Source organism: Talpa occidentalis, unplaced genomic scaffold (assembly GCF_014898055.3).
Source record: "Talpa occidentalis isolate TD23 unplaced genomic scaffold, MPIMG_talOcc4v2.1 talOcc4.4, whole genome shotgun sequence".
Lineage (NCBI taxonomy): Eukaryota > Metazoa > Chordata > Mammalia > Eulipotyphla > Talpidae > Talpa > Talpa occidentalis.
Genome location: NW_023604295.1, coordinates 86,780,371 through 86,924,549, shown reverse-complemented (window position 1 = coordinate 86,924,549; position 144,179 = coordinate 86,780,371). Strand labels below are relative to the sequence as shown.

General features: G+C 37.0%; 1 long non-coding RNA gene and 1 pseudogene across 1 annotated transcript; one reads left to right on the top strand and one right to left on the bottom strand.

Moving 5' to 3' along the window:
* Positions 1-7,358: 7,358 nt before the first annotated feature.
* LOC119258187 (PRELI domain containing protein 3B-like) lies at positions 7,359-7,975 on the bottom strand (annotated as a pseudogene).
* Positions 7,976-35,364: 27,389 nt separating this feature from the next.
* LOC129146758 (uncharacterized) lies at positions 35,365-109,563 on the top strand. Its single transcript, XR_008553931.1, has 4 exons — positions 35,365-35,602; positions 78,368-78,447; positions 84,179-84,267; positions 109,532-109,563. It is a non-coding gene; the product is annotated as an uncharacterized LOC129146758 (long non-coding RNA).
* Positions 109,564-144,179: the final 34,616 nt, after the last annotated feature.

Genomic DNA, 144,179 nt, shown 5'->3' with positions numbered 1-144,179 from the left:
AATTTCCAACGTGGGGAGTGTTGTCAGCAGAGGTTGTTGTTTTAGAAGCCATCCTACATACCTTAGACTTTGGAAGGAGAAAAAAGTTTAGTTAGAGCAATTACCGAGGAAAGCTCCTGTCCTTCGTCATCATCTCAAGGTGTCCATTGTTCACCAGGAAGCTAATACTGGGGTATCCTACAACAGAAGTTGGAAGAAAAAAAAAATTGTCCTAAACAAATATCTCAGTTTTTCAATAAGTCACAAGACCAAATGGTTTTGATCTCAGAGTCATCATCTTCCAGGGCTTTCTTCACTTTGGAGTGATGGGCCCAGGGTTTCGCCTGGGCAAAAATTTTAATGAAGTATGAGTTGTTGCCAAAACATCTTAAGCACCAGACCATCTCTCTGACAATTGGGATTGGGCATCTGTCACTATGACCGGTTTTGGTTAAGACCCAATCACCAGATCTGAGAATATATGTTTAGTGGCATGGAGATCCTAGAAAATATAATGTTATGAGTTCCATCTAAATTTTCCTGGATATGTTCTATGTGCTGTTTGATCCTACACTCTTGTTCTCTGTCAGGTGCAGTGTTCAAAACTTCAGCTTGGAACTAGTGACTTGCAAATGCATATTAGGGTTGTCTAATAATGCTGCTTGATATTTCCCCATGTGCTCAGTAGTCAACCAAAGTCCACCCTTCTCTTCTAGCAATGTTAAAAACTGGTGTGTCACATACAGAATGATGGAGCTGACCTAAGATAATTTCTCTGATTCTTGCAGAACAGCCCACAAATACAGGGGTCATCCCTTGATGGTATGGTCCAGATATTTTGACAGGCATATGATTGGGTTGCATTTCTGATCCTTAATAATTGAATTAACATTCATAGGCCAGCTTCCTGTATCTCATGCACTTGGAATCAGAAAATCTTCCTGAGATCTGGCAGCCCTAAGGCTGATGCTGAGATCAGCCTTCTCTATACATTTTCAAAGGTTTGTTGTTACTCAGGAGTCCAAAGTAAAGGTCTGGAGTTCAGGCCTTTGAGGACTTCATATAGGGGTTTTGTTATTAGCTGAAAGTTGTGCATCCAAATTTTGCAAAACTCAACCATTCCCAAAAATCCATGTAATTAACTTCCATTGCTAGAGAATTTAAGAACTGAAATAACATTTCTCTGTGTTACGAGATTTCATTTGACTTTTAGCTCAAATCCCAATATGCCAACTTTTATTTACCTATCCAAGATTTCTGAGATGACACCTTGTGGTCACATTCTGCCAAGTGGTTAAAATTAATATGATATTATCTAGGCAGATTCATAGTGAAGGCTGGCAATCAGTAAATTATTCATACATGGTAGGATGATGCCGTTTTAATTTGATCTTTCTGAGACACCTAGCCATTATTTCCCTGAAAATAGAGTTGGGGAATTCTCAAACCCTTGTGGAAGTACAGTCCAGAAAAATTGCAAAGTGATCTTTGACTCAGGGTCCTGTCATTTAAAAGCAAAATGTATCTGATCCCAGGTATCTACTGGGATGCATATAAAAGCATACTCAAGTTCAGAGCTAAGAACCACTCACAGTCCCTAAGTATGGTAGTTACCAGGGCATAAGTAGCTGTATAGTTGGGCCTCTCAGTATATGCTCTTAACTCCTGAGCAAAATGGTACTCATCTATGTGGTGTTTCTTCAGCAGTAAAATAGGAATATTGTAGGGAGAGCTTCAGGGCCAAATGAGACCTGTCAATACAGGCTAATCTCATCACAAGGCCCCCTCTTTTAAAAAATATTGCTTTCTCCTAGAGCTCTCATCCGTTCCACTATTTCTATTCTTACAGGCTCTGCATTTTTGACATGTCCTGAAGTTTCATCAGTAAAAACTGCTTTATTTTTCCTTTTGTATATTTCTATGAGAACACATTTTGCTGGAGCGTCTTGAGTGAGTACCACCTAGAATCACAAAGCATGATCTTGGGGTACTCGTCAGTGCCGTCTCTGATATTGGGGTGAGAAAATAATCTGTGCAGGAAATTTCTTTAAGAGGTCATGACCAAGAAGGGCAATTGGACAATCTTCTGCATATAGAAATCTATATTGGAGGTTTATATCACCAAAATTCCAAAGGTTGTATGAAGTATTTCTTATGTGGTTAGCTCATATTCTTGATGACTGATACACTCCTCTTGCTGGTTTGAGCTAATTTAGATATCAAACTTGAATAAGTTGCTCCAGTGTATCCAAAAAAATCAACTAAATAGCCCCCAAAAGGCATCACATGCCCTGATTTCAAACTATACTACAAATCCATAATAATCAAACCTGCATGGTATTGGAACAAGAACAGATACACGGACCAATGGAACTGAATAGAAAATCCAGAAATAAACCCGCAGATTTATGGTCAACTAATCTTTGACAAAGGAGCAAAGAATATGAAATGGAGAAAAAAAAGTATGCTAAATAAATGGTACTGGGAAAACAGGGTTGCTACATTCAAAAGAATGAAGCTTGACTACTACCTCACACCGTGCACAAAAACCAACTCAAAATGGATTAAAGAACTAGACATAAGACCCAAAACCATAAATACATATAGAAGGAAATAGATGTGAAACATTCAATGACATGCACCTCAAAGACATCTTTACAGACACATCACCCAAAGCAGTGATAGTGAAGGCAAAGATGAACAGCTGGAATTACATCAAATTAAAGAGGTTTTGTACAGCAAAAGAAACAATAACCAAATCAAAGAGAAACCCCACCAACTGGGAGAAAATTTTTGCGCACAACGCTAATGATAAAGGACTGGTCACAAAAATCTACAAAGAGCTGATGAGACTCAACAAAAACAAAGTAAATAATCCAGTCAAAAGATGGGCAGAAGAGCTAAAAAGAAACTTCTCCAAAGAGGAAATGCAAATGGCCAACAGGCATATGAAAAAAATGTTCAACATCTCTTGTAATCAGGGAACTGCAAATCAAAACTACAATGAGATACCATCCTGCACCAGTGAGAATGGCACATATTTAAAAAACTAGCAACAACAAATGTTGGCAAGGACGTAGAGAAAAAGGAACTCTCCTGCACTGCTGGTGGGAGTGCAAAATGGTCCAACCACGATGGAAAGCTGTGTAGAGATTCCTCAATCTACTGAAGATAGAGATTCCATATGATCCAGCAATTCCACTCCTAGGTATTTACCCAAAAGACACAGAATCATTAATTCAAAAGGACACCTGCACCCCTATGTTTATAGCAGCACTATTTACAATAGCTAAGCTGTAGAAACAACCCAAATGCCCAAAAATAGATGACTGGATCAAGAAGATGTGGTATATATACACAATGGAATATTACTCAGCAATCAAAAAAGATAAACTCATGCAATTTGCAGCAACATGGATGGAGCTGGAAGGGATCATGTTCAGTGAAATAAGCCAGAAAGAAAAAGAAAAATACCAGATGGTCTCTCTCATAGCAGGAATCTAGAAAACCTAAATAAGAGACAAGGAAAAAGACTAATTATAATAAAGAAAAAATCAAAATCAACAAGTAACTACAAACTGGAGATGCACTATGGGGGGAGAGGAGGGATTGGGGCCTAGATGGAGGGGTGGGAGTTGTATTGGGAATATAACCAAGATGATAATGCATATAATGTGCAAAAATGAAATATGATGTAATAATTATATAAAATATAATTTAAAAGGGATTATGAATATTTTTATTCATATTATAAATAAAAATTTTATTCATATTTAAAAAAAAATAAATGGCCCCCAATAATGAGAGTTACCCAGAGCTCCAAGGGGGTTATTTTAATAGGCATTTTCATATTGAATGGTGTGCATGGACCTCCCTCTTCTTAACCTGAGTGTCCATCATCAACTACCAAGTTTCTCCTCTCCCCTCTCTTTGCATCTTGATTCCTTTTACTTTGCCTGTATTCTGTTCTGTGACAAATGCCTGAATCCTCACTCTGTGCAGCCATCCGATTCCTTTCTTTTCTTCTCACTTTCTCATTTCTTCTCCCCTTTCTTGCACCCAGTGTGGCACACATGTCCTTCCAATGCCCCTCTTCCTTGCAAAAATTATAGTGATTCTTAAAAGTTCACTTTCCCCACTCAATGTAATTTCATTCTTTCTTTTAAATCCTGTACTTTCTTCTCTCTCTGTGAATGTAGTTGCAGATCTCTGTTTCCTTTCCTCTCTGTCATTACAAAGTCTAAAGGCTATATCCACCAATTGGGAAGGACTCATCTCTACCGTACCTCCTACCTTGGTTCCTCCTTATATCCAGAGTACAATTCCCAATAAATGTCATATTAGTCATCTGAGCATTTTCTGAAATATCTGGATTCACATCTGTATAATTACTCTGGGTATTCCTTTCAAGAAACTCAGATAGCTCCTCCCTGGCCTTTTGCAGTAGCTCTAGTATCTCACCAAAACTCTTTTACTTATGTATTCCCTGCCCCAGACCTAGTAATAAACATCTCTTATAGTGTACTGGCCTTTCTATTCCTTCTTATTTGTGATTCCAGTTAGGGTCTACTATTAAGATTGCTTCATCTTGGGCCTCCCCTGGTGGCACAGGCGATTAAGCTCCGTGCTTTGAAGCTGTCCGCAGACTCTGCAGCATGAGTTCGATTCTGGCCAGCCGGCGAGGGTCCCACATGGCGCAGCAGACCTCTCCTGTCTTGCCCACTGCTCCCCTCAGCAGTGTATTTCATCTGTCTGCCTGTTCTATTCCCCGCTCTATCTCTGGTGAATCCTCTCACCGTCCCGTGCATCTGGCCTGTACCCTGGTTCTTGTGCAAATGAATAAATAGATCTTAAAAAAAAAAAAAGATTGCTTCATTTGGTTCTGAGGTTTCTAGATCCTGCTGGTGGAGATAATGGGTCTCTTCACTGTTCTATTTCTCCTCTCAGCCATCATTAGGAGCTTATGTAACATGCATACTCACGTAAGTCAATGAAAGACAAAAATGAGGCAAACAAACTAGCCATCCTTTTAGGGTTAGGGTCGTGGAGGAAGACTTTCTCCAACTTAGGAAGCCCCTGGTAAAAAACATTATGTGTGATCAGTAGTATTCAGCAGATTACCTCTGTTTTGTTCAAGCTACCCACAGTGAATTGGCAGAAGGAAGTGTTCTCCCCAAGGCAACTCCTTTGGTAAAATTGTGCCCCATCTGGTATGAGAAGAAGAGGCCACTACAATCTGTTCCCAGTGGAGATAACATTAAATCGCACAGGTAAAGGGCCCAGTCTCACAAGACTGCCATTCCCCCACCTCACACAAACTTCAGATGCCAATTGAAAGCCCCAGTTTGTCACCAGGACTTCTGACAGACCACCTATAGAGTGGGGTCACCACAGTCTACTCCTTGGTTCAATGAGTTAATATAACGACTCACAGAAACCAGAAAAACACTTAATGCTTGTTGTCTTATTATAAGAGAATGTGATAATGGACACAGATAAGTATGTAGACAGAAAAGAGGACAAAGGACATAGGACAAAGTATGGGGAAGGATCCCAAGCATAGGAACTTCTGTTCCCATGGAAATGGGGTACAGTACTCTCCAGCACATGGATGTGTTCACCAACCCAGAAACTCTCCTAACCCCATATTTTTGAGAACTTTTAATATATCTTTCAGTATCTAGGTATAATTGATTATTAATTCAGTCTCTAGGCCCTTTACTCCCACTAAAGGATGGGGGTGGGGCTTGAAGTTCCAAGTTTCTTATCTGGGTTGGTCTTTCTAGTGACCAGTTCTCATTCTGAAGCTATCCAGGAGTCTCCAAGAGTTGCCTCACTGGAGCAAAAGACACTCCTAAAGCCAGGAATTTATGAGCTCAATGCCATAAATTGTTTTTCAGAAGTGTAATTATGGAAATTATACAAGGCAGCATTTTATCAAATATCAGTATTTAGCAATGTTTTGTTTTCCTGAAACACTATTTCAATTTTAAAAGCCAGATATCTCCGTTTCAAAAATTAATCATATTTTTTTATTTAATTTTCTTTTACAAATGTCCAAAATTAAAGAAATTTTAAGTAGAAAAACACTAATTTTTAGTTTGATATATTATTTCTGTGCTTTATGTACATATACTATGCAGTTTCTTTTATAGGAAGCCTACCTAGACGTTTATGACATTAAGCACTATGAAATGAAGGCAAGAGCTAATTACATTTTATCAAAATACTCTGAATGCAACAATTGCAAGAATCAAATCTATTATTACTTAGTGGCTTGTAATTGCCTGATATAAAATACAAGACAAAATACATTTACTGGATTGTTTTTCAGAATATAGTTGCACTCTGGCATCCAAAATAAAAATTTCCCATGAGTAAATCTGTAGAGAATTCATTTAGTGGCTAGGCTAGGTCAATTCTTTTTTTCTCTTTTTTAATTCTCCCCCCACTGCTCCCAACCCCTGCAATGGCAACACATTATTAAAAACATTAAGTACCTGGGATGAGTCATTTCAAGTGATGTACAATTATTCATGTAAAAATGATGTTTTGTGGTCACAATTACTTCAAAAAGTAATTATATCCAAATAACCTGACATATCATGCTTTAGCAATTACAGAACCATGATTCTGACACATGGCAATTTATATGTTAGGCAAATGTGGAATGCTAAAGATGTGAACAGCTGTTCCTCTGTTTAAGTTAAGAGTGCTGCAAAACTGGGTTATGACTTTATTTTTTCAGTTAACATAACCAGTCCACAGTACAGCACACTAACTCATAAATTATAAATCCAAGGAAGGTAATGCCTTAACTAACTTTCAAAACTTTGTCAAATCAATACTACTCTTTAATAAAATAAAATAATATTTTTGTTGGAGTCATGTGTAACTTTATTGATATTTTTCACCCCCAAAATGTTATTTCAGTACCAAATTAAAACAATGTGGTTTTAATAATGGGGGTTTGTAAGAGAGCAAGTTATTTCATACAATTTAATGTATTAAAACTGTACTTTCTAAAGTGAATTCTCTCATGCAAGCTTTCCACATCCCACAGCAGGGCAATGCTGTATAATTAAGAAAAGGTTCTGCTTTGTTCGGGGGTTTGCCAAAGCCAGGCAGATTTCCAATATGTGAAAAGTTTTAAAATTCTACCTATCGGGGATTTAATATACCAATGCAAATTTCTAAGAACTTCTCAAAAATTATGAAATTTTCACATAAACACTATTATCCTCAAAATTAGATGGTTATTTCAATTTGGGATAATCCCTTTTAATTAAAAGCCTAGCACCATATTTTGTTTTGATCAAAAGTCACACAGCTTTTCTTCAGCTTATTAAAAAAATTCTATGTGAAGTATAGTTGTTATTTCAAATAAATAAATATACTGCCAGCGTGGAGAGACCTGGGGAACAGGTGCTGTATACCAACATTTTCTTCTCTATAAATGTTGCCAATGCCATCAGAATCTTGATGCTTCCTCTTGCCAACACTGTTGATTCTTTAATCTCAACATTCAGATTATATATTCCATTAATTCTAGGTCTTCATTAGCAGTTGAAGATATTGTATTTGCCATCAGATCTTCTAGGTAGCTGCCAAGACCAGTGCACTTCAGAGTGATGATGGTTTCCTGTGTCAGAACAGATTTTTCTGAGTCCCGAGTATGTGGTTTATAGGTATCTCATCTACCAAAACCATATTTGTAAATGACATATTAGTATATTTAAATTCCTTTTTTTTCTTCTCTATAGGATCAACTACAGAATGTTCTTGCATATATGTTTTGGTTCTTTCTGCACCAGCAAGAGATTTCACAATGGGAGGCAGTCCCCATTCTGTGCTGTATATGACTATGCAATTTTCCCAGGAATCTATATGTCTGTCCAGTACCTTAACTTGAATTCATTGGGTTTGGGTATTTTTGGATTGCAGCTTTTGTAACAGTTTTCCAATAAAAGAAATGCTTTAAAGTCCAGATCTTCATAGCGTTGGTGGCCTGAATGGTATCAGGGTAATATTAGGAGACAGGGAAGCAAAGGAGTCACAGTTGTTGGTGCCATGCCCCTCAGTTTCCTACTGGCCACCAACATGAAGACAACACCCAAAGCATCATTTATAGAAGAAAAAAATTGATATATTGGATTACATTAAAAGTAAAATTTCTGTGAAATAGACAATTGAGAGAATGAAAAGATAAGCCACAAGGCCTCCCTGGTGGCACAAGGGGTTAAGCACCACTATGAAGCAATCTGCAGCCTCTGCAGCATGAGCTCAATCCCTGGCCAGCCAGAGAGCTACCCACATGGCACAGCAGACCTCTCCTGTCTCATCCACTGCTCCCCTCAACAGTGTATTTCAGTCAATTTGCCTGTTCAGTTCTCCGCTGTCTCTAGTGAATCCTCTCACCCCTCCAACCCTGTACCTCTGGCCTGCACCCCAGCTCTTGTATGCATAAATAAATAAATCTTTAAAAAAAAAAAGATAAGCCACAGATGGAAGAAGATATTTGCAAAACACATATCTGACAAAAGAATTTGTATCTAAAATATACAAGGAACTCTTAAAACACAGCAATAAGAAAACAGCCTGATTAAAAAGCAGACAAAATATATGGATGTTCTCATCAACAAAGAAGACATGCATATGACCAAAAAAGCATATGAAGAGATACTCAGCATCACATGCCATTAGGGAACTGCAAATTTAAACAAGAACATACTATTGCACACCTACTGGATGACTGAAGTCTAAAGCACAATGAGCATCACGTACTGGCAGGAATGTGGATTGTTCATTGTTGATGAAAATGAAAAAGGGTTCAGTCATTTTTGAAGATAGTTTGATGGTTTCTTACCAAGCTAAACATAGTTTTACCATGTAATCCAGCAGTTGCAGTCCTGGTTTATATCCAAATGAACTGTTGCCTATGTCAAAAAGACTATACAAGAATATTTATAGCAACTTCATTCATAATTACCAAAAGTTGGAAATAACCAAGATGCCCTTCAATAGGTGAATGTATAAATAGATTGGTGAATCCAGAAAATGGAATATTATTCAGCTATAAAAATGAACTATTAAATCACAAACAAAACATTATGGAGGAGAAATCTTACATGTTTATTGCTAAGTAAATTAAGGAGACTTGAAAAAACTACATTCTATATGATTTCAACTACATGATATTCTGCAAAAGATAAAACTATAGAGACAAAAAAATACAAGGGTTTGAGGGGCAACAGTGAAACTATTCTGTATTATTTTGTAATGGTGAATATATACTATGCATCTGTCAAAACCTGTGGAATTGTAAAATTCTAAGAATGAGTACCAATATAAATTACAGAGTTAATAATTATTTATCACTATTGGTTTAACAATTGTAACAAATGAACCACACTAATACAGAATGCTTATGAAAGAGGAATCTGGGTGGGAGGAGGTATATTAAGGGAACTTTATACTTTCTACTTTATTTTTCTGCAAACCTAAAACTTTTCTTAAAAATAAAAACCACAACATTGTGACAAGTTTAGAGAAAAGGCATGGAAGGAATGTAAAAGCTTCAGATTTTCAAAATTTAGTACTGTTTTCCCCCTGCATTTGAACAAAGACCCCTGCATTTTCACTTTGCTGTGGGACCTGAAAAATTCTGTGACTAGCCCTGTGTATTACTTTATATGAAAACAATAATTTATGTTTATTGAATGTATACTTTGCACCAGGTGCTATGCTAAGTACTTTGTATATATTATTTTATTTATTTTTCACAGCCTTATGAGATAGGAAATATTTTCATGCTCATTTTCAAATATGATCAAAGCTTAAGGAAGTTGAGTGTCTTGCTCAAACACATATCTGGAGGAGAAGTTGAATTTGCACTATGTCAGTTTCCCAGTTTTTCATCACCACTTATAACCATTGCTGCTTTAGTGGTTATATCAAGTTTTCTGAGCTATTTCTTTAAGTATGTTACTGACTGCCAAATATAAACCTCACTGATTGCAATGCTCAGACATCTGCCAAAAGGATAGTCTTGTAATATTAATCCTCTAGGGTGTAATGTGCAATGAATTCCTAACCAACAGATATCTTTAACAAAACTCCTCAGATTTGTTGAATGATGCAAGCCACATAAATACACAAGAGTCTTGTGGACATTATGGACAGTACGTCTTAAGAGACCAATAAATCATGAAAGAACTAATGTTCTCAAATAAAACAGACAAGATATGTATGTATGTTTCTACAAAGCATACCTGGACAATCTTGATTTTGAATTGAGAGGACATAAGCTAGATTTAAACATCAAATTCAAAACCAGTGTTCTCCACTTCTGTGGGTTGGTTCTTTCCCATTCTTTGAGTACAGCAAGAGGGATCTTTTTATCTGTTCAGTTTTCTGTACAGAGTTCAGGGATCACTTCCAATCCAAAGGTCTCAGTTCTGCAGTACAGATGAGTGCCTCAACTTACTAAAAAAACTCAGCTCTGGAGAAAACAATCTTTCTCATAGTACCCACAATTCTTAAATGGAATCTGATGTGAAGGCACCAATAAAAATGAACACTGTTCTTGTAGAAAACCACATCTAGCAGGGTAATTGAGTCAATAATGAGAGAAGCAAGACCCTGGAGTTTTGAAGTGATATTTTTAATGCTATTGTGATAGAGGGTGCAGGTCAATATATCTCTCTTTCTTTGCTGCAAGATGGAAGCATGGGGAATATGTTATGATAAAAATGCGAATTATGCCTTCCACCAGCTGTTAATAACATGTGTTTATGGATATGTTGCCAGGAAATACAGAGAACAAAAGAATGAGAGGTTCTCATTCCAGAGAAATGGATCTCAGCTCTCACTGTGGCTCACTGGTTTGATTACAGATGTGTCATGTCCTCAGTGGTCTGCCCACAAAGCACAGGAAGCCATTGTCTCAGGGAAACTAATCTTGGTATGTTTGGAAGATGGACTCAGTGGAATTCAACATTGATGTTTTCCTTATAATGTCTCAAAAATACACTTAAAATGCATCAAGACATTATTAATAATCACCCTAAACATCAATGAATTGAATTCACTAATCAAAAGACTCAGTGTGAATATCTGCATCAGAAATTGAAATCCAACAATCTGCTACCTTCAGGAAAGTCATTTGGGCTACAAAGATAAACCTAGTTTCAAAGCAAGTGGTAGAAAAACAATCCTAAAACTAAATAAAATCCAAAAAAAAGGGCAGGCACAGTTATCCTTATATCAGATAAAATATATTTCTAGCTAAAATGGATAACAAGAGATAGGGATGAACAATATATCATGATTAAGGGACCAATGCATCAGGAAGACATAGTATTCATCAGTCTAACAGGCACCAATCAACAAAGGATCAAAACCATAAGGCAACAATTATTAATTGGAAAACAGATTTTGACGGCAACACAATAGTGTAAGGAATTCAGCACCCACTTTCACAAAAGGGCAGACCAAACACACAAAGAACCAGTAGTCTTAAATGAGAAATTAGACCATGTGAGTTTAATAGACATTTATAGAGCACTGTACACCTCCCCCCAAAAACTGTATACACATTCTCCATGAGACATTACCCAAGATAGACCACATAGTGAGTCACAAAACATGTCAATGAATTCATGAAGATTGAAATAAAATCAACTATCTTCTCTGACCATTATGGTATCAAACTAAAATCAACCACAAAAGAAAGTATGAAAAGCCTTTTAATATGTGGCAATTGAACAGTATACTACTGAATGACCATTAAGATAATGAATAAATCAAAGAACTTAAAAATACTTCAAAACAAAATGAGGCCATAACCTACCAGAACTTCTGGGATACAATAAAAGCGGTATTAAGGAAAGTACATTAGCAATACAACCAGCATCAAAAAATAAAATCAAGAAATAACTCAAATGATCTTATTTCTCATCTTAAAGAACTAGAAGACAAATAAACTAACAAAAACAAAAGTCTTTGGAAAGGGAAGAAACAATAAAAATTAATAGAAATTAGAAATCAAAATCAATTCAGGGCCTCCCTGGTGGCACAAGGTTTGAGTCTCAGCAATAAGAGGATATCTGCAGCCATTGCAGCATGAGTTCGATGCCAGGCCAGGGAGCTGACCCACATGGCACAGCAGATCTCTCCTGTCTTGCCTGCTGCTCCCCTCAGCAATGTATTTCAGTAGATCCACCTGTTCTATTCCCACTCTGTCTCTGGTGAATCCTCTCACCCCCCATCTCTCACCTACACCTCAGTTCTTTTTTTTTAAGTTCAATACATATTTATAATATTAAACTGAAACACAATTTGCTTTATACAATTCCCTGATTCAGCCCTACAATATTCAAACTGAGTCCATAATAATAATATCTTCCCATAATACCATATAGGAATTATTTGCTCTACTATACCCATTCCATTTATTTATTTTTAATTAATATTTTATTTTATATAATTCTACATCATTTTTCATTTTTACACAATGTATGCATTATACACCCCAGTTCTTGTATGCATGAATAAATAATTTTTTAAAAAATATCAACTCAAAAGATCAATGAAATAAAAAGTGGTTTTTCAAGCTATACTACAAAACTGTAGTAATCAATGGGGCCTCCCCTGGTGGCCCATGGGGTTGAGCGCTGAGCTGTGAAGCTGTCCGCAGCCTCAGCAGCGCTGGTTAGATCCTGGCCAGCCAGTGAGGGTCCCACATGGCACAGCAGACCTCTCCTGTCTCACCCGCTGCTCCCCTCAGCAGTGTATTTCGTCAGTCTGCCTGTTGTGTTCCCCACTCTGTCTCTGGTGAAGCCTCTCACCTTCCCACACATCTGGCCTGTACCCCGGTTCTTGTATAAATGAATAAAAAATATTTTTTAAAAAAGTGTAGTAATCAAGATTACAGTTCTAGAACAAAAACAGACACACACACCAAAGAAACAGAATTGTAAGTCCCGAAAAAAGCCAGCACTTATATGGACAGTAAATGCACAATAAAGCAGCCAAGAGTGTACAATGAAGAGAGAAAAGTCTCTTCCACAAGGCACATTGGGAAAATTGGACAACACCGCCTATAAAAAATAAAGTTAAACCATTGTCTCACTCCATAAAACAAAATTAATTCAAAATGGATTAAAAACTTGATGTGGACCTCTTGGTGGTGCAGGGGTTAAAGACAGTGCTGTGAAGCTCTCACCAGCCACTGCAGAATGAGTTCCATCCCCAGCCAGGGAGCAACCCACATGTCTCGCCCACTGCTCCCATCAGCAGTGTATTTCAGTAGATCTGTCTGTTCTGCTCCCCACTCTGTCTCTGGTGAACGCTCTCAAACCACTCCAACACACCTCTGGCCTGTACCCCAGTTCTTGTATGCACAAATAAATAAATCTTTTTTAAAAAAAAACTTGGATGTTTTGAATGATAAAATTGGATCATAAAATACATAGAAGAAAATAGTGTCGAAACTCCCCATAACATTGGCTTCAGTGATAACTTTGTTCATCCTTCTCCAACAGCAAGAGAAACAGAAAATAATATAAACAAATGGGACTATATCACATTAAAAATATGTTGCACAGTAAAAGAAACAATCCCTAAAACAAACAAAAAAAATCCTAATGAATGAAAGAAAATATTTGTACCCAGTACATCTGGCAAGAGCCTGGTTTCCAAAATCTACAAAGAACACATACAATGCAACAAAAAGAAAACAAAGAGCCCAATTAAAAATTGGGCACAACAGCTAAATAAACACTTTCCACAGAAGACACAGAATGCCAAAAAGCACATGAAAAAAAAAATATTCATCACTTATCATCAGGGAAATGCAAATCAAAACCATATGAGATATCACCTCACACCTATGAGAATGACGCATATCAAAAACAACAGAAACAAGTGTTGGTGAGGGTGTGGAGAAAAATGAACTCTAGTACACTGTAGGTAGGATAGTAGATTGGTACAGTCCTTAAGGAAAATTGTGGGTAGATTTCTTAAAATATCTAAAAACCTACATTATGATGCAGCAATTCCGTTCTTAGGTTTCTAGCCAAAGAAAGCAAAAACTGTAATTCAAGGGGATATATGCACTCCTTGTTCACTGCAGCCTTATATTAAATAACCAAGTTATGGAAACAACCTAAGTGTCTAAGATTAGATGAATGCGGTGTATATATACAAAATGAAATATTACACAGCTATGAAAAAGATGAAGTCTTGCCATTTTTGATAACAAATGGAATGGAGGGGTTAATGAATGCCAAACAAAATAAATCAGAAGAAAAACAAATGCCTGCTGGTTTCCACTTTATAAATGTGTGTGAAACTTGCTCACTAATAAAGTTATAAAAATGGTATAGCATCCCTTAATGAAAAGGCATTATTTACAATAGTCAAGCTATGAGAACAATCTAATTTCCAAAAGCCATGAGTGGATCAAGAAGATGTGGTTAAATATACACAATGGAATATTACTCTGTGATCAAAAAAGATAAATACTGGATGGTGTCACTTCTATGTGGAATATAGAAAAACCTAATAAGGGGTCAGAGAGCTTAAAAATTAGCCCTTAAAAGCTGACTATAGAACTGAAGCATACAGAGGGGGTGGGGTAGAGAAGGGATAAGAACAAAGGGGGAAAAAGGGGTTGGAGCACAATGACTTGTAGTGGTGGACTATGTGCGGGTGATTTAGTGGTAGGTACACTATGGTGACTATACCTGAAGAGAGATCCTATATTTCCAAAACACCAGTGATCATGTAAGCTAAATTTGACTACACCTGGGAGGAGAGAGCATGTATTGCACAAAAGGAAGAACAATGTAAAATATATTTAATATTAAAAAAATCTAAAATATCATACCAGAATTGAAGATCAAACCATGAATATATTAGATGGATGTCCCTGGGCAAATTATTGAACTTCTGTCAGCTTCAGTTTCCTCATCTACAAAATGAAAACCACTCCATGCAATAATTCATGGACTTATTAGGAAGTTTTTTTGTGGTTCTCATTAAAATCTTCCAGCTTCAATGTTTCAGTGCATTTTGATGGAATAAACATCATTTAAGAATTGTAAAAAAAAAAAAAAAAGAAAAAAGAAACAAAAGACATTCTCAAGGCATACCTTCAAGTTTTATAAAAATATTAAAAACTTGCCATTTTAAATATGTAACCTAGAACAATCATACTTCATCACATTGGAAAATTTTTCACCCAAATGATTGAGGGTAACTGTAATAAATATAAAACAATGTCAAAATAAGCAACAGCTTTGTATAGTTACAACCCACATATAAAGCAATACATGGAATTATGTAATGAAACCAGTATCAGAGTTAACAACTAGTAAAGATACTATTATGACGTTTCTTGAGATTTGTCTATTTTATAGTGTGATATAAGAAAAGATTTGGGCCTTTAAGAGATGTGTCTAACGTACTTCAAGACAGAAACTGAGTTTCAGAAAAACAATAGGTTTTATTGGATGGTCCCTGATTTTCTCATTATAACATATAATCAGAGATTTGTCATGCAGACCAGATGCAGAAATGCTTGTAGAAGTTAGAAATGTATCTGGGAAAGTAAAGAAATCTTCATCTATGTATAAAACTGGAATCTTATGTTTATACCCAGATAGCCCTTTGACAACAACTTTGAGTTTTTAATTAAAACATGGTGCTTCCAGTAACACCACCAAAGGACTCTTCCCTTCACCCATATTGCCAAATTCACTTCTTTTCCTGCCAGCAAACTGTCCTATTCTGGAATCTATTGACATGAGCTTTCCTTTTTCAGGTGTGCTGTATGCTACCTCCCACATGCACCTTCAAAGCTGACTTCCCTCAAGAGAAACATCACACAAAAATGAAATTTGTACATGTTTTCTGGCACAACCTATTACTTTACAGATGGAATGTTTATCACATGCCTTTTTAATGTAGCTGCTAGGAATAGAACTTTTGATTCTCATTCTAGTATCTTTCTACTGCATTTGTGGCTTTTCTGGGTTCATTTCTCTTTCCACCTCTCTCCCCACTCACTTCCCCACTCCTAAATGGGCACCCAGACCCCAAATTACCATGGTTACTCATCTGTTCCTTTCTCACAGAACTGAATGAGGAAGAAGGAAAAGCTCTCCCCAGTCCCTCATCCTACCTATTACCCTTTCCTCAGTCCCCTCTGCATGCAAAACAAAAAAAGAGTAAATATCTAGATGTATCATTTTTAATGGAGTTTAAAAGTGAGAAATGAATACCTACTTCTGGTAGAATATTTGATTATAATGAATAAAACAACAATCACCTACATATCCACAATCCAAAAATTACAACTATGAAATCATTAATGTGGTTTCTTTAATATCTTTTCAATAACTAGCTATATGTTTTAATTTTCTTGGGACTATACTAGAGATAATGTTTTGGTGCCAGTTTGTTTTTTCTCTCACATCACTAAAAATTGTTTAAGCACAATTTTAACAATTGTCTTGTATTATATTATGCTGTCCATATTGAAAGTTCTGCTGACTGCTGGTTAATCATTTTAATTAACACTGTCTTAGTGACATTCAGGTGAACTGGCTTTCAGGGAAAAAAATAGTTCTAGTTTGTAGCATTTGCCATTTCCATAGTATAAATGTCCCCTTTATGAATGGTTTTCAAATTACCAAAATTTAATAAGTAACTCACAAAAATTCTGGAATATTTAACAATCGTTCTTGTAAGCTGGTATGAGCCAGTTCCAACATACCAAGTGTCATATTTCTGCCCTCAGGAGGCCAGCTCTTATGTAGAGTGACAAAGAGGCCCTTGATGAGCAGGGCAATGGCCTTTCAACTTAAAGCTGTATTCATGTATTTCATCTAGCTGTGTGCTATATGCTATATTCACTTCACTGAGTGACCAGTCTCTACTAGTGACTTCAGAGAAAAACTTGCAAATAAGTTGGAATATCCTTCAAATAACTTTCTTCACATTCCTTACCCTGGTCCCTCAAAAGTACTTTCCTAGACTTCTGCTTCTGCTTCATTGCTTTTCAAGCCTAATGGTTTCCAGCTGTTTAACATATTTAGGTGCGGTTACATATGTTTAGAGCATGGAAGAAGACATTTAATCTGAAATTCCAAAAACCTAACATGCAACTAACTTTGGAGGTAGTCGGGATGAACTTTTTTTTTAAAGATTTATTTATTTATTTATACAAGCACTGGATACAGTCAGAAGTGTGGGAGGGTGAGAGAATTCACCAGAGCCAGAGTGGGGAACAGAACAGGCAGACTGACGAAGTTCACTGCTGAGGGGAGCAGTGGGCGCAGCAGGAGAGGTCTGTGTGCTATGTGGGACTCTCTGCAGCGGCCGCGAATCGAACCGGCACTGCAGAGGCTGCGGGCAGCCTCTTAACCCAGAGCCCAACCGCTGCACCACCAGGGAGGCCCCGGAATGAACTTTTAAATCTATTCACTGAACCAACTCATTCCTTTAAAAAAAAAAGTCTGAAAATGATGTATATCAGATCAAAGGAAAATCTTTTCTAAGAGTGTGGAATATTATTAACTATGAGCTGCAGAACAAATGTGCAAAATTTGAAATTGAAATGTTTCATATATCACCATGTTATTATTTAAGAAAAAAATTAAAATTCTTTCTGAAACTATCTCTTTTCCCCAAAAGACCAAGTGTGGTGACATTTCTCAATAAATATTTGTTGAATGTATGAAGTCTAACAACAGCATAAACTATGTAGCAGTGAAGAAAATGTTGAATATTATGAGTTAATTGTGTCATAAAGTTTAAGAAGTCAAAGGATGAAAGTGTTGAAAACCCAGTTCAGTATTCCTCAACTATAGATCTTTGAATGAGTTCTTTGATCTTTCTGAACCTGTTTTCTCATCCAGATATTTGGATAACACCTATTTTTGTAGGGTAATACTGTGAGGTATTTTAGTAACCAATTGCTATGTATCAAACTATCCAAGACTTAGTGCCTTAAAAATGTCATTTATTTTGCTTTCATTATTTTATGTAAGGAAATAGGGAAGGGTTTAACCAGGCAATTTGTCATTTTCCCATGTGACAGCAGGATTGTTGGTGAGGATTGAGGTCTGGGCTGCATGGCAGAGATGTACACATTCAGACATATTAGTGCTGTGGTGCTATTGACTCCATCTCATACTCTAGGATGTGATGACAAGCTTTTCCTTAAAAAGAACATTTTAGGATTTAAGAGCCATGTGTTCTCTGTCACAGCTATTAAATACTTCCATTGTAGAGTGAAAACAGCCATAGACAATGATACCAGCAAATGAGTGTAGCTGTATTTTGACAAAACTTTATTAATGATAATCCAAACTTCATATACTGTTCACATAACACAAAATATCATTCTTCTTTTGATTTTCCCCCCAACCATTAAAAAATGTAATGACCATTTTAGCTTGAAAGCCATATGCATATATGGTATGCCATATTTAGCCATACACATACATATATGTGGTGTGCCAGTTGACTATAGTTTGCAGACTCCTGCCCTAGGCCCTTTCCATATTACTTGGTGTTCCCAACATGGTGTACCCATGGTGGTCATCACTTAACATAGTGACTAACTTCCACAATGAGTGCTCTGAGAGACAAAACACGAAAGCAGCTGGGCTCTTAAGACCTGGGAACTCAAAAAGGTACAATGTGACCTCAGTCATATTCTCTTTGTTAAAGCAGCCACCAAGAATGAAGGAGGTAGAGAAATAGACTTCTCTTGATGGGGGATGACAAGGTAACTATGTGGAAGAGCTTGTGGAAGGGAGATGTTATTGTGGCTACAAATACAATCTACAAAATTAAGATCAGGAATAATGATTATAAAATACCTTTATGACCCACGCCATTAATAGTGTCATTGTTAACTTCCTAAGGGGAGAAATTAGCACAGATTCATACTCAGTTTCTTAGTGGAAACAGGTAGTAAAAATAATCAAAAAGTGGACTTTTAATAAATTCTCATTTACATTCCCCTAATATGCAACAATGGAGCTTAGTAGTACCTATATTTCAGAGTGGTCTTGAGAAGTTAATGAAATAAAATACAAAAAGTACTTTGGTAGAACAAGCTAGATATGAATGTGGTGACTATTGGTGTTGTCAATATTATTGTTTTATGATATGTTTTAGAAATAATTTATTTTTTCAGATATCTAGACTTTTCTATGACTTCTAAAATCTAAGCCCTAACATGGAGCAAGGTGCCAGATAACCTTGTTAATAACTTCAGAAATTATTAACTGACACACTTGAGAGAAAATATTTTAAAATTTGGGTTTGCATTATTAAAAATTATATATATTCTAAAGTGATAGAGAAAAATATATGCACCTATTCATTTATACATCTGAGTCAGATTTTGAGATAGATGTCCTTTTGTCTTACTATTTTTTAGCAACTAATTAATAGGTTGTAGATGCATATTTCAAGAATACAGTACTAGGCAATTGTAAATATTTACATTGACCAGTATAATAGCAATGGCATGAGAAGAGAAACAATAAAAAAGAAAAGAAACTGAAATAAAATTATAAATAAGGCACACATTTTGGATTGTTGCTATTTATTGCCATTGTTTTCAACTGGTAAGTTTTTAAAATAAGGGAGCAACTGGATAAAGGATCAGGACACAAATGAAAATTCTAAACAACTGCAAATAAACTAGATTCCTAAGTAATAAATCTTGAATCCTGCTGTTTGAGCACTCTAATCAGTCAGAAGCCTGAGAAAATAGAAGAGCTCTCCATCCTGCCCAGAAGGTCAAGGACACACTTTGCATCATCAGCACCACATTCCTGTGGGGAGGACCCTCTACTGAGAATGTTAACAATGTCTTGTCCTGGATAAAACTCTGACTAGAGGGGATGAATTTCCACTGGATCATAGCAAGATGCATGTACCAATTTAAAACAACTGATTAAACAGAAACTGTTGACATCAGAAAATGATCCCAATAAATTGATAAATGAAAAAAACAAATGCAAAAATTCACAAAAAAAATTGTATATACAATTTTTGTCATGCAATATACTATGAATCTACATGAAAACAAAATCTTTTTTTAATACCTTTAAAATAAGGATAAAACAGTTTATGTTCTTCTCATTCCATTTATTTTTTTAAATAATAAATTTTATTTTTATATTCTCCATACAATTGCAACCCCCCCATTCTGATTCCAATACCTCCCCTCCCGCACCCCACCCCCCCAAAAGTGTCTCTGTTTCATAGTTTTTTGTTGATTCTGATTTTCACTATCTTATAGTTATTGATATTCCTGGTCCCTTATTTAAGTTTTCTAGATTCCTGCTATGAGTGAGACCATCCGGTATTTTTCTTTTTCTTTTTGGCTTATTTCGCTGAGCATGATCCCTTCCAGCACCATCCATGTTGCTGCAAATTGCATGTGTTTATCTTTTTTGAATGCTGAGTAATATTCCATGGTGTATATGTACCACATCTTCTTGATCCAATCATCTATTTTTGGGCATTTGGGTTGTTTCCAAAGCTTAGCTATTGTTAACAGTGCTGCTATAAACATAGGGGTGCAGGTGTTCTTTGGAATTGATGTTTCTGTGTCCTTTGGGTAAATACCTAGGAGTGGAATTGCTGCATCATATGGAAGCTCTATGTTTAGTAGGTCCAGACATCTCCACACAGCTCTCCATAGTGGTTGGACCAGTTTGCACTCCCACCAACAGTGCAGAAGAGTTCCTTTTTCTCCACACCCTCGCCAACATTTGTTGTTGCTAGTTTTTTAATATGTGCCATTCTCACTGGTGTAAGATGGTATCTCATGGTAGTTTTGATTTGCATTTCCCTGATTAGAAGTGATGTTGAACATTTTTTCATATGCCTGTTGGCCATTTGCATTTCCTCTTCAGAGAAGTTTCTTTTTAGCTCTTCTGCCCATTTTTTCACTGGATTTTTTCCTTTGTTGTTGTTGAGTCTCATCAGCTCTGCGCAGATTTTCGTGATCAGTCCTTTATCATTAGTGTTGGGTGCAAAAATTTTCTCCCAGTTGGTGGGGTTTCTCTTTGTTTTGGTTATTGTCTCTTTTGCTGTGCAGAAGCTCTTTAATTTGATGTAGTCCCAGCTGTTTATCTTTGCCTTCACTATCACTGCTTTGGGTGATGTGTCTGTAAAGATGTCTTTGATGTGCAAATCACGTAGTGTTTCGCCTATATTTCCTTCTATATATTTTATGGTTTCAGGTCTTATGGTAGTTCCTTAATCCATTTTGAGTTGATTTTTGCATATGGTGTGAGGTAGTGGTCAAGCTTCATTCTTTTGCATGTAGCGACCCAGTTTTCCCAGCACCATTTATTGAACAAACTTTCTTTGCTCCAATGCATAGTCTTTGCTCCTTTGTCAAAGATTAGTTGACCATAAATCTGTGGGTTTATTTCTGGATTTTCTATTCGATTCCATTGGTCTGGACATCTGTTCTTGTTCCAATACCATGCAGTTTTGATGATTATGGCTTTGTAGTAGAGTTTGAAGTCTGGGAGTGTGATGCCTCCATTCCCTTCTTTTTTTTTCAGGAGAGCTTTGGCTATTCGGGGTTTTTTTGTGATTCCATATGAATTTCATCAATAATTGTTCTATTTCTTTGAAGAATGACATTGAAATTTTGATTGGAATAGCATTGAATCTGTAGATGGCTTTTGTTAGGATGGCCATTTTAATAATGTTTATTCTTCCAATCCATGAGCAGGGGATGTCTTTCCATTTCTTTGTGTCTTCTCTATTTCTTTTAACAGTGTTTTATAGTTTTCTTTATATAGGTCCTTTACCTCTTTTGTTAGATTTATTCCCAAGTAGTTGATTTTTTTTGTTTCAATAATAAAAGGGATGTTTTTTTTGATTTCTTCTTCTTCAGATTTATTGTTTGTGTATAGGAAGGCTACTGACTTTTGCGTGTTGATTTTGTATCCTGCCACTTTACTGAACTGATTGATAAGTTGAATTAGTTTTTCTGTGGAGTTTTTGGGGTTCTCTACGTATATTATCATATCATCTGCAAATAGTGATAGTTTGACTTCTTCTTTTCCTATATGGATTACATGGATGTCTTTCTCTTGTCTTATTGCTCTGGCTAAGACTTCCAATATTATATTGAAAAGCAGTGGTGAGAGTGGACATCCTTGTCTTGTTCCAGATCGTAATGGAATTGCTTTCAGCTTTTCACCATTGAGAATGATACTGGCTGTTGGCTTGTCATAGATGGCCTTTATGATGTTGCGGTATGTTCCTTGTATCCCAAGAATTTCAAGGGCTTTTATCATGAATGGGTGTTGCACTTTGTCGAAAGCTTTCTCAGTATCTATTGATATTATCATACGGTTTTTATATTTCTTTTTGTTGATGTGTTGGATAACGTTGATTGATTTTCGGATGTTAAACCCCTCCTTGTGTCCCTGGAAGAAATCCTACTTGGTTGTGGGAATTATCCTTATGGATACATTGTTGGATTCTGATAGCTAAAATTTTATTGAGGATTTTTGCTTCAGTGTTCATTAGGGAGATTGGCCTGTAGTTTTCCTTTTTTGTGATGTCCTTGTTCAATTTTGGTATTAGTGTAATGTTGGCTTCATAGAACGTGTTTGGTATTGTCCCTTCCTTCTCAATTTTTTGGGAGAGTTTGTGAAAGATAGGCACTAATTCGTCTCTGAATATTTGGTAGAATTCATTTGTAAATCCATCAGGTCCTGGGCTTTTGTTTTTGGGGAGGTTTTTGATTACCATTTCAATTTCGCTGCTTGTAATTGGTCTGTTTAGGTGTTCTATTTCTTCTTTATCTAGCTTTGGGTGATTGTAGAGTTGTAGGAATTTGTCCATCTCCTCTAGATTGTTGAACTTGTTTCCATATAACTCTTCATAGTAGTTACTGATTATTCTTTGATTTCTGTTGTGTCCGTTGTGATTTCTCCTCTTTCATTTGTGATCCTGTTTATTTGTCCTTTCTCCCTTTTTTCCTTTGTGAGCCTGGCTAGGGGTTTGTCTATTTTATTTATTTTTTCAAAGAACCAGCTCTTGGTTTCATTGATCTTTTGGTTTGTTTTTAGTTTCAGTTTCAATTTCATTTTTCCGCTTTGGTTTTTTATTATTTCTTTTCTTCTACTGGTTTTGGGGTTTTTTTGTTGTTCTTTTTCTAGATTTTGAGCTTCGAGATTAGGTTGTTTCTTTGAGTTCTTTCTTGTTTCTTGATTTGAGCTTCTGTTGCTATATATTTTCCTCTTATTACTGCTTTTGTTGCATCCCATACATTTAGGATATTGGTGTCCTCCTTGTCGTTCAATTCAAAGAATTTTTAATTTCTTCTTTGATCTCCTCATTAGTCCAGTGGTCTTCCAGTAGTGTTGTTTTTAATCTCCATGAGGTAGGAAAGTTCCTTGCCTTCTTTTTATGGTTTATTTCTAGTTTGATGCCTTCATGGTCAGAAAAGATGTTGGGGTATGAATTCAATCTTGGTGTATCTGTTGATGTTTGTCTTGTGCCCCAGTATGTGATCGATCCTGGAGAATGTTCCATGTGTGCTTGAGAAAAATATATACTCTGTTTTTTGGGGGTTTACTGTTCAATAGATGTCTGTTAAGCCCAAATGCACTAGGTCCTTATTTAGAGCTTTAGTTTCTTTACTTATTTTTTGTCTTGTTGATCTATCCATTGTTGACAGTGGTGTGTTGAATTCTCCCACTACGTATGTGTTTTCTCTGATGTCTGTTTTCAGAGAGGACAACAGTTGTCTGATATATTTTGGTGCTCCTTCGTTTGGTGAGTATATGTTAATGAGTGTTATTTCTTCTTGAAGTATTGTCCCCTTGATCATAATGTAGTGAACATTGGGGTCTCTTTTTATCTTTTTGAGTTTGAAGTCTGTTTTATCTGATATAAGTATAGCTGTTCCTGCTTTCTTTTTTGGTCCATTCGCTTGTAGGATTGTTTTCCATCCTTTAACTTTGAGCCTATTTTTATCTTTTGTAGATAAATGTGTTTCCTGGAGACAGCAAAAGGTTGGGTTTTGTTTCTTAATCCAGGCTGCAACTCTGTGTCTTTTTATTGAAGAGTTTAGTCCATTTACATTTAGAGTTAATATTGATATGTTAGCATCTGTATTTGCCATTGTGTTTGTCTTTCCTTTGATTTTATTTATTTATTCTTTTAATAACTTTTTTTTTTTGGTCTTTTTTCGTTGTTATTCATCCCTCTGAGGTTCTGGCTTTAGGATTCCTTGTAGTATTTTTTGGAGTGGGGGTTTAGTTGTAATGAAATTCCAGAGTTTCTGTTTGTCTGGGAAGGTCCTTATTCTTTCTTCATAGAGGAAGGAGAGCTTTGCAGGATAGAGTATTCTTGGTTGGCATCTGTTTTCTTGGAGTCTGTTGACTATGTCCCTCCACTCTCTCCTTGCCCGTAGTGTTTCTTCAGAGAAGTCTGATGTCAGCCTGATTGGCTTTCCTTTGAATGTTATCTGTTTCTTCCCTCTTGCCAGCTTCATTATTTTTTCCTTGTCCTGGATTCTTGGGAGCTTTACTAATATGTGTCTTGCTGTGTTTTTCCTTTCGTCGTGGAAGTTTGGTGTTCTTCTTGCTTCTTATATATCAATTTTCAGCTCCTTCTTCGCATTTGCGAAGTTCTCTTCAATTATCTCCTGGAATATTTTCTCTGGTCCTACATCTCTCTCCTCTCCTTCTGGAATTCCTATAACTCTTATATTTCCTTTCCTCATGGAGTCAGATAGTTCCCGAAGTCTTTCTTCGTTCTTTTTCCTTCATACTTCTCTTTCCTTTTCTGTTTTGGTTCTTTTTATTTCTGTGTCTTCAAGAGTACTTACTCTTTCTTCCATTTCATCTATTCTGCTTTCATTGCTTTTCCCAGAGTTCTTTAGTTCCTCCATTAATTCTTTGATCTCCTGCGTTTCTTTTGCTTCCCTCTTTACGGACTCAATTTCATTCTTCTGATCGTTGATTATTTTTCTCATTTCATTGTTTTCCTTTATGACTTCTGTCAGTTTTTAATCACAGCAATTTTAAATTCTCTTTCTGGAAGTCTCAGAAGTTCTTCCACGTTACTGTCGTTGTAATCTGAAGGGTGGTTTTCTTTTTGTGGTGTGCTTTTTTCCTGAGGAGTTTAGGTTGCGTGTGGTTCTTCTACTCCCTACTGTCTGTTTTCTAATTTGTCTTATGCATTTGGACACTGTGTTGCTCGGAATGGCCGGCATCTTGGGTGAACTTCTCCACTCCCCTCTGGCTCCTCCAGGACCCATCTCTGGCTTCTGAGGGAGCTTTCTGCTGGTTTCAGGCAGTCTTTACTGAAGAAATGTCCCTGTTCTAAAATGGCGATGAGGACTCAGTCCCTGCGCATCCCGTCTCAGGCACACTCTTCTGCGCGCCCGGTCTGCCCCGGCCGTGGTTGCCTGTTCCCTCTGTGGGCTCAGACTGCTGGTCGGAAGGGGCCTGGCGTGGGCTAACTCCCCAGCTGACCACTGTCTCCTCTGGGAGCCTTCTGCCCTTTTCAAGCAGTCTTAAGAAATTTCCCTGTTCTATGGGGTGTTAGTGACTTTTTTTTCCTGGTCGCAAGGTGGCGCCAGAGATCTCTCCTATTGTCCTTGGGGGGGCTGTTTTTCACCCCTCCCCCACCCCGTGGGACAGGGAACAGAGCGGGAATGGTAGGGTAAACCTCAACGGCTTTGGGGTGCTGTGTCTGCCTTGTGCCCCACCGTTGTGGAGAACCCACGCCCCGAATTTTGTGCCCCGGGTCTCAGTTCCAAAGCCCTCAGGTCCAGGACACGGGCTATAGCCCAGTTCAGTGGCGCGGGAATGGCGCCTTTTGCACCCCGCTCCCGTGCCTGGGCGCCTGGTTCCTGCTTACTCAGTGAGGGACTTTCACCCCAGTGAGGGCCTCCGCGCGTCTCCCTGCAAGCCTAGGTCGCAGGCGCGGGGACCTGGGCAGCTGCGATCCCGATCCGCATTTGCTTTTCAAGTGCGCCAAGCGCGCTGCTTTTCCACACAAGTTTACCGCCGGCCCGGGGCTGTGTGCGAGTCTCCAGAGTCTTTGTTATTCTCTAATGGCGCCCCGAGCCGTTCGCTCACCACTGTGGCGAATCCTGCAGGGTTCTCCACAGCTCCCGTTCACGGGGTGTGGTGGCTGAAATAGTTCCTTTCCACTCACAGTCCCGCTTGCTGCGTAGTTTGTTCTTGTTGGTCGTTTTAGTTTGTTGTTTTCCTCCTCTCTGCTGGTCGGAGAGTGCCGACTCTGTGGGTGGGGGAGGGGAGCAGGGTTCTGAGCTTCCCTCCCTTCTAGTCCTCTTTTATGGCAACTTTCTTCTTCGGGCAGTTTGCTGGAGTCACCCGTTTATCTTCCGTGTCCCAGTTCTCACTGGGACATGCAGCTTTTCCTCCCTATTAACTTTTTTTAATGGTAGATCTTACTCGCAGCGTCTCCTTGCTGCCATGTTGCTCCGCCCTGAAATCAAAATCTTTTTAAGGTTTTACCAAAGGAACAAAGGCTGTCTCTGTGTGACAGTATTTAAGGTGACTTCCATACCTGCTTCCTTTGATTTTTTTTTTCAAGTTTGCTGTTGTTTATTTTACTTCTAAGATATGAAACTATTTTAAGACATAACTAGAATATAATCAATTTTAAAATAATATTTAGAATAAATAAGACATAGTCTCCTTGACAATGCTTGCTAAATAAATCAGTACTTGGTACAAAATAACGTAGCAGTCACAGCATGCTATGTTAGATATTTGATTTAAACTTTTATCTGAAGCTCAATCAGGAGATATTATAAATATTGTATAGCGAATAGTGTTATAGTTAATTAAATAATCAAAATTATCAAAATTGTAAAATTGCAATTCCCAGCAAATATCAACAGATTTTAACAAACTTGAGTGTTATGGCTTACATCATTTAAGGATTTATTTTGAAATATATTTTTGTAAGCCACATATTGTGGAAACCATGATATCAGCATGCCTGAATCAGAGACCTACTCAAAGAGGTAGAATGAAATTGGAGTGAAGGCAAGAAATAAATTAGACCAACCAACATATGTGTTGTCCTGTAAGGAAAAATTTAAAACTTACTGCAGAATTGATTTTTTTCAGCTTTTTTTAGGTTGTATTGGCATCATTAAATCCTCCTTTGACAAGGCATTGATTTATCCTTAATTTCTTTAACCCCAGCACTTAGTGCATGGTGCACAGTATTGCTCAGTAAATATTTTTGTGATAAAGAGGGTCAAAGTCTTATTTACAGGTAATGAATGTGCTAGAAGCAATCACAAGCTCCATATAGCAGGAACACTACTTTCATTTAAAGTTCTGCCAACAAAGACACACTTAATCACCACTACATAGATATGATAATCATCACTTCCATACGTTTGTTCTGTTCTCGCTTAGTCACTAACCAGTCATAGATTACAAGCTTACTGGTTAGAAGAAAAAAATTAACTGCTGGTTTACACTGTAAATTTTCTGATCATACTTGTGTGTTGTGGATATTATGATTTTGTCCCCTTTAACTTTCAGAAACTCCTATTTTGTCCAACCATTAGAATGAGAAAGTCTTTGGGTTTAGCTTTTTACTCACTAAGTTTATTGGAAAAGGAATGGGTTTGTGTAATCAGATTTGTATGTCAATTTGGGAATATAAATTCTCAGAAAGCATGAACTTAACTTCTTTATATTTGATTTTGTTTGAATCTCCTATGCTCTCTCATCTCTTACTTAACAAGAGCTGCTCTGAATGCCCAGTTTGATTTCAGAAGGCCCTTAATAAGCAATACACTTTTATAGTTTGTCTATGTCAAACTCTTTTGAGTACTCTATAAATTGGGAGCTTAGCTTGTGAATGTTTATTACTCATGGATCTTTAAATAAGAGGCACAGACTCTACTGACCCTATATTAAAAGCAAGTCCAAGCAGAATCCATTTACCTCATTCTAGAAAGGGAAGCACACTAATCACTCAAAGTTCTTCCAACATTATTGATATTTGATATATATTCCTTTGTGCATTGATTTAATATATATTGGTTAGGGGTAAACAATGGAGAAAGCTCTGTGCTATTTTCTGTGGGAATATTAAGTTGTAAAAGATATACCTCTAGCCCAAGACAAAAACTATATGACATTGTCAAAAGACACAAAAGATGAAGAAATGGAAAGATATTCTTTACTCAAAGATTGAAAGAATTTACATTCGTAAAAATGGCCATCTTACCCAAAGTAACATAAAATACATTGAAATACCTGTCAGTGTTTTGATGGCATTCTTGGAAAAAAAGAAAAAAAATAGTGAAATTTATAGAGAACCACAAAATACCACAATAGATAAAGCAATCCTGACAAAAAAGAATAACGGAGGTCTCACAGACTTCAAATTACACTATCAAAGAAGTATGATATACACAGACAATAGAAAAGAATTTATCTTTTTAAATAAACACTGTACGGACAGTTACTGCACAACAAAGGATCCAAGAGTATACAAAGGAGAGAGGAAAATCTTCTTGACAGTGTGAGAAAACTGGGTAGCCATATGCAAAAGAGTAAATGAGATCTTCTCTCACATCATGCAGAAAAACTAACTCAAAATTAAAGACTTGGATCTAAGACCTGAAACCATAAAACACATTAAAGAAAATATGGGCGAAATACTGCATGATATCAATTTCAATGATATGTTTGGGGCCTTAACACAAATGGCAAGGGAAACAAAAGCAAAAATTAACTTATGGAACATAACAAACTAAAAAGCTTCCACACAGCAAAAGCAACTATCATTAAAAGAAAAAGACACACTACTGAATTGGGAAAAAGTATTTCCACATCCTACATTCCATAAAGGGCTAATATTCAAGATCTATAAACAACAAGAAAACAAATAACCCAATCCAAAAGAAGATTTATCATTAGGGAAATGCAAATCAAAACAATAATAAGATACCACTACAAATACGAGAATGGCCCATATTATCAATAAAAAGATGAGAAACAGCAAATTTTGGAGAGGATATGGAGAAAAAAAGAACACTTGTACACTGTTAGTAGGAATGGAGGTTAAAAAAACAGTATGGGGGTTATAAAAAACAATATGGAGGTTTCTCAGAATGTTAAAAAATAGATTTACCCTGTCATCCAGCAATCCCAAACCTTGGTATCTACATGAAGAATGTAAAAAACACTAATTTGTAGGGATATATACACTCAATCTTAGGTGTCTAGTGACAAAGAAGAAGAGTGGATATGAAAATAAAGATGAATTCTTGCTTTTTGCTTTGACATGGGTAGAATTTGAGGGATTATGTTAAGCAAATTTTCAGAAGTAGGACAAATACCAATTATTTCACTCCTATGTAGACTAGAAAAAGACCAGGGACAGACAAAACTAAACCAAAACAAACCATAGAAATCTGACTATAGGATTGACGCTACCAGAGGTGAATGGTGGTAGTGGGGAACAAAGGTATGAAAAACCTCAATTGACTATGTTGGAGGACTATGGGTACCTTGGTGTTAGGTGTAATGTGGGAACACATATCTGAAGAAATGTGAACCTGTATCCCAGAATGATATTCAGCCTTGTCTCCAATGTTACCTAAAAAAAAAAAAAAAAAAAAAGAAAAGGAAAGGAAAGAAAACCTGAATACGTATCTGTATATATGTATGGAAGAGAGAAAGTCTAAAAAGATGAGAGGATAACTTAAAGAGAGTTTAACCAGTATAGAGAAGATGATTTAATGGTGTCTACAACCATTCTTAATCCTACCTATCCCCAAATCAAAAATTAAAAAAAATTCATATAAAATAATTGCATAGATTATTATTTACATAAGTATAAAAGAGTTACAACTCCTCAATGTATAAATACTCAGAAATGTCTTTCCTTAATTTAAATACCACAGAACAGTTGTTTCAATCTTTGAGATGAGATTATAGTAATGACTGCAGTTTACATTAGGAACAGTATGCTACTTTGTGAAAAATCAAGGATTCTCTGCTTTGGCGAGTGGAATGGGGAAAGAATTCATCACAGATGCCTAGAATGAGACAAATATAAACTGCTTTCTCCAAAACTCAGCTCAGGTAAATCCCACCATCAATTTATTTATTTTCTTCTTATGGGAGGTATCTGCATGGAGACTTGGTGTCATTAGTATAACTAGGTTGGCATACCTGGTATTACGTAGATACCCTTGTGTTTTTCTGAGGTCTGTGGCCATGGAACAGAACAAACTCTGGACACAAACTTAGAATATTTGTAATTTAGGTTGGGAAATAAGAAGAGCACAGAAGTGAAAAATTGACATGACATACACCAAGGGAAATGTTTACTAGGCAAATGTTCTTCTTCTCTCCCACTTATTTCAAGGTCTACGATATATGGAACTCTGACTTGACCTATTCTATACACACTCAGAAACTCAAAGCACCACTGCAATTTTGAATTTACCCACAAGACTAGAGTTTATAATCATAGAATAAAACCAATCATGTCACATACGAGGAAGCTATAGCCTGAGTCCCAGATACATACTCAAAGTTGAATGATGCTGGCATAGATCTAGAGACAACTTACTGAGTGATGGGTTTGGTGGCAGGAAAATGGTCAGAACACGGACTTCAATGACTGGGCTCTAGTCTGTTCTTCACTCTATGCACCTGTGTATGGAAGGCCAAGAGTAAATGTCCAGCGCTTTTACCATCAGCAGGAGCTTAATAAAATTCACATGAATGAATGACTTTTGTAACATATCTCAAAGTATCATGGAATTCCAGTCACCTCCTTATCTCATGACCACCTCCTAGTTCTAAATAAAAGCTGGTAATATTTTGACTTCGGCACATTCTTCATCTGCCACTTTCTCTCATCATCCAATAGAATCATTCTATATACAAAGTACAAGGGACTTAAATATTTCCCTTCATGTACTTTTTATAGGTTTCATTTTTTAGACGAGCAATATTAAGTAGAAGGTACACCTAATTCCTTCCCTCATGTACACACAGCCTACGCCACTATCAATATTCCCACTTAAGTGGCACATTTGTTACAACTGATGAACACACATTGATATATCATGGTCACCTAAAGTCTATAGTTTACATTAGGGTTTCACTCTTGCATCCTACAAGATTTAGCAAATGTATAATGACATATATCTCCATCTACCAGTGTAATCTCCTCCAAAATAATTTGACTGCCCTAAAGATCCTCTGTGTTTAACTCTCCCACATCCCTAATCCCGTCCTTGCACTATCCTTTTACTGTCTCCAGAAGTTTGCCTTTTTGCCAACTACCAGAATGTCAGGTAGTTGGAATCATATAATATGTAGCCCTTTTACGTTGACTTCTGTATATTGCTAGAATGAGACAAATATAAATTGCTTTCTCCAAAACTCAGGTCATGTAAATTCCACCATCAATTTATTAATTTTCTTCTTCTAACCTTCCTTTTTAGTACTGAGTAGTATCCTATTGTGTGCATGTACCAGAACTTATTTATCCATTCATCCACTAAAAGATATCTTGATTGTTTCTAAGTCTTAACAATTATGAATAAATCTTCTATAAACATTTATTTGCAATTTTTTGTATGGACATAACCTTTTAATTCACTTGGATAAATATCAAGAAGCATGATGGCTAGAACATGATACCCCGATCATGGATGTTTAATATTTTAAGAAACTACAAACTGTGTTCCAAAATGGCTATACCATTTTGCAATTCCCACCAGCAATGATGATAGCTCCTATTGCTTCACATTCTTACCAGTATTTGGTGATGTCAGTGCTTCACATTTTCACAATTCTATTGATATAGATAGGTGGTGGTGGTGGTGGTGTTTTAATTTGCATTTCTCTAATGACATATGATTCTTGGCATCTTCTCACTCGTACATTGGTTTTGTTGTTGTAGCCATCTGTGTATCTTCTTTGGTGGAGACCAGGTCTTCCAATTTTTAAATCAAGTTTTGTTGCTTTCTTTGTGTTGTTTTAAGAATTTTAAAAATATTTTGGATAACAGCCCTTCCTCAGATACACATTTTGTAACTATTTTCTCTTGGTCTGTGATGTGTCTTCTTATTCTCTTGACAGTCATGTTTCTTCAAATAGGAACCAGCAGACATAGTCTTAATCCAAAGCAGTGTTTCTCAGTTTTGATACTATTGACATTTGGGGCTAGATAATTCTTTGTTGTGGGAACCTATTCTTTGGATTATAGTTTGGCATCAACCTGACCTCTACTAATGCTAGTAGCAGTATCCCTCCCAGGTGTGATAATGGAAAATAAAGTGTGAGATTAGATGGATTATACCTGATTTAGTCCAAAGGAATGAATCAGTATTGGTGAAATGTAAGTCATCAATGAGGTAAGAAAGATGCAGGAATATTTTGACTCAAAGTCCTTCCCAGTGCCTCATGAGCCATTACTAGTAGCTTCTCACTGATCTGACCCTGTTAGTTATGGTGATCTTGATTTGTCTAGCATATATTTACACCTGTTGTCCCCATAAAACTGTACCTGTGTCCCCAGTCATATGAAGAAATTCAAGTTAGGATGATAAATAATAAGCCCACCTAGAATCTCTACAAACTATAATCCCAATTTGGGCCCTCCTTAACTGCCCTCTGGCTTGGGGAATCTGGGTTATAACCAGGGATTCTGGCCATTCATCAGCTCATGCATTCAAAAGCCTGTTCATGAGCATATGGAGAATCAGAAACTTTTGCAGAAAGCCTTGACATATAAATTATACAGCATTGAAGTATAGGCAAAAATGGAAGGGTCAATGAGAGTATTTACTCAGTATATATCAGTGCATTAATATTGATTTTCTTCCTTGTGTGCTAGCAGCAAATTCTTAACAGTGTAACTCTACACAGTGTAAATGGACAAACTGTGTAATTTTAACAGCTGTTGAAATCTGTAACATTAGACTGTACTTTCATTCAGTTAACATCAGGAGGATATAACTAAGGTCAGAGTCAGGGTAGTGGTAAAGCAAAAAAAGCCCATTAATTTCAGGCACATTTATTAACAAAAATACCCCTCCTTCACTTTTCATTTGGGGATCTAGTGTAAAAATTAGACAATAACACTCAAAATGCTCTTAAAAATGAATGTTAAAAATAGGTTATCAGTTAGCTCTTATTTTTAAACTCAGGATTATTTCTGCAACTGAAAAAAAAAAAAGCCTGACTTCCTGACAGAGCAAAAATTAAGATAAGTATTAAAAGCCAGTCATTCTTCTGCATTTATCTCTTTAAAGGAAAACTGTCAAACAGAAAAGATACATTTCTTTTTGTTTTTCTAGTTTGAATGATCTAGCATGAATTTAATAAAAGGGTATTTTCTATAAGGAACACCAAAAGCAGCTTTACGATAATTGCAAGAGAAGTCGTCCTGGGATAAGGTAATTTCTGATATTGTTCCCAGTAAGTGCTGAAAGCAATTTGTAAAAGCCTAGAATCACACCTAATGTGGACTCAGTAGTAACAGATAAGCACTGCAACAAAAGTCTAACCTGTTTAGCTCATTTAATAGTTACAACTAATTTAAGAGGAAAAGGTAGGACTCAAATGCAGGGAGCTGTCCCAGAATCCATATGTTCATCAAGGTGTTCAAGTAATGTTACTTGCTACAGAGTCAGATTTTATTGATGATAGAAAAATTGTTAACATATACCATAGTCCATACTCTAAAATTTCAAAGCTCTCGACTACTTACTTGCATGAGAGTAGACAACTGAAAAGTCAGGATTGAATTTTCTTGCATTTACCTTAACTGCAAGGGGTGTGTGTACATGTGGGTGTGTGTGTGCATGTGTATGTGTGTGTGAGAGAGAGAGAGACAGAGAGAGACAGAGAGAGAGGCAGAGAGACAGAGAGACAGAGACAGAGAGACAGAGAAACACAGACAGACTTCAAGGGTTCATGAGGTGATATATCTTCTAGAAAAAGATTTCGAGACTCAAGAAGGCTATTTTGGACATTGGCTCACATGGGTCTTATAAAATGAGGGCTTTCTTAAATCAAGTTTAAATGAGGTAGAAACGGAAGGATTACATTTTCTTGATAAATGGATTTAAAAATCAGTAGAATCTTTATGCAATTGGCAGTATCATAGCCAATGAGGTTTAGCTGAAGTGCCATTATTGCTAATTAAATCAGTAGAACAGTTAGTGCAGGACAGAACTGATATTACTCCAGATGACTGGGTCCTGTCCACTCCTGAGGGAAAGTGGTTTTTAGTTCTCTTTTAGCTATGCAGAGGGAGGGCATGCCAGGTAATGTGAAATTTCAGCATACAAAGCTGATAAAAGGGAGTCATGAGCAATCAAAATGAATCTTTATTTCCCTGATTACAAGTGATGTTGAACATTTTTTCATATGCTTGTTGGCCATTTGCATTTCCTCTTCAGAGAAGTTTCTTTTTAGCTCTTCTTGTAATCAGGAAAATGCAAATCAAAACTACCATGAGATACCATCTTACACCAGTGAGAATGGCACATATTAAAAAAACTAGCAACAACAAATGTTGGCGAGGGTGTGGAGAAAAAGGAACTCTCCTGCACTGTTGGTGGGAGTGCAAACTGGTTCAACCACTATGGAGAGCTGTGTGGAGATTTCTTGACCTACTAAACATAGAGCTTCCATATGATCCAGCAATTCCACTCCTAGGTATTTACCCAAAGGACACAGAAACATCAATTCCAAAGAACACCTGCACCCCTATGTTTATAGCAGCACTGTTTCCAATAGCTAAGCTTTGGAAACAGCCCAAATGCCCAAAAATAGATGACTGGATTAAGAAGATGTGGCACATATACACCATGGAATATTACTCAGCATTCAAAAAAGATAAACACATGCAATTTGCAGCAACATGGATGGCGCTGGAAGGGATCATGCTCAGCGAAATAAGCCAGAAAGAAAAGGAAAAATACCAGATGGTCTCACTCATAGCAGGAATCTAGAAAACTTAAATAAGGGACCAGGAAAATGAATAACTATAAGAAAGTGAAAATCAAAATCAACAAACAACTATGAACCAGAGACACTTTTTGGGGGTTGGGGGCCGGAGGGGAGGGATTGGGGTCAGAATGGGGGGGACGTTGCAATTGTATGGGGAATATAAAAATAAAATTTATTATTTAAAAAAAAATGAATCTATAAAAATTGACAGGAAGCCCTGGCATTGCTGGAAAGCTGGTATGAATGGTATGTCAAGGCTGAGCCGAGGGTAGCCCTCTTCTTCGGGAATGTTTTACTCATTATTGAATGTGAAGTCTGGAAGAGGAACCAAGGTGGAAAGGGCAATTCCCTCTTTAAATGTTCCCAATTCCTTTTCTCTGCTGCGGTGCTTGGAGAAATGTGTCCACATTTTGCGGAACTATTTTTCTGTTTATCCCCAAATCAGCTGTGAATTTTTTTTCCTGCCAACTTTAATTCTTTCTAGGCTTCTCGGTTCCGCTTGTCTTCTTGGATTAGAGTCTCTTCAAGGCCAGCACCCCTGGAATCTCAGCTCCATTTGCAAGGTAATTTCTGCTGGAAGGCAAGTTTGGCATGTCAGTCTTTCATATGTGCTGTGGCGGGTAGAGGGAGTGAAGAGATGGAGGGAGAGAGAGGGGGTGGGAGAGGGAGCTCGGAGGGAGGGAAGGAAAGAAAGAACACTTTTATTCTTGAAAATGCAACTAAACTGTTGTTAGTTACATTTTTTAAACTTATTATCCAGACACATGACTAATGAAGCACTAATACTTCATGCAATTATCTTTGGAAGACTATACACAGCTCCTGAGCAGCCAGGACTCCACACTATTTCCTGGGACTCTCATGACTTTCGGTACGTTGGTAATTTAAGAAGTAGGAGGCAAAGTATGGGAATGAGCACCAAGGTTCTCTCACTTCCCTAATGCCTCAAAATGAAAGCTTCAGTGCACAGCAAGCAGTGGACAGTGGCAGAGAGAGCCTGGATTGGCATGGGGCAAAGACTCTCAAGGAGACCTTTAATTCTTGAACAGGGAATGGTAGCAGGGTTACAGATAGGCTTTACATGAGAAAGAAAGGGGCTAAATCTGGCTTGTGCCAGGTGAGCCTAGCCCAGGGGCAGTACCCAAGTTGAGTCTCACCTGTCAACAACAGGTAGGGACTGATCAATGGGGCAAGGTCAGGGAGGATTTGGCAAGGAAGTCCCAGAAAGTTCCATGGACTCTGCATTCAGGCCAGCACACTCACCAAGACAGATGACGCACAGAAGGTCTTGGTGACATTTGCTCAGGTGAAAAGTGCAGGGTGTGGTATTATCAACGACTTGTTTAGCCGGGAAGTCATAAACTTCCGAGGTCACAGGCCTTAAGTGTCAGAACGCTTGGTTGGAAAAAGCAAGGGGATACAGCTGCCTTATGTTGAGGAATGTCCTTAAGGGTCACCTTAACTGCTATGTAAATATAGTATCAGAGAAATGTATATTGTGGTCATTGTGCTCTTAATTAAATATCAAAGGCTGGATTATTTTAGTAAAAAATTAAGCTTCATAAGTAACCTAGCTTGGATCTTCAATGACTTAATTTTTTTCACCTTAAAAAAAAGCAAAGCTTTATCCCCCTACATAAATAATCACCTCTTTTTTGGTGTACAATTCCGTAAATTTTAACAAATGCCTCAAGTTATATAACTCATCACAATCAAGATACAGAAAAACCCTCTCACCCTAAAAATGAAAAATGTTCCAACGCTTCCCCTTTAGATTCAATCCCCATCCCTCCCAGTCTCTAGCAACTTTGTGTTATAATTTTGATTTTTCCAGAATGTTATCTATTGTTCTGCAACCATCCCAGGCTAGTTAGGTTCACCATTGGCTCAGGCAGATCAAAAGAGAAAATTGGAGCCCTTGGCATCACCCCACAGGCTTTCTAATAGTACTCAAGGAAAGCAAGCCAGCAGGGAGACAGCAATTTGGGCCCCCTTGTGAATCTCTGTACACTGTTTCCTCTGGTAGCTGCTCTCTGCAACTTTCCACACCTCTCCACTGCACTGTCTTCTGCCGCACACCATCCTCTGTAATGCTGCCCTTATAGCTTCAGAATCTTGGCTCAGGTGTGCCCACTTACGCATGCCCACACCATACTCAAGGTGTCCACAATCAGGCATGCGCACCCCGCACCCAAGCACCTCCTGCATTAACACAATCAAGGCCGAAGGTGATAGCCACACAGGTCAATAGCTCAAAAGCCTGACCATCATTTACCCTACACATATTATGGGGCCTTTTGAGTCTGGCTTCTCTCACTTAGCAGAATGACATTGTTATGAGTATCATTAGTCCTTCCTTGTTATTGTTGAATAGTATTCCACTGCATGAGTAGTATTCCATTGTATGGATGAACCATGGTTTATTTCTCCACCTACCCATTGAAAACATGTTGGTAGTTTCCAGCAGTTGGTGACTATAAATAATGTTGCTATAAACATGTAAGTTTTAGACATAGGTTTTTGGGTGAATTTGAGTTTTCATTTCTCTAAGAGTGGAATACTGAGTCATATGGTTCGTATAAGTTTGTTTCATAAGAAATTGCCAAATTTTCAGAGTAGCTCCACCATTTCACATTCCTACCAGCCATGTATGCAAGTTCTCATTGGTCCATATCCTTGCTAGTTCTTAGAAATGTCAGTAATAGATTATTGCGGTTTTAATTTACATTTTCATAGTGACTAACATACTTAGACATTTTTTCATATACTTGTTATCTATATATCTTTTTTGGTGAAGTATCTGTTCATATCCTTTCCCTAGTCTTATTGGATTGCTTATTTTCTTATTGCTAAATTTTAGTTCTTTGTGTAGTCTAGCTACAAATTCTTTAATGAATATGTGATTTCTGAAAACTTTGTCCCAGTCTGTAACTTGTGTTTTCATTTCTTTATCATGTCTTTTATTGAGCAATTTAACTTTTTAAAAAAAAAAGATTTTTATTTTATTTATACAAGAGCTGGGGTACAGGCCAGAGGCATGGAAGGGTGAGAGGATTCACCAGAGACAGAGCGGGAAGCAGGAACAGGCAGATGGATCAAAAGCACTGCTGAGGGGAGCAGCAGGTGAGACAGGAGAGGTCTGTCTCACCATGTGGAATTCTCCCTGGCCGTCCAGGAATCGAACCCATGCTGCAGAGGCTGCGTACAGCTTCACAGCACTGCACGCAACCCACTACAGCACCGGGGAGACCCAGTTTAACTTTTCTTGAACATTTTCTTGAACATTATTTTTGTCTGTGTCTCAAGCTTTTGGTATTTTTCCTAGGAACTCCTTGTCTAGTCCAAAGTCACAAATATTTTCACTTATGTTTTCTTTTAAAATTTATGTAGGTGGCGTGCAGACCTCTCCTGCCACGCCCACTGCTCCCCTTAGCAGTGTGCTTTGGTCCTTCTGCCTGTTCTGCTCCCCTCTCTGGCTCTGGTGAATTCTCTCACCCTCCCGCACATCTGTACCCAGTGCTTGTATAAATAAATAAATAAAATCTTAAAAAAAAAAAGGTTATGTAGAGCCTCCCCTGTGGCGCAGTGGTTGAGCCCTGGGCTGCGAAGCTGCCCGCAGGCTCTGCAGCGCCAGTTAGATCCCCTGCCACTGGCGAGGGTCCCACATGGCGCGCAGACCTCTCCTGCTGCACCCCCTGTTCCCCTCAGCAGTGTATTTCATCAATCTGCCTGTTCTGCTCCCTGTTCTGGCTCTTGTGAACTCTCTCACCCTCCTGCGCTTCTGACTGTACCCAGTGCTTGTATAAATAAATAAATAAATATTAAAAAAAAAAGTTATGTAGTTTACTTTTTTACATTTCTATGATCATTTTTGAGTTAAAATATTAATTTAGAACTTTTAGGAAAGGGTGGGTTATTTGTTCATTGAATCTAGCATGCCTCTTTACATTTGTTTCCTGGTATATAAGCTTAGATCTACTCTTACACTATTATCAGACATATGCCCAGTATTCATGTTCTTTAATCAATCAACAAATATTTATTAACCATGACATTTCACTTTCATCAATGCCTTCTAAGCAATTTAGAACAATCCTGGTTGGACATCCTGTATGCATAGTTCACCTCCCTGGATTTCATTGTCCTCTCAGTAATTCCCATGAACCTGAAGCTATTTTCATAAGTAACCCAATGACAGATATATTGTCAAGAAATTTGGAGGGAAGTAACTATCTTAGATATCTCCCCAGTAAAATTCCATTTATTTTTTTTTTCCTCTTGACAAAAGACGACTTCACCTACACAAGCAAAGTGAGGCACAAAAAGGAAATAATTGTTTGGATAATTTAGAATTCCTGTGTTCTGCCAATCCTCTCATCTTGACTATTTGGATATAAGAGTTTTAAATGTAGCTGAAAGGAAGTTGGAGATGGTCTCATCTTAGTCCTTCATTTGATGACTTAATCAAGTAGTGAGCCTCCTAAGGGCCAGAGGCTCAGAACCTGCCAAGTGAGGGGAGCTAACCACAGCCTGGTATTTGTTCACAATTCCAATATATGTGCCTGAAATAACCTCCTTACGTTTCCCCACCTGTTCTCACACCCTGGCACTTCTCTCTTGGAATCAAAATCAGCTACACTGGTGAAAGACAAGACAAGTGAGTCTTTTGGCTTCAGGAAGTGGTCTATAGCTCAGGGATGTGGATTTGGGAAGCCACTACATTTGGAAAATTAAAGATAAATTTTGAAAAGGAGAGCTGTGGTATGGAAAATCAAGTAACCAAAGAAAAGGCCAAGGTTTATGGTTTGAGAAGAGTTTTAAGAAGGGAGACTATGATTTAGGGACATTTTAAAAGGAAGAATGTGTAGTTTGTTTTCTTTGTTTTATTTATTTATTTATTTATTTTTTAATAATAAATTTTATTTTTATATTCCCCATACAATTGCAGCCCCCCATTCTGACCCAATCCCTCCCCTCCCACCCCCCGCCCCCCAAAAAGTGTCTCTGGTTCATAGTTTTTTGTTGATTTTGATTTTCACTTCTTATAGTTATTCATTTTCCTGGTCCTTATTTAAGTTTTCTAGATTCCTGCTATGAGTGAGACCATCTGGTATTTTGCTTTTTCTTTTTGGCTTATTTCGCTGAGCATGATCCCTTCCAGCACCATCCATGTTGCTGCAAATTGCATGTGTTTATCTTTTTTGAATGCTGAGTAATATTCCATGGTATATATGTACCACATCTTCTTGATCCAGTCATCTATTTTTGGGCATTTGGGTTGTTTCCAAAGCTTAGCTATTGTTAACAGTGCTGCTATAAACATAGGGGTGCAGGTGTTCTTTGGAATTGATGTTTCTGTGTCCTTTGGGTAAATACCTAGGAGTGGAATTGCTGCATCATATGGAAGCTCTATGTTTAGTAGGTCCAGACATCTCCACACAGCTCTCCATAATGGTTGGACCAGTTTGCACTCCCTCCAACAGTGCAGAAGAGTTCCTTTTTCTCCACACCCTCGCCAACATTTGTTGTTGCTAGTTTTTTTAATATGTGCCATTCTCACTGGTGTAAGATGGTATCTCATGGAAGTTTTGATTTGCATTTCCCTGATTAGAAGTGATGTTGAACATTTTTTCATATGCCTGTTGGCCATTTGCATTTCCTCTTTGGAGAAGTTTCTTTTTAGCTCTTCTGCCCATTTTTTCACTGGATTTTTTTCTTTGTTGTTGTTGAGTCTCATCAGCTCTGCGCAGATTTTCGTGATCAGTCCTTTATCATTAGTGTTGGGTGCAAAAATTTTCTCCCAGTTGGTGGGGTTTCTCTTTGTTTTGGTTATTGTCTCTTTTGCTGTGCAGAAGCTCTTTAATTTGATGTAGTCCCAGCTGTTTATCTTTGCCTTCACTATCACTGCTTTGGGTGATGTGTCTGTAAAGATGTCTTTGATGTGCAAATCACGTAGTGTTTCGCCTATATTTCCTTCTATATATTTTATGGTTTCAGGTCTTATGGTAGTTCCTTAATCCATTTTGAGTTGATTTTTGCATATGGTATGAGGTAGTGGTCAAGCTTCATTCTTTTGCATGTAGCGACCCAGTTTTCCCAGCACCATTTATTGAACAAACTTTCTTTGCTCCAATGCATAGTCTTTGCTCCTTTGTCAAAGATTAGTTGACCGTAAATCTGTGGGTTTATTTCTGGATTTTCTATTCGATTCCATTGGTCTGGAGGTCTGTTCTTGTTCCAATACCATGCAGTTTTGATGATTATGGCTTTGTAGTATAGTTTGAAGTCTGGGAGTGTGATGCCTCCATTCCCTTCTTTTTTTTTCAGGAGAGCTTTGGCTATTCGGGGTTTTTTGTGATTCCATATGAATTTCATCAATAATTGTTCTATTTCTTTGAAGAATACCATTGAAATTTTGATTGTAATAGCATTGAATCTATATATTGCTTTTGGTAAGATGGCCATTTTAATAATGCTTATTCTTCCAATCCATGAGCAGGGGATGTCTTTCCAATTCCTTGTGTCTTCTTCTATTTCTTTTAACAGTGTTTTATAGTTTTCTTTGTATAGGTCCTTTACCTCTTTTGTTAGATTTATTCCCAAATATTTGATTTTTTTGTTTCAATAATAAAACGGATGGTTTTTTTGATTTCTTCTTCTTCAGATTTATTGTTTGTGTATAGGAAGGCCACTGACTTTTGCGTGTTGATTTTGTATCCTGCCACTTTACTGAACTGATTGATTAGTTGAATTAGTTTTTCTGTGGAGTTTTTGGGGTTCTCTATGTATATTATCATATCATCTGCAAATAGTGATAGTTTGACTTCTTCTTTTCTATTTGGATTCCTTTGATGTCTTTCTCTTGTCTTATTGCTCTGGCTAGGACTTCCAGTATTATATTGAAGAGCAGTGGTGAGAGTGGACATCATTGTCTTGTTCCAGATCTTAATGGAATTGCTTTCAGCTTTTCACTACTGAGAATGATACTGGCTGTTGGCTTGTCATAGATGACCTTTATGATGTTGAGGTATGTTCCTTGTATCCCAAGAATTTCAAGGGCTTTTATCATGAATGGGTGTTGCACTTTGTCAAAAGCTTTCTCAGCATCTATTGATATTATCATATGGTTTTTATGTTTCTTTTTGTTGATGTTTTGGATAACGTTGATTGATTTTCGGATGTTAAACCATCCTTGTGTCCCTGGAAGAAATCCTACTTGGTTGTGGTGAATTATCTTATGGATACATTGTTGGATTCTGATAGCTAAAATTTTATTGAGGATTTTTGCATCAGTGTTCATTAGGGAGATTGGCCTGTAGTTTTCCTTTTTTGTGTTGTCCTTGTTCGGTTTTGGTATTAGTGTAATGTTGGCTTCATAGAATGTGTTTGGTATTGTCCCTTCCTTCTCAATTTTTTGGAAGAGTTTGTGAAGGATAGGCACTAATTCGTCTCTGAATGTTTGGTAGAATTCATTTGTAAATCCATCAGGTCCTGGGCTTTTGTTTTTGGGGAGGTTTTTGATTACCATTTCAATTTCGCTGCTTGTAATTGGTCTGTTTAGGTGTTCTATTTCTTCTTTATCTAGCTTTGGGTGATTGTAGAGTTGTAGGAATTTGTCCATCTCCTCTAGATTGTTAAGCTTGTTTCCATATAACTCTTCATAGTAGTTACTGATTATTCTTTTGATTTCTGCTGTGTCCGTTGTGATTTCTCCTCTTTCATTGATGATCCTGTTTATTTGTGCTTTCTCCCTTTTTTCCTTTGTGAGCCTGGCTAGGGGTTTGTCTATTTTATAGATTTTTTTAAAGAACCAGCTTTTGGTTTCATTGATCTTGGATTGTTTTTTTTAGTTTCAATTTCATTTATTTCTGCTTTGGTTTTTATTATTTCTTTTCTTCTACTGGTTTTGGGGTTTTTTTGTTGTTCTTTTTCTAGATCTTTGAGCTTCGAGATTAGGTAGTTTCTTTGAGTTCTTTATGTTTCTTGATGTGAGCTTCTATTGCTATATATTTTCCTCTTATTACTGCTTTTGCTGCATCCCATACATTTAGGATATTGGTGTCCTCCTTGTCGTTCAATTCAAAGAATTTTTTAATTTCTTCTTTGATCTCCTTATTAGTCCAGTGGTCTTCCAGTAGTGTAGTTTTTAATCTCCATGAGGTAGGAAAGTTCCTTGCCTTCTTTTTATGGTTTATTTCTAGTTTGATGCCTTCATGGTCAGAAAAGATGGTTGATATGATTTCAATCTTGGTGTATCTGTTGATGTTTGTCTTGTGCCCCAGTATGTGATCGATCCTGGAGAATGATCCGTGTGCGCTTGAGAAAAATGTGTACTCCGTTTTTGGGGGGTTTAGTGTTCTATAGATGTCTGTTAAGCCCAAATGCTCTAGGTCCTTATTTAGAGCTTTGGTTTCTTTACTTATTTTTTGTCTTGTTGATCTATCCATTGTTGATAGTGGTGTGTTGAAGTCTCCCACTACGTATGTGTTTTCTCTGATGTCTGTTTTCAGAGAGGACAACAGTTGTCTGATATATTTTGGTGCTCCTTCGTTTGGTGAGTATATATTAATGAGTGTTATTTCTTCTTGAAGTATTGTCCCCTTGATCATAATGTAGTGACCATTGGGGTCTCTTTTTATCTTTTTGAGTTTGAAATCTGTTTTATCTGATATAAGTATAGCTGTTCCTGCTTTCATTTTTGGTCTATTCGCTTGTAGGATTGTTTTCCATCCTTTAACTTTGAGCCTATTTTTATCTTTTGTAGCTAAATGTGTTTCCTGGAGACAGCAAAAGGTTGGGTTTTGTTTCTTAATCCAGGCTGCAACTCTGTGTCTTTTTATTGAAGAGTTTAGTCCATTTACATTTAGAGTTAATATTGATATGTTAGCATCTGTATTTGCCATTGTGTTTGTCTTTCCTTTGTTTTTATTTATTTATTCTTTTAATAACTTTTTTTTGGGGGGGGCCTTCTTTCATTGTTATTCGTCCCTCTGAGGTTCTGGCTTTAGGGCTCCTTGTAGTATTTTTTGGGGTGGGGGTTTAGTTGTAATGAAATTCCGGAGTTTCTGTTTGTCTGGGAAGGTCCTTATTCTTTCTTCATAGAGGAAGGTGAGCTTTGCGGGATAGAGTATTCTTGGTTGGCATTTGTATTCTTGGAGTCTGTTGACTATGTCCCTCCACTCTCTCCTTGCCCGTAGTGTTTCTTCAGAGAAGTCTGATGTCAGCCTGATTGGCTTTCCTTTGAATGTTATCTGTTTCTTCCCTCTTGCCAGCTTCATTATTTTTTCCTTGTCCTGGATTCTTGGGAGCTTTTCTATTATGTCTCTTGCTGTATTTTTCCTTTCGTCGTGGAAGATTGGTGTTCTTCTTGCTTCTTGTATATCAATTTTCAGCTCCTTCTTCGCATTTGGGAAGTTCTCTTCAATTATCTCTTTGAATATTTTCTCTGTTCCTACATCTCTCTCCTCTCCTTCTGGTATTCCTATAACTCTTATATTTCCTTTCCTCATGGTGTCAGATAGTTCCCGAAGTCTTTCTTCGTTCTTTTTCCTTCGTACTTCTCTTTCCTTTTCTGTTTTGGTTCTTTTTATTTCTGTGTCTTCAAGATTACTTATTCGTTCTTCCATTTCATCTATTCTGCTTTCATTGCTTTTCCCAGAATTCTTCAGTTCTTCCATTAATTCTTTGATCTCCTGCATTTCTTTTACTTCCCTCTTTAGGGACTCAATTTCATTCTTCTGATTGTTGATTATTTTTCCTTATTATTGTTTTCCTTTATGACTTCTGTCAGTTTTTTAATCACGGCAATTTTAAATTCTCTTTCTGGAAGGCTCAGAAGTTATTCCAAGTTACTGTCGTTGCAATCTGGGGGCTGGTTTTCTTTTTGTGGTGTGCTTTTTCCCTGGGGAGTTGCTAGGTTGTGTGTGGTTCTTCTACTCCCTACTGTCTGTTTTCTAATTTGCCATATGCGTTGGGAAACTGTGTTGCTGGGACTGGCCGGCATCTTGGGTGAGCTTCTCCGCTCCCCTCTGGTTCCTCCAGGAGCCATCTGTCAGTTTGAAGCAGTCTTTACTGGAGTAAGGTCCCTGTTCTAAAATGCCGATGTGGGGACACACTCCCCTGTGCACCTGGTCTGCCCCGGCGGTGGGTTCCCGCTCACCCTCTGGGCTTGGACTGCAGGCCAGAGGGGGTCTGGCATCGGCAAACTTCCCCCGCTCACCTCTGGCTCCTGAGGAAGTCTTCTGCAGTTAGTCTTTACTGAAGAAATGTCCCTGTTCTAAAATGGTGATGTGGGACACACTCCCTGCGTGTCAGCTCTCAGGCACACTCTTCTGCGCGCCTGGTCTGCCCCGGCTGTGGGTGCTCGCTCCCGCTGTGGGCTCAGACTACTGGTCGGAAGGGGCCCGGCGTGAGCTAACTCCCCAGCTGGCCACTGGCTCCTCCAGAAGCCTCTGCTGGTTTCAAGTTGCTAGGTGGCGCCAGAGATCTCTCCTAGAGCCCTTGGGGAGCTGATTTTTCCACCCCGTGGGACAGGGAACAGAGCGGGAATGGTAGGGTAAACCTCAACGGCTTTGGGATGCTGTGTCTGCCTTGTGCCCCACCATCGTGGAGAACCCACGCCCCGAATTTTGTGCCCCGGTCTCAGTTCCAAAGCCCTCAGCTCCAGGACGTGGGCTATAGCCCAGTTCAGTGTCCACAGAATGGAGTCTTTTGCACCCCGCTCCCGTGCCTGGGTGCCTGGTTCCTGTTTACTCAGTGAGGGACTTTCACCTCAGTGAGGGTCTTCGCGCGCATCTCCCTGCACGCCTAGGTCGCAGGCGCAGGGACCTGGGCAGCCGCGATCCCGATCCGCGTTTGCTTTTCAACCGCACTGCTTTTCCGTGCGATCGCGATCCTGATCCCGATCCGCCTTTGCTTTTCCAGCGCGCCGCTTTTCCACGCAATCCCGATCCCGATCCGTGTTTGCTTTTCCAGTGCACCGCTTTTCCGCGCAAGCTTACCGGGCGGCCCAGGCCTGTGTGCTGGTGCTGGTCTCCTCCTGGGGGGCGGGGTCTCTTTAATGGCGCCCGGAGCGAACCTCCGCAGCGAATCCTGCAGGGTTCTCCACAGCTCCCGTTCACGGGGTGTGGTGGCTGAAATAGTTCCTTTCCACTCACAGTCCCGCTTGCTGCGTAGTTTGTTCTTCTTTGGTCGTTTGTTCTTCTTGTTGGTCATTTTAGTTTGTTTTTTTTCCTCCTCTCTGCTGGTCGGAGAGTGCCGACTCTGTGGGTGGGGGAGGGGAGCAGGGTTCTGAGCTTTCCTCCCTTCTAGTCCTCTTTTATGGCCACTTTCTTCTTCGGGTAGTTTGCTGGAGTCGTCCGTTTATCTTCCGTGTCCCAGTTTTCACTGGGACCTGCCGTTTTTCCTCCCTATTAACTTTTTTTAATGGGAGATCTTACTCGCAGCATCTCCTCGCCGCCATGTTGCTCCGCCCCTAGGATCTGTAGTTTGAATGTGGAAGTTGAAAGAAGAGGTCTGTGACTTGGGACAAGGGGATACAAGAAAAATTAGGAAATAAAATAGTTTTAAGAAGTGAGTCAGGTCAAGGTGTACTTATCTTAGACTCCAGTTTGTATATTAGATGCATTTCAAAACTTTACCTGAAAAAAAACAAAAATACAGTTGTGATTATGCAGCAAAGTTTATTTTTAAAGTTTAAATTTGAAAGATTCCTTCTTTAAAATCAGTGTTTAGGTAACCTGTTCTTTCATTAATGGTGGCTTAAGAATACAAGGGTTTGGGCTGCCCTGGTGGCACAGCGGGTTGAGCACAGCACCGTGAAGCTGTCCACAGCCTCTGCAGCATGGGTTCAATTCCCAGTCAGCCAGGGAGAAACCCACATGGCGTGGCAGACCTCTCCTGCATTGCCCGCTGCTCCCCTCAGCAGTGTCTTTGGTCTGTCTGCCTGTTCTTCTCCCTACTCTGTCTCTGGTGAATTCTCTCACCCTCCCGTGCCTCTGACCTATATCCCAGTTCTTGTATACCAGGATTTGGGGGTTTTCTCTTCCAGTTGTGGTGGGTGGAAATTCTGTTTCTATAAAGACAACCATGAAGGGTAGAGCCAAGAGCAAGCTATTAGAACTGGGATCCCACCTGTATGGTAACTACCCAGTTTGGCACAGACATGTAACAGCCTGAGACTTGTCTATACATGGAATGAAAAGGAGGAAATGCCTGATCTTAAGAAACAACCAGGAAAGAACTCAAATATAGATTGACTCCAAAGCCTGCCAAAAGAACAAGCCAGCCAAGTTGGTCCTCAAAAGTTTAGGTAAGTTGGGCCTCCCCTGGTGGCACAGGTGGTTGAGTGCCACGCTATTAAGCTGTCAACAGCCTCTGCAGTGCCGGTTCGATCCCGGCCAGCCGGCGAGTGTCCCACATGGTGCGCAGTCCTCTCCTGTCTCGCCCGCTGCTCCCTTCAACAGTGTATTTCGTTAGTCTGCCTGTTCTGTTCCCTGCTCTGTCTCTGGTGAATCCTCTCACCCTCCCGTGAGTCTGGCCTGTACCCCAGTTCTTTTATAAAATAAATAAATAAATAAATCTTTAAAAAAAAAAAAGTTTAGGTAAGTCCTTACAGGCTGAGTCGGATAGAAGACATCCAAACTGGCAGAGATGAAATATTTGAAACTTCAGTCACTCAAGTGGATGCACCCATGTATTTACTTAAGATGCTTTTGTGGACTATATTTCATGTAGGTTGAAATCCTAACCACCAATATGATGGTTTTAGGAAGTGAAAAATTTGGAGGTAATTTAGTTTGTGAAAGTAGAACTCTCATGAATGGGATTAATAATGGCTTTATAAAAGAGACCCCAAGGAGTTCTCTAGTTCTGGAGCCTCCATGGCCCCAAACTTAACTCCTTAACTCCACAGGGGTTAAGTCTCAGTGCTATCACTGCTACGGCCCGGCCTGAGTCCGACTTCAGGCCAGGCAGCAGACCTCTTCTGTCTCACCTGTTGCTCCCCTTAGCAGTGTATTTCAGTAGATCAGCCTGTTCTGCTCCCTACTCTGCTTCTGATGAATCCTCTCAATCCTTGCACCTGTGGCATATGCCTCAGTTCTTCTATGCAACAAATAAATCTTCCATGACAAAAAAAATGAGTTCTCTAGTTCTTTTTCTGCCACCCACACAGCAAGAAGACAGCAGTCTACAACCCAAAGGAGGAGCCTCACCAGAACCCAGTCTGCTGCTCTCTGATCTAGGAACTCCAGTCTGTAGAACCATGACAAATAAATGTCTGTCATTTAAAAACTACCCAGTCTTTAGGGTTTTTTAGTATCCATGGGTTAACAAATATTCTAAGCACCACTATTATAAATGATGAATATGAATGAGTATGAATAACCACAATGCAGAGGCAATCCAAATGCCCATCAGCTTATGAACAAATCAACAAAATGGGGTATAAACATGCAAGGGAATATTATTTGACCATAGAAAAGATTGAAATTGTGGTGTATGCCACAAAACTACAAGAACAAAATTATTAAACTAATGAAAGAAGCCAGACATAAAAGGTCTCATATTGTATGATTCTGTTCATATAAAATGTATAGAATAGTCAATGCCATTGAGACAGAGAGCAGATCAGTAATTGTAAACAGTTGCGGAGAAAGGAGAGACTGCTTGTAAGTATAGTTTTTTAGGGGTGATGAGAATGTCCTAGAATTACATGGTGGTGATGGATGCACAACTTAGTAAATGTACTAAGCACCTCAGAGTTGTACATCTTGAGAAATAAGCTGGAAAATAAAACCTTGTTAATTCTCCAGCTGGCATGTCCTTTGCATGAGCACAGATGGTGTCTCCATTGTCTCTGGCCCCAGTCTCAACCCTACACTCCAATCCAAGAGGAGTATATAACATTCCCCAGTTTCATGCCCTTTCTCAGGCTGGAATGTTCACTGATATGCTGATACCCTGCACCCTTCCCTGCCTGTCAGAACCCTTCACCCTTCTGAAGCCCACCCACACCAGGAAAAATTTTTCTCCTATAAGAAAGCTCCTCTGGAGATCAAAAAGAAATTTAAAAATACTTTGAGTTCAATGATAAGGAGGACTCCACTTTCTAGAATGCATAGGATGCAGCAAAAGCAGTAATAAGAAGAAAATATATAGCAATACAGGCTCTCATCAAGAAACAAGAAAGAACTCAAAGAAACAACCTACTCTCTCACCTTAAAGAACTGGAAAAAGAATAACAAAAATACTCAAAAGCCAGTAGGAGAAAGGAAACAATAAAAATAAAAACAGAAATAAATGAAATAGAAGTTAAAAAAAAAAATCCTAAAGATCAATGAAACCTAAAGTTGGTTCTTTGAAAAATAAACAAACTAGACAAACCTCTAGCCAGTTTCACAAAGAAAAAACGGGAGAAAACACATAAATAGGATTATAAATGACAGAGGAGAAACCACAGCAGACTCAGTAGAAATTAAAAGATTAATCAGAGATTACTATGAATACCTATATGCAAACAAATTCAACAACCTAGAAGAGATGAACAAATTCCTAGAATGATACAATCATCCAAAGCTGGACAAAGAAGAATTAGAAGCACCTAAACAGACAAATTACAAGCAGCGAAATTGAGGGAGTAATCAAAGCACTCCCCAAAAGCAAAAGCCCAGGCCTAGATGGCTTCACAAATGAATACTACCAAATATTCAGCAGTGAATTAATGCCTATCCTACACAAACTCTTTCAAAAAAATTGAAAAAGAATTCCTTCTTTTTTAAATATACCAAATACGTTCTATGAAGCCAACATTACACTAATACCAAAACCAAACAAAGACAGCACAAAAAAAGAAAATTGCAGGCCAATCTCCCTAATGAACACTGATGCAAAAATCCTAAATAAAATCCTTGACAACAGAATCCAACAATGCATTAAAGGGATAATCTATCACGATCAACTGGGATTCATCCCAGGGGCACAAGGATGGTTCAACATGCGAAATTCCATTAGTGTAATCCAACACATCAGCAAAAAGAAAAATAAAAACCATATGATCATATCAATAGATGCTGAGAAAGTATTTGACACAGTCCAACATCCATTTATGATGAAGGGCCTTGAAATTCTCGGGATAGAAGGCATATACCTTAACATGATAAAAGTCATATACAACAAACCCACTGCCAATATTATTTTCAATGAAGAAAAGCTGAAGGCCTTTCCTTTAAGATCAGGAACAAGACAAGGCTGTCCTCTCTCACCACTGCTCCTCAATATAATAATGGAGGTCCTAGCCAAGGCAATAAGACAAGAGAAAGATGTACAAGGAATCCAAATAGGGAAAGAAGAAGTAAAACTATCACTATTTGCAGGCGATATGATAATATACATAGAGAACCCTAAAAACTCCACAGAAAAACTACTCAAAATAATCAACCAGTTTAGTAAAGTAGCAGGACACAAAATCAACACGTAAAAATCAGTAGCCTTCCTATACATATGCAATCAATCTGAAGAAGAAGAAATCAAGAAAATAATCCTTTTTATAATGGAAACCAAAAAAATCAAATACTTGGGAATAAACCTAACAAAAGAGGTGAAAGACCTATACAAAGAAAATTGTAAAACACTGTTAAAAGAAATTGAAGAAGACAAAGAAATGGAAAGACATGCACATAGATTGGAAGAATTAATATTATTAAAATGGCCATCCTCCCAAAAGCAATATACAGATTCAACACTATTCCAATAAAAATCTCAATGACATTCTTCTAAGAAATAGAACAAATACTGATGAAATTCATATGGAACCACAAAAAAACACACAAATAGCCAAAGCCTTACTGATGAAAACAAAGGAGAAAGGAGGTATCACACTCCCAGACTTCAAGCTATACTACAAAGCCATAATAATTAAAACAGTTTGGTATTGGAAAAAAACAGACACACAGACCAATGGAACCAAATAGAGAGCCCAGACATAAAACCACACTTATATGGACAACTGATCTTTCATAGAGGAGCAAAGAACATGCAATGGAATATGGACAGTTTGTTCAATAAATGGTGCTGGGAAAACAGGACCACCACATAAATAAAATGACACTAGACCACTACCTCCCACCATGCACAAAAACCAACTTAATATGGATAAGAGAACATAAGACCTGGACATAAGACCTGAAACCATAAAATATATAGAAGAAATATAGGTAAAGCACTAACATCGTTAAAGACTCATCACCCAAAGCAAAGATAGTCAAGGAAAAGATAAACACCTCATATTGCATCAAACTGAAAATCTTCTGTACACAAAAGAAACATTAACCAAAACAGAAAGACACCCCACTGATTGGGAAAAAAATCTTTGCACTCCATTCAACTGATAAGGGACTGATCACAAAGATATACAAGGAACTCACACGACTCAACAAAGTAAACAATCCAGTCAAGAAATAGGCAGAACTTAAAAGACACTTCTCCAAAGAGGAAATGCAAATGGCCAACAGACATATGAAAAAATATTCAACATCCCTTACAATCAGGAAAATGCAAATCAAAACCACATTGAGATACCACCTTACATCAGTGAGAATGGCACATATTAAAAATACAAGCAGCAACAAATGTTGGGGAGGATGTGGTGAAAAAGGAACTCTCCTGCATTGCTGGTGGGAGTGCAAACTGGTCCAACCATTATGGAAAGCTGTCTGGAGGTTCCTCAGTCTACTAAAAATGGAGCTACCATATGACCCAGCAATTCCACTACTAGGGATCTACCCAAACTACACAAAAACGTTGATACAAAAGACCACATGTACCCCCATTTCTATTTACAATAGGTAAAACCTGGAAACAACCCAAATGCCCAAAAATAGATGACTGGATCAGGAAGATGTGGTATATATACTCAATGGAATATTTTTTTTAATTTTTTTTAATTAATAAATTTTATTTTTATATTCCCCATACAATTGCAATCCCCCCATTCTAACCCCAATCCCTCCCCTCCCGCCCCCCACCCCCCAAAAAGTGTCTCTGGTTCATAGTTTTTGTTGATTTTGATTTTCACTTTCTTATAGTTATTCATTTTCCTGGTCCCTTATTTAAGTTTTCTAGATCCCTGCTATGAGTGAGACCATCCGGTATTTTTCTTTTTCTTTTTGGCTTATTTCACTGAGCATGATCCCTTCCAGCGTCATCCATGTTGCTGCAAATTGCATGTGTTTATCTTTTTTGAATGCTGAGTAATGTTCCATGGTACATATGTACTACATCTTCTTGATCCAGTCATCTATTTTTGGGCATTTGTGCTGTTTCCAAAGCTTAGCTATTGTAAACAGTGCTGCTATAAACATAGGGGTGCAGGTGTTCTTTGGAATTGATGGAATATTATTCAGCAATCAAAAAAGATAAACTCATGCCATTTGCAGCAACATGGATGGAGCTGGAAAGAATTCTGCTCAGTGAAATGAGCCAGAAAGAAAAAGAAAAACATTGGATGGTTTCACTTATAGCAGAAATATAGGGGAACCAAATAAGATATCAGCGTATAAAAATAATAATACAAAACACAACAAAGCAAAAACAGACAATTATAAATCAGAGACATATTGCAAGGTAGGAGGTGGGAGAGGGATCAGTGGGAGGGAGGGAGGGACGGAGGGAGGGGGGAGCACAGGTGACCGAGGTGATGGTGCACAGATGCATTGGTGAAGGAAACTCTGTGGGGACTACACCTGAGGGTGTTGGGGGAAGCAAATATTGTTTAAAAATGAACAGTGGTGTAAAAAAATTAAAAAAAAATAATTATTAAAAGAAAATAAAAAAAACAAAAAATAATTAAAAGAAGGAAGCTCCTCTGGATGTTCAAACTTTGTTGACATTTATCTCTCTCGGGCCTCAGTTATTCCTTCCAATATTATGGGTTTCCTGCTTTTACATCAGATTTACCTTGCTTCGTGCAGTATACCACTTGAGAAGCACAACGCTTGTGTCTCCCACACTAACACCACGACTGCTACACAAGAACTGAATAGAAATGGACTCAAATGGGCTACACTTCTGGGAACTAATCCAGGTCTAACATAATTTCTACTGCCTTTGGTTACACAGAGATCCTTGTTTCTCTTCCTCAGTCCCTTACTGTTTCTGTACTCACAGGAGGAGAGTCAGGGTCTCAGCACCCAGCACACCCTCACTTCACCCAAGGCCACTTTCAGCCGCTTGGACTATGTAAAAAACTTCCTCTGATAGATGCTGAAGTCGTACGGCTAAATCTGAAAATAGTGAGGCCAGTTTTATTATTTTCATTGAGCTCTAACATCAGGCCACAACACCACGCTCCATAGCATCACATTGTTCTTTCTTTAAACACCTCATAGCCCACTGGCCTTGACTATAGTCAGCGCACCAAGACCTGTACATTTGGGTGAAGGGGTGGGATTAGGGGTAGGAGAGTGGAGTTCCTGCAGCTAGTGCAGCCTGCCCAGCCTGTCCCAGGTGTCAGCAGACAGGAGGCACCTTTGCTCCAAGCACAGAATCTGTGTGTCTGTATTCAATGAGCAAGAATATTTCATCAGCATAACTTACTTTGCTCATTTACTGTTCCAACTTGGATTATAAAACTAAATTAAAATGTGTATAAATAATTGCATCCCAATTCACTTTCCAGTCATTATCAAGGCAAATTGCTACAAAGTGAATCAGAGAGGACGCTCTCAAAAAGAAACATGGTGAATCTAGTAATAAAATGAATAGTCATTACCTAGTTTATTTGTGTGGAAGGCTGGAAATTTTGTACATTGGATTTTCTTCCAAGGATGTAAAAACTTTCTTAACAGGTATAAGGTAGTCTTTGAAAAATAACTTATTACTTATAACAAAAGAAAGAGTTCTTCACATGCAGGTAGAGGTAACCACTGTTAACTTTGTGGTATCTATCCTTCTAGTCTTTTTCTGTGCATATTTTGAGTGCACTGCTTTTTTATAAGCTGCTGTTTTTACTTAACAAGGTGTTCTGGATATTTTCCAGATCACCAGCCAGTTGCAAGGTATTCCCTTACTCATTTAGGTCAAGTCTAATGTATCTCAAAGGCTAACTCACTGACCTCCTAGTCTAAAGGAAGTGAGAGTCATCTGAACGAAGCCCCTCTCTATGGAGCTGGCATTATACCACATCTCCACTTTTCTGCTCCATCCACAAATACCAAGCCAAGAGACAAAAATATACAACCACAACAGCAGGGACTGCAGAGCCAGGCTATGGCCCAGGACCTGGCAGCTGGGTACTGTAGCCTGTCACCAGCCATACTCCATTTGCTGGGTAAGAGCATTTTTTTTTTTTCCCAGTCCCAGAAGTTCCTTTAAGCCTTTGGTCATAGAAGGAGCTGATAGCAGCCTGATTGAGTTTCTGCCAAGTGTGAGGAAAGAATAAAACCCACTCATACTGCTTCTTATCGCTGGGCCTGAGCCTCACAGATAAGGCATTTCCTCCCTCACTATGTGTCATGGATTATAGGCTCAGTGTTTCTACTGAACTTTGATTGAGGAAGGAGAGTCTTTTTTAGGATCATTAAAGCTGCTTTGGGTGTCCTAGAAGGAGACTCAGCAGTCTGCTAAGCAGGCTCCTGAATTCAGTCTTTCATATTATTGTCATTAGGCACATGGTTTAGTGTGTACTCCATTTGCGTGGAAGGGGTACAACTCAAAGAAGATATTGGAAAATAGCTTACAGTTATGTATAAAGATACCAAAGGCAAGCTACAATAGGTAAATGGATCTGACCTACTCCTTAAGTTTATGAAGGGTTTGGATTTTCTTACCTCTGGGAATGCAATATAATTCTTGGTTACTGCTATTTACTGCTATTTACTAGCTAGCTGACTATGGACAATTTCCTTAATTTCTCCATTATTCAGATTCCTCAACTGTATAATAAGAATAATAAATTCAAGTCTATATCTACTTCAAATTGAATTCTGCAATGTGTACCAGCACTTATCACAGTGCCCAGCTTACCAGAATCACTTGCTGAGTGTTGTTATATTTGTCATTTCAACTGAGTTCATTGTTTTATATAGTGGCAAGTGCTACAGTTCTTAGCAGGATATAATATTTCACTTCAGAGTCTATATCTTCTAGATAAAACATGTAGACTACTGTCAGTTAACCAGAGAACCATCTCAAATCTCATAGATGTTTTGTTCATACTGTACTACCACTTTTAGAAAATAAAGGAGAGGGAAAGACTAGTTTCTATAACAGCAAGTACTCTTGCTAAAAGAGAAAAGGGAAAAAATTGATGAGGTAATTGAAAGAAACTTATTGTTTGTAAACGGTCCCAGTTTAGTGGTTTGACATGAAAGATGTTAGGTTCTGAGCCTTAAACCAATTTAAGAATGATCATGGCTATTGGTAGCTTTGATTTGCCAGACTTATCCCTTGTTACCCCAATAATTCAGAATGGCTTTACCAGGAAGTTGCTGCCATCATCAGCGAATCTGGCAAGTAGGTGCAGCTGGCATGTCCCTCCTCCCCCGTGCATTTTCTAGCACATGTGTCTACTGTTGCCTATATACCTGATGTTCTGTTCCTACCAGTCCTACAGGTTTCATTTTGCCTGAGACCTTCAGAGACTCCACAGCTGGGCCAAAGCTGAACACTGTTATTGCAACTCGCCACTCCCCATTTGTAGATCCAAACTTTCCAGACAGGGTGCCTCTCAAATGCTGAGATTTTGGAATTAGCAGATGGAGCCTAAGGACTATGATCCATTATACATTCAGTCCTTACTTTCCCTCTTAGTGGGCCCATTCACCAAAAGCAAAGTAGGATTATTCACCTCGTTCAATATCGATCAGTACCTCTACCGTAGTTCATCAAGAATATGCCTGCCATCTGTCAGAATCAGGAATTATTTTGTGAAATTTTAGAATTTCTGAACAAGAGCTAGTCTCTTTCATTCTCTTTCAAAACTTCCTTTCCCGTCATCTCCAAAAACAAAAAATGAAAACAAAAAACTTATTTCATAAACTCATGAATATTGCTCATCTAGATAACCCAAAAAGATGATGTGATCATCCTATAAACTGCAAGTAACCACACCTTTTCTCAGTAAGTCTGCTCTTACTTTTCTTTCTTTTATTCTCCCCTCCTTACCTTCTCCTCTTCCCTCCCTCCATTCCTCACTCTCTCCCTCCTCCTCCTTCCTTTTATCCCTCTCTCCCTCCCTCCCTTCCTTCCTTCTTTCACATTTAACCTAACTTTTCTTGACATCATTTGGTCCTGGAACCAATCCCCACTGAGTGTTTTGTGAGAGCCTTGTCCAATCTATCTGTATCAGTTCCTCATCTCTGTGCTCGGTATTTTCTTTTAGCGGTTCACTGTTGATTGCTTTTACAGACACACAGATATATGTTCCTGTTGAAACAACATGAAGTGTAGAGTAGATGTCTTCCTAAATCAGAAGACAGTCCACAAATTATCAGAGCATTAAATATTGAAATCATCATTCTTTGTGCTTAAGTACTGTCGACCTCAAATAAAAACAATCTGTTATTTCAACAATAAAGTGTCTTTATTTGGAAACAACAGAAAAGAGGGCAGACTGGAAAGTACATTCACATACAATTTTAAAAATCCAAGACCAACAAACCCCCTATATAACCTCTGGAGGACCTCTCCATCAGTTCTGCCAGAGGGGGAAATAGCATCACCTCCCGTGGGAGATGCAAGGCATGTTGAGTCCTGTAGTTTGCTAATTTACCCATGCACAGACACTCTCTAGCCTCCAAGCCTCATTTAAATAGAGTTTCTATATATTACCATTAATGTTACAGATCAGGAGAAATATGTTGCCTAACATCCTTTGTATGGCAATAATTATGTCTGCTTAAAATATCTCTATTAGGATTTGAGAAAAAAATAACAAGGGAATCATATACAACAGATATAGCAATAATACTTTAGATGGATCCTAACTCTATTTTGCTTCATTGTTTGGAAGTATATACATCAGAGTTAATTTTTTTTAATTTTCCAAAACCTAACAATAACATAGAAATTATGACTATCTGTGTTTTCAATTATAATTCTTTATTTAATTGCTTATATTTTCATTGGATTCCTTTTTCTTATTGTCAAATGCTCAACTATGCTCAAACTACTTACATTTTGAATCCTTAGGCTCATTAAATAAAAATTGTTAAAAGATTATTCATCATCTTTTTAATATGATAAGCTCTTTCAACAGAATCAGTTAAATAATGGGTGGGGGAAAAAGTCAGTTAAATAAGGAATATTTTTTTTTTAGTTTTAATTATGGGGCAGCTGAAGCCCCATAAGGCATTTTTATATGAACTTTAAAAGGAATTATTTCTTCTTGGAAAAGTCTGCCCTCCCTGACTTCACCCAGAACACAGTTTCTTTGGTAATAGGAACACAAACTAGATGTCAGTAGCCACTTGCCCAGGCAACTTAAAACCATGCCCAGGAATAGGGTGCAAAAATTAATTTAGAAAGTTATTCACCCTTAGGTGCTCTAGTCAGTTCATACATATTTCTAGGACCAAGCCCATAAGTGAGCACTTTGACCACATGATAATCAACAAGTATTCTCAAGAGATAGTGAAGAATCACTTATTAGCCAAATACATAAGATCACCTGAAATATTAAAACCAAAGCTAATGACCTACCTCTGCTGTGAAAATCAATTAGGCACAGGCACATTTGATCATGTCTTATGTTAATTTCACCAGACTTCTGTTTTTATTACTTTAGTTAAAAGAATTTCCATGAAGATATAAATTGATAAAACCTTCTCACAATATGGTTTGGAAGTCACTATCAGAAATTTGAATGTGCAAATATTTGATTCAGCAATTTCTTTCTAGGAATCTATCCCAAGGAAATATACATACCCATAAAGAGTACAAAGACTGAAGCAGTGCATCAAATAGCAAAAAATTAGAAGCTACACAAAAATTCATCAGTAGTAAGTAAACAAATGGTAGTATGCAGATTATGAAAACAACATAGCAATATAGCCATTCATTAAAGATAGTGAGATGATTCTATTTGAAATGACAAGGAATTTTATATATATATATTATTTGTTATACATATTATACCTATAGTTTAGATGATGCCAATAGATTAAAGAGAGGGGTGGGGAGGCAGATCAAGAGAAAAGAAAAAAAGCAAGCTGCAGAAAAATAAGAATCTCATCAACAAGAAAAAAACGTGTGTGGTGCATGTGCAGATGAGCATGTGAGTGTAAATGCTTACAGAAGTTTCTGGGAGGGCAATTCTTAATTGACCATCTCTGAGTAGAGGAATGAGATTTGAAGGAAGGGAGTAGAGATGGGAGGGGAAGAGATTGGGGGAGGGATTTACTAAAGAACGTTCACTTTCTGCTCTATATACTTCTATAATGCCTATCTTTTCCCAACAAAAGCATGCATTACTTTGTAATTTAAGTCATTTTAAAGAATTAGAAAAGAAGGAAGGAGGGAAGGTAAGGAGGGAGGGTGGAGGGAGGAAGGAAGGAGGGAAGGAAGAAAGGAAGGATCATGCATAATTGAATCACCCAAACACAACTACTTTTATTTTTATGTGTTGCTTTCCAGATTTTTAATATAGAAAAATAACAGGTGAACCAAAATAACACTGAAGGTTGGCAGCTGGTGCTTCCTGCTTTTCTGGTTTTGACTTGTACCCAGGGACTTGAAGGAGACATGTATCTGTCCTTGGCAGAGACAATAGCAGCTTTGGGGCCTCAGCAGCTCTGCTTCTGGCTGACCCTGCTTGGCTGGGCATTTGCCCATGAGGGTATGGGTAATTGTGGGATTTTTTTTAAATCTATTTATTTATTTATACAAGCACTGGGTACAGTCAGAAGCATGGGAGGGTGAGAGAATCCACCAGAGCCAGAACAGGGAGAAGAACAGGCAGACGGAAGAAGTACACTGCTGAGGGGAGCAGTGGGACCCTCATCAGTGGCCGGGGATCGAACCAGTGCTGCAGAGGTTGAGGGCAGCTTCACAACCCAGTGCTCAACTGCTGCGCCACCGGGGAGGCCCTAATTGTGGGATTTTACTATGAAACTATTACTAAGAATATCCTTTTATTCTCTTCCCTTTCTATGCACACTAATTCTATTAAAAACTTTTACACAAGAAATATCTATAGAAAAACATTCTTATATTCAAACAAATGTAGGGAAAACCTAAAAAAAATTGAAAAGAATGCCAAAGCATGATCATCATAATTTTGAATTTAATATTTTTAACATAAACTATATAACCATAATATATGAATAGTCATTTGATTGTAAATAGCTATATGATTGATGTGTTTACATTCAGTCATTATACCAGAAAAAAATTAAATTTTTTATAGATGCACACATTTGCTGCTTTGGACTTCATACAGTTTTCATTAAAATGCAGAAAAAATAATTTTATAACATGTTATCTCTTTGGATTATGTCTTTAAGGAAAATTCTAAATAGCAAAATTATCAGATTAAATAAGAATTTAAACATCTTATAATTCTTAATGTAAATTGTCAATTTTCTAGTTAAAAGACATGGTTCCAGTATTATAGCTACCAAAAGTGTATGGGGGGCCTCCCCCGTGGCGCAGCGCTTGAGTGCTGGGTTGCGAAGCTGCCCGCAGCCTCTGCAACGCCGGTTCGATCCCTGGCTGCTCCCCGGCCACAGGAAGAGGGTCCCGCATGCCGCGCAGACCTCTCCTGCTGCCCGCTGCTTCCCTCAGCAGAGCATTTAGGTCCTTCTGCCTGCTCTGCTCCCCGCTCCGGCTCTGGTGAATTCTCTCACCCTCCCGTGCTTCTGACTATACCCAGTGCTTGTATAAGTAAATAAAAATAAATAATCTTTAAAAAAAAATTTTTTAAAAAGTGTATGGGTTTTATTCTATCTTTGTTAGCATTAAGTATTAATTTTCAAACTATTTTGGCAAAATAGAACAATACATTTCTTGAATAGTTATAAATTTGGACAATCTCTTTGAGTTAATTTATTAATTACATTTGGTGTATTTTTTCAGGTTCTTTTTTCATTTATTAATTATTTTTTATTAATAGCTATAATAGCTAATTCTTACTAGGTATTTATCAAGTGGAACTTTCAAAGTGACATACAAACACAATACATTTTAACCTCACATAACCCCAATTAACTTTTGCATTTGCCACATTTTCAGATGAAGAAACAAAGACACATATATGTGCAGTCATAGGAAGTCTAACATCAGAGCTGAGGCTCTAGCTCTGGCCACACTATATGAACTCATTTGAATGTATGAAATATATAAGATATCCCTTTATTTGTCTTACTTGTTAAAAGTATTTTCCCAGTGTGCCATACTTTTTGTGTCCTTGTATTTTTACATGCAGAACATGATGATGTTTTTACAATCTAATTTGTTTTTACCTTCTATTTGTAATTTCTATTATTTCCAAGCTTATACAGGTATCCTTATTTCCAAAAGTATGAGAAATTTGCAAATCTATTGGCTTCCAGTATATATGTGTAATAGCATGAATATATATATATATATGTGTGTGTGTGTATTTGAATGGGTGACTCTACCTAAACATAACATGTATATACATACAAATACTTTAACCCTCCTGTACATTATCTTGGTGTACAATACAAGGCATTTGGGGATTATTTTCCTGACCCTAACATTATTGCTGGGTAGAAAATTAATCTGCCAGTGTCCAGATGAAATACTGAGCCATTAGAACTTAAATCTTCAACTTACCTTTGCTCCAAGTAGCATGATTAAGTCAAGAGTATTTAACCCAAGCCCAAATGAGTCATTCTAAATCCTTGAATCACTTTGGCAGACCTGACAAAATTTCTGCTGAATTACTGCCTTGGAGAATTCTTTGCATGACTGGTTGAACATTGATGTCTGCAAGTCTTATGATTTATAGCTCTTCATCATCTATGTGCATGTCTAGCCCAATGGCCACACCCATTTTATTTCCAAAGAGAAGAAAAGTCTTAGATATTAAATTGGTAAATCCCAGTGGGTCTAAAATATAAACCAGTAGAGTGCACATAATACTACTGTGTATATGTGGGAAAATATATCTATATCTTCTTGCATATATAGGGAACAGGATAGATATAGATGACATGGAGATGGATATAGCTATAGATAGGCATAGATATAGGCATAGATATAGATATAAAGATGGATACAACAAAGAAATTTATCTGAGACATTGTCTCTGGTCAAGAGAATTGAGTAAGTAGCTAGTGGGCCATAAGAAGTAGCTGAGACTTTTTACTACCTCTCTTTATGTAACTTTTGAATTTTACTTCATGTGCCTGTAATACTTATTCACAACTCATTTTTAATTTAAAAATAATGAAATTTATGGTCAAGAATTTTGTTGGTGATACAATGACATTTTTAGTCACCTTATGGAAATAACACAGGGTTGAAATTATACAGATTGATACTAATTCCAAGGTAGGTTGGTAAGGTTCTTCATGATACAAGATGTAAATGTATTGTGGTGTGAAGTCCCCATCTAGTTTGTTCTCATATAAATCCAGGGCTCTGTCTGTGTTGTAAGGAACTGCATTTCGCAGGTTTCCTCTAGTTATAGCCAATAGAAGGCCCGAGCAGTAGAATGAAGGGGAGAATAAAAGAAAGAAACCAGAGTGATTTTCTCTATTCCCTGTGGTATTTACAGCACCTGTTATGTGTTCTCAACTCCAACTGGGAAGCTTCCACTCTGGTTCTAGTTCCCACTGGATGACCATGGTTTCTGAGTTTTGATAATGCCACTTCCTCCCATTGTCCCTCCAGTAGTAAGGTGGGAGCAGCTTCCTATTCTTGCTAATCTCTAGAATTACACTCTGGATTTCATGCTTGATTTCTCAGCTTTTCCATTTCTTAGGTAGCCAATTCTCTTTACAAATTTTTTTTCTGTTAGAAAAATGAGGAATGGCTTCTGTTTTTCCATCAGAGAACCTGACAGACACAATCCCCAAGTACATACTTTCTGCATTTTGCTTTGAATTATAGTTGCCCTAGAATAAGAAAAGCAGCTCAGGATTCTTTTATATAAAATATGATACTAGATTCTGACTGCAGAACTCCAAACACACTGAGCATTGGTTAGATTTTTGCACTCCACCCATATATTTCATAACAGCCATTCCTTACCATTGCCCAATACTGTAGATGACATTTTGAAGGACACTATTTGTAGATACATATTTAGGAATAAAGGCCTTTGTATACTTCTCAGAACCAGGATACTTAGAGCATTAAATGTGGAAACTGCTCTTGTAAGAATATTCAGGATAGTGGCCTGGGGCTGTCTAGGCCTGTGCAAGGCCCTGCTAAGTTACAGAGCTATAGGAAAAGAAAAAGTCGGAGTTTCTCTCTGACAGATTTTAGGGCAAAATGACTATGTGATGCCCAAATACAGACTTTTTGTTTCTCAACTGATTTTTTAAGTTGTTCTAATGTGAGAAATCAAAATCTCATTTCACCTATTCCGCAAGAATAATAATTATTCTTAACCAAGGGCCTTTATCTAGAGATCCTGAACTTGTCTCTTGTCACTACTGGATACTTGCTAGAGTTCAATCTAAGTCTAATACAGATGAATACAGGTCTATGGGGATGTACTACCATATTGTTTAAGTCACAGGAAATAACTGGTTCTTCTCTATTCATGAATATACAAATCAAAGCACCTGTAGTGAGTGTTATCATTCTTCATAATCACAAGACAATGCTTGTCTCATGGTTTCTGACTCACATATAACACATCATTGTCCTTTTGGACTTGGTTTCCCTCTTCTCACCATTCCTACTCTCTTCCATCTGCTACAGATGAGACTGTACCTCCCTACTTTCCTCACAATCCCCTTCCCTGATGTTGACTGAATCCTTCAGCCCCCTAAGTATGCAGTACAGAACTACCTGATCCCTATGCCCTATCCATTTCAGCAGTGGAATCTGTCCCCATCCACATCCCTTCTCTTCTGAACTTGGGCCAGCCTTACTGTCTTTTCGCTTACCTTATTAATGTCCCTCATCTGGACTGTCTTGCCACATCACAGGTTCCAGCCCCACAACAGCATGCCCTTAACACTGATGATCTGCACCATCCTGGCACAGGAACAAACAACGCTGGCTATTAAATATCTTGTCCTCTTGCACCTGTCTGTGAAGGACCTGGCGACCATCCCTCTCAGTCATTTAACTGTGCCCGTTAATCTTTACTTTCTCTGTCAAATCTCCCATCCACTCCTGGGCTGATCTATCATACATATAGAAGCATATTTATTGGAATACTAAAGAAATTTAAACTTCAATAGTCCTCACAGAGGCTCTTTCCAAGGTCCTATATCTAATTATATATTCATAATTGTATATTCTTAAAGAGGGACCCCCACACACATACTATAATTTTCAAGCCACCACAAAAGCTGGACCTGTCACTGCTGAGTTGATAGAACCCTTGATTATCTAGGAATTAAGGGAATGTTCCCACTCCTAGTTCCATGTTTCTTCTAATAAAAATATCCTTCCAGAGCCACAAACTGAACTTTAATGCTTCCAACCTTTGACACATTGTTAAATCTAGTGATTAGTCTTAAGTATAAGGTCCACACATTGTTTCAGCTACTTTATAGGTTAAGTAGGTTTTTGTTGATTGATTTTGGAAACCAACCACAGAACAAGTAACTTGTAGACAAATAATCTAGACCGTGAGTCATCTCTAAATTGTAGGTTTAACACTAATGAAAGCCCATAAACCACCACATACACTATTTTATGCCCTTTGTGGAAACCTATGTAAAAACAGTGACATTTTATCAGAGGAAAAAAAATTACCCATTAAATTCTATCAAAGGATGCAGTAAATTTTGTAATATCCAATAAGACATGATGTATAAATACAGCAGATATCTGTATGTTCTGAGGCAGATTCAAATTTAATTTTTCCTCTTTATGATCAGCCTATGTGACTCTGGAGCTCATCATTATATACCCAGAAACTAAGAGAGTACCTGGCATGTAGTAGGCACTCAAGCACTGCATGCAAAATAAATAATCACATAATATTATTTAAGAGAATATGTGCCCTGCTTCTGATTTTGAAGCTCTATGGTCACTGAATATAGTGAACATATACAAGCAAGTTAACATATCCTTTATGATTTTTAAGTATACATTGGCAAGTTTATAAATTTATTTTTTCAATTATCTCTTGCAAAATAAATATTTTGTTTGGATTTCAATGGAAGATATATGCATTGATGTCTCTATCTTCAGTGAAACTATTCTATACTAAACAATCATACAACCAAATATAGAAAATTGGTTTATTTTCTTAGTCATGCTTTTATTTTAATTTTGGCATATCAATAGTAGAACATTTTATTTTTAAAGATTAAGTATAGTTACAGCATTCTGACCTTCCATATAGGTCTGTTAAATGCTACAAGTGTTAAACACACTCCAATTTTCAGCCTAAGAACACATTTATATTCAGCCAAACTATGAATTCCCTCCAGCAATTAACAAGGTGAGTTTGATGAAGAAAAATTTTCATGTAAATTATCTTAGTCCTTCTAAGAATACAAAAGGCTTAATTTTAATAGAGTGATGACAGGGAATGTGTTTGACTTCTAGACTCCTGGACCACACCAGTGTTACAAATTGTTTGCAGCTTCTCCACTCCGCTGTCTCTTCTCCCTCTCCTGTCTTTTCATCCCCACAAGAGATGTTAACAGTCAACTATTGGTGTTTGGGGAACACTTTTGGAAAAAAAACAAACAAGAAGTTTCTTTTTTATTTATATTGAAAATAAATTTTTGGTTCTAGGGAAATAAATAGCATTGAGAACTAGTTTGGAGACTGATTCATTCATTTCTCTATCAGAATACCAATCATTTAAAAAAATACATGTTCTCATGATACCAGTTGTCTTCTTTCCCCAGACTGCCTCCCACCCACCCAAGAAACCCACTCCAGAAGAAATAATTTTCCTCTCCTCTTCTTTTTAGCATAAGCATTTTTCATTCCAAGTCATACAAGAGCACATCAGGAAATCTCTTGGTCCTGATCTGTAACATATGTATGTGTCCACTTCCTTCCCTGACTCTTAAGATAATCCCTTTTACCTTTACTCTCCATCTTTGGCCATTGAAGTGAGATACAGCCAACTCCCTTCTCCACAAAGTGTGACACATGCCTTTCATGGCAGGGATTCACCCAGAACAGAGACAGAATGTGACAGACCTTAGAGATTATTATTTTCTAAGTACATGAGTACATTCTCCACACAAGCTAGACAAGTTGCTAAAAGTCTGGAGAAGTTTTCAGAATACCTGAAATCCAGATTCCACTTAACAGTTCTTTCTTTGAAGAAGAAATTCCAGGCATTTCAAAGGCAGATCATTCAGACAACTGGCATTCCCTTTGCAAATTGGCTTCCATCCTCCTCACCCATCCCTTCAACCTCCCCATCAGAGGGCCATTAGAGTTCTTTTTGAAATGGTGGTGGCTTTCAGAAAATACCAGTTTCTCCCACATCAAAGAATAACCAGCAGAGTGATGAGTTGTTGCTCCTTCCTGGGGAGTTTTCCCTGCCAAAGTCTAAAGAGGCAGTCCCATCTTTTCCTATTCTACCTAAGTAGAGGGGGAGGATTTTTTCCTTCTTAGTTCTCTGAACACACCCTGAGAGAATTCTTTGTGAAAAACACTAAGAAAAAGATTTCAGAAGACCTTGGGTTATACCTTGTTTTATGGTTGCAGGGGAGAAAAGGTAGCAATTTTCTATGAAGCAGCAGCAAAATATTTAGTGCTTTGTAAAAACAAACAAGCAAAACAGCACACCAGTGAAATAGTTTATTCTTTCTCTCTCTCCCCAAGGGATGAGGCAATTTCATCATGACCGTGGTGCCTGGGTATAGGAGGAGAAGGGAGCTGTTCACTTAATGGAGATGGCCATGAAATCCTATGCTCACTTATTTTAGCAATTTGGGGCTTTTATTTACCATTCCAGGCTCATAGAAGAGGCAAAGTCAGTCTAGAGACTGGAAACCAGCTCTACACACTCATAATCCTTGACACCTAAGATTTGTAGTGTGCCTAATGAATTCTTAATCTTTTCATAAGCCTAAATTCCGGCAAAGTTAAATGGAGCAGCTTAACACTATTGAATATTTGATTATATTAACCACTTTACCTCTTAAAGCAACTTCCCACTTAAAGCAGGAGCTTCAATCAGCTCTGAGAAAAATAATAACAATCTCTGCAACCCAGTTGGGAAGCCAAAACATTTTGTCAATGTCCTCAGAAAACCCCCTTCCCAATTCCTAGTCTTAGTGTAGATAATTGAGCATGAACTCTCTCTCTTCTCAAAATCTATTTAGAGCAGCAATAAGGCCCTTCCCTATTCTTCCCCCAAAGATATATGATCGGCATGCTGTTTCCTATAGGAGCCACTCAGCTTCCTCTTAAGAATAGGTAGTCATATCAATTATTTAGTCATCAGAGAAATGCAAATCAAACCCACAGTGAGGTACCCCTTCACATTCATTAGTACAGTTACAATTTAAAAGGAAAAAAACTGACAATAACAAGTGTTGTCAGAGATGTGGAAAGACGGACGCTCTCAAATATAGTGGTGGATTTACAGAATGGTGCAGCCACTATGGAAAAGGTTGGCAGTTCATCAAAAAGTTAAACACAGAGTTACCACATAACTCAACAGCTCTATAACTGTTGTTAGATATACATTCACACAAATTTGTGCATGAATGCTTTATAGCAATGTTACTCATAATGACCAAAATGTGGAAAGAACCCAACTGACAACTAGATCAATAAAATATGATGTATCTATATAAAGGAAAATTATTCATTCATAAAAATAAAGTACTGATACATGTTTCATCATTATGCTAAGTGAAAGAAACCAATCAAAAAAACTACATTTTTTTATTCCATTTATATGAAATGTCCACAATAGGCAAATTCATAGAGAGTAGATTAAAGCTTTTCCAGGGTGAAAAAAATGAGGAATGACTGCTAACAGATACAGTCACATTTTGGAGTGATAAAAATTTTCTAGAATTAGATAATGGTAATGATTGTACAGCATTATGAATATACTAAAAACCATTAAAGTAAAACTTTACACTTTAATGTGTAGATTTTATGGCACTTAAATCTTATGTCAGTAAAGCTACTAAGAGAGAAAGAGGACACAGGATAGGAGGGAGGGAGGAAACAATCCCTCTCAAACACTGAAGCATGTTTAATCTGCCTTCCTCAATATCTCTTTTCCTGCAAACCCCTCCTAGGGAGGGGGAAAGACCTCTTCTTCAAGTTGGCAAAATTTGTCCCTAGGAAATGAAGCTTTGTCAGTTAATCATAAACCCCAGCATCCTTGTACTTCATGAGACTGACCTCACCCACATCCACTTGGCAAGTCCTCCTGCCCAGCACAGTTCTTCAGCCACCCTGCTAAAGAAGGCATCCTCCAAAGCTTCTGCTTCCAGGATCTTGTCAGGGTTTGCAGGTCACTCCCAAGCCACCAGGATTATCAGTGTTACCTATTCAAGAAAGGTCAAGCCTCGGCAAGTAACCAGTGTCTGTCTCAGCAGAATGAACTGACTGCGAAATTTGAAGTTTTCACTGGCTTGATCTATGCTTGGTTTTCCCATTATCATGGTTATGCAGCTTCACCTCTCTATGAGTGTGCAAGGAGTCCAGCATCTCCAGCTGTCTTCTAATAACCCCAAGTATATTCAGGGTGTTTCCTGTTCAAACTTGGAAAGAACTGCCAACAGTTGTGGAGGTTAGAAGTCTAAAAGAAGGTGCCGGATTTCTTCTGAAGGTTATGAATAAGAATCTGTTCTGAACATGTCCTTGTCTTTCAGGCAACTTTTTCTTCACATCATCTTCATTTTATGTGTGTCTATCTTTTTGCCCAAATTTTCCTTTTTTATAAGGACACCATATTGGATTAAAGCCCACCCTAATGACCTCTTTTAACTGACTACCTCACTAAAGAGTCTCTCCAAATAAAGTTATTTGGCTGTATTAAAGGATTAGAACACTAACTTATTCTTTTTGTAGGGGAACACAATTCAATCCATAACCACAATGGGTGAGATTACTGTGAAGATTAAAAGAGTTAATACATGTTAACACATTTAGAATAGTGCTTGGCAGATCTCAAACACTCAAAAACATTATCTGGTACTACCATGCTTCTTAAAAGCTTATCCTACTAAGGTGACCAAGTCTTAAAAATAAATCCATAAAAAACATATTACTTCAGACACAGATGTTTTAGGGCAGTGGTTGGAGAGAGGTGGAGGTAGTTTCAATATCAGAATATAGCAATATGAAAGAAATGAAAGAAATCACAATTCCTGGTATTAACAACACAACAAAAAGAATTAAATAAAATAGGAAATTATTGTACTTATATGCTTGAAAGGGACTCAGTTTGAAAGGATGTTATATGTTATAAGGCATACCAGTTAGAATTTGTTCTTTGATTTATTATTAAGTATTATTGATTCATTTTAGTAATAATCACTAAATCAAAAGTACTATAAAATATTGCAGTTTGACTAATGATAAAGGACTGATCACAAAAATCTTCAAAGAGCTAATAAGACTCAACAACAACAAAGAAAATAATCCTGTCAAAAAATGGGCAGAAGAGCTAAAAAGAAACATCTCTGAAGAGGAAATGCAAATGGCCAACAGACATATGAAAAAAATGTTCAACATCACTTGTAATCAGGGAAATGCAAATCAAAACTACAATGAGATACCATCTTCCACCAGTGAGAATGGCACATATTAAAAAAACTAGCAACAACAAATGTTGGCGAGGATGTGGAGAAAAAGGAACTCTCCTGCACTGTTGGTGGGAGTGCAAACTGGTCCAACCACTATGGAGAGCTGTGTGGAGATTTCTGGACCTACAAAACATAGAGCTTCCATATGATCCAGCAATTCCACTCCTAGGTATTTACCCAAAGGACACAGAAACATCAATTCCAAAGAATACCTGCACCCCTATGTTTATAACAGCACTATTTACAATAGTTAAGCTTTGGAAACAACCCAAATGCCCAAAAATAGAAGACTGGATCAAGAAGATGTGGTACATATACACCATGGAATATTACTCAGCATTCAAAAAAGACAAACACATGCAATTTGCAGCAACATGGATGGCGCTGGAAGGGATCATGCTCAGTGAGATAAGTCAGAAAGAAAAAAGCAAAATACCGGATGGTCTCACTCATAGCAGGAATCTAGAAAACTTAAATAAGGGACCAGGAAAATGAATAACTATAAGAAAGTGAAAATCAAAATCAACAAAAAATTATGAACCAGAGACACTCTATGAGGGGTGGGAATGGGGAGGGGAGGGATTGGGGTCAAAATAAGGGGGTTGCAATTGTATGGGGAATATAAAAATAAAATTTATTAAAAAAAAAGAATTATCTAACATAATTATATCCACCAAAGTATAAATATGATATAACTTTTAATGTTTCTCAAATGAATATCATATTGAGGTACAGACTTCATCATAATTTATGAATTTTAAATATGTATATTTAGGATACACATATTTGATATTGAATATTTTAAACATGTATATATTCTGGGGTATTAAAATATGTCTATTAAGTTGAAAAAAATTGTAGTTTGAATTTTGCAGTTTCTAGAATTTAACTTCTCTAAAATATAGAAATTGATTTCAAAGTCTCCTTCAATAGTCTAGAGTTAAAAAAATTTTTTCAAAGATTTATTTTATTTATACAAGAACTGGGGTACAGGCCAGATGCACGGGAGGGTGAGAGGATTCACCAGAGACAGAATGGGGAACAGAACAGGCAGACTGATGAAATATAAAATACACTGCTGAGGGGAGCAGCAGGCAAGACAGCAGAGGTCTGCTCGCCATGTGGGTGCTCTGAGGCCAGTGGGAACCGAACCAGCACTGCAGAGGCTGCAGATAGCTTCACATGGCTGCGCTCAACCACCTGCGCCACCAGGGAGGCCCATAGAGCTCAAATTTTAAAATAAGTCTCTGAGGCTAGCTGATAGTTTTGTGACTCAAAACTATATTTAAGCACAAAATTTATAAACATCAATATTTTCTTATAATGCTCAAGAATGCACATCCCTGAACTGTAACTATCCTCACAAAAGGAAAAAATGCCTCTGGTAAATAATATGTATCCATCTTTTAATAAACAGGTGAAAACAAAAATTCGGTCCCCAATATTTTGCTTTCTTTATCTTGAAAATATATCACAATTGGGCCTCCCCGGTGGCGCAGCAGTTGAGCGCTGGGTTGCGAAGCTGCCCGCAGCCTCTGCGGCGCCGGTTCGATCCCCGGCTGCTCCCCAGCCACCGGAGGAGGGTCCCACATGGTGCGCAGACCTCTCCTGCCGCCCGCTGCTCCCCTCAGCAGTGTGCTTCGGTCCTTCTGCCTGCTCTGCTCCCCGCTCTGGCTCTGGTGAATTCTCTCACCCTCCCGCGCTTCTGACTGTACCCAGTGCATGTATAAACAAAACAAACAAACAAATAAATAAATAAATAAAGCATGCCTCTATTAAAAAAAAGGAAGAAAAAAAAAAAAAGAAAATATATCACAATTTACTTTGAGTCATCCTCTCAAATCATCCATTAATGCAATTTGTGGTGATGTGGTATGTACATTTATTTCAATCCTGGCAACATTTTAAATTTTGGCCTCTGAATAGAAATTTCAGCACAGATCCCATTGTATTTGTTTATTTTACAAAGAATAGAACTATAGTAGGGAATAGTTAGGCTCTCTCAAAAGTGTTCTTCAAAGCAGATGTGCTTGGGTGGTACGGGGACCTGAACAGTGCCTGTTTAAATGTACGTTCAGGAATGCATACTACCCCCAACCACATATGTCACTTCTGAATTATTAGACTAGGAAAGGAAACCTAGCTCACAAGTATATACCACAGTTATCCTCAAAATTTAGTTGTCTGGTGTCAATTATTTTTCACCTGCAAATGGAAAAAGACCATTATTTCCAATGCCATATTTACATTATTTGTGAGCTTTGAGAAAAGCAAAAGAGTAGACCTGAAGTCTCATCTCTGTGACCACCTGTTTCCCTATACCATCCCATAAATCTCATCCCACCCCCATCCCCTCTCTTCTTTATCACAAACTTGGCCCAAGTACATGGGACCAGAGCAAATAAAGAGTTTAGTATTTTTAGCTTAGGTGTAACTATTAGCTCTAGAATTATTTTTTTTTTAATTTTTGTATGCTGCTTTCAATACCATAAATGAAATCCAGAAGAATACCTATTTATACTTCAAAAATAAATTATTTTCTTATTACATAATTAATCATAAGTAATTGTAGAAATTTTACATATACAGTTTTTTATTTAAGGATTGATGTTGAAGCTCAGGATATGCCTGGTTAACATTTGGTACATAGCTTGTCAATTTTTGTATACATTCTAAACTGAATAAGCATGCAATCAGTTTACCTAAGTCTTTCTAGAAAAAGGGGTAGAGGGCCAACTACCAGGTTAATGCCCTTCTCCCCTCTCCAATACATCCACATCCCAAAAGCACCCAGAAAGATCTCGTCAATCATTTTCGAAAATTTTGCAAGAGTTTCTGTCTTGGCTGCTGAGTTTCCCTACTTATTTCCAGTCAAGTATTATTTCCAACACTGGCCACTTCACCAATGTCAACTGTAGTCAACTGACATACAGTACATAAATATACAATAAAAGGAACCTTAAATGTTTTGAACGGAGAGAAACAACTTTCACTATGACTAACCTAATGCAGCAACTGTTCTAGTTCAGAGAGTGAAAACACATTCTGAAGATATGAACTCTCTGTTGTGAAAATTCAGCTAAAGATACATACACCAGGAAAAATACTAATTATAATAAAGTGAAAATCAAAATCAACAAGGAGCTAGCTATAAACCAGAGACACACCACAGGGAGGTGGGGAGGGGAGGAGGGATTGGGGTCAAAATAAAATGGCGGGGGGGACTGTACAGGGAATATAACCAAAATGAAAATGCATACATTCTGCAAAAGTGAAAAGTAATGTAAAAAATACAATTTCAAAAATGGGGGAAAAAAGACATACATCTACCAAGAAAAAAATAATGTCTTTGGTAAATTTCACAAATGCAAACACTTGAGGACTTTATTTCTGTGAATATTCCAAATTCATTGTCCATGTAAGATATATACAAATGTGCATGTTTTAAGAACATTTATCAGAAAGTGATATTTTAACCACAAAGTATATCCTTAGAGAAAACTAAAATATACTAAGGTTACAATTCAAGACCTGGATGTTATGAAAAAAGGAATGACTGAAGAGCAGAAGAGAAAGAATTCTTTTTTTTTTAAGATTTATATTTTTATTTACACAAGAGCTGGGGTACAGGTCAGAGTTGTAGGAGGGTGAGAAGATTCACCACAGACAGAGCGGGGAACAGAACAGGCAGATGGACCAAAGGCACTGCTGAGGGGAGCAGCGGGCCAGACAGGAGAGGTCTGCCTCCCCATATGGGATTCTCCCTGGCCGGCTGGGAATTGAACCAGCTCTGCGGAGGCTGTGGACAACTTCACAGCACAGTGTTCAACCCGCGCACCACCGGGGAGAGGCCCAGAAGAGAAAGAATTCTTATAAATTAAAAATATGGCTATTCAAGCAGAAATTTCAATGAATAGAGTAAAAAATAAAACCAAAGTTATGCCCCCAGAAACTATTATAAAGTGTTATAAACCAACATTACCTACATACATGTTACTTAATGGTATGTATAGAATGACTTCCATATCCAGACAAACACATCTATTATTCTGAGATATATATAAATAAGTAAATAAATATAGCCCTGCTCTAGGAGCATTATGTATGTGTAGATTTTAACATATTCAAAATACTACTTATTCTTACTTTCCATGTAAACATACATTAAAAAATAAATGGAGTTATAAATCATAAAATCCTGAATAATATGAAAACTAGTTTTTAAAAAATCTCCAAGAAAATAAAGAACACAGGTAGACTGAAGATAGGGATGAAAGCCTAGATTATAAATTTTATACCCGAGACTAATGTAAGTGAATAGATAATCCACAGGTGACAAACAAAATGAGACAATAGAAAGAAAAAAAGGAGGGGGAAAAGGACATCATAAAGCCAGACACAGTAAATGAATGATACTCAGTGATATTTCAGATTGTAATATTTTATAATATCAAATAATTTTCTAATCAAAAACATTTTCAAAGAGATAAAGCAAATTGGCTTTTAAAAAATCAGATTGGCATGAAATTTCTCTTTGGAAATAATGCATGCTAGAAGACAATGGAATACTGCCTTCAAAGTTCTGAGAGAAAGTTATTCTAAGTAAAAAAATTTCACACTTAGTCAAATTGTTAATTAAATTTGAGAATATAACAAGAATGTAAGTCATAAAAGGATTCAATGTATTTGCTTTCCACATTCCCTTTCTATAAAAATGATTAAAGAATGTGTTCTGTAAAAATAAAAACATAAGCCAAAAAAGAAAGAAATGAGGAATTAAAGAAATGGTTTAGCCAAAAAGAAGAAAAATTGAAGGAACACCTAGGATTACAACTTCTTACCAAACCTAGAGAGCAGGGTCCAGATGGGAGCTGGTGAAATGAGAGCTCCAAAAGACAGCTGTCTTGGAAGAAAATGCATGTGAGCAAAAAGAATCCACATATTCAATATTGTCTTTATGAAGCTATAACATCTAGTGAAAAATGTCACAATGCTGGAAGTAGGATAGGGAGGAGATAATTAGAAATTCCAAGAAAACTTGTGACCTTAAAAAAAGATAGGTAATCATAGTATACTGTGTGACTCATTGTGAACATTTACATAGTCATAATATTGTAAACATTGATCAATTTTCAGTTCTTGAGCAGCATGGTTAAACCTTGGGAGAGTTATGATATGTGTGAAGTAGGTCAGAAAGAGAAAGACAAACACTGTGTGATTCCATTCATAAGAGGAATATAAAGAAACAAAGCAAACAAACACATATTTTGACAATAGAATGGTGGCTATCAGGGGGGTGGGGTGGAGGAGAGTGTCTTGTGTAGAAGGGGTGGATTGGATGGTACTGGATCATATCAAGATCTTTGGAGATGAGTGTGGTATGTATATACATTTGTAGAGGTATGAAGCTATACTCCTTAAACTTATAAAGAGCTGTAAATCAATGGTATTTCAATTTAAAATGATTTTTAAACTTCAACTCTTAACAGCTTAAGTTAAAATTAAGCAATTGCTGTGGTAAGAAGGAATACAGAGATAAAGGGAAGGATAAATTCATTGTTGGTTCCTCTATATTCCTGCTGTAAGCGAAACCATCCAATATTTTTCTTTTTCCTTCTGTCTTATTTCACTGAGCATAATTCCTTCTAGCTCCATCCACGTTACTGCAAATGGCATGAGTTTATCTTTTTTGATTGCTGAATAGTATTCTATTGTTTATATATACCACATCTTCTTGATTCAGTCATCTATTTGGGGGCATTTTGGTTGTTTCCAAGTTTTACCTATTGTAAATATTGCTGCAATAAACATAGGGGTACAGGTGTTCTTTTGAATCAATATTTTTGTGTCCTTTGGGTAGATCCCTAGGAATGGAATTGCCGGGCCATATGGTAGCTACCTTTTTAGTAGACTGAGGAACCTCCAAGACACAAGTGTAAAAAAATAATAACAGTACAAAACACAACAAAGCAAAAACAGACAATTATAAATCAGAGTAATACTGCAGGGGAGGAGGAGGGAGAAGGAAGGAGGAGCACAGGGGACTGAGGTGATGGTGCACGGGTGCATTGGTGAAGGAAACTCTATGGGGACTACACCTGAGGGTGTGGGGGGAAGCAAATGTTGTTTGAAAATGAACAATGGGGTCTCCCTGGTGGCACAAGTTGTTAAGCACCACACTCTGAAGCAATCTGCAGCCTCTGCAGCATGAGTTTGATCCGTGGCCTGCCAGGGAGAAACCCACATGGTGAGGCAGATCACTCCTGTCTTGCCCGCTGCTCCCTTCAGCAGCGTATTTTAGTTGGTCTGCCTGTTCTGTTCCCCACTCTGTCTCTGGTGGATCCTCTCACCTCCCACATCTCTGGCCTGTGCCCCAGCTCTTGTATGCATAAATAAATAAATATTTGAAAAAAAAAAAAGAACAATGATGTAAAAAATAAAAATAATAAAAAAAGAAATTCTGTGTTCATCTCATGAAGAGTCAAGAGAAACTGTCAATAGTTGACAGAATTAAAAATAAGAATGTGAATATATAAAACTATATTTTACATAGTTACAAAAGGAGCTAAGGAAGGATCTCAAAATTTTATTGGAAAGTGGATGAAAAAAGGACAAGCTTAGGAAGACAGAAAAAAGGTGGCCTAAATCCATATTCAGTATAATGGAAATCAACACCTAAAATCTAAATTTGTTAAATACAGAAACAGAAAAAAATAATAATGTATTGAAGAGTTTGCAATAGGTAGAATAAAATGTCTTCTGGCCATAGCACAAAGGCTGGGAGGGAAGACACATAACTATCCTGCACACTCTTACACTCTAAGTGAAATGAAAGTATAAGTTTATACTTACAGGAAACAATAACTTTAAGAGGAATATAGTATATCTGCTTCCAGTCAAGTGGAGTACGAGGGATCAGATTTACCGTCTTGCCTGAAACAATCAAAACATCAGACAAAATACATGGAACAGCACTCAAGACATTGGACACTAGGCAATAAACACAATGATCTTTGAAACAGGGAAAAGAAAATATATATCTATACAAACTCTTATACACAAATGTTAATAGCAAGCTTATTTGTAATAACTTCAAACTAACAATAATCCTAATGCCTAGCAAAAGGTGAATGAATCAACATATCATACTGCATCCATACAATGAAATATACAATTTAGCAATAAAAAAGAATCAACTGTAGATACATACAACTGTAGATACATACATGTCTGAATTCAAGTTGGTGATGCTGAGCAAAAGAGTCAGGAAAAAAATAGTACATGTTATATGATTCCATTTCCATAAATTCTAGAAAAACAAACAATAATCTGTAGTGACAGAAAGCAGATCAAGGACTGTAGAGAGAGGGATAGACTAACTTTAAAGAGGCCCAAGGAAACTTTCAGGATGAAAGGATACCTTCATTATCTTGATTGTGATGTTAATTTCAAGGTGTCCACATATGTCAAAACTCATCAAATTGTTCACTTTTATTTTAAGCAGCTTATTGTATGTCAATTTTACCTCATTGGTTAAAAAAGAAAAGAAAACTAGGATATAAATATATTATGATAATAAATAATAATATAGTACATATTTATACATGTAACACGTGTACAGTATATATAGCAAATGAAATATATAACAAAAAGCAAACAATAAATTAAAAATATATAAATAACGCCTGGTATAGATATATTACTTTAGAAATGTGGAGGTTACTGCCAGAAGAGTTAAAAAGAAGAACTGTTAAAAGTGGTTCCCATGTCAGATGAAACTAAACCAAAATAAGCCCTGGAAATCTGCCTGTGGAATTAGGTAACCAGAAAGGAAGGAGGATGGCAGGGAGCAGAGAGGGAGGGGCCTGGGAGACTATGGTGGAGGATTTGAGTGCCTTGGTGACTGATGGACATGGTGTGCTAACATACCAGAAAAGGTATGAATTCATACCTGTGAGTTATATATAGTATTGTAAGCCAATGTTACCTCAATAAAAATATTAAAATAAAAAAAATGTGGTCCCTACGTGAGGGAATGGGGAAAGGACTCCCATAGTAAAGGAGGCCATAAACTCTTGCTTCTCAACACAAGTACTGCTGGGTTAGGTCACTTTTAACAATGTACATTATGTCAGTTCAGATGCTCAGAGAAGCAGATGGCAAAATGGGATTTGATTAGCAAGAGATCAGGAGGAAGTCTGCGAAGGATGGTAGGAAGTGGGAGGAGCAGTAGAACGAAAGAGGATCACAGTGTGGTCAAGTTCACCCCCGCAAAGGAAGAGAGGGGAGAAAAGATTGGATAGTGAGCATCTCAGAATCCAGCGTCTTCCTGAAAAAGATTTGCCATTTAATGGGCAGTGTTCAAGCAAAAGCTGCCTGGTAGATATCCTATTGAATGGGAGGTGGACATCTGACCAGGGGTTAATAACCAAAATATATTAAAAAATTCATACAATTCAACAACAGAAAGATATGTAACCCAATTCAAAAATGTGCAACAGAGCTGAATAGACACTTCTCCACAGAAGACATACAGATGGTTAAAAGGCACATGAAAAGGTGTTTATAAAAAAGCATGGTGAGATATCACCTCACACCAGTGAGAATGGCTGTTATCAAAAAAGACAAAAAAACACAAATTTCAGAGAGAATATGAAGTAAAAGGAATTCTTGTGCACTGTCAATGGGAATCTCTGCTGCATCCAACATGGTAGCAGAGGGACGCTGGCTGTGCTCATTGTTTACATTTCCCCTAACATGATTCTGTTCTAGAAATGACAACAAGAGGTCAAGACCAGAAGACCATTGTTTGCAGTGAATGAACTTGTGTGTGACAGTCTGCCAGATGACTCAAGTTGAAATTACTATTTACCACTGTGTGAGTCAACTGGTTCCACTCCAGTTTTCTGTTTAAATTCCGCACTAAATTGAAATTCATTCATTCATTCATTTTTTAAAAAATTAATTCATTCATTCATTTTGTAAACAATGGGTGAAATAAATACCCAAAGAATGGCACAACCTTTTATAGAGTCTGTCAAAAGGCAAATCACCCAGTTGGGTTGGTACTGTTTATTTTGCCTTCATTTTTTTGTTCAAAGGTGTTTAGTAGGTTTCATAATTGAGAGGTCACAATGAACACTTGAAGAAGAAATCATTTTAATCAAAAGTTGTCAAAAAGTCAAGGTATAGGATTCTGCAAGCACATAGAGGAGGGTTTCTTGAACACCTCTGGATTCTGATGAAACAACTGGAAATTACATTTAATTAGTCTGAACTCATTAGAAACCCACTAATTCTGTGATTCTCACAGCTCTGAAATCCTCAGTGACTTAAATAATAAATTATGTTCATAGTATTAAACAATTGAAAAAAGCTGTTTGCAAATCAGAGACTAATTGTTATATATCTAACACTTGCACAATTTTTCAGGTTCTGCAAAGAAAAATAACACAATATTCTGAAAATACAGTGCCCAGGACTACTCAACACCACCCTGCATAAAGGAAAATGTAAGTCTGCTGGGGGCTGAGGCAAAGTGGAAAGACAAGGAAATCCTAACCAATTCTAATCAAAGTTTCTTATTTTGCAAATTGTGTAAAAATACATAATCATGTAAACAATATTCTTAACACTTCTCATGGCCTCGGAAATTGCTCTGTTATTTATTTATTTAATTATATTATATTATATTTAATATAATTAATATTATATAATATTTATATATTCTATATTTATTAATTTATTAATATTTATTATTAATTTAAAATTATTAAAATTATTGTTATTTTATATATTTATTAATATTATATAATATTTATATTATACAAATATAATTATATTATATTTAATATAATTCTTACATCATTTTTCATTTTTGTACAATGTATGCATTTTCATTTTGGTTATATTCCCCATACAATTGCACCCTCCCTTATTTTGACCGTAATCCTTCCTCTCTCCACCCCTTCCCCCCCATAGTGTGTCTCTGGTTTATAGTTGCTTGTTGATTTTGATTTTTACTTTGTATTAATTAGTCTTTTTCCTGGTCCCTATTTAGGTTTTCTAAATTCCTGCTATGAGTGAGACCATCCGGTATTTTTCTTTTTCTTTCTGACTTATCTCACTGAGCATGATCCTTTCTAGCTCCATCCATGTTGCTGCAAACTGCATGTGTTTATCTGTTTTGATTGCTGAGTAATATTCCATTGTGTATATGTATCACATCTTTTTGATCCAGTCATCTATTTTTGGGCATTTGAGCTGTTTCTACAGCTTAGCTATTGTAAATAGTGCTGCTATGAACATAGGGGTGCAGGTGTCCTTTTGAATTAATGATTCTGTGTCTTTTGGGTAAATACCTAGGAGTAGAATTGCTGGATCATATGGAATCTCTATCTTCAGTAGATTGAGGAATCTCTACACAGCTTTCCATAGTGGTTGGACCATTTTGCACTCCCACCAGCAGTGCAGGAGAGTTCCTTTTTCTCTACGTCCTTGCCAACATTTGTTGTTGCTAGTTTTTTTAATATGTGCCATTCTCACTGGTGGAAGATGGTATCTCTTTGTAGTTTTGATTTGCATTTCCCTGATTACAAGTGATGTTGAACATTTTTTTCATATGCCTGTTGGCTATTTGCATTTCCTCTTTGGAGAAGTTTCTTTTTATCTCTTCAGCTGGGACTGCATCAAATTAAAGAGCTGCACAGCAAAAGAGACAATAACCAAAACAGAGAAACCCCACCGACTGGGAGAAAATTTTTGCACACAACACTAATGATAAAGGACTGATCACAAAAATCTACAAAGAGCTGATGAGACTCAACAAAAACAAAGAAATTAATTCAGTCAAAAAATGGGCAGAATGGCTCTGTTATTTAGTCTTCATCAACATCTCATTAAATCCACACCTCTAAGCAGCCCTACTTGAAGATGCACAGTGAGAGCATATATATGAGTTGTTGGGGAGAGGGAGTGGCCCTTTACACACATTAGTACTGAAAATAAAAAGAACATGCACAAAGGGGAACTATGAGTTGGTATAAATCATTTTCCCTGTGGCTGGTACCCCTAGGCACGGATTTCTCCCTGCCGTGACCTGGCTCCAACCACACATTCTCTTGGGTCTTTTGCAACTCAGGACACAGTCCCATCTGATTTCCCTGAGAACCTGTCACTCTAAGCAGAGAACTGAACAGCAAGAATCAGTAAGGCACGTTTTTTTGATATTGTTATTGTAGAAAATGGATTTGGCTTGGTACAAACATGGCATATGACATACGGTTGCAACTGCTTTTGGAACACTCTGAAAGAAAACTCAAGGGAAGTACTCTGAAATCTTAATAATAGTTTTCTTTGGGTGTTAAAACTGTGGGTGATATTTTTAAATTTCCTTTAATAAGCATGCATTGTCCTCGAAATGAAAAATGAGCTTGATAAAATTAGAAAGAAATCATTACCTCTGTGTGTATGTGTGTATATACATATAATGTGTGTATATATATGTATATATATACACACACATATGTCTATACATGGATATATGCATTAATTATTGCATAAAATGTTCAGGGAATATACTCAGAGGCTCCCAGTAATAATATTTCCTGTGACAGATATTACCAATATGATATGAGAACCAGAGAAGCAGTGAATCTCAGATTTGAAAGGGTCTTTGTATTAGTTTTCCTTTGCTGATTAAAAATTACTCTAAAAATTAGCTTAACCCAACAAACACTACTTCACACAGTTTTTATGGGATGGGTATCCGGGTTTTGTCTTAGCTGAGGGGTCTGTCAAGGTTGCCAGTTGATATTTTTATAGACAAGAAATAAGCAAACAAAAACTCTTTACTGTTTTTTTTTAGACTTGCTAGACATCTAATTGATAAAATACAATCTACCTCTTTCTAACTCTATCAATGGATTCTATTAAATCCATTAGAAAAGGAAGCTCATGAAATCAATGTAGAAAATACATTGTTAAGAAAAAAAAGCAGAATGGGAGATCTGTCTCACTTTGGATTCTCTTTTCTAAATTCATATAATTAGATGAAAAAGACTTATAAAGATCATCAAAATTAAACTCACTTTTATACATTTAATGGATTGCCTTTATTAAAAAGAGTAAAAGCATGTGAAATGAAAAATGTCTTTTGAGATTAGCAACTTATTGAATTAGATTATAAAACATTGGGAGGTCTATCATTTCTTCAGAGTTGTTTCCCCTGTGAGAAAGGGATTGGAGAGCAGGTCAGTGTTAGAAATTACCTCTAGACTCTTTAAAAGCTGGAATGCTCTAGTATTCATCTTCAAATCCCAAATATTTGGCAGAAAACTAGCATAGAGAAAGTCATGAAGTATTTGCTGAATGAAAGAGGAAAGGAAAATCAATAAATGTTTGGGGAAAATTACTACAAAGCCAGTTCTCACCCCAATTCCCATTCCTCCCTGCACCCTCTGAATACCCCACATCCCAGAACTTCAAAGACAGTCCCGGGAAACAACTGGCCTTGGCATCAGTAAATCACTAGATTCCCTAATGACTAATGATTCGTCATTCCATTCGTGAAATAATTAATTCCCCCTTCAAATTGGTATTTTAAATTCTAGTCCACATTATTAAAGGAAAATGAATCTACCCAACTTTTTGTTTTTGACATCTATTCAATAAACAAGCCTTTACATTTTCTCTGCATTTACTCTTTTCTTCAGTGTAAGACGCGAACATGGATTCCGGAGCTAGATGGATTCTGTCTCCTACTTTTTGTCCAGCTGGAAAGCTGCTTACTGGTTCTTTATCTTCTTTTAGTAACAGATCTCCCAAGAATCTGCACTCATGCTGTTAAACTTCCTAGCAAGTTCAAAGGCTCTCTCATTTCCCCCTCAGATCTGCCAGTTAACTTACTGCTGCTTGCTCCACGGCACTGCCTTTGATAATTTAGCCCTTCCCAGAGTCAGATTTTTCTTCGCTCAGTATAAAATAAGGTTTTATCAAAGCCCCTGGGTTTTGGCATTGTTTCCAAAATTGTGTTAAACATTCCCAAAGTATGAACTCTCTTGAACCAAGGAATCACAGAGAGGAAAGGAATGCGAGCAGGTCTGACGGGATCTGCAGCTTTTTCTGATTTATTGCACCTTTCTTGATAGGGAGTAAATGCCCATTCCAATGAGTTCTGCAGAGATGATGCATTCTCTCTGGATGAGAGATTTCACCTTGTGCGATTGGGTCTTGCTTATCAAAACTCCGGTGTGCTCATCACTGAGTTAGTAACCTTGGTTTCACTTGGTTTCAAAATGTTTATCCCAGCACAGGCTATATTGCTCCAATATTTTTTTCATTTAGAGATGAGAATTTATCAAGCACCATTACAGTTTCTGCTAAGTTCTTCCAAGTTTAAAGTACATTTTTTTTAAAGTTAGAGGTCTACATTTCGAAGTACAGGGTGGTCCCATAAAATCAGGTCCACTAAAATAGATAAGGATTACAGTTGCTCCTTTTGTTACTGTGATTAGAAAAAGTATTGTCCCACATTATGTAAATGATTAAGACTCAAAAATGACAAATGTAATAAATAATCCTAACCTATGTTTGCTGTGTTTTCCTCTAGTTTCTTTAAAAACAGACTGAAATATAAAAACCTAAAATCTTGAATTCTTTTTTTTTTTTAATTCCACCTATCACATACATCTTGTCTGCTCTAGAACCAAGGCTCTTAGAGGTAGTTTATGACAGAGACAGGTTTTAAAGGACAAAATTGGGCTGGGATTTTTTTTAAAGAAAAGAAATAACTCCAGATGATCATACATTTTAATTAAATTAGTTTTCATCATTATATTTCATCATCAAGTTACTTTTCATTTATTCTTCAAAGTATTTCTGGACTAAGCAACATTTGGAAATATATATTATGTATTTGAGAGGAATTCCTGAATTGGTTTAGAGCTTTCAACCAGGTATCTATAATTCTTTTTTTTCTCTTAAAAATTAAAGACTCCATCACATCAAGGAACATGAACTGCCAGAATTTCTAATTTTATAGGAAATAATAGTTTGAATGTGTTCTCCAAGGCATAAAAATGTTTGCCATTCCCAATACAGCGTGAGATCTTATGAGAATATAATGAATGACACAGTGCAGATAACCCATCTCCAGTGTTGCTCAAACTCTTAAAACTCAAAATGCAGGACTCCACTTGCTCCACTTTAAAGTTTAATAAAGAAAAATAAGGTGATCTGTTGGAAGATTTTGGAAATTGAGCAAAGATGAAAGGAGTTATGTTTTTATTTCTTTTATATTTGATATCTTCCCATATTACAGAAGGAAAGAAAATATGCAAGAAGTGTTTTTAATAAAACCTTGGCTGCTTTTTTGTAAGAATCCATGCAAGTAATTTTATCTCTTTGGGGATCATTTTCAAAGGAGGGGGAAGAAATAAATTGACAGAATCCCATAAGGTACTTAAAAAATGCACATATGTGCTTTATTTTAAAAACTGAGTGAAAAAGCAAGATTTCACTTATCTACTCTGCTTCATATTCAGAAGGAAGTAATAGAGGGAAGGAGGGGAAGAGGGAGAAAAGAAGAGAGGAAGGAGAAGGAAAGGGAGGGAAGGAGAGAGGAAACAACTCTGTCTAGACTGCATCATAGTACTTACGGTGAATTTTAAAAAGGATAATAACATATGTCAGTATTTTTCAACTGAAGTTGAGTTAACTGTACAAATTTAGGTTATTGAGCTTTTTAGTGAAGGAGAATTATATTTATATTTGATAATAAAAACTTAAGTCTATACATACACCCTGCTGTCCAGCTGGGCTGTCTTTTCTGTTCCCAAGGAAGGAAATCCTTGAGAAATATTGTGTGTTATAGTCCTGCCCTCATCAACTCAGCTGTGCTTCATCCCAGGATACATTTCTGCCTCATGGGTTATATCAACCAGCAAAATTTCTTGCCCCTCTGAGGGATACATTTGGAAAATCAAGGGGAGACTGTACTTGGGCCACATTCTCTCCTAGGATGGCCACAAGGCCAGATGCCCCAGAAGTGGAAACAATTAACACAAGGCTAGTTCTGGGTTTTCTCCTGAAGGCAGGATGTAGACCAACTTTCTGAAAGGGTCACTGAAGTTTGCAAAACTTTCTCTGCCCCTGGCTGATTGACTAAAACAGAGCCAGCTCATGTACTGGAGTGGAAATCATGTGAAACTTATTTATGCCTTTTTTTTATTTTCTCCTTTTAAGTATCAGACATTGAACAGAGGGAGTATCTGAGCCTGGAGCTGAATTATCAATGTACTAGAGTTAAAACTGAAGATGGGGTGAGAATTCAGGTAAGCAGAAGTAAACATGAACTCTTTGTGAACCAAATCACCGCTGCATGCTCCTCTTCAAAGCATTCAAGCTCCTGAGTTGCTCATATAAATCCGAGCTGCATTGAAAGGATTTGCTCCCAGACTTCCACTAGTAGCTTGCAGCCCCATGCATCAGATTCAGCTGTCTCTTAAATCTGCAAAATGTTATCTGCCTCACCATGCACAAACTGCTTGCTGTCCCAAACTGTATTCAATCCAGATGGGTGACTTTGCCACTTCCTGACTTCCCTTCTGTTACAAGTAAGAATATTTTGAAACAAGGCGACGAATGTTTAAACTGAATACGAGGCATATACCAGTGCTCCAGTCCAGAAAATGAGAAAATTATGCCACTTTGACCCCCCCTGGATGTCTAAAATTTTCAACCCCACAGAATGCGTTCCACATCACATTCCCAAGAAGCCATGCCATCGACATGACCAGGGCCGCACACAATTCTCAGCAAACCAACTTGATCACTTCATTCACCAAAGTAAATTAGAATGGAAGTGAGAGTGATTAGGAATAATCACTTAACAGGAATAAGAGCTAATCTATTTAATAAATCAAAAATACAGGCACTACACTATTAGTAACAACAATTTACCTGTGACAGTCATCTGACACATGGGTGTCCCAATACTGGTCCACTCAGGCCACCACCATCCCCTATGCACCTTCAATTGGGTAACTGTCAATCATACAGTGACAACTACTTTCTGTGGCTAGCACCTCCCTGGGGGCAGAGGACAAGTCTTGGCCAATACTTCATATAAATCAATGCCTGGATATAGCCAGGATTCAATATCAGTGAGAAAAATAGCTCTAGAAGGAACCCCAAGAAACTGGCAACAGCCATGGTCCCTAAACAGAGGAACTGAGAGGCTAGGGTAAGAAAAACTTGCTTTTACTGTTTATTATTTTATACTAATTGAACTTTCTTACTCTGCATTTTGTATTTAAGTGAGTGGATTAGAATAAATATTGAAAGAATAAACAAAGGGTTGAATGAACCAGCTACAATTTGATGAACAATTATTTTTAGCTGTACCAACTTAACGGCAATGATTCTTCCCAACCTTGAGTTTCTAATCTTTCTAGTGACTCACATTAAGTGTGTGCCAAGTCAAGAGAGTGCTGACACTCTGACTCACTGTGCCCAGACATTCTTGGCCAAGAAGGAGACAAAGAACTGTCACAAAGGCTACATTTTATTGGTCCAGTTTGATTCATTCAGTAGAAATGGAAACGCTCACTACTTTTCTCAACACTAGAAGTTCCCCTGTAAGGAGCAACTATGGTTACTTCTTTAAAATAATGCTCCGGTTCAAATTCAAGGAAAACTGGGGTTCCCTAGGGAATAAACAGAAAAACATTTTTTTCATGCCCCTAGGTTTGTCTAATACAGTGAATCTAAGAGTTCTGGATAGTTGTTCCAGGGCTCAGAATCTTTGTTGTATATAAATCAGGGGAAATAGTATCTATCTGACAAAGCTGCCATTAGGCTTAAATTATCCAATGTATTTAAAATCCTTGGAATACAGTTCTGTAATAGTAATAACTACTATTTTTACTCTAAAATAGTCTCATGGCCCTTTTCTCCTCTACTCCAGCTTGGAATCAGTATCAGTCTGATCTGAGACAAGTTGTTAGACTTACCTATGCTGTATAACTGCTATGAATTTCAGAATGCTTTGTTCTTTTCTGTAATGAATATATTCTGGGTGTGATTGCTGCTTCCAATATTTGCCATTTTATCTGTCAGCCTATCATAATCCCTAATCAATAACTTTCACTACCATTACTTTTTACGCAACAACATCAAGATTATATAGCGTGATGGCTGCCATGCTCTTAGAAATTTGTCAGCCCTGTCATTTGAAGTGTGTTAGAAAGCCATCGAAACTACAATCAGACTTTGTAGCAGTCTGTCATTCCAAAAGAATTTTTAATGAGGTTTTTTTTTTTTTTTAAGACTTGGGGGGTGAGAGGACAGTACTCAGCTTTTTGAGATCACTACCCCAAAGCTCCTGAATGTTTGGTAAGTTTGCCAAGAGGTATAAACTCCCTTCTAGCTAGTCTGGCTGCTGCGACTGTTGTCTAGGCCATATGATGAGTTTCTGGGGCCGCCAGTGGCCCTGCCTTTCCCAGCATGGAAGTGTGCAGCTTTCCTCACACTCACAGCCACAACAATGCCAAGAATCAGAAACAAGGGCCTGGAATGTTAGCAGGCCCCACATGAGTGGCAGTTTAGAGGGCCTCCATTATGTTTGGTGCACCGAGAACAGATTGTTATTCTGCAGGCATGAATTAGAGGCAGGGCAGAAGGTGCCACACTCTGGCCCCAGGGTATCTAGCTTCTGCTAGGAGGGAGAGGGGGCTGCTGCTGTACAGAACTTTCATGGGCCAAGTTTCAATAACTGTCCCTAGAGAACCCATCACAAGGGAAAAACATTTGTTTTCTGAATTCAATACACCCTCACATTCCATCAGTCTATTTCCATGGCCTTCTCTAGCTCCTTAGTTGTAAAATAGCAGTAATTCAGTTACCCCCTCAACATGATTATATACTCACACTTCAATTTATCATCACTAGAAAATGCATGTTTTGCATAAAGCTTTATTAAATAAAGATCTAAATTGGAACTGATTCTCCCCATCATCTGCTTGATTGTCATTTAGACAATGCTCTCTGGCATATTAGCTGCTATATATTTAGCCTAGTTGCTAAAATGATGAAGATAGTATGTGTATAGAGACCTTGTTCTAGATTCTTAGGCAAGCAAAGGCTCTGAGACATCAGTCCATCAAATGGCTCCCTCTTTCCTCCAGGTATTGAACTCCCACCTAAATCTCAATGCTTTCTTGTGGACATGAACTCAGAAGACAGAATCATATAGAAAAGTTAACTTTCAGAGTCAGCTGTAAGGGTGTACGAAACCATTCACTCTATTGCAAAGTTAAATGAACTCTCTTTTTGAACTCTTCCTGATTTGTCTGCCAACAGAGTTGTGCTAAAATCAGTATCACACTATTCTGGTGGTGGGGTACCGGATAGTTTGCAATAATCAGAGATGGAATAAATACATCTGGACAAACTGGATGGTGGGAAGTGGTAGCCAGAGAGATATGCAAAAATTATTTAGGGGAAAATTTGTAAAGGACTCAACTCATGAGTTCTTTCTCCTCCCACTCATCCCCCTTCCATCCGAGCCTCAAGTATCAAAGATACCAAGAGTATTAAAACTCTTCCTACTGACTCAGACTCACCATCATGGGTGGGGATGGCATGGAAGTATGCACGTATTTCTCTAGGTCATTTTTCTGGTTCAAACAAAAGGCAAAGGAAATGAAGGAATCTGTATAATGCTCAAAGCACAAACTATGATTCTCCTGTAAGACAAGTACCTGCAAGTAGGCTAGCATTATTTGCAGCAACTGCAAGTATAATTAAAAACCTTTCAGCACTCTAGTCATATTTCCTGTCACAAAGGCAAGATGACACAGTGAGAACTGATCAAGTTGAACTCTGCCGACAATGAAAGGAAAAAGAGCATTCTGTGAACATACTCCCTTGTGTACATATGTGTATATTGATAAAAATGAACATCCTTCAACCATACTTGAAAAATGTTGCATTTTATCCAATCATTTTTATAAGGAACAGAATTAGAGAGTTGTAGAGACCTTTCACTCATGCATTCTCAATAAATATTTTTGAAGGATAGAACACAAGGTACACATTATTAAATGAATGAATGGTTTCTATAACCCCCTAATTCTATACCCAAATTCATGCACTTTGGTAATCCAGTATATTACAGTGACACTGAAAATCAGTCCCAATCACAGGAATGTAATCACAAGGCTGTTGTAGATTTTATAATCTTTTTTTCCTATTGAGTTCAAGAGAAGTTAAATGAAGACTGCAAAAAAACAAACAAAACCCTGTTGTTTCATGTAATTCTTGCCTGGGAAGTCTTATGTCTGTTTTTTTTATAGCCTTCTCTGCAAAATAAGTTACATAAAGTATACTCTTTGGAGTAAAGCTCAGTCACCAGTAACCTAACTTATAAAGGAAGCACTTTATCACAGGTAGACAGTGACAGAGGAATGTTATTAGAGTTACCACAGGTTCCAAAGCTGCCTCCTTCCTCTGCCAGTCTAGAATCCAAATCAAACAAACATGCTTTTGCTTGAAATGTCTTCTCTTCAAAATATAAAAAAAAAAAAAAACACCCAGGAAATCTAATAAGATCCAAGAACTAAACTAAGGTGGGATTCATTTATCTGCTTCCAAAATAAGTGTCAGTAAGGGAAAGATTTCCCAGAATATAAAACATAGCAAGCAATTAAAAAGCCACATATTTGTCTATTTTGTATTTTCTGTAATTAATACTGCACGAATGTGTTGAATCTGGCAACAACATCTGCTTCTGTTGTGCAGTATTTACTGAGTGTTCATTATTTTACTAGTTGAAAATACCATTTTAAAAGCATAAGCCCTACCTTGAAGAAGCTCACCTAAACAGGAAGAAAAAAATATTGTTTGCTAGCTAGATGTGTGATTAATTATGATTCACAGTTTCTATTCTGAGCTCCATCAGTTTACCTTGGGTTGCCCTGGGCAAATTGTTTAAATCTCCCATGCCTTAGTTTTCTCATCTGTAAAATAGAACTAAGAATACTAGTCTTCCTCAGCTATTCAGTGAGAATTAATTAATGTTTAAGATCCTCAGATGAAAGGCTCTGCATATGTGCAGAGGGCTATTACACAAACCATAAAACTGCATTTACACACAGCTGGGCATGATTCACGTGAGAAGACAAATTCCTATAAGCTCCACATCCTGTCAAGACCAGGATGTATATCTGACCTTGATGGTGTCAGGCTTAGACTCTGTGCAAAAAAAAAAAATATGGTGACCCACATATGTAATCATAAATCCTCTAATTACCAGATTTAAAGAGAAAAGAGGAATAGGTAAAAAAATTAATAATGTATTTTGTTTAGCCAAATACATCTAAAATATTGTTACTTCAACCTGTAATCAATGTGAGCAAGCATTAATCAATTATTTTACTTGATCTTAACTTTCATTGAATCTGGTGTGTATTTTATACTCACAGTGCATCTCAGTTCAGACTAGCCAAATTCTAAGTGTTCATTAGCTATCTGTGGCTAGTGGCTCCCCCACAAAGGGTTCAAGCCTAAGCTCCCCAAACACCAGACTGTAAGAGTCATCACCCATCCATGGACTTCTGTTTTCCCTTAGATGAAGAGGTCAGCAACATCAAATACATAGGTTTGCCCTGCTGTCTGAAAGTAGAATGTTCCAATTTGATGTGAGTTAGTAGGTTATTTGGGGGTGTACGAATTCATCAATATTAATTTAAATGGAATAAATTTTTGAGTGTTCTCAGGTCTGAAAAGTAAGCTACCAAACCATGCCAATAGCAATGTTCTACTATCAGATAGGGGAAATGCTTTCATCCTCGGTCCTGCTCCACTTAGAGAGGATGATGTTACAAAGTCCCTGCTTTCAGTAGCACTCAGGAAATTAGCAAGATGGTAATAAAAGATGCTCCAGAGGAAAAATAAATAATCTTCTCAAGTGTTCCCATCTACAGAGAAGTGTCTGAGACACTAAGGGCCAGATCCCTGTGCTTCTCACCATGCAGTCGCTGGCATCCCACAGACAATAGACAGAGTCACAGACACTCCTAAGTCTCCACTTAAAAATATTTACCTGCCTTTAAATGATTTCCAGTAAAGTTGATGAAATTTTGAAGCACAATAAAAAAAATTATGCTTTGTTTTGCTTTCCTTTGTTTCACTTCATCTCTATTGATATTGAATATTTCTTTGCTTGGTTATTGTTATTCTCTTTTAAAATAGAATTACACCAATTGTTATGACCAAAACTATTGCTGAATTTAATCTTTAAATTCATTTGTTTAAACAAATGCTAGCTCAAAAACCATTATTCAAACCAATTTGAAATAGCCAAGTCACAATGTAATCTTACGTAATGACTTGCATAGAGCAAAATCCTGAGAAGAAAAGTATGCCTTAAATGATTACAGTGGCCATTCCTCTCTTCCCGCTGATCTTTGGGAAAATCTGTTCTAATACCCACATTTCATATCAAAACCATCCAGTTTCCAACTAAACACCAGTCTTGAATTTGCCCCAGGATTCTGCCTAGTACCTCTCCACGCACTCTCATGTCCCTCTTTACAGAAATTGCTCATGGTCCTATCTTTCCAAGCTGATGTCATGTCTTTAGATGCTTGTTAAACAGCTGCTATAGGCAAAACCTTATGTAGGCACTGCAGGGAATGCTAACAAAAGTTTGATAAGGGAATTGCACTCAAATTGAAAAGAAACATACATTATTTGTAAGAAAAAAAGGCTGGCCAGTAGGAGAAATAGAGACTCTTTTATACAAGAGTGTTTTAGTTGGCTCAAGTTGCTATAACAAAATAGATGGGGGGGGGTTAAACAACAGAAATTTGTTTCTGATACTTCTAAAGGCTACAAGTCCCAGATCAAGGTAAAATGGGTTTGATGTGTGGCAAGAGCTCTCCTCCTGACTTGTGTGTGGCTGCCTTCTTGTTATAACGTCACCTGCCCTTTCCTTGGTACATGGAGGGAAAGAGAAGACTCTTGTGTGTCTGTTCTTATAAGGGCACTAATCCCACCCTCATGACTTCATCTAATCCTAATTAGTTGTCATAATTTCCATCTCTAAATACTATCAATTAAGAGTTAGAACTTCAATATACGAATTTGGGGGGGGTACAAGGGAAGGTGTAAACATTCAGTTTTTAATTGTGCCTCAGAGTAATGAGACAAATTGGGTTGATCAACAAAAAATGGATTATGAAAGTTGTACCTGTGATAACCATCAGGGTCACCCTCCCTGCTGGATACATGCATCAAGATCCAAATAGACGGCACAACTTTTGTGTGTTGTTGCAGCTACTTCCAGTCGCTCAGTCTATGTTACTATGAACTTGATTCATGTGATCTTCTCCTCTCCTTCCTGAGCTGCACATATGCATGTCTCCTTTCAGACACGAAAGTATTTATGACGGAATTCATTATCTTTCACCATCCAACTTGCCTTGCTAGTGTCTTACTAGACTTTTTTTGATATCAACACCCTCCATTCAGTCTTTCACACTAGAAATCTTGTCCTTCCTCACCCCTAAATCTAATCAACTAAAAGTTCTGTCAAATCCAACCATTTTCTCATCCCCATGCCCTCCCTCCTCAAAATCCAGTGCCTGAACCTCAGTCCAAACCATTATTATCGTTCCTTTGAACTCCCAAAAGAAATAATCATTATATTTTAATAATCACAGCTAGCATGTGTTGAGAGCTTTCTAAAAGCCAGTCTGTGCCCTGAGCACTTTATATGTATTATTTCCTTTAATCTTCAGAGGTATTATGATTTGCATTTTACAGATGAGGAAACCGGGTCAACAGAGAAGCTAAGGAACTTGCCCAAATACAGTTGCTAAGTGGTGGAAGTAGGTGTTGAATCCCTGCAATCTGAATCAGGAATTTATTCTCATCATGGCCCCAATGTATTCTGCCTTCTTAGTGGTTAATCCCCTCCATGCAGACCAATCCACTTCAATTCTTCTTCCATCTGTTGCCTTAATGATCTGTCGAAGTACAAATCTGATGTTCTTTGATTTGAATCCTTCAATGGCTCTATTTTCTATAATATGAAACTCCAATGAACCCAGGCCACAGAAACCTTCAGACTGAGGCCTCCTCTTCAATTTCATGGACTTTCACTCTAACACTTCTAAATATTTACTGTTCCAGATGTGCCATTCTACTCCAGCCCTTCATCTGACACATGTGCTACTCCCTCTTCACAGAATACTTTTCTTCATCAATTTGCCATTTTCCTTTCCATTCTTTATGCATTTTTTATGTCCCAGCTTGAAGGGGACATAAAGGAAGCAACATAAAGGAAGCTGAAAGTAAATTCCTGAATGATTAACTTGTCAAGTGACCAACTGACCAAATGAAAAAATTTTAAACTATTTAAAAAGTTTACCATTCATCTTGCAGGGAATAGTTTCTACAGCTTTTGAAAATTTCTGTGAATAGATGACCAAGTTAATAGATTAATTCCAGGACGCTGACCTACAGAATATTCCTTCTTTCTCTGTGTGGCTTCTGTACCCATATCCACGCTTGCTGAGGAAGTTCTCCTGCTGTGCAGCAACAACTTCACACATCTGAAGTCCCTAAGAATATGTGAGTTCCACAGCATCTGCCTATGTTTTTTACCTTTTGTCCCTATATTCAATGAAGTATGGAATATTATAAATCTTAAATATCATATTAAACTGAGTCTTCACTAGTCAATTAATAAGCATGCTTATGTACCATATACTTTCATCCATAAAGGATAGGGTAAATTATTAAACAAAATAAAATATATATTCTAGAAACATGGAAGTCATAGAAGATGCATATTCAGGTCTGCTCCTAACATTTTGGGGATCTGCCTTGAATACAATGGAGAACTACATACCTACCATATGCAAAGTATCTTGAAATTATAAAAACAAACTGAAAACTTATTTAATATAGCTTGTGTTTTTACCTTGAAAAATGTCACTTCAAAATTATCCAGAAACCAGACTGAATTTAAAATTTTCACTGGTGGGCCTCCCTGGTGGTACAAGGGGTAAAGTCTCAGCACTATGAAGCTATCAACACCCACTGCAGCACAAGTTCGATCCCCAGCCAGGGAGCTAAACCACATAGTGAAGCAAACCTCTCCTGTCTCCCCCGCTGCTCCCCTCAGAAGTATATTTCAGTAGATCCACCTGTTCTCCTCCCCACTCTGTGGTGAATCCTCTCACTCTCCCCCCACCCCGACCCCACATCTCTTGCCTACACCCCAGCTCTTGCACGCATCAATAAATTAAATAAATAATAAAATTTTCACTGGTAAGGGGATCTCCAGACCCTGACCCCAGGTGCCTAGCCCCTTACCTGTAGTGCATACCTTTTTCTACTCCCAGTTTACATTCCACCGTGCCTCCCACAACGCATACATACACACACATAGATACCCTTCCACCTGAGACAACTGCCCCTTGTATACCTTTACCTTTTGGGTGCTTCAGTGGTACGGTCCATTCCCTCAAGAGGCAGGTCACAGAGGAGGCTAAGTGATGTCTTTGGGACAAAGAACTCCAGGCTCCATGTAACTAGAATCCCCTTGACTGGCAATCATTAAATTCTACATTGAAAATAAATTTTAAAAGTAGCTGCAAGGTTTTAAGACATCTCTATAATAATGTACTTTGTGAAAAAAATACATATATAAAGATACATAGAATAAATTTAAAACACACATTAAATATATTATGGTTGTTATTATCTCCAGGTAGAAAATTCAGGTATGATAGTTTTCTTATTACTTTATTTTATGTATTTACGTTACGAATGTTTGATTTATGCTAATTTTAAAATAATGAAAATACTTCTACTGGGATAAATTTCTACATTGTTTGAGTGAAACATGATATTTGTTAAAACCTCAGGAATTTCATATTTCCTATGCAGTAATAGTAGAGGATTTGTAAAACATACCAGAGATCTCACTGGTTAGTGAGGAAAATGCATGAAGCTATTGAGACCCCATATTTATAGACATGCACTCATGAGGTTATGAATATAAACAATTTTACTGAGTCATATAAATATACTCAAAGCATATAGTGCATATGTGTTCATCCTGGTGCCCAGAATTCTGTGGACAGGGTAGTGCTCTGTTCATAGCGCCTATTACTAACTCACTGTGTGAATGTGGGCAAATTGCTGTGGGTTTCAACTGGTAGAGTTAAGACATAAAACTAGTTATTAGAAGATGCTTGCTGGTCTCATAGAATGACTTTCTATGTGATGAATATTACTGCTCTAACTTGGAAGGGAAGAATTATTTTTTAATATTCCAGGTGATTTTAAGGAGTGTGGGGGCCGAGGGAGGCACATACACCATGCCACACACACTTATATAAAAATCATAAATGGAACCTGAATGCTCATGTATATAACATTTCAATAACCTTGAAAGTTGGTTTTTTTTTTTCCCACTGAGAATAAGCTTCTGCTTAGCAATGGAATCAGAATAATTATTATATAAATTTTCAGCAATCTCAGTGAATAATAAATTGACCCAAATATTCGCTCTCAAATAGTTCAAGCTATAAATTAATTCTGAACTAAGCTCCTCTGAACTCATTTTTTACTTAGTTTTAAATTAGCATTTCCTGCCATTTGTAATAAATGTTAAATATAAACAAGAATGTGACAACGTTCTATTTTCAGGGAATTCTATCTAGACCATAAATAGTCATTCCAGAATAAGTGGTTCAAGAAAAAAAAAATGTTCTTTTCCATAAGGATGGCTCATTTTCTCCACAATCTGAAAAACTGATCTGTTCAAAACAAGAAAGTATTAAGTGTTCAGAAGATTTAAGCATTCTGTTACCAGTTTTGTTTCTCACAATACTAAAATAGAAATATAATTACCTTCATGAGTTACACAAAAACCTAGTGAGAAATCAGAGGAATAACCTATGGTGAAAGAGAATTAAAAACATTGAACACATTACCTTGACATGTTACATCCACACTCAAAATCTTGTCTTTATTCACTGTATTTACTTATCTAGGCCATTCGCTACTGACTGTAAGGATGCATTCCAAAAGTTGGGTATTTGGACATTCGAATACACACATCCTTGGGATTAATATTAAACATGGCAATTAGATTTACAAACAGCCTCAGAAGCTAAACCTAATCTGTAATAAAGCTTTGAAATCTCACCATTAAATATAACATTGTTACTCTGAGGAAATAGATTCTAAAACAAGATCAGAAGTCACTTAACATCACTCCCTCCACATTTTCCTTCACTTCTGGACACAAGAAAGGAACAGAGTGACTGGGAAATTCTCTGGCATTCCAGAGTTAGAGGTAGTTTGTCTCTCTCTTTGCTATTACTGTTTATTATTATTTTCTGTTCTTTGTAAAAGAAATGTATGCCTATTATTATAAAAATTAACACTGCCAAATGTAGAACTTAACAAGCAAACATCTCCTGTGATCCTTTTCTTCACCTATACTCACTACAGAAGTACATAGTCTTACGTGTTTTTGTGTATTTATGAGTGTTGGTATCTTGTATTTAAAAAAACTGTCATATCACAAATATGCATCTGCTTACTTGCTCATTGTGACTTAAAAGGTAATCTTGTACTATTTTTTTTCTTGCACATATACCCTAGAAGTAGAATTTTTGGACAAAGTGTATTCATATTAAAATTTTACCAACATATAGACAATTTGTAATCTAAGATTTTACCAATCATCATAGCCGAGCCTTCATTTTTATTATACTTGAGCATGTTATTAATAAGTTTTTGAATTGTTGTGTAGCTTGGGACCACAATTTTGGTGCGATATTTAGTCTCAAATATGACCCCTTTAAAGTTGCTAATTTTCTTGCAGATTATTTAAACAGTTTGCATTAATTAATCATTGAACAACTACTTATGAAGCAAGCATTATGAGTTATATATTAAAAACTAGGGGTATATTGATGTGGGGTTTCATATTAAAACCAAAAAATTTCCAATCTAGAATTGAAAAATAACCACTTCCATATTTTCTTCTAGCAGTTTTTGGTTATAATTAATCTACCCTCAATGAATTGTCAATTGTTTTAATACCATTAATGGAATTTTTCCTAATAACTTGAAATTATGACCTTATCTCACATATAATAGAGTGTGTTTCTAGAAGACCTGTTATTCCATTGGTCTACAGTAAATCCTGCTGCAGTACTATCCTAACTTATGTAGTTTTGTAATACCGCTATAGTAATATGGTCCCTTGTCTTTTGTGTTCTTTTTCAAATTATTCCTTGCTCCTATTTTTTCATAACTTGTTTTTTCTTCAGATGGACTGTTAATTCATCTAATAAAGTTACCAAAAATATCTTGTTGGAAGTATAATTGTGATAGTATTCAATAAAATAATTCAGGGAGAAGTGAGAATTAAACAATATTACATACTCCTGCAAGATCTCAGTACATACCTTCTCATTTTATTCAAGGCATTTTTATGTTCTGCAGAAAAAAATTTCAGACTTTCCTTTCACTATATACTGTACATTTCTGATTAAATTCATTTCCAGGCAAATCATTGATTTTGTTGCTGTTGTTTAGTTGCTGCTATGACTGAGTTTTCACTATCACATTTTTAACTAATTTGTGAGGGAAGCTAATAATTGAATAATTATTTTGTATCTAGTCACATTATTAAAATTATTTACTGATTACAATAAATTTACATTAATTACCAGACTTTTTAATGTATGTAATTCATCTTATTTAAACATTCTGTCTTCTTACATGTATATACAAAGAACATTTACAATTCAGGAAGTATCTACTGAATTTATGAGTTTGGTATGCTGGAGTTCACTCTGGCTCATAACTGCACCTATGAGCTCAATGTTACATTTTCAGGAATCTTGAAAGCTGGCCAACAGTAGTGCCAGCAATGCACAGGGAAGGTTCTCTATTGATTCAGGCAGACAGATAAAGGCAAGTCCAGAGCCCTCAGTGGCTTTCTCAAGTTTTAATAATTTTTCTATGCCAATTGTAGTGCTGCAGGGCAGGCAGGGGACCGGGCTCTCTGGCTTTCTCTCATGGTCTCTTCCTCTCATAGCCATTCTCCACCACAACCATCATGAATGATGCTGCCCTTATATCCTCAGTCCCCAGTTATGCATGCCCACACCATACTCCAGGTGTCCACCATCAGGCATGCATACCTCGAGCCCACACTCCCAAGCACCTCCTGCATTCAAGGCTGCAGGTGATAGCCACAGAGGCCAATGGCACAAAAGCCTGACCATAACTTATCCTACACCAACATACATCAAATTGGTAGCCTGAAATTTGTGATGGGTGGGCAGATTCACACTATAGAAATCAGAAAAAGGCTACAAATCAGAGCTCCTTCTACAGTTTCCACCCAATTCTAGCACTTTCAATTAGTTGTTTACCATCTACCATCATTCAATTTACTCAATATCTGCTACATCCTATATTTAAAAGAATCTTGTTATTTAAATCTTCCAAAGGTGGATCTCCCTGGTGGTGCAGGGGTTAAGTCTTGGTGCTATCAAGCTATCACCAGCCACTGCAGCATAGATCCCTGGCCAGGGAACTAACCCACATAGTGCAGGAGACCTCTCCTTTCTTACCTTCTGCTCCCCTCAGCAGTATATTTCAGTAGATCTGCCTGTTTTGCTCCGTACTCTGTCTCTGGTGAGTCCTCTCATCCCCTGCAACTCTGGCCTAAACCCAGTTCTTGTATGCATAAATAAATAAAATAAATCCTTAAAAAAAAAGTTTCCAAAGATAAATCCACAGATTACATGGAAAGCTTAACTGAAGGAGTAGCAATCTTATCAGAAAACACTTCGTTACTTTTAAGAGCATAAGTGAGATGTGAGAGCACACTGATTAAGAACTCTGGCTTTGAACCCAAACTTAATTCTATGTTTAATAAATAAAAGGAGTGTGTAAATGCAAATCAAAACCTTAATGAGATGTCATTTCATACTCACTATTATGGCTAAAATAATTTTTGTGAGAATGTGTAGAAATAAGAACACTCTTACATTGTTCACAGAATTGTAAAGTGGTCCAATCATTTTAGGAAGCACTTCAGAAATTCCTCAAAATATTAAACACAGGTGTCTCCCCGGTGGCGCAGTGGTTGAGCGCTGGGTTGGAAGCTGCCTGCAGCCTCTGCAGCGCCGGTTCGATCCCCAGCTGCTGGCAAGGGTCCCACATGGTGCGCAGACCTCTCCTGCCACCCGCTGCTCCCCTCAGCAGTATACTTCGTCAGTCTGTCTGTTCTGCTCCCCACTCTGGCTCTGGTGAATTCTCTCACCCTCCCACTCTTCTGACTGTACCCACTGCTTGTATAAATAAATAAATCTTAAAAAAAATATTAAACACAGTGCCACCATATGCCCTAGCTATTCCACTCCTAAAAATATACCCAGAGGGGCTCCTTGGTGGCACAAGGGGTTAAGCACCACACTGAAGGAATCTGCAGCCTCTGCGGCACAAGTTCGATCCCTGGCCAGCCAGGGAGCAAACCACATGGCTCAGCAGACCTCTCCTGCCTTGCCCGCTGCTCCCCTCAGCAGTGCATTTCAGTCAGTCTGCCTGCTCTGTTCCCCACTCTGTCTCTGGTGAACCCTCTCACATACCCACATCTCTGGCCTATAGCCCAGCTCTTGTATGCATAAATAAATAAGTCTTTAAAAAAAATATGCCCAGAAACTGAAAAATATACCTTTACACAAAAATAATTGTATGTAAATTTTTATAGCAGCATTATTCAGAATAGTGAAAAGGTGAAGATAACCCAAATGCCCATCAATTGGTGAATAAATAACTACATAAATAAATAGTGGTATGTCCATACAGTAGAATATTATTTGCTTATAAAAAGAAAGGATGTTGAGGGTCTCCCTGGTGGTGCAGGCGTTTGAACACTGCACTGTGAAGCTGTCCACAGCCTCTGCAGTGCGGGTTCGATCCTTGCTGGCTGGCGAGAATCCCACATGGCGCAGCAGACCTCTCCTGTCTTGCCCGCTGCTCCCTTCAGCAGTGTATTTCAGTCATTCTGCCTGTTCTTGTCCCCTCTCTGTCTCTGGTGAATCCGCTCACCCTCCCGCACATCTGGCCTGTACTCGGGTTCTTGTATAAATAAATAGATTTTAAAAAAAAAGTTGAGAAGACAATCCACAGGAGAGATTTTTTGCAAATCATATATCTGATAAAGGATTTGTATCTATGATAGATAAAGAACATTAACAATTCAATAATAAAAAAGACCCTGTTAGCATGTGCAAAATATATGAATAGATAGTTCTCCAAAATGTATAAATGGCCAATATCTACATGAAAAGATATTAGACATTATTAGCCATTGGGAAATGCAAATCAAACCACGGTATAGATACCACCTCACACACACTAAGATGGCTATCCTCAAAATTAAAGATCAAAAAGACAGATAATAAGTATAGGCAACCCAACAGGAACCACAATGAGATACCATTATACACTTGTGAGAAAGGCCCATATCAAAATGACCAGAAACAACAAGTGGGAGTGATTATGTAGAGAAAAAGGAAAAATAGAAACCTTATCTACAGCTGGTAGGAATGTAAAGTGGTGCATTTTCTGTGTTTGGCAGTTCAAATCAAATTAATATATGACACAGAAATTTCACCCCCAAATCATGCCCAATAGAAATGAAAACATATTTCCATGCAAAATTTACACACAAAAATATATAGCAGCAACATCCATAATAGCCAAAAGGTAGAAACAATTTAGATGTCCATCAGCTTACCCATGGGTAAATATAATGAGAATACCATATGATGGAATATTATTCAGCAATAAAAAGAAATACTGACATGTGCTACATGGAAGACTCAAGAACATTATGCTGAGAAGCCATACATATTATATGATTTCACTTACATGAAAAAACTATAATAGGTAAATCTACACCCAAATAAAATTATTAGAAATTACCAGAGTAGGAAGAATGAATAACTACAGCTATATGTAAAGGGTATCTTTTTGGAGTGATGTAAATTATCTAAATTTGGCAGTAATTCACAACTCTGAGAATATGCTAAAAACCATTGAATTGCAGACTATTAAAATGTATTTTTATTTTAATTGATTTATATACCAATAAATGTTATTAATATATACTCTTAAATATATATAAACTGTGTGACTTGTGCATATTATTTAATGTGAATCTTTGTGTTCTTTGAGGATTTATTAATATATATTTATTATACATATTCTATCTATAATATTAAATATATTATATCAATACATTTATTAATATATAAATGTACAGTTATAGATGTTCAGTGACTTGATATATCATTATATATGTTCAGTGACTTGATATATTACATGTATGATCACTGATATATATACATATAAAAATAGATTTAATAAATATTACATATACACATAAAACCATGTTTTATATACATGTATGTTTATAGATGTGTGTGTATATATATTTATGTATATTTATGAAACACCAAGACTGGAACAGAGCAGGTTCTCAGATAATGGTAGTTACTACATTAAATGTTTTTATGTGACAGCAAACCTCACATTTAACATTTTTTAATGTATTCTCTTAGTGTAAAACAGTAAACATTGCCCACCATATATTTTTCATCTTATACTTGAAAATCATAATTATTAAGCTGCCTCTTAATTCATTTATGTTCTTTTTTCCCCTGTGATGATTTTTATTGAGCTAACAGTTTAAAACACTGAATTTGATTTAGGAGAATAGATTCCTAGCTGCATAGATGCTTATTACACACCATAACCACTACCAAAGCACGCATAATCCTCCACCATAGTCCATTGAGACCCCTTTTCACTCTATTCATCAGTCCCTACCTGTGCCCTCTACTAATTTCCAGTCTGCAGTCATATTTCTATGGTGATTGTGGTTGTGTTTTTTTCTGGTTTTTTTTGTTGTTGTTGTTTCCTTATATTCCACATATGAGTGAAATCATCCAGCATTTGTCTTTTTCCTTCTTACTTTTTTCACTTAGCATAATCCTCTCCAGTTTCATCTAAGATGTCATAAATGGACAAGATTCATCTCATTTTGTAGCTAATTAATATCCCATTATGTCCATATACCCATATACACATTTTGTTATTCCATTCATCTGTCCTTGGGTACTTACTTATCTTATTTCCATACTTTGGCTGTTGTTAAGTATTGCTGCAATGAACATAGGAGTGCATATATGCCTTCAAATAAGTGTTTTTCCACTCTTTGGATAAATACCAACATGTGGAAATGTGGAAATGTGCTATATCCATTTTCTTTCTTTTTTAAGATTTATTTTATTTATTTATGCATACAAGAGCTTGGGTGTAGGCCAGAGGTGCAGGGGTTGGGAGGCAGTTTGTGAAAGGATTCACCAGAGACAGATTGGGGAGCAGAACAGGCAAATTGATACAATAACATTAATTTTTAGAAAATGTGGTAGTAAGAAGGTATAAAGGTAGTGGTATAATATACGTATCTCAATTGTCAGTCTAGACACTTTTAAAGAGTAATGGTTATAAAATTATTGATAAAAATCAACATACACTTTTATTTTTATTTTTTTAATATTTTATTTTATATAATTCTTACATCATTTTTCATTTTTGCACAATGTATGCATTTTCATTTTGGTTACATTTCCCATACAATTGTACCCCCCTTATTTTGACCCCAATCCTTCCCTTCCTACCCACCGCCCGTAGTGTGTCTCTGGTTTATAGTTGCTTGTTGATTTTGATTTTTTTTTTATTATAATTAGTCTTTTTCCTGGTCCCTTATTTAGGTTTTCTAAATTCCTGTTATGAGTGAGACTATCCGGTATTTTTCTTTTTCTTTCTAGCTTATTTCGCTGAGCATGATCCCTTCCAGATCCATCCATGTTGCTGCAAATTGCATGAGTTTACGTTTTTTTTTTTTTGATTGCTGAGTAATATTCCATTGTGTATATGTACCACATCTTCTTGATCCAGTCATCTATTTTTGGCATTTGGGTTGTTTCCAAAGCTTAGCTATTGTAAATAGTGCTGCTATAAACATAGGGGTGCAGGTGCCCTTTTGAATTAATGTTTCTGTGTCCTTTGGGTAAATACCTAGGAGTGGAATTGCTGGATCATATGGAAGATCTATATTTAGTAGCTTTCCATAGTGGTTGGACCATTTTGCACTCCCAACAGCAGTTTAGGAAAGTTCCTTTTTCTCCACATCCTCACCAGCATTTGTTGTTGCTAGTTTTTTTAATATGTGCCACTCTCACTGGTATAAGATGGTATCTCCTTGTAGTTTTGATTTGCATTTCCCTGATTACAAGTGACAACATACCTTTTTTTTAACACATCATTCACTTTAATGTCTTACTACCTATCATATAAATATATAAAATCATCTTATTATTTGTGTTCCCTCCCCTGACACCAGTAATTAGAGCTTCATATCACAGATCTTGTCCATCTTGCTCATTACTGAATTCTAACACCCCTTGAATAGTACCCCAATATCTGGAGCACTATTCTCAAATGGCTTCATGATAATTTCACTGAACTGATGAAACTACCCAAGCTCAGAGCAAATAAGGGGCCATTCGACAGTCAAATCCATTTTTCCTCCTTTCAACATCTGTGTCCTTCACCATGACCTTCAGTTGCTTGCATATATTTTTGGATTTCAATTAAAAAAGAAAAAGAAAACAAAATTCATTTCATTCTTGTATGTACCAATTCAGCCACACAGTTTAAAACATTTTATACAAAATTGTTATTAGCTCTTAGGCATACACATTTTTCATGTCCTCAAATTTATTTGCTATCTTGTAATAATTTGGTCATTAGTGATATTTCATCCCTTATTTGCTAGAAAACTTCAAGGATATCCTTTGAACTCTTTTTTTCAGATTATAATGTAAGAATATGACCAGTTTTTGATACCCTTATCTTTCTTGCTTATTCAATCAACCACTTTAGCCTACAAAATAAATTATAGTGGTTTGTTTCATGAATTTTTGCACTTATGTGATTATAACATACATTATTAGGTATCACTATTGCATTTAAATAATTTGTGAGGTACTCATGTTGCTTTCAGTGCTTTTAAAATAATTCCTGATATATGACAATCTGGAAGTTGGAGTTTATTGGCATTTTTTACTCATTAAGTTATTACTATTACATATTATTTTACTGGTCACTAGCTATTTATTAAATAAATCAAAAATGAACCAAAGTTACTATGTGTGATTTGATCTTGCTTAGTGTTGAAACTACTTTCTGAAGTGACTATGCCAATTTATTTTTCTGACCAGAGTTTTGGAGAACTCTCAATACCAGATATTATCAGAACTTATTGGTTATAACAAATCTAGTGAGAAGTAGGATCTACCATTTTAACATGCATTCCCATCCCATTTTGGGGAGTAGGTTTTCTTTACACTATTTTCTCTTTTTAACATTTTCTGATGGTTACTTTCCCACCTGCCAGCATGGATTCATTATCTATTCTGTGTAGCAAGTTACACCAAGAATTAGTGGCTTAAAACAATGAACATTTATTATCTCACACACTCATTTGTGCAGGTCAAGAATCCAAGAGTGATTTATCTGAGTGGTTCTGGCTCAGGATCTCTCAGGAGGTTGCAGTCAAGATGTCTATCAGGGTAAAGTCAACTGAAGGCTTACGTGGGGCTGAAGGATTGACTTATAAGGTGGTTTACTCACAAAACTTACAAGTCCATGCTGGCCACTGGCTGGAGGTTACAGTTTTGTTTTTTTTTTTTTTCCACATGGAGTCTCCATATGGTAGATGGAGTGTTGTCATGACAAGGCAGCTTGATCCAGGAGAATGACTCAAGAGAGTGAGCAAAGAGGAAATCACAAATGTTTTTTAGGACCTGGCCTCAGTAGTCACTTCTGCAATATTCTGTTCATTAGAAGAGATACACTGGATATAGCCTACATACAAAGAGAGGTGGATGAAACATCTTTTATTGAAGTATGAAATACCAAAGAACTTGTAATACACCTTTAAAATACCATACAATATAACTTAAAATCTCTTTATTTTCACCACTTGGCAAGCACTAACGTACTCATTACTTCAGACATCAAAAGGTACTAGGTTTACTATGGAGAGCTGTGTGGAAATTTCTTGAACTACTAAACATAGAGCTTCCATATGATCCAGCAATTCCACTCCTAGGTATTTACCCAAATGACACAGAAACATCAATTCCAAAGGGCACCTGCACCCCTATGTTTATAGCAGCACTATTTACAATAGCTAAGCTATGGAAACAACCCAAATGCCCAAAAATAGATGACTGGATCAAGAAGAAGTGGTACATATACACCATGGAATATTACTCAGCATTCAAAAAAGATAAACACATGCAATTTGCAGCAACATGGATGGAGCTAGAAAGGCTCGTGCTCAGCGAAATAACTCAGAAAGAAAAAGAAAATTACTGGATGGTCTGACTCATAGCAGGAATTTAGGAAACCTAAATAAGAGACCAGGGAAAAGACTAATCAATACAAAGTAAAAATCAAAATCAACAAGCAACTATAAACCAGAGACACACTACAGGGGGGAGAGGGAAGACGGACTAGAGTCAAAATAAGGGGGGGTGCAATTGTAAGGGGAATATAACCAAAATGAAAATGCATACATTGTGCAAAGATGAAAAAAGATGTAAGAATTATATAAAATAAAATATTTAAATAAAAAAGATACTCGGTTTACTGAGCAAACGATTGAAATTATAAAAAGAGTACATAGTTTCAAAGATAGTTTCAAACTGTCTTCTCACAAAAATGAATCATAAAACTTTATAGGTGAAAATGTAGCAAGTTGCAAAATTAACATCACCAATAATGAAACATATCATGTGGCTTCCAATATAATTCACTAAGGACACGAAATCATTTATGTTGTATTCTTGCCCAAGAATACCATTCTTCTGGTGCTTGCTTACTTAAATACTTCTATTTAAATATTCATAACCTAAATATAATCAATTGAAACATCAGATAAGCTAATCCCAAACTGATGAACATTCACAAAATAATTCACTACTACACTGCAATAGTATCAAGGCCATGAAAGACAAGGAAGGGTGCTGAGAAATTATTTCAGATTAAAGGAGACTGAAAAGCTACTAACAAAATAAATATGTGATCTTGGACCAGAAAAAAAAAATACAATAATCATACAACTGGTAAAATTTGAATAAGATAAGTAGATTATTTCAAAATGTTATATTAATGTTCATGTCTTGATTTTTTTTTTTTTTTTTTTTTTTTAGTGGTACTACAGTTTTCATAAAGAAGCTGGGTGAAAAGTGTATTGAATTTTGTCTACCAGATTCACATTTTGGTAAACCTGAATTCATTTCAAAATGAAAAAATATTACTATAGGGCCTCCCTGGTGGGCACAGGGTGTTGAGCACAGCACTGTGATGCTATCTGCAGCCTCTGCAGCACGAGTTTAATCCCTGGCCAGCCAAGGAGCTACCCACATGGCACGGCAGACCTCTCCTGTCTCTCCCGCTGTTCCTCTCAGCAGTGTATTTCAGTCAGTCTGCCTCTTCTGTTCCCCATTCTGCCTCTAGTGAATCCTCTCACCACCTCCCACACACACACCTCTGGCCTGTACCCCAGTTCCTGTATGCATAAATAAATAAATCTTTTTAAATAAAGAAAAAAAATTATAAAAATATATACCTTCATTAAAGGATCAATAAAAACATGATTGATGTAATCACATCAAAAGCTGACTAGTCTATAACCGCTGAAAAGAATTACTTTTCCTTATTTTAATTTTCTTTCTTCCTCAATACTTTCTTAATCGAGGCAATACTGGTTTACAACACTGTATGTTATTTAAAAGCAAAGAATGACATCTCCTCAGATGCATATCACCATATCACACTCACCATGGAGGCCCCACAGTTGTCCTCCATAATCCATTGCCCCAATTGATTTCCGTGCCCTTCTTCTCCCTGTCTTGTAACCTCAATTCTACAGTCATATTTTTAGGATTTATTATTGGTTTGGTTTTTGTCTTACCTTTTGTTTTGTTTCATTATATTTCACAGGAAACCATGTGATATTTGCTCTCCTTCTCACTTATTTTGTTTAGCATAACGCTCTCCAGTTCCATCCATGTTTTCTCAAATGAACAGAGTTCATCTTTTATTACATAACTGAGCACTATTCCATTGTGTGAATGTATGTGTGTGTGTGTGTGTGTATGCCACATTTTTCTCATTAATACCTCTGTGCTTGGGCACTTATGTTACTTCCATAACTTGGCTATTGTAAATAGTGCTGCAGTGAACATAGGAGTTGTACACATGTCCCTTTGAATCAGTGATCTGGCATTCTTTGGGTAGACGCCTACAAGGGGATTACTGTGTCATATAGTAGATCTACTTTTAATATTTTAAGAAACCTTTATACTCTCTTCCATAGGGACTGGACCAATCTAACTCCCAAAAGCAATGTATAAGCCTTCCTTTTCCCCACGTCCTCACAAACACTTGTTCTCAATCTTTCTGATGTGGGTCATTCTCATAGTAGTGTGAGATGGTATCCACTGTGACTTTGATTTGCATTTCCCTGATGATGAACATTTTTCTTGTTGGCCATCTCTATGTCTTATGTGTTCAATTGTCTATTTCATTCTTCTGTTCAGTTTTTGATTGAATTACTTGTTGAGTTGCATGAGTTCTTTATATATATTGAATATCAACCCTTTTTTCAGATGTATGAGGTGCAAAAACTTTCTTCCGTTCAGTAGGATGTCTTTTTTGTTTTACTAATAGTTTCTTTCATTGTACAGAGGCTTTTTAGTTTGATGTAGATACACTTGTATATATTTACTTTTGTTTCTCTTGCCATTAGAGATGACTCCACATAGACTGCACAGAAGTCACTGTCATGGAGTACTTGTCTGTTCAGTGAGTATTTTGTCTGTTCAGAGTCTTTTTTGGTTCCATATGAATTTCAGTGTTTATTCAATTTCATTGAAGAATGCCATTGGAGCAGACTTGGATTGTGTTGAATCTGTATATTGCTCTGGGAAAGATAGGCATTTATCAATGTTAATCTTACAACCCACGAGCAAGAATTATCTTTCCATTTTTTGTGTGTCTTCTTCTATTGTTTTCAGCAATGTCTTATAGTTTTCTTTGTATAGGTTCTTCACCTCCTTTTTGAGTTCATTCCAAGAAATTTATTTTTGTGTGCAAATGTGAATGAGATTTTTTTTATTTCTTTCTCTTCTAGTGCATTGTTAGCATATAAATGCAACTGATTTTTGTAAATTGATTTGGTACCTTGCCACCTTACTTTATTGATTTATTATTTTAATTATTTTTTTAGTGGATCTGGAGTGTTTTCTAGCCATATTATTACGTCGTCTACACATAGTGGTAGTTCTACTTCTTTCCCAGTAGATTCTTTCCACATCTTTCTCTTGCCTAATTGCTCTAACTTGGATTTCTAATGCTATGTAAAATAGTAGTGATGAGTTGACATCCTTGTTTTGTGCCAAATCTTATATAAAAAGCTCTCAGTTTTTCACCCTTTAGTATGAATTTGACTGGGTTTGTCATCTATCACCTTTATAATATTGAGATATGTCCCATCAGTCCCCAGTTTTTGATGTTTTTATCATAAGTGGATGTTAACACCTAACAAATGCTTTTTCTGCATCTATTAAATATGATCATATGATTTTTCTTCTTTCTTTTGTTCATGGTGAATTATATGGATTTGGTTTTGGATGTTGGAACATCCTTGTGTGGCTGAAATAAATTACACCTGGTCACTATGTGTGATCCTTTTATCGGTACTGTTGAGTTTGTTTTTATTGAGGATTTTTTGCATATATATTCATCAAGGATATTGGTCTGTGATTGTCTGTTTGTGATATCTTTCTTAGGTTTTAAAATCAGAGTAATGTTGGTTGTGTAGAATGTGTTTGGACATAGTCCCTCTTTCTCAAGTTTTTTAAAAAGCTTTAAGAAGGATTGGTTCATCTTTGAAGATTTTGGAGACTCTTTGGATTACTGTTTCAATTTCCTTTCTTGTGATTGGTCTGTTTAGGTTTTCTATTGCTTCCTAATTCACTTTTATAGGGTAGCAGCTTTCTAAAAATTGGCAAAAAGACATTCATACTAATCTATTATGATCCTCTATATTCTGAAGTATCTATTGTAACTTCTCTTTTTTTCTGATTCCATTTATTAGTTTTTCCTCCATTTTTTTCTTGGTAAGTCTTGCTAGATGCTTCTCTAAATTAATGTTTTTTTCAAAGAAGAAACTTTGGTTTCATTAATCATTTGTACTGTCTTTATTTCTAGTCTAATTTCTATCATTGCCTTCCATCTAGTGACTTTTGATTTTGTTTGCTCTTTTTTTCCCTAGTAACTAAAGGAAAGTGGTAAAGTTTTTTATTTGAACTATTTTTTGTTTTTTGACTTGGATATGTATTGCTAAATACTTCCTCTTGTACTGTTTTTCTTATATCCCATAGGTTCTGTGTCTTCATTTTTGTCTACAGGTATTTTTAAATTTCTTCGATTTCATCATTTATCTAATGGTTGTTCAGTAGAGTGTTGTTCAATCTCCATGTATTGGAGAGTTTTCCTGCTTTCTTTTCATAGTTGATTTCTAATTTTATTCTATTGTGATTGGAGAAGATACTTGGTAGATTTCTAACTTCAAAAATATTGACACTAGTTTTGTGACCCAACATGTGGCCTCTCCTGGAGAATGTTCTGTATGCACTTGATAAGAATGTGTACTTGTCTGTTTGTTTGGGGGTAGATGTATTATCCTATAAATGCCTAGTGAACCAATGTAGTCTAATCCCCAAGTTAAAGTTATTATTTGTGAGTTAGGGTAAAGAAAAGAAGGGAAAAACATTTAAAAAATGAAGTTATTTGCATTGATTACCTATCGATGAAAGTGGAATGTTAAAGTTTCCTATTGCTATTTGGTTGCTTCAAATGTATGATTCTAGTTTAATAATAGTTGTTTTAAGTATTTTGATGGCCCTTCACTTGGTGTCTATGATGATAGTCATGAACTCCTGATATATTGATCCCTTGATCATTATGTAGTAAACATATCTGTCTCTTTACATTTTTTAAAGCTGGAGGTCTATTTTATTTAACATAAGTATGACTGTCCTTACCCTTCAGTTTTTTTCATCCTATTTTTTTGTAGGATTGTTCTCCAACATTGCAACAGTTTTGAGTCTGTGTTTATATTTGGAGATCAGATGAGTTTCCTGGTGACAACAGAAAGCAGAATTTTGTTTTTGCATACAACCAGCCTCTTTGTGCCTTTGATGAATTCAGTCCATTTACTGATTTTTGACATATGATGATTTGTTATTGCATTTTGTTTTTAATTTTCTGGTTCTAATTTCTTGTTCAGATTATTATTTTTTTTAATGATGCTCATTTTTTTCTCTTTAATTTATATAGGAGACGGGCCTCCCTGGTGGCGCAGGCAGTTGAGCACAGTGCTGTGAATCTGTCCGCAGCTTCTGCAGCACCGGTTCGATGCCCACAGGCAGCGGAGCAACCCACATGGCACAGCAGACCTCTCCTGTCTCCTCCGCTGCTCCCCAAGGCAGTGTATTTCGGTCAGTCTGCCTGTTCTGTTCCCCGCTCTGGCTCTGGTGAAATCTCTCACCCTTCTGCGCATCTGGCCTGTGCCCTGGTTCTAGCATAAATAAATAAATCTTTAAAAAATAATAATAATTTATATAGGAGAGCCCCTTTCAACATTTTTTGGAGATTAATCTTCACATTCTGTCTGTAAAGCTTTTAAGGACTCCCTTTCTCTCCAAATAATGCCTCTAGAGACATTTGGTAAAGATTTTCCTTGTAGCATATGTTGTACTATATTGTGAATAGATGCTTATGTATCTGTTGCTGTTGCTTTTTGTTGTTGCTGCTGTTCTTTTCTTAGTACTTTTAGGTCCTAAATGGTAAAGTCTAAGATATATTCATTCTAGCAATTTGGCACAAGAATAAATAAAATGGTAAGCATATTATTGATAGTACTAATTATCAGCTTATAAAACAAAAATTTATTATCTTATACACTTTCTGAGGTTAAAGAGGAATTCACAGCAGCATGAATGGGTGAGTCCTAACTTAGGAACTAAAGTCCAAATCAAGATGTGAGTCATCTAAAGATTTGACTGGAGCCACTGAATCTACTTCCAAGATAACTTACTCTGTAACTGTTGACAAAGACTCAGTTCCCCTTCAGTTGTTGACATAGGGTCTTATTCGCTCACCATATAGGCCTCCCTATAGGTCCCTCCAGAGACCTCATGTCATTGCAACTGGCTTCGACCAGAGCAAGTAGTCTGAAAGAAAACCATAATTGCTTAAATGATCTATATCAAATATGCTACACCATCAATTTTGCTCTGGCTAGAACTTCCAGTATTATATTGAAAAGCGGTCATGAGAGTGGACATCCTTGTCTTGTTAGCCTCTAATATAAACCTATTTTAATTCTACCATTTCTAGTTCCAGCCAAGTCCTTGCTTCTTCAAGAAGTGTGTCTGATCATTTCCTCCAGAAAGTTCAGTTCCTTAATGGACAACCCTATCTTACAACTTGTTTCACTTGTATGGCATTTGACTTTGTTTTTTAAGTATTTAGGTAATGCAAGATGCATTTTACATATTTTTATTCTCCGTTTCCTTAAAATCAATGCTTCTGAAATGAATAAATAGATACATTTGATTTCTTTTAATAAAATAATATTTAAACTCACAAGAATGGCTCTTTATTTTTAAAAACTTTAAGGTAAATACCTTGTAACATTCAAACATTTTCCTATCTTTTGTTAGTGTTTTTTTTTAGCTGTTTTTTTTGCTTTTGTTGTGATTTTATATTTTATAAATTATCATACTCTTGAAGGCAGGACAAGAAGATTATAACATTAAAAGGTTACACATTTGCAGTGCTGATATGCTTCTCCTTTAACAAAATTAAGTTCACTAATCACATTCATGTCTAAAGCCCTTTCAAAATTTGTGTCATGCCTATGGGTGGTCACATTCCAGAGAACTGAATATGCACTACAAAATGAAAGGAGGCCTGGGGGTAGGGAGGAAACCCATACAAAACAGGAGAACTGAGCATGTGCAAGACTGTCGAAAGAAGGAGGGCAGAGAAGTGCAGTTTGGGGAATTTCAGGAGACGAATGAAAACAGAAAGAGAATTTCAGGAAGAAAGGGGAGTTTGATCACATTCAGGATATCAACCAGAATCTGAAGAGGGTGCCCTCAAGGAAAGGTATCTCTTAAAGAGATCATTGCTGCCTCCCAAGACCTTTCTGACATCTCTTCCTTATCCCACCCTTTGTAGATGCCCAGACTGAGATGCTCCTCACATTAGTGATTCCTGAGAAGTCAGCCCTTTTCCTGACATAACATTCTGTCACCTGCACCAATTTTGTGTTTTTGAGAAGTAGTGACGTATTGGGGAGTTCAACAAACTTGGAAGAAATCTTGTTTGCTCTACTATTTAGGAGTTGGAAAGTTACCTGTTCTCTTGGAGCCTCAGTTTCTTCATCCATAATTGAAGGTAATAATTACCTTCTATATACAGTTATTGTGTGCATTATACATCAGTAGGTACTCAATAAGTAGTAACTGTGAAAGCACTGTAGCATATGGATAAAAGTATGCAGAGTGGACCTATATTATTCTGGTTTGAATCTTTATTTCATTATCTGTGCTTTGTGTGACTTATTTTCTCTCTGCATCATTTTCCAATATCTCAAGTGGGCATAATAACACATTTTCTATCTAACTGAGATGATGAAAGAATGTGATTATTACAGTACAGTGCCTGTTACATAAAAAGCATTCAATAGATGGAAATAGTGGTAGTAGTTATTGATGCAGTGGAAGGAGACAGGTAAGACTGCATTCTCTAGTACCAATCTACCTGGGTTCAGATTATTGTTCTCTGATTTCTAAATTGTGGGTAAAAATGGTATTTACTTTGTAGAATTAAATAAAATCCTCATTCCCTCATCTCTAAATTGTGAGTAAAAATAGTATCTACTTCGTGGATAAAATACACTCATATATGTAAAGGTACTTAGGGTAGTGTTGCATAGGAAACAATGTTAGCCAAATTATCATAATTTCTAATCAGCCATAGCTCTAGTTTTTATGTATTTCTGTGGGTAATTTTAAAGCTTAATGTTTTATACCATTAAATAAACTTAAAGTTTATGTATTTTGTAGTGATTAACTTGAACGACCAGTTCCCTTGGAAATAAGCCAGGCTTTTAACCATAAAAGATTTTCAACTGGCTTCCAGCTGACCCTGTGAAAGCCCCAGCAATTTCAGTGTCTATGTGTATAGCTATTCTATTCCCTCCAAAAAGAAGAAAAATTAAATGTCCTCGTTAGAAGAGCATGCCATTGTCTCAGCTCTCTCTCCATACCTTAATGACTGGCATTGTGGAGTCCCACATAAGGGGAAGAGACCTCATAATTAGACATGCTAGAGAATCACCCCAAGTGCTAAGGACAGTGTTTTTCAATGATACACCAAAGCCAGTTGCTTCAAATAGCATTTTCACTTTGCTTTCCAACTGGATTGGTCTAACAGTACTCAGACACAGGAAAGGCTGACAGTCCCGGAAACTTTTTTTTTTCTTTAGCCAATAATCTTGTAGCATGGTGATGTCACCCACCAATTATGCAATATGACTTAACTGTTGGATAGGTGACAGGAATTCCACTGACACCAAGATCACAATGAAACTGCTTAGCTGCTAAATTAGTCATGTTGTACTTTACCGATAAGTCACTTTTGAACTGTGATTAACTGCCAGTTAAAACAGCACTATTGTCTAGTTAGGGAAGTCAGGGCCCCATCACTGGAGTTTACATGATTACATCCAGTTATTCCAGCTTCTGAATAATGCAAATGAGGTGGTTATTGAACTTCACAACTTCCCAGGCCACTTGAAAAGAGTCCCAGTGTGAAAAAGAAACATTTTTTGTCCTCTATTTTTAGGGGGAAATTTGTACAAACTTTCCTTGATTGTATTCTGAAATTAGTTATTTTAATTTCTTGATGATTTCCCAATTCACACAGGATGAGATTACAGTCTCATTCCTCAATGAAGACAGAGTTTATTTAGCATAGCTTTACTTTTCTTACACAAATTGGCCTCAAGTATACAATTCAACTACACTGTGAAAGGAAACTTTTTACTAACCATAGTCACAAAGTCTATATCACCTGCTGCATATCATTTGTTAAAATAATGCTAAAATTTCCAACTAAAAAGTAGAACATGTTAGGAAAAAAATGAGGAAATAAAGTATCAAATAAATAAATAATGTATAAAAAAAATAAAAGAAAGCTCCCACATTCCCTTCCTCCTGGAAAGAGTCAAAACAAAAACTGTAAGTTTCTGCCAGTCTTGATAAAAACTCAGTGAATACAATAACCTAATAAACTCCTTGTCTGGCAGCTTGGAAGACAATGGGTATAGAAGGATAAATAAGACCTTTCCTATCCCTTAAGAAGCAAGCAATTTAATGTAATGGAGTATTTGACACAAAAGAGGCATTTAGCCCAGGCTGGAGAGAACAGAAATTAGAGTGGAGGAGATGGAAGGGATTACTAGAGCAGATTAGAGAAATCCTAGAGGTCTACTCCAAGTGTGGTCCACAAGGTGACCCCAGATCTTATAAAGTACCTACAAAAACTGAGAGAAAACTTTTAAAGTTTTTGAAACAATTTGTCAGAGTGATTGATCTTAGAACTGGAAATTTTTTTAAATTAGACTTTGTCTTTTTTATTTCATTTTTGTTGTATTTTCAAAAACATCAGTCCACAATAGATTAGAAATTATAATAAAAAAGTCTCTGTCACTATAAATAATCTGAAAATGACTGACCTTGAGGACACAATGACTTAGGAAAGTATAAGATAACCAACCATTCTGCTTTGCACTAAACCTGGCAAAGTCCCAGGAAAACTGTGATAAGTTGGCTACGTTAGAAGTGTTTAATTCCAAGGAAAAGCTAGCTTCATGAAAGAATGGATCAGATGAAGAAGAAGCAAGTATCAAAGAATTAAGAGGTAAAAATGCCTGAGTTGAAGAGCTCTCTTTAGTCTTTAGGTTAAGAGGATTCACTACTAGCCAGGTCAGGTTGTAGAAAAGGCAGTCACAGTTAACTACATCCTGATGCCACTTTATAAATTCCTAGGGTCAAGAGAAAATCATATAAAATTACACACACACAGGCAACAACAAATTGAAATGAATAAACTAATAGTGAAACACAATGATTCAAAATGTTACCTACTTTTAACAAAAGTGATATTTACTTTAACTTTCTATTTTGTAAGAGGGATTTTGAAATAAGGAAAAATTGTCTCTTATACACAAATATAACAATAAAGGTAATAAGGGGCCTCCCTTATTACCTCCCCATGTGGTGGCACACAGGGTTAAGCCTCAGCACTATGAAGCTACCAGCAGCCACTGCAGCAGGATTTCCATCCCTGGCCAGGGAGCTACCCACATGGTGTAGCAGATCTCTCCTGTCTCGCCCACTTCTCCCCTCAGCAGTGCATTTCAGTAGATCTGCCTGTTCTGCTCCTCACTCTGTCTCTAGAGGATCCTCTCACTCCCCACACCTCTGGCCTACACCCTGGCTCTTGTATGCATAAATAAATAAATCTTTTTTTAAAAAATGAGGGTAATAAAATGGAAATAAAAAAGTATTATCACAAAAGAGGAACATACAATTAACATTACTCACATAATTTACTTGACTTGGCATCAGATTTGGCTCTAAGCCTCGTGGTTGGTTCCCTGGTTCCTGATTTTCAAAATGGGGACCAGATTGTTGTGAGCATAAAATGAAATCATTGATCCATGATATAGTACCTGCATAAAATAGTTGCCCTATAAATATTATATGCTAGTTTTCTTGCCACATTCCTGAAAGGATTTGTCTGGTTCTAGAGACACCATTTCTCTTCCCTGTAGCAGCTTCTCATAATCTTATAAATCCAATAATAGGATTTCAGGAATAAGGAAAGCCACACTCTTTTTCTCCATGTTCAGTACTTAAGAGCAGAGAAAGGGAGATAAAGACATTCTGAGGAGCTACTGAATATCAGGCACTATGTTACATGTGTATTTTGCTAAGGAAGACTCCATGTTTCTCGCACTTGAACATCTATGAGCTGTCACAAGTTTCTACTTTATTATTAATGCATTTGCCCTTGATAAGTATCTTACATTTTATTATCATTTACCCTAAGACAGTTTTTTTATTCTTGTTTTCATCTTCTCAGGCTCCTAGTTGTGACATAGAAGTTTGGTTGATTATGTCATTATCACAGGTTACATTTTCAAAACTTCATTTCATAACATTTGGGAACTTAGAAATGTAAATCAGATTTCTCCTTCACCTCAACTACACAATAAAATATTTCCAACCTTTATTTTTTTTACATTAATTCGTTTTTAATAATTCTTTCTAATATATGTGAAGCATGTGTAACATAAATGAAGCATGGTCTTTGTAGAGAAAATTAGACAGAAAGATAACAAAATAGATATCTCTAGTTATCAGGCCCCAGTTTCGACAATTTGATTAGGTTTAACCTTCTAAAAAGAACTGAATCTCATCAAATTTATAACATGGGGAGGCATTCCAGTACAAGAATGTTTCTGGATCTATGACAACTTGTTCTCTTTATAACTTTGCCTCAGACAAAGACAGTTAAGCAATTGTGAGAGGCCTGCAAGAGCTGGGAATGGAACCTCCCTTCCTAATGATCTATTGCAGTTGCATTGCACATGGATTGCACAACAAAGGTTTCTATTTCCCTACTTTTTTTTTCTTTATCATGTGCCAATTAAGCTTTTTTTCTTCACTCCCTTAAAAAAAAAAAAAATCACCCTTTCTCATCTTTTATGCTTTTTTTGCTCTGACAGGAAAACTCTAAGACAAATTGCTAATTGCATACCTCAGATAATTGTAATATAATTAGTTGCATAAACATGACCTGCATCTTCTTTCCTGAAAACTTTCCCAGCAATTTATCTACTAAAGCTTAGGTTTTTTACAAACAGATTTCCTAGGAAATGTCCCCAGATGGCATGTGGTCTTTCCATTTTAGACAAGCTGTCTCGATCAGTTATCACCCAACTGACCCACTTTTCTTCACCTTTATTCTCAACACAAAATTGTCTGAACAGACTGCTCGCTAACTCCTGGTTTTTCTTCACTGAATTCATCTTCAATCCCACCCCTATACCACATCTGCCACAGCCACTGGTTGCTAACATACCTTTTATCATTCCTGCATGATTCTTACTCAGCCTCTGAGAGACCTTGAAATGCTGTAATCATTTCCCCAGTGTTCTCTAATACTTTGGTCATATGGAACTTGACTTAGGATTTGTCATCACCTCAGTTCCCCTTTTCATTTCCAATTGGCTGGGGGCCAGCCCTCTGCTCTGGGCCCATGCTCACTTTGCAAGCTACCTCTATAGGTCATATCTTTATTCATTTTTTTCTCAGTGTTCAAGAGAGTAAATCCTACCCAAGACAGTGGAAAATGAATAACAAGAGAATAAATCAGTGGGGGTTCCAGGCTGCTCTTAGATAATAGTTCGTAAGACAGAAGGGATCCAAGATCTCATGTTCTTTACAAAAATATTGTTCTTATAGTTCTAGTGCAAATCTTCCAAGATTCCATTTTTAAATTTTATTTAATGGTAGCATGACTTGGAACAACTTATTACAAAACTGCTACGGTTCACTAAACCACTATATAAAGTTAATAATAATACCCAGTATACACATGGCTGTGAGGATTAATTAGATAATACTTGCAAATACACCGTATCATGTGTCTGGAATGTAGGAAACAATAAGATATTGAGTAAATTCTATACAGTCCCAAAAACCCTGAACAAATGCATAAATGATCAGGGTAATCTACTCCCATGTCCCTGTGAAATAGATCTAACATTATACATTTGGTTCTCTTTGGTCCACAGTGCACCTTTTCTTATTAAGGCTGGATCTTAAATAATACATACACTATATAGGCATTAGAGCATGCAGAGATGGAAAAAAAAAGATGTTTTCTACCAAATCAGCAGCATGAGCAAAGGACAGAAAGGGAAAAGTGTATGGCAAGTCTTCTAAACAGTAATTAATCCTTTTTGGTTTAAATAGCTCTAAATTGGCCTTCCCACCATAATCTCACCCCCTCTAATCTGCCATCCTTGCTGCTGCCAGAAATAAAATAATAATTTCAGTATGATTACAATTCTTCTAATTTTACTGCTCCCATCATATTCAGAATAAAGTCCAAACCCCTTAGCATAATCTTCCAGTCCTGTCACTATCTTTCTGTGAGTCTTACCAACCTCAGTTTCTCTACCTTGCCAGCTGTCTTTCCTGGACCACTTGCATTTATCTGAACTACCTAACATAACTGTATAGGCCAAATGCATTATATGTATTACTTGGTCTTTAAGATTCAGTTCAAAGGTTCCCTGCAGGAAATCTCCTATGACATGCTTTGCCCACCTCTACCAATACTACCCAAGAGTTGAGTTCCTCCCTAGACATCCCATAGCAGCCTATTTTCACTTCAAGCACAGCTGATCACAACATGGTATTTCATATTTGTTTCTTCCCCCACCCCCCCTTAGAATACACATTTCCTAATAACAGGGGCTGTGCCATTTTGAGGGCTCCTTGTTGTTAGACACAGTTGTAAGAACTGGGAATACAAAGAGCAAAAATGTAGCAAAAACATTGGACAAAAACTTGAAGTCACCCTTAAGACTTAGTTTAAAAAAAGCTACTCTTACTCTGCCTCCCATTCTCTCTCTCCCACCTCTTCTTCCCAAGCTGTGCTCTCAGAATGTACATTAACACACTAAATGCTCTGAATAGCTCGGCATCTGGCAAACCTTGGTAACTTTTATTTTCCAAACGAATATGATCACTCTTGTTTTGTTTTGTTTTGTTTTGCTCTATAACACAGCATTGCTTAAATCCTGTGAACCAGTATTTTGTGAAACACATTTAGGAAACTCTAGTCTAAACCATTCACCAAAACTCACCAGTCTTGCTATGGCCTTTTATAGCTAAACAGTGTAAAGTCTCAATAAATCTAAATTTACCACATTTATTAACCTTAAAATAATTTCAACAGAACTAAAATTGGTTAACACATACAAAGATAAATGGGTATAAATATTTATTAAGTTCTGTAAAAATTAAGAAGTCTAATTACTGAAGATTAAAGTTTGAATGCAGTTATATGAACTGCAGATTAGAATTTCTTAATTAAAATTAATAATTTCTCCTCAACCAAGTGCAAAAAAATTAAGTTATTCATTACAAGTCTACCTTACTTACTTTTATTACAACCATTTAAATGACAGAAATATTAAGCACCTTAAGATTAATTTTTAAAAATCTAATACATTGGGTTTCATAATAATATAAATACTTAGTAGTGGAGAAGAAAAATCCATGTCAAAGTCCAATAATGACCATGGATTCTTTCCCAGTAGGTAAAAATAAAACTAATAGCTAATTTCTTCAGTACCAGACTATATTATTATATATCTAATATCTATTTTGGAAATTAACTTTATGTTTTCTCATTAGGTTTATTATGATAAATGATAAATTGAACATGCAAAAATAGTTGTTCCAATGTAAGAAAATTTCAATCAGAGTTTATATATGTATCATCAAAATATACAGAACCCATTTCCTAACTGTTTTGATTATAATCATCTTTAATCTTCATAGGTTTCCATATTTGAGTATCTTCAAAATCATGACACATCTCAAACAATGCAAAGTTATCTCAAAGTAGGTCACTGATGGAATACTAGCCTGTAATAACAAAAATGTTAATATAATTTATTCTCAAATCAAGTTTTCTCTGGTAAATATTTATTCTCAAATCAAGTTTTCTCTGGTAAATGATTTGTTATACTCACAAAACTGATCTTCAAATTCTAAAAGAGTATCTTAATTATTCAGCTTATATACATTTAATACAAAAGAATGAGAATGATACTGTTTTTCTAAAACCAATACATCATTGTTAACTAGAATTCATCCATATTATTGATTTATACAAGATTGTAGTCAAATTATACTTTTTAAAGTCTACCTTTTATCTGAATATTATTCAGAATTATAGTTAAACAATTTTATCACATTTTAACAAATGTTTGACTGTTTTTAGCATCTTGATAAATATTATTTATAGAAAAGTACTTCAACACTCATTTAAGCTATTTTGGGGGGAGTCAATCAGGCCAAATATGAAGGAAGAATATATAAGAAAATGCTCAATGCTTTCTCAAATTGGTTATATGGTACACTGACATGATGGCATGAAATGGACTTTTGTAAAATTCATGTTGTATGGATAAAGAAAGTGTTTTTCAATAAATGATACTGAGTCAATTAGGTATGTATGTGAAAAGTATAATCTTGATCCTCAACCTTAAATTATACATAAAATCAACTTTAGATATATTATAAAATCTAAATGTGCAAAATGAGAATTCTACCCATAATGTGGCAGAATAGGAAGGTACAATGAACCTAAGTACAACTAGGAAAACTAAATTTTGCTTACAATAAAATTCACTGGGTAATGGGCCTCCCTGAGGGCACAGGTGGTTGAGCGCAGCACTATAAAGCTGTCCACAGCTTCTGCAGTGCCAGTTCGATCCCCACTGGCCTCGGAGCAACCCACATGGCGAGCAGACCTCTCCTGTCTCGCCCGCTGCTCCCCTCAGCAGTATATTTCAGTCAGTCTGCCTGTTCTGTTCCCCACTCTGTCTCTGGTGAATCCTCTCACTCTCCCACGCATCTGGCCTGTACCCCAACTCTTGTATAAATAAAAAATAAATCAAAAAAAAGAAAAGAAAATTCACTGGGTAATGTGGGAATGGTCCATGGATCTTTTGCTCTAAATTTGGTGACTTGCTATGGGGAGAGAATAGGGAGAAGGTAAGGAAGTGGTGCTCATGGTGGTGACTATACCAGTCAGCTGAACAAATTGGGTACCAAGCACAGATTGAAATTTTCGTGGGAAATTTTTTCAGTTAGGGGTTAGTGTAGAACTGCATGCATGCAGACTCTAAGACTATTCATTCAGTCATTAAGAATCTGGATCTGGAAAAAAAAAAAAAAAAAAGAATCTGGATCCTGGTAGTGCATGTGACAGGATGCTATTCCCTCTTCTTGCAAAGAGATCAAAAAGAGAGAAACCTACTGAATACCTTAGAGAGAAGGTCAAGGAGGCAGGGCACTAGAATTCATGCTCCATGAAGAAATGATCAGTGTCTGCTCTGGAGATCTAGGGAAGAAGAGGTAGTATAAATTTATCTAAAACAACTCTCCATCCCCACTAAGCCAAAAACTGTGACTCCGGATTCCAGCATATTCTCCTTTCCTTTCCTATTGCAAAGTTAAACAAAGAAGATTAAACAAACAAAATTAAAGTCACAGTGCCTTAACAAGAAACAGCAAGTAAGGCAACACACATGCCTAGAAAATGAGCATCTGAACACAAGATGGAAAAGGTGAAAGAGAAGAATAGAAGTTCAGAGACCAATATAAAGGATAAAGGGCACAGAATTTGCCCTAACAAAGATTTTAGAATAACAATCTTAAACCAATGAATAGTAGAAGATCAACCAAATGCACAAAATGTTCTCCACTAAAAAAAGAAAAGTAAACAAATAAGATATTTAAGAAAACAAAAAAAAATATTGAATGAAATGAGAACAAATATGGAAGACATATTTGTCAGAAGAAAGATTTTCAGAAATTGAAGATACGATTGTACAAATGGCACAAGTGGAAGAAGAGAGAGAAATTAGATTTAGGAAAAATTTAGAAGCTCTACAAGAAATATCAGACTTCATTAGAAAATTTGGATAATGCATAGGCTAGAAAATGAGGACAGAAGGGAGCAGAGCTATATTCAAACAAAAAATGATTGAGAACTTCCCAAACCAAAGAAAAGAATTAAACGTGGATGTCCAGGAAGCAGAAAGAACACCCAATTTTCTAAATGCAAAATGACTGACACCAACATATATTATTATATATTATCAAAAGTCAACAATATGGGCCTCCCCGGTGGCGCAGCAGTTGAGCGCTGGGTTGCGAAGATGCCCGCAGCCTCTGCGGTGACGGTTTGATCCCCGGCTGCTCCTCGGCCATCGGAGGAGGGTCCCACATGGCGCACAGACCTCTCCTGCCGCCCGCTGCTCCCCTCAGCAGTGTAGTTCGGTCCTTCTGCCTGCTCTGCTCCCCTCTTTGGCTCTGGTGAATTCTCTCACCCTCCCGCGCTTCTGACTGTGCCCAGTGCTTGCATAAATAAATAAATAAATCTTTAACAAAAAAAAAAGTCAACAATAATGAAAAAATACTAGAGGCTGCTAGGGAATAAAAGAATGTTACATACAAAGAAATGTGAATCAGACTTTCATCAGATTCATCTCAGCAGATTTCATCTCAGCAGATACTCTCAAGGCTAGTAGAGAATGAAATGACTTATTTATAATTTTATGAAAACTACCAGCTAAGAATTTTCTATCTGGAAAAATTATCATTCAAATATGATGGAGATAAAATGTCTTTCTGAAACAAACAAAACCTAACAAATTTACCACTATGAGACCTACTTTAAAAAAAAGTTAAAAAGAGTGTTTCTACGTGTAAAGAAAAATAAAGACAAAACCTTGAGCAAAATTACAAATATTAATATGGAATTAGAAGCATAAACAAGAAAAATAGGAGACAGACAAAATATTAAAATGAAGGAAGAAAAGGAATCTGTATATACAAATGATGATGAGCCAACACCAGCACAAAAAGGACAATTTTATATGTAGTGAGTTTGACACAATCATCATGGCAATAACAAAATAAAAACTTAGAAGAAAGACATTTAGAAGAAGAAATGAAAACAAGAGACCACATGGGAAAGTCATTCAAATAAAAAGGTTGATAGAAACACATGGAAAAAACAAAAAATAAATAAATAAAACAACCAACACAACAGAAGAGAGAAAGACAGTAAATAAGCTTCATATATTAATAATCACCCTAATCATGAATAGTCTGAACTCATTAATGAAGACAGAATGACAGATTGGATAAAAAGGTATGATCCAGCTATATTATACATACAAGAACCAGACATCAGGTCTAAAGACAAGCATAGACTTAAAGAGAAAGGCTAGAGCAAGATATTTTTTTTTCTTTTTTTTTTTTACCTTTTATTTTTTTTTTATTTATTTTTTTTAAATAATAAATTTTATTTTTATATTCCCCATACAATTGCAGCCCCCCATTCTGACCCAATCCCTCCCCTCCCACCCCGCCCCCCAAAAAGTGTCTCTGGTTCATAGTTTTTTGTTGATTTTGATTTTCACTTTCTTATAGTTATTCATTTTCCTGGTCCCTTATTTAAGTTTTCTAGATTCCTGCTATGAGTGAGACCATCCGGTATTTTTCTTTTTCTTTTTGGCTTATTTCGCTGAGCATGATCCCTTCCAGCGCCATCCATGTTGCTGCAAATTGCATGTGTTTATCTTTTTTGAATGCTGAGTAATATTCCATGGTATATATGTACCACATCTTCTTGATCCAGTCATCTATTTTTGGGCATTTGGGCTGTTTCCAAAGCTTAGCTATTGTAAACAGTGCTGCAATAAACATAGGGGTGCAGGTGTTCTTTGGAATTGATGTTTCTGTGTCCTTTGGGTAAATACCTAGGAGTGGAATTGCTGGATCATATGGAAGCTCTATGTTTAGTAGGCCCAGAAATCTCCACACAGTAGAGCAAGATATTTTAAGTCAATATGCTAGAAAAGAAAAAGCAGAATTGCTATTTTTCATATCCAATAAACTAGTTCAGTCAAAAAAGATAATTAGTAACAAAAATTAGCACTATATAACCTCAAGGAAATAATTCATCAAGAATATGTAACAGTGATTAATACTTGTGCATCAATATGGTTGCACCCAAATACATAACACAACTATTAACAAACTTAAAACTAACACATTGAGAGAAACATAATAATAGTAGGAGATTACAATACACCACCCAGACAGAAAGTAAAACAGTGACCTTCAATGAAACAATGGATCAGATGGACTTAACAAACATTTACAGAGCTTTCCATCCCAAAAGAAATGAATAAAAATTCATCACAAGTTCACATGGAATATTCACAAGGATAATCATATGTGGGCCTCCCAGTTGGCTCAGGCTGTTGAGTGCAGCACTGTGAAGCTGTCCACAGCCTCTGCAGTGCCTGTTCGATCCCCGCTGTCCTCAGAGCAACCCACATGGCGAGCAGACCTCTCCTTTCTCGCCCGCTGCTCCCCTCAGCAGTGTATTTCATCAGTCTACCTGTTCTGTTCCCCTCTGTCTCTGGTGAATCCTCTCACCCTCCAGAGCATCTAGCCTGTATCCCGGTTCTTGTATGCATGAATAAATAAATCTTTAAAAAAAAAAAAAAAAGAGGGAAACACATAACAAAATAGGGCCATATGAATAAAAAAGAAAAATCTCAGATAAACAATCCAACTCTGCATCTGAAGGAATTAGTACAAGAACAAATGAAACCAAAAATCAGTAGAAGAAAGGAAATCATAAAAATTAGAGGAGAAATAAATGAAACAGATGCTGAAAAGAAAACATGAAATATCAATAAAACCAACAACTACTTCTTTGAAAGAATAAAAAAAATGACAATAATTTAAGTTAGCTAAGAAGAGAGAATACCCAAATAAAAAGAACCAGAAATGAAAGAAGTAAAACTATAGGAGATACCACAGAAATACAAGGGATCATAACACATTACTATGAACATCTATATGCAAACAAACTGGACAACCCAGAAGAAATGGACAAATTTTTAGAATAGTACAACTTTCCAAGACTGAACCAGGATGAAATAGACAGATTGAATAGACCAATCACAAGCACAGAAACCAAAAGAGTAACAAAAAGTCTCCCTAATGGGCCTCCCTGGTGGCACAAGGGATTAAGCACAGCACAGTGAAGCTATCCGCAGCCACTGCAGTATGAGTTTGATCCCCGGCCGGCCAGAGAGCTACCCTCATGGTGCAACAAATCTCTCCTGTCTCACCCACTGCTCCCCTCAGCAGTGTATTTCAGTAGATCTGCCTGTTCTGTTCCCCACTTTGTCTCTGGTGAATCCTCTCACCGCCCGCACCTGTGGCTGTACCCCAGTTCTTATATGCATAAATAAATAAATCTTTAAAAAACAAAGTCTCCCTAAGAACAAGTCCAGGACTTTACAAGTAAATCTATTAAACCTTCAAAGTTCTAATATCTATCTTCCTGAAACTCTTCAAAAAATCTGAAGGTAAGGGAAAGTTCACAAACACATTTCATGAGGTCAACATTATCTTTATCCTCAAACAAAACAAGGACAGTACAAAAAAAGTATAGAACAATGACTCTGATGAACATAGATGCAAAAATCTTCAACTAAATCTTTAGAAATCAAGCCCAGCAGCATATTAACAAATCATTCATTATGACCAAGAGCAATTCAATATATGCAAATCAATTTTCACCATATCAACAAAAAAGAAGATATAAATCACATGATCATTTCAATTGATGTTGAAAAAGTAGTTGATGTGATTCCACACTCATATAAAATTAAAAAATCTCAATAAACTGGGAATAAAAAGAACACATCAACATAATAAAGACCATATATGACATACCTATAGTCAACATCATACTCAATGTTCCCCTAAGATCAGCAACAAGACAGGATGTCAAGTTTCACCACCACTATTCATTATAATATTAGAAATCCTAAACACTGAGAGCCTCCCTGGTGGCGCAGCGGTTGAGCGCTGGGCTGCGAAGCTGCCCACAGCCTCTGCAGCCCGGTTCGATCCCTGGCCGCCTGGCGAGGGTCCCACATGGCACGCAGACCTCTCCTGCCGCCCGCTGCTCCCCTCAGCAGTGTGCTTCGTCAGTCTGCCTATTCTGTTCCCCACTCTAGCTCTGGTGAATTCTCTCGCCCTCCCGCGCTTCTGACTGTACCCAGTGCTGGTATAAATAAATAAATAAATAAATATTAAAAAAAAAAAATCCTAAACACTGAAACTAAACAATGAAAAGACATGAAATAATCAAAATCAGAAAAAGAAATAAAACTAACACTCTGCAGATGGCATGATAACATACGTAGAGAATCCAAAAGACTTTACCAAAACACTACTAGAAAGGAATACAGAAAAATGGCAAGGTACAAAATCAATACACAAAATTCTCCTACATTTCTGTAAGCAAACACTGGATTAGAAGTAATTAAGAAAACAATCCCATTTACTATCTCACTAAAAAGGATGGAATACCTCAGAGTAAATTTAACAACGTTGTTGAAGGACTGTACACTGAAAACTCTGCGACACTATCAGAGGAAATACAAGACACATAGGTCACACGTTCATGAATTGGAAGAATGAACATAGTTAAAATGACCATGTTAACTAAAGCAAATTAAGATTCAATGCAATAGCTATCAAAACTCCAAAGACAATTTTCAAGGAAATATAACAATCATTTATAAATCCTCTATGGAACCGTAAAAGACCCTAAATAATAAAGAAATTCTGAGTGCCTCCCCGGTGGGCCAGTGGTTGAGCTCTGGGCTGCAAAGCTGCCCGGCCTTTGAGGGTCCCACATGGCTCGACAGACCTCTCCTGCTATGCCTGCTGCTCTCCTCAGCAGTGTATTCCGTCAGTCTGCCTGTTCTGTTCCCTGCTCCGGCTCTGGTGAATTCTCTCACCCTCCTGTGCTTCTGACTGTACCCAGTGCTTGTATAAGTATGTAAATAAATAAATAAATAAATAAATAAATAAATAAATAAATAAATAAATAACTCTTAAAAAAATAAATAAAAATAAAGCAGTTCTGAGAGAAAAGAAGACAAATGAAAGTGTCACTCTCCCTTACTCCATCCTATATTACACAGCAAAACAATCAAAACAGTATGGTAATGGAACAAAAGCAGAAACATATATACATATGATGGGATACTATGCAAAATGAGAATGTACAAACTACAAGTCTCCATAAAAATTAAAAGTCAAATGAATTTCACAATCATAATACTAAGAGAAGCTAGACAAAAAACAACCACACTGTGGTTTTTATACTTTATAAATAGTATATATTTCATAAATATACCATTTGTATTAAAGTTCAGAACCAAGGAGGTCTATGCTCTACAAGCCAGGATAGTGGTAAAAGTTGAGATGGAGCATAATGTCTGCCTGAAAGAGGACACAAAAGAGGCTCATGGGGTGCTGATATATTCTGTTTTGGGGTATCTGGGTTTTTTTTTTTCTCTTGGTCACGGGTGTGTTCACTTTGTGAATATTCACCAAACTGCACAATTGTAATTTGTGCATTTTCTGTATGTTATATTGCAAAAGGAGCTATGCTTTCAAGTTCTGTTACAAACAAAGAAATGTTCTGTATGAAATATAAATCCCGAATACAGAATAGAATAAACATGTTGGGCGAGAAAGAGAGAAATACATGTGTGTTTATAGTGTGCCCTACAGAGTGGATATGTACAAAATATTAAGAGCAAGTCTCTCTGAAGACTGGCCCTTTTGTTTTTCCTTTTTGTACTTTTTCTGCATTTCCTGGAGTTCTCAAGGGGGCAAATCATCATTGCAATAAAAACGATTAATGCTCTCTACATGCTCCTGGCAGGATTTATACAATAAGAAATACATATAAGTTGTCTCTGTCTAGGCAAAGGGAGAAATTACCTACAATGGTCTGGAAAACTGAGTCAAAACATCAACCTGATATAAAATATACATTATATGAAATACATTATTGAGAAGCTGTGAAGTAAAATCAGATAAATATGGTCAGCAAATAACTGTCTCTTCAATATCAGGAAGTCTTTGCTACTGGACAGATCTAAAAAAATCTCATTTCGCTCATACAATCCTAGCACATCAACAGCTCACCTACCATTTGGACACTTAAATATCTCATCAGAAATTCAGTGAAATTCCTTTTAATGAAACAAGGCACATGATAATTCAGCTGTGTTCTAACATAAATAAATGAAAGAATAAATGTTTCTGCTTCCCCTCTTTCTCCTCTTCTCTTGCTTTGCTAATCTGTACTCCCACTTCTCTCCCTCTAGCTTTCCTGTCTTCCTCAAACTTCCTTGCTCGGCCCAGGTGCTCTCTCTTTTTCCTCCCTTCCTCTATTAGAGCTCAGTCCTGGGGGTACAGGTGGGGCTGAAAGATCCTAACCTAATTTTCCTTGTAGTTTTGAAACGGAAGCTGAAGTGGACGCCCCACTTACAGTGAGTGATTTGCCTCTAATCATTTTAAAATTGGAAGTGCAAAGAGTAAAGGGGAAGTGAATAATTATGGACCTCCCCCTCTGGCTCCAGCCCCTCCCTTCAGTTCCCCAGCCCTGCTCAGCTGTAGACGAAGGCAGCTGCTGACATTGTAATGCTAACTTGTTCACTCAGAGCACTTTTCCATGCGGTAGGTCACAGGGGAAAGGGAAGTGGTGACACAATATCTAATAGCCTTGCTGGGGAGAGGGGGAGCCAAAGGTTATTGGGAAAAAACTAGATGTGGACAGAGAGATGGAGCTTGTATCCAAGGGGCTGAGTGGTTCTTCTCACCTGTAATTACAAGAAGTCCAAACCAGGTGCTGCGTGCATTACAAAAGAACAATTAATTGTAAATGACAGATGAATTTCAAGTTATCTGAAAACCCTGAAATTCTCCAAATAAAGGGATTGGTACAATCATGAAGGGACTTTCGGAGCATCTCATACATTTAAAAAGAGGACAAAACCTCAGGAAAATTAATAGGCATCATAGAAATTCCCCCAAGAGAAACTGAAAGGTTTCTAGACTTTCCACTTCTTGGGGACAAGCAAGAAGGGGGGCTTTCCATCAGACCTAGTGCAGGTTGTGGAAAGGTCACCTCCTCCCAATCTGAAATCCCCTCAAACAGGATTGTGATATGAGGTATACAGGATGCGAATTCAGGCCAGAGACAGATCAAGAATCAATCCGCAAAAGAAGTGAAGGAAGCTGTTTTCTGGCCTCACTGCCCACCAGTCCCCAGAACAGAAACACAGCAGAGTAGGACGGTGCTGTGACCAGGTTGCCGGGAAAACTAGGTGGTGGTGAGAAAATGGCCCATATTTGGCTTCACTAAATGTGTCTGTTGGAAGGTGGATTTAGAGTGAGGCCCAGAACAAAGTGATTTGATAAGAAAACCATGAGGGCAGGTAGAAGAGGCAAAATAGAAGAGGCCATCCTAACCACAAGAAAGTGATGGTCAGCAGGCTGCAAGACAGGGAGCAGAAAATAGGAGAATGGGTGAGGATAGAGAGCAAGAAGGAAAAGAGCACCAGGAGCACTGTTAGTGGGCAAAGTGAGTAGCACCCCGCAAGCCCCAAACCTGCCTCCTCTAAATGAATCCTGCCATACATTGCATAAAGACAAAACATACTCTTAGTGCACAAAACCTTCAATAAAAAAGAGCTTTAATACAATTAGTGTGCGATAGAGAGAAGAGAAAAAATTTCATTAAAATAATTTCCCCATAAAACTCCCAAAGTTACCCATCCCCTCCTGGGTTAATGCACAGCCAAACAGGATTGGCCCAAAGCAGGTTCACTGAGGCCCAATTGCCATAAGCTGGTGGGGTCCCATAGTAAAAGGGCGGAAGGGCTCAGGCAAATCTGGACAGTAAAGAGCAAGTCTGGAAGGAAAATACAAGCCAAGATAAAGCCTGCTGTTGTCAGCCTACCCACGGGTGTCTCACCCACATCTCTTCCAAATGTCTTCTTCCGTTTTCCCAAGTCCCTGTGTACAAATCCAAGGCCAAGAAGCAAGTGAGGCTTTTTCTTCACATGTCTCTGCTCCATTGCCTCCTCCAATTCTTCTCCCAGGTATTCTTTCCCCCAGTTTTAGCTCCCAAATTCTTCTCAGGTTCCCCTTTCTGCACAGCTCCACCTTTCCTTACCAGGGAACCTGGAACCTCCCCTTTCTATGGGGATTACACTGTTACAGAACCAGAATACAATCTGAGGCCCATATCCAAAATTGTTCAGCTGCAACAATTTTGATCTGGTAAGCCCTCAAGATTTTTCTGTTTAAATAAGCACTCAAATGAGTTTTTAATTTTTTTATTATTTAAGATTAAACATATAAAAAAGTGAGCAGTGTATAATGACCTTCATATACCCACAACTCTGAATCAACAATTGTCAAATCCCAGCCAATCATGCCCCCTCTAACCTCCATCTATTTCCCTCTTCTCATATTAGTTTTTGTTAATTTTTGTGGTTAAATATACTCTGATTAGTTTAAAACATATTACCGATCCTGTTTCATTCCATCTATAAATATTACAATATATATTCCTAAGAGACAAGGAGTCCTTTTATTCTTTTTAAATACGCACAATATCCCAGTTAGCTCAGTCGGTACAGCATGAGCTTCTTAAATAGTCACAATATCATTATTACATCTTAGAAACAATTTCTTAGGGCCTCCCTAGTGGTGCAAGGGGTTAAGACGTAACCTATGAAGCTATCCATAGCCACTGCAGCACAAGTTCGATCCCTGGCCAGGAATATATCCACATGGCGTAGCAGACCTCTTAGACCTCTCTGTCTCACCCACTGCTCCCCTCAGCAGTATATTTCAGTCAAGCTGCCTGTTCTGTTCCCCACTCTGTCTCTGGTAAATCCTCTCACCCCCCACACTTCAGGCCTATACCCCAGTTCTTGTAAGCATAAATAAAATAAATCTTAAAAAAAATTCTTAACATCAAAGGATATTCTGAAGGCATTTCTGTAGTAAAGTCTCTTCTGTTGCTATATCCAAAAAAGTTTTATATTAGAAATGCTTAGAAAGGTGAGAGGATATTTTTTACCTATGAGAATAGGTCAGGGGAGGAAGCTGTATCAGGAAATCTGGGAAAGGCAAAGATCCAACAAGAAAGGTTTGCCATGGAATACAGCTGTGGCATGGTGAACCATCAGACAGAGCTCTTGAAAACTCTACAGCTATCAGCAGACATAAAAAGCCAACATTTCCATTGTTTTTGGTAAGCAAACTATTAAAAGACCTAAGTAATGGAGAAGAGGATGTTTTCTGTTTTGCCTATATCAAAGGTTGTGAAGGTTTGATGATGTATCCCCATCTACAAAAAAAGATAGTCTGTTGTAATAATATAGTAAGTACACCATAAAATATTTTACAAAAGATATCATCAGAGGATGAAAATTGAAAATAGAGATGGAGGTTCTCATATTTTCCCCTTACCCTAATAAATCATATTGCGTCCCTCCCTTGGAAAGCACTGTTTGATTGTCACAGTTATCTCAAGGGCAATCTGAAAGCGGATGATGCAAGTCTGGCAGGTTGAAAATAATTCTGGGGGATGGGGGGAAAAATGATCCTAGGGATATCTATACAAAGGACATTAGAAGTCAGTGGTTTTCAATTCGTCAGTGCAATAGAGTCAACCTGGGCATTTTTAAGAAAGTGAACACCCAGTTCCTAACTGTGTCAAATCAGTCATTCTGGGGGTCGAGGCTGTAAGTTTATATTTTTTAAAGTACCCCCAAATGATTCTGATGCACACGCAAGGGTGAAAAAGCACTGCACGGGTACAGGTGCTTGAAAAAATTCCTTGACATGAAACTTCTGCCACTTTCCCATTCAAGAGGGGGGGGTAATGGAATGTTACACTCTACTATAAAGAAAAAGTGCAGGGAAATGAAAAGCAAAGAAACGGAAAAACTTTAAAGCAAAAGTCATGCCTGATTAAATAATAGTGAGGTTCTCAGGAAAAAAAAAAAAGGATAGTTTTCATCTACATAGTCCAGCTTTTAATTAACTACATTTTAAACTGCTCCAATTTTGACAGATATTAGTTTCATTGACCCAAAAACTTATTCTATTAAATTATTTACATTATCTAATCATCTAATGACTATTTCATATTGCAATCAGGATTATTTAATATATCAAATTAATTCTGGCTACTTAAATTTTTTCTAACCAAGTTTATCACTCAATTAGGGGGAGATAAAAACCTCTAGCCTTAAAGAAAATAAAAAGATATTTTCTATCTTGAGGACTTCATCAAATTATTCTGGAGAGAAAAGCAAGTACAAAAATGTGAACTACAGGCAGCTGGAAAGCAAAATTCTCCAGTGAATGAATGACACAGCAAATCCTACACAGAAACATGTACCAGAGTATATTATTTCCTGTGACTTCCTGACTGAGTAATACGGAAGAGGAGCAAAAATTCTTCCAGAAATTATTTCCTCAGCTGTCTCATTGATGGATTTAGCATAGATATTTGATCAACATATCAAAATCATTGCCAGATCCAAACATGTATATTTACAAATGTTTACATTTCTAATCAAAAGTTCTACTTGGGTCCTTAGAATGAAGGTTAAAAGAAACTTGAACCGGATTCCATTTATCACAAGCCTGGAATGTTGAAAATTCTGTGGCAAGACACCAATTTATTCAACTCAGAGAAAAACCTATAAAATCACAGACATCTTTAGCCAATCCTTATGTTTCACCATTTTACCAGTTCCTCACAGTTATGTTGACATTATCTCCTGTGTTAGAAGCAAAGTTGATTGTCTCCTGCAAGATACTTAAAGAAAATCAAATGGGCAACCTAAGCTTATTTTATGATATTTAAAGAGACTAGAACAAGTTTTATTCCACAAATAATTTTCATAACAAATTCTGGAAAGTCACAAGAGAATTGTATGACGGTTGTACTCCTAATGAGGAGGGTATTATGTGTTAGATTGCCCACAGGAAATATGTAGTAAACAGAGGTTGAGTTATCACAACAGATTCCAAATTAGAACAGAAAGTAGTATGTGTATCTTTTATGATTTCACATAGTACTTAACATTTTTTAATGATTTATAATTACCTACTACCCTTTCCTTGACAAACTTAGACGTCTCTTACCTGGACTAGTCTATCACTTCACTACAGCCCATTCCACCTGCCAGCAGTGTACTCTTAACAATGCATCTTGGAGCTTGTCTCTACTGTTAGATTTATGGGATGGTCTACCTCTTATTTCTCATCTCTTACCATCTTCCCATATTCACTTCTTATCCTACCATGTGGAGTCTCAGGTGATGCCACAAATATATCATTTGGTTCAAAATTGTATTCCTTCACTGTGCTCATCTATCCTTCACCAATAGCCCCAATATCCCTGTCCAGCAAATTCTCACGTGGCAGCTGAGATCAAGTTAAATCTTCACCTTTTAGGTGAAAACCTTTTCTGGAAAGTCCCTTGGTTGGCCTTGCTAGCTTTTTGTGCCATCTCAAACTTTGTACATGTAGACAGTCCCTGACTTACAATGACCCAATTTATAATTTTCCACTTTATGATGGTATTAGGGTGACAGGCATTCAGTAGATACTGTACTGCAGATTTTGAATTTTGATCTTTTTCCAGCTAGTGATATGTGCTATGTGAGCTGTCTCTGATGCTGGGCAGAAGCAGCTCCCAAGCAGACATGCAGTCAGTAGAGTAAACAACTGATACTCTACAGTGCACTCTCCTGCTATCATAAGCGTTCTGAGCAAAGTTAAGATAGGCTGTGCTAAACCACAATATTTGGTCATTTAGGTTTATTAAATGCATTCCTTTTTTTATAGATTGAATGATCAACTATCAAATCAAAGTATAAGCTTTTATGGTCTTTCAATTTTTTCACTCTGAGTGTAAAAGTCCATCAATTAATAAAAGGAGAGCATTTTTTTATTGGTTTGATTGGGCATGTTTTGACTTTTTCAATTACAAATAAACCAGAGACACACTACAGGGGGGCGGTGGGAGAAGGGAGTAGGATCAAAACAAGGGTGGTGGGAATTTTACAGGGACTATAACCAAGATGAAAATGCATACATTGTACAAAAATGAAAAATGATGTAAAAAACATATAAAATTAAAAAATAAAATGCATGATGATAATTATTTAAATTTTTAATTGAAATAATTAATAATTTGATAATTTAACAATAATTAAAGATTGAATAGAAATAATTTTAATTGAAAAAATTTATAGTTTATAAAATGCTTTTATATTTTGTCACTTCACCTTCAAATCAACTCAGTTTAAACGACTATATCAAGTGTTCATCTCTAGGTTTTCTCTGCTCAGAATTCTTTCCTCCCACTTCAGGTTATAGACCTCAATTTTCTTTTCATGAGGCACACCCCTCCCACTTGCACATTAAATGCATTTTCAACTTAAGGATATTTTCAGCTTTGGGTTTGCTAGATGTAACACCGTCTTAAAAAGAGGGAGAGTGGTACTTTATTGTCATTCCTTTTTTTTTTTTTAAAGATTATTTATGCATACAAGAACTGGGGTACAGAGGTGTGGGGATTGAGAGGGTTCACCAGAGACAGAGTTGGAAGCAGAACAAGTGGACTGACTGGAATACACTGCTGAAGGGAGGAGCAGGCAAGACAGGAGAAGTCTGCTGTGCCATGTGGGTCATGTCCTGGGCCTGTGATGTTCTGCAGTGGCTAAGGATTGCCTCACAGTGCTGACGCTTAACCCCTTGCGCCACCAGGGAGGCCCTGTTTTATTGTCATCATTATTTATTTCCAAATCCAGGTTTCTTTCCCTCCACCATCACCCTTAATAGAAAATGAACTGCCCCAAACCAGTTACTCGGTCTCAGTCATCAGATATCCTCAGAGTCCAGCAGGTGCTCAATTCAAGGAACTGATAGATCCAATTGATGAATGATTGAAAGGATTTTTGTTCCTATTTGACATAGAGAAAATGGACAAATACAATAAGGAACTCAATGTCTTTCACCTAGACCAGAGGTGAAAATCTATTTTACTATGAGCCAATTCTGAAAAAATAAAAATGGTTCACAGCTGCACTTTAAAGATATATGCTATATTATAAAAGTAATAACTTATAATAATATAATTTTTTTATTAAATGAAAGAATTTCACTGTGAAAATAGATACTCCTATAATTACTAAACTGTTAATATCTACACAGATTTAAAATATGGAACAACATAGGGATTTTTTTTTTTTTTACACTTTTTTTTTTTTATTTATAGAGGCATGTTTTTATTTATTTATTTATTTGTTTGTTTGTTTGTTTTGTTTATACATGCACTGGGTACAGTCAGAAGCGCGGGAGGGCGAGAGAATTCACCAGAGCCAGAGCGGGGAGCAGAGCAGGCAGAAGGACTGAAGTACACTGCTGAGGGGAGCAGCGGGCGGCAGGAGAGGTCTGCGCGCCATGTGGGACCCTCCTCCGGTGGCCGGGGAGCAGCTGGGGATCGAACCGCTGCGCCACAGAGGTCGCCGGCAGCTTCGCAACCCAGCGCTCAACCGCTGCGCCACCGGGGAGGCCCGGGATTTTTTTTTTTTAATCTTACATCCTGAAACCCATTTTGGACAGAATCACAGAGCTGGTAAGTGGCCGATTGCTCCTCATCAACCAGGATCATTTACTCTTGGCACCTGGATCACAGAGAACAATCAGGCCACAAGGTCCTTGTTCCTTAAAAAAACTTTGCTTCAAAGGCTGATTTTCTTTGCTATTCTCTATTCAAGGAACCTGTCAGCCTCCCAAGTGGATTCTTCTCCACCATCCCACCCCTCTCCCTTTGTGGGCCAGGTGTTAGAGTTAATACTTAGCAAAGCAAAAAAAGAAACAAAACAAAACAAACAACAACAACAAAAACCAATTGCTCTTTAGCAGCCTCCTGTAAATAATACCCTGGGGGAAATACCTGTACCTATGAATAGTTATTTACAAACTATGATTCACAGGGTCTCGAGGGGTTGCATGGCTATTTGGGAGACTGGTTTGATGGGGCATGTTTTGACTATTTCATCACCTACAGCCCTTGAGCATTTCTGAAGTCTTCTTATGATACCAAGTCACATGCAACACACACTTAGGTTAAATTGCATCTACAAAACATCAAATAGCTATCCAATTTGAGCAATTCTTAAAGCATATCCATGTAGGATGGGAAGCTTGATTGTTTTATAGCATATAAATAGTAAAATATGCATGTATTTGAATATAATTTTTAACTCTATACTGATTGTATAGATACCATGATAATATGATTCAAATGATTGCTACTCTAAACCTGTGAAGAGATAGGGAATAATATTTTTTGAGAATCTGCCAAGTGCTTTATAAACATAATTTCATCGAATCACTTAGTAATCCTATCAGGTGGCGATCACATAGCACCATTTTAAAGATGAGGAAGTTATGATTCAGAGAGGTTAGGTAACTTTTCTGAAGTCACATAAACAGCATATGATTGAGCTGGAATCTGACCTTAGGTCTGCGTGTTCTCACGCCACACCTCTGTCAGCAGCGCAGAATTATAAGGAACTCAGGAGATGAGCCAGAGCAATATACTTGGGCCTTACCTCATAACTGCACAAAGGCCATGCCAGACTGTTGACTGTGGATGGTTAGTACCACACAGTTCCAGTAAAGGAAATGCCTCAACTGCTTAGAAATTCCTATAGAACGATACCTACCTAGGCATAAAATTAACCAAAACCTTGACTTCACAAATCCAACAGTCACCCTGAGAAAAGGTAAATCTCCTTCAATTTGGATATTATTAGGTCACTCTTTAAATATTATATGTAGTTAAATAATTTGATTTCTTTTGTTTGTTTGAATCAAAGTTAAGCATGCACATAATTTTAAAAATCCAGTTTATGCTGTTAATTGTGAAAGATTGCAATTATTTTTGTCATTCCAGTACCTTTCTATCTACTCTAAAGGCAACCACATTTAACATATTTAGCTATTTTGTTTTGTCTATTTGGTTAATTTGTTGACTGAAAATTTTGGTATTTACTTCCACAACTTTAACTATGCAATGTTGCTTCTTTTGTTAAATTGATGTTTTCAATTTGTGTAGGCATTTTTCATGACTTCCTACTATGGAATATAAGGGCACCATTTTCTTTTGTGACCCTCTGCCCCTCCACGACACACATGCCCCCTTCTCATCTCTTCACTAAAAACCATTAGTTCATAATTTTGGTTAGAGTAATAATCAGTGTACATATTATTATAGACTCTAAATATTATTTATTGCTATACTCTGTAAGATACTATAATTTTTCCTCTTTTCTTTTTTGGCTCTTTTTTATTTTTCTTCACAGGAGCTGGATTTCTGTTTTGTTTTGTCAAATATGCTATGTACTATCACTAATTTAACCCAAATTCTCCATCAACTCTTTAACCTTTTTTTAAAAATGGTCAAACATATCAGGAATTCTTTCATTTTTGTCTTCTTGAAGAAGTCTTTCCTCAAACCTTGTAACAGGCATCAACTCGACAGATGGTCCTGCATACTGATACTGTCTCTGGACTCTCACTTCCCTACCTCCTAGGGACTCATTTTGCCTGTATTCTCTAACCATTGTCTTCCATTATCTGGCTTCATTTCCTCATTTGGTGGTGCAAATTTTTGTGACCTCATACAACTGAAACTCAACATATTTTCTAAGCTTTCATGTTCCCAAATTTTCATCCTTCAATTATTGTCTGTATCTTCTAAATATCATACAATTTGTTACAAATCTCTTAAACTGGCAGGCCCAAGACTGACCAGAGTATTCCAGTAACAGTCTGAAGAATGAGATACAGAATTGCTTCATGACTACTGAATTTGGTACTCTAAATTCCTTTCTGCCATAGTAGCATATTGCATTTATTGTACATTTGTCTTTCCCAACACTATGTTTTCCTATTTACAATTAATAATTCTCAATTCTGTAAAAATCATTTTGATCATTTTGAATTTGTTTCTAATATTCTCATGTGTCAATACCCTGTATTTTAGCACTAGCTATAAGCTAAGTTTAATAACTACCATCCAAATTACTACTAAAGCCCACAAAGTGCTTCTAAATGTTTGAGTTTGAGATCATCTTTTCTAATTACTGATTTTAGATTATTCCAAACTATTAAACAATGGGAAAGCTTGGTATGTGACATAGCTGTTTCTTCATAAAGGAGTGTATACTCTGATCATTGAGATTCAAGGTCTGAGTTATGGGGGATTGATCTGGTATTTTTGCTAGGGTATTCAGCTTCTGCTTTTCAAAAGCAATCTCTTCCTTTATCTGAGAAATCAGGTAGTACATAATTTTTCTCCAAACCTCAGGTATCCATTCTGTTAATACTAACTAGATACAATTAAAAAGGCAGCAATAAATAGAGTCGTAATTTGAAGACTATGAAGATTAATGTTACTAATGCTTATCTTTGACCCAATATTTGTTGGATATACTAATAATCCAATACTTATTAATCTATCAAATATGTACTGAACACCTATTTTGTTCCAGGAACTGTGCAAAATCCAGGGGTTACAGAGTGATAATAGACTTGGGCACTGGCCTTCTTAAGTGAGACAACAAATACTGAGCAAGTTTACCTCAAAGATACTCAGATTCCTCATGAATGAATTAAAATAATGCCACCTCTCAGTTCAAATTAGGTAATACAGTAAAAAATTTTATATGCTTTCTTATTTCCAGATGAACAACAAGTATCTTCTGCTAGGTTTGATTTTTTAGGGTCAGGGAGCATATCTTACTCATCTTGTAACCTTAATAAGTAGGCTGTGCTTATGAAATTAACAGAAACTCAACAGGTGTGTTAAGCTAGCAGCAACTCCAAAAGGAGATGCATTATATTTTCATACAATTAAAAGTCTTTTTGTCTTCTTTCCAAGATTATCCACCTATTTGCGAATTAATGAACCTTAGACAAAAGAAAAACATTAAGGAATGATACAGTTAAATGCTTCCATTTAGCATGTTTTCACTAACATGTATATGCTTGAATAACTGAAATATTATAACATTTAAATTTTCATTTATTCCACTTTGTAGGGTAAGGAAAAATGTCAGGCTTTTCTGCCCTCCCACCATCAGGATAGATGATGGATCCTTGCGGTCCTGAATGCATGCTTATGGCAGGCACCTGGAGTAGGGTGTGGGCATAGGTAGATGGGATTCACCTGTGCTAAGACTGGGCTTTTAAGGGCGGCGACACAGGGACACCAGCAGAAGCTGAAAGAGAAGCCGAGAGAGAAGCAAGAGAAGCAGAAGCTGAGAGAAGGCCGGAGATCCCAGAGTGAAGACCTGCTGGGGGCAGGAGGGCCTGCCAGCCTACCAGCCCCCCAGCGCCCCTGCCTGCCATGTACCTGCTAATCCCAATAAAAACCTGCAAACCCACTGAGGACTCCGATTCCTCCTTTACCTGGTCTGCATGGTATCAGAAAACCTGCTCAGTGGTCCTTCCTGCCTCTACACACTTCATAGAACAAGCCATTGTGCCGAAAATCTAGGAATGAAGTGTAATATTTGGAGTATGTGACAAAATTACCTGCGATTTTATTTTATATTTTTAGTAATTTATTTTTTTAAAGATTTATTTATTTACACCAGAACCGGGGTACAGGCCAGATGCGCAGGAGGGTGATAGGATTCACCAGAGACAGAGTGGGGAACAGAACAGGCAGACTGACAAAATACACTGCTGAGGGGAGCAGTGGGGGTGACAGGAGAGGTCTACTGCTCCATGTGGGACCCTCACCTGCTGGCCGGGATCCAACCTGCGCTGCAGAGGCTATGGACAGCTTCACAGTGCGACGCTCAACTGCCTGCGCCACCAGGGGAAGCCCTATCTGCGATTTTAAAAGCACCTAAATAAGATATGCAAAACTAGTCAATTACTTTAAATTTCAAAATGAGATTTAAAAAAAATGAATTAACTCTCAGCAAAATCTCAACCTACAGAAAAATTTTCTAACAATGGTAAATACATTCAGATAATAAGCATATGGAAATGTAAACTGATCAGCTTCCCAGTAAGTCTGCAGGATTAATGGACTTTACATCTTTGAACACTTAAATTTGTATAGCAGTTTTGCCATGAAAGGCAATTACTTTGGTTTTATTCCCCCATAAGACCTACGGAATAAACTGTGATTTCAGTTCTTCTCTCATGGAATCACAGAGTGGAAGAGCTGACAGAGGATCAGGATTAAGGTTGCTCCCTTATTTTTCAGAGGAGGATAAACAGAACCTCAGAGAGGTGAGATGATTTGCCAATTGCAGAGCCGGGACTCGACCCAAAGTCTTGTCTTCTCTGGAAGAAGAAGCAATAATAGCCTGCCAGAAACACTGCCTGGTATCCTGAAAATTTGCTGTGTATTGGATAGAGATAGTCTCAACCTGGAAGAGTCTAATTCCAAGACAATTATACATACATTACAGCTAAAATGTATCTTCAGTTTAATTGAAATAGCACCTCCAGCACCTCCAGTTGCTTTGTATTGAAGAATAGAAAAACAAGATTCTTAACCTCATATCATAAAATCTCTACTTAATATAAGTGAACAGAGAGTCCCCCAGATAGCCTTATTTACTCCAGCTACAGCAGTGGTTCCCATCAAAGCAGTCTAAATACTAGCACACCCCAGATCCTGCACTGGTCCATTGCTTCTTTCACAAGGCAAGCAGGTACCTTCTGCCCATGTCCTTCCTCACTCACAAGTCTCACAATCAGCAACTTTTCTCTGACAATTCATTCCTAACAGGTTCAACTTTTCCCTTGGCCTTTTCTTACATCATCCTGAGGTCTCAAAACAAAATAAAAACATGGAAAATAGCTCCTTCTCATAACTTTTTTTAAAGATTTATTTTAAAAAAGAGATTTAAAAAAAATGAATTAACAAGAACTGTGGTACTGTCAAAGGCGTGAGGGTGAGAGAATTTACCAGAGACAAAGCGGGGAGCAGAACAGGCAGACAGTCCCAAAGAGAGACGAGGCAGGAGAGGTCTGCTGGGCCATCTGGGTTTCTCCCTGGCTGGCCAGGAATTGAGCACATGCTGCAGAGGCTGCGGAAAGCTTCACAGCCCAGCACTCAACCCTCTGCGCCCCCAGGGAGGCCCTCCTTCTCATAACTTTAAGACCACCTCATCTAATGGTTCATAAATTATAAAATGGAGAGGACATGGACCAGGGAAGTAATCAGATCCAGTTCAGATGCGGGTCTAAACTCTTGAAAAAAGTGATTCTAAACTTTTTTTTTTTTTTAAGATATCTTCTTTTTTTTAAGATTTATTTATTTTTATACAAGAACCCGGGTACAGGCCAGATGTGCAGGAGGGTGAGGGGATTCACCAGAGACAGAGTGGGGAACAGAACTGGCAGACTGACGAAATACACCGCTGAGGGGAGCAGCGGGCACAACAGGAGAGGTCTGCTTCGCAATGTGGGATTCTCGCTGGCCGACTGGGATCGAACCCGCACTGCATAGGCTATGAACAGCTTCACAGTCCGGCGCTCAACCGCCTGCGCCACAGGGAGGCCCGATTCTAAACTCTTGAAAAAATCCTCAAATCTCTCTGATGCTCAATTTCTTTACCTCTAAACTGGAAATGATAATGCTTATCCCACAGACTTGGAGAGCAATTGGAGACACGTATGAAATGTTTACCACACACTGCCTCGCATATGCTAGACTCTTGCTCTTTTCCACTTCTCTCTGCTGCTCACTTTTTCTCCATTTTCTAAGGACCCCAACTGAATATGTGTTATCATTTATTTTACTATTCTCTGTACTTTTATGTATAATTGGAATTTTCCATTATAAAAATTTTAGGGCCTCCCTGATGGTGCAGGCGGTTGAGCGCTGCGCTGTGAAACTGTCCTCAACCTCTGCAGCGCAGGTTTGATCCCCACAGGTGAGAATCCCACATGGTGCGGCAGACCTCTCCTGCCTCATCTCTCTTCGGACTGCCTGCCTGTTCTGCTCCTCGCTCTGTTTCTGGTGAATTCTCTCACCCTCCAGCGCATCTGGCCTGTACCCCCGTTCTTGTATAAATAAATAAATCTTTTAAAAAAATGTTTTTAATAATTTAAAATTATCATTTTCTGATATGTAGTACAGATAAGTAATATACTTAATTATATTTTTTAGAAATTACTATTCTCCCCTAAGAGTCAATATTTTACCATTTGTGATGCAATTTCATTCTTTTTTATCTAAGCTATAAGATATAAACCCTTTCATCCATGGTTCTGTGTGTCTCTTGGAATCAATATGGTTAAAACTTAAGACCAGCTTACTTCGTTTCTTTAATTTCAGTTTCTTGAGCTAAATGAACAATAAGATCTTATATGTATAATAATACCTTTCTCTGAAAGTGTTCATAGTATGTTAAACTATTCTATAATTAATTTTGAAACATTCCTGTAGACTTAGTAGAGGACATCTAGTAAATACAGATTACTCAAAGGCTGAGTGACTTGCCTAAGGTCTTTCAGATACAATACCAAAGGTATGAATAGATCTACGGTAACTTCTTATAGCTATTAACTGCTATTCTTAATACTCCTTCCCCTTGACTTTTGGGCCAAAAGTTAATACTTGCCACCAAAAAATTCATAGAACACAGTGTTGAATAAGAATAAATTGGTAAGTAACAGAATTCCTTAGAAATATGATGTCAATTTATTTTTTATAGGTATTAATAGTGTCTCCACTACTGAAATTGCCATGTGACTCATTTGTTTATTTTATAAAGAATTAAACAACCAAATTGGAAATTCGGACAAACTCTAACTTGTTTATGCGTTCAGTATTTCTGAGTTTCTTTTGTTGTATCTGCTCAAAGTTCCTACTTGGCTGGAAAATTATTGAGAAATCTTGTAGTGCATTTTACTTACTATATGATACTCTCTACACAGCTACAGAATATCATCAAAATTTGTATGTTATTCTCAGAATTGTTTCAGACTATAATGAATGGCTTCAAAGGGGTCTGTAGGCTTCTAATGAGAGGTTTTTAGGATGTGCCAAATACCATAGTTGCTATGAAAATTATCAAACAACCAGCGGCATAGCTATTTAATGCCAAAAAAGCAGAGTTTTAACAATGATTCCTTTGTGGTCATTAGCTGATTATTCTGAATTCTCATTCCTGAGGCAACATTAACACCAAAGGAAAATGTTTTCAAATCTAGCTTCGTTTGTATGATGGTCCCATCTCTCCTGTATCAGCCATAAATTTGTTGCCTCTGGGACTGCAAATGTTTCAGGATGTAATGTAAAGTTAGTATCACATGATGAGACAGTTGTTCCCATTGCAGAGTGAGGCCAACTCTGATAATTCAAATCCTAATGGGAACAAGTATGTAAATGAGAGCAGCCAAATCAAACATATGAAAAAAACAAAGCCCAAGGAAGGAGTCTATAAGAATTATTTTTTTTAGTATAAGTGTTCATTAATCCATAGCACTTAGGCTCCGAATTCAACTAATTAGTTCTATTTCACAAGTTTGTTACTACAGTGACATATATGTACATATAGACATATAGAGAGAGACTTATTTTTATATAGACATATATATATAGACTTAATTTCAAAACTAAATGATAAGAATATTTTATTCCCAGAGGGGCTCTATTTATTAAATTTTCCTATGTAAAGAAAATATATTTTAACTAGACTATTACAAACAAGAGTATTATGCCAAAATTAAAAATATCTCACTGTGCCTTGAATTAAATGTGATTAAGAATGGTTAATATCAAAGGAATGTGTATTCTTGATCACCAATCTTATGCCTTCTCCAGAATTATAAAGATACAGTCTCAAGGACTTCTGCATATGATCATATATAGCTTACCTATTTTCTGGAAGTTTTGCTAAGAATAAAATTGCTTCAATAAAAGATTAAAGAAAACCCCTTTATCTAAAAATTAGTGATTTCTTTTTTTCCTCCTGTTTCTAAAAGTACCCATTTTTGCAGGCTATTTCCCACTGCACCAATATTCTATGATTTTAGTCATATTTATTATGAAACTTTATAATATTCACTAAAAATGTTGTGGGATATTTTAAAAATGGTAAATTAATTTATTTACATAATGATAATCTAATATGTGTCAGACTCTATAAAAAACCTTGAGAACCTAAGAAGGACTAAGGTAGATGGAAACCTTTATCATCCTTACAGATATCCATGTTAGTATAGGTGGCTTGACAACAAAAAGAATAAGTAGATAATATTACATATTAGAAAGAAATTTAGTAAATTTGTTTAGTAAAACAAAGAGATATAGGAAAGAGAAATGGGAGTAGGAGAGACATGCAGTTTTAAATAGTTTAGGTATGGTAGGACTCACTGAAATAGTGATACTTGAGCAAAGACTTGAAGTAAGCAAAGACTTGAAGTAAGTACTCAATTCTGGCAGGGACAAGCAGAAGTTACAGCAAGTGCAAAGCACCTGGAACAGGATGAAATCTTTGGGTACTAGATAACCGGCATATTTGAATGTTATCGAAGTTGAAGCGAAAACAGCTTTGTTTTAGCGGACCCCTATATAGTTTATATTTAAAACCAAGAACCAAGAAGTCAAACTTGTCCTAGGAAATCTAGATTCATAAAATGTTAGAACTAAAAATAATCTCAGTCGATCTCCTTATGTTACAAATAAAGAAACTGAGACACAGCGACTATAACCTGGTCAAGGACACATGGCTAAACAGAATGCTCTAGCACCTACAACAGGAAAAAGATTTCCCGATACCTTTACTTATCATATTTTTATTATTTAGGTCCTTATCATATTTTAATTATTTTAGGTCCTTTATGTCCTTTAAATTCACCTTTAATTCATTTTTTTCATAAATTAACACTTAAATGCATCTTTGCATTAATATGATTCAACTGAAAAATTATTAATTATTTCTAATGTTACCTTTTGGTGGCCATGACGTCTATATCATTCCTGAGGGGTAATTTACCTTTAGGTAGGAACTATGAAGTAGTAGCTATCACAGAGCTAAAATTATAATCTCACT